Here is a 144179-nt window from a genome sequence, read left to right as displayed (position 1 = left end):
GACTTGGATCTGCCAGAAAAACAGCTCGAAACAAAGACAAGAGATTTTTGCGTGATATGGGAGTCAAACCCCCAGGAGATTATATAATGAATTTTTACCGACCAAAATACGTGTCGTGTACGAAAACGGAGTCCGGAGAGCACACGAGGTGCCCACGAGGTACGGGGGCGCGCCCAGTAGGGTAGGGCGCGCCCTCCACCCTCGTGGAGCCCTCGTGTCCTTCCCGGACTGCTGCTTATTTTTCTATTTTTCTAAATATTCCAATACGGAGAAATATTGCCTTAGAAACTGTTTTGGAGTCGGTTTACTTACCGTACCACATACCTATTCCTTTTCGGAGTCTGAAACGTTCTAGAAAGTGTCCCTTATGTATTCCTCCGGGGTTACGATTTCAATAACATTGGTTTCAACATTTATGGGATTACCTGAGATATAGTGTTTGATTCTTTGACCGTTCACCACCTTCGGATTGGTGCCTTCGAAGTTATTGATTTTTATGGCACCGGAACGGTAGACCTCCTCGATAACGTAAGGACCTTCCCATTTAGATAGAAGTTTTCGTGCAAAAAATCTTAAACGAGAGTTGTATAACAATACATAATCACCTACATTAAACTCACGCTTTTGTATCCTTTTGTCATGCCATCTTTTAACTTTTTGTTTAAACAACTTGGCATTTTCGTAGGCTTGGGTTCTCCATTCATCAAGTGAGCTAATGTCAAATAACCTCTTCTCATCGGCAAGTTTAAAATCATAATTAAGTTATTTAATAGCCCAATAAGCCTTGTGTTCTAGTTCGAGAGGTAAGTGACATGCTTTTCCATAGACCATTTTATACGAAGACATACCCATAGGATTTTTGTATGCAGTTCTAGAGGCCCATAATGCATCATCAAGTTTCTTGGACCAATTCTTTCTAGACCTATTAACAGTCTTTTGCAAAATTAATTTGAGTTCTCTATTACTCAATTCTACTTGACCACTAGTCTGAGGGTGATAAGGAGATGCAATTCTATGATTAACATCATATTTAGCAAGCGTTTTACGGAAAGCACCATGAATAAAATGTGAACCACCATCAGTCATTAAATATCTAGGGACCCCAAATCTTGGAAAAATAACTTCTTTAAGCATTTTAATAGAAGTGTTATGATCAGCACTACTAGTTGGAATAGCTTCTACCCACTTAGTAACGTAATCAACAGCAACTAAAATATGTGTATAACCATTAGATGAAGGGAAAGGTCCCAAACATCAAATGGTTCAATAACAAGTGAATAATTCATAGGCATTTCTTGACGTCTACTAATATTACCAATTCTTTGACATTCATCACAAGATAAGACAAACTTACGGGCATCCTTGAAGAGAGTATGCCAATAAAAACCAGATTGCAGTACCTTATGTGCAGTTCTATCTCCAGCATGGTGTCCTCCATAAGCTTTAGTGTGACACTTGCGTAGGATCTGTTCCTGTTCATGCTCAGGTACACAACGTCTAATAACACCATCTACTCCTTCTTTATAAAGATGTGGGTCATCCCAAAAGTAATGCCTCAAATCATAGAAGAATTTTTTTTCTTTTGCTGGCATGTGAAACTAGGTGGTATAAACTTAGCAAAAATGTAATTAGCATAAACAGCATACCATGGAGCAGTATGAGAACCATTTATGACATTTAATTGCTCATCAGGAAAGCTATCATCAATAGGTAGCGGGTCATCAAGCACATTTTCTAACCTAGACAAGTTGTCTGCAATGGGGTTCTCAGCTCCTTTTCTAGCAACAATTTGCAAATCAAATTCTTGTAGCAAGAGAACCCATCTAATAAGTCTAGGTTTAGCATCTTTCTTTTCCATAAGATATTTAATAGCAGCATGACCAGTGTGAATAGTTACTTTAGAATCAACAATATAAGGTCTAAACTTATCACAAGAAAATACAACTGCTAAGAATTCTTTTTGAGTGGTAGCATAATTTCTTTGAGCATTGTCTAGAATTTTACTAGCATATTGAATAACATTTAGTTTCTTATCAACTCTTTGTCCTAGAACAACACCTACGGCATAATCACTAGCATCACACATAATTTCAAAGGGTAAATTCCAATCAGGTGGCTGAACAATAGGTGCAGAAATCAATGCTTTCTTAAGTATTTCAAATGCTTCTACACTATCATCATCAAAGACAAATGGTATATCTTTTTGTAATAAATTAGTCAGAGGCCGAGAAATTTTTGAGAAGTCCTTAATGAACCTCCTATAAAAACCGGCATGACCAAGGAAACTTCTTATACCTTTGATGTCCTTGGGACATGGCATCTTTTCAATAGCATCAACCTTGGCTTTATCAACTTCAATACCTCTTTCAGAAACTTTATGCCCCAAGACAATACCTTCATTAACCATAAAGTGGCACTTTTCCCAATTCAAGACAAGATTAGTTTCTTCGCATCTCTGCAAAACTCGATCAAGGTTGCTCAAGCAATCATCAAAAGAAGATCCATAGACGGAAAAGTCGTCCATGGAAACCTCACAAATCTTTTCACAAAAGTCAGAGAATATAGCCATCATGCATCTTTGAAAGGTAGCAGGTGCATTACATAAACCAAAAGGCATACGTCTATAAGCAAAAGTACCAAAAGGGCATGTAAAAGTAGTCTTTGATTGATCTTTGGCTGACACAGGTATTTGAGAGAAACCAGAATAACCATCTAGAAAGCAAAAATGTGTATGTTTGGACAATCTTTCTAGCATTTGATCAATAAAAGGTAAGGGGTAATGATCCTTTTTAGTAGCCTTATTTAATTTGCGGAAATCAATTACCATCCTATAACCTGTAATAAATCTTTGAGGAATCAATTCATCTTTATCATTAGAAACAACAGCAATACCTCACTTTTTAGGGACACAATGGACAGGGCTTACCCATTGACTATCAGCAACGGGATAAATTATACCTGCCTCAAGGAGCTTTAGTATCTCCTTTCTTACCACTTCTTTCATTTTAGGATTCAGCCGGCGTTGATGATCACGAACTGGTTTAGCATCTTCTTCCAAATTAATTTTATGTTGACATAGAGTGGGACTAATGCCCTTAAGATCATCAAGAGTATACCCAATAGCAGCGCGGTGCATCTTCAGAGTTTTCAATAATCTCTCTTCCTCATGCTCTGAAAGGTTAGCACTAATAATAACAGGATATATCTTTTTCTCATCAAGATAAGAATATTTAAGAGTATCAGGCAATGGTTTAAGCTCAAACACGGGGTCACCCTTGGGTGGAAGAGGATCCCCTAGGATTTCAACAGGCAAATTATGTTTCAGAGTAGGTTCCTGTTTAAAGAATACTTCATCTATTTCCCTTCTTTCATTCATAAACATATCATTTTCATGGTCTAGCAAATATTGTTCTAAAGGATCACTAGGAGGTACGTAAATAGAAGCAAGACCAATAATTTCATCCTTACTAGGTAATTCTTCTTCACGGTGTTGTCTACTAAATTTAGAAAAATTAAATTCATGAGTCATATCATCTAAACCGATAGTAACAACATCTCTTTTGCAATCTATGGTAGCATTAACAATATTTACGCCAGCTGGCGAAAGGGGGATGTGCTGCAAGGCGATTAAGTTGGGTAACGCCAGGGTTTTCCCAGTCACGACGTTGTAAAACGACGGCCAGTGAATTGTAATACGACTCACTATAGGGCGAATTCAATAGTCTTCATCATAAAAGAGCCAGCACAAGAAGTATCAAGCATGGTGCGATTGTTACCAGAAAGCCGAGCATAATTTTTTTGAATAATCATTTCTCTTGAGAGCTCATGATTGGGGCATGAATATAACATTGATTTAAGCCTCCACCAAGCTTGAGCAATGATTTCTCCTTCGCGAAGCCAAAAATTATGTATGTAATTGTGATCACGATGAACAAGATGCATAGGATAAAACTTCTGATGAAATTCCAATTTCAATCGTTTGTAATTCCAAGACCTCATATCATCACATAGCCTATACCATGTCGACGCATCTCCCCTCAAAGATAAAGGTAAGACCTTCTTCTTAACAACATCTTCGGGTACACCTGCAAGCTTAAATAATCCATAAACTTCATCCACATATATCAGATGTTCATGAGGATGTTTTGTTCCATCTCCTAAAAAAGGATTAGCTAGCAGTTTTTCTATCATACCCGAAGGAACTTCAAAGCAAGCATTTTCATTTTCATTTTCAGTAGGTTCAGTAGGTTTAGGAGGAACTCTTTGCTCTACTGGTCGGGGTGAAGATACCACGAACGAGCCCCTCAGAGGATTACTTTCCATGGTAACAAGTGACAGTAAATTTCAGCACACTATATAAATTCTTCCTTACCAAATTCCACCTACCAAAGGCGCTTCACTCCCCGGCAACGGAGCCAGAAAAGAGTCTTGATGACCCACAAGTATAGGGGATCTATCGTAGTCCTTTCGATAAGTAAGAGTGTCGAACCCAACGAGGAGCAAAAGGAAATGATAAGCGGTTTCTAGCAAGGTATTCTCTGCAAGTACTGGAATAAGTGGTAACAGATAGTTTTGTGATAAGGTAATTTGTAACGAGCAACAAGTAAAAAAAGAAAATAAGGTGCAACAAGGTGGCCCAATCCTTTTTGTAGCAAAGGACAAGCCTGGACAAACTCTTATATGATGTAAAGCGCTCCTGAGGACACATGGGAATATCGTCAAGCTAGGTTTCATCACATTCATATGATTCGCGTTCGGTACTTTGATAATTTGGTATGTGGGTGGACCGGTGCTTGGGTATTGTCCTTACTTGGACAAGCATCCCACTTACTATTAACCTCTATTGCAAGCATCCGCAACTACAACAAAAGTATTAAGGTAAACCTAACCATAGCATGAAACATATGGATCCAAATCAGCCCCTTACGAAGCAACGCATAAACTAGGGTTTAAGCTTCTGTCACTCTAGCAACCCATCATCTACTTATTACTTCCCAATGTCTTCCTCTAGGCCCAAATAATGGTGAAGTGTCATGTAGTCGACGTTCACATAACACCACTAGAGGAGAGACAACATACATCTCATCAAAATATCGAACGAATACCAAATTCACATGACTACTAATAGCAAGACTTCTCCCATGTCCTCAGGAACAAAAGTAACTACTCACAAAGCATAAAAATTTTCATAATCAGAGGTGTATTAATATGCATATAGGATCTGAACACATGATCTTCCACCAATTGAACCAACAGCATCAACTACAAGGAGTAATTAACACTACTAGCAACCTACTAGCACCAGTCCCGGACTTGGAGACAAGAATTGGATACAAGAGATGAACTAGGGTTTTGAGATGAGATGGTGCTGATGAAGATGTTGATGGAGATTGCCCTCTCCCAATTAGAGGAGCGTTGGTGATGACGATGGCGATGATTTCCCCCTCCGGGAGGGAAGTTTCCCCGGCAGAACAGCTCCGCCAGAGACCTAGATTGGTTCCACCAAGGTTCCGCCTCGTGGCGGCAGAGTTTCGTCCGAGAAGATGGCTTATGATTTTTTTCCCATCGAAAGACTCCATATAGCAGAAGATGGCCACCGGAGGGCCACCAGGGGGCCACGAGGTAGGGGGCGTGCCTAGGGGGTAGGGCGCGTCCCCCACCCTCGTGGGCAGGGTGTGGCCCCCCTGGTGAAGTTCTTGCTCTCAGTATTTTTATATATTTGGAAAACATCTTCCGTGAAGTTTCAGGAATTTTTGAGCTGTGCAGAATAGGTCTCTAATATTTGCTCCTTTTCCAGCCCAGAATCCCAGCTGCCGGCATTCTCCCTCTTTATGTAAACCTTGTAAAATAAGAGAGAATAGGCATAAGTATTGTGACATAATGTGTAATAACAGCCCATAATGCAATAAAAATTGATATAAAAGCATGATGCAAAATGGACGTATCACCCCATCGGGGCACCCCCTAGCTGCTGCCCTGGCCCATCTGGAGACTTTTAGTCCATAAAAAATCCTCAAAAAGTTTCACGGTGTTTGGACTCCATTTGATATTCGTTTCATGCGATGTAAAAAACAAGCAAAAAACAGCAACTGGCACTGGGTACTGGGTCAATAGGTTAGTCCCAAAAAATGATATAAAGTTGCTATAAAATGATTGTAAAATATCCAATAATGATAATATAACGGCATGAATACTTCATAAATTATAGATACGTTGGAGACGTATCAGCATCCCCAAGCTTAATTCCTACTTGTCCTCGAGTAGGTAAATGATAAAAGAAATAATTTTATGAAGTGTGAATGCTAGCAAAGTGCATAAGTTTAATCAATGACAATTTCAATCACTTTGTTTCTTACAATACTTCTCATGTTATAGTAGCAACCAATTCACATGTTAAGGTTCAAACAATGAATTCTCTTGAAACTCATCAACCTATGTTCTCAGTCACCAAGCAATTGCAATTCAACTTATTCAATAGAGTCTTAGTAAGAGCTCCACATACTCAACCATCATATAGTCTTCTATGATTGCTAACACTCACCGCATACACATGAGCAAAACGTTTCAACCGGACACATAGAAAGATAGGGGCTTATAATTCCGCCTCCCAACGTATTCACCTCAAGGGTGATGTCAACAATAATAACTCATGCTACCCGTATCCAACTGGATATATGTGCCTAGATCTTTCCTCACCACATTATGCTTGCCAAAAGAGAAAAATAAAAAGGGAATAGAGAGAAAAACTTTGACTCTTTGCATAAAAGTAAATACTGAAATGTAACAGGTAGGCCCTTCGCAGAGGGAATCAGACGTTGCAATGCGCTTATTTGTTTGTATTCTCAACCCCTTAGTGCAAAAGAACGTCATGTTATATTGCCCCTTATGATAGCAACCTTTATTATGCAGTCCGTCGCTTTTATTACTTTGCCATCACAAGTTCGTACAACGCTCAATTTTCTCTTACACTAAATGATCTCACACTTTCGGATGCAATTTTTATTGCCTTATTGCACCGATGACAACTTACTTGAAGGATCTTGCTCAATCCTTAGGTAGGTATGGTGGACTCTTGAAAATAAGATTTGGGTTTAAGGGTTTTTGGATGCACAAGTAGTATCTCTACTTGGTGCAGAATTTTGTCTAGCAAAGATGGGGGGCAACCACCATATGTTGAAGGATCTATGACAATATAACTTCTATGTGAATATGAATAAACATAAACCATTGCGTTGTCTTCCTTGTCCAGCGTCAACAATTTTGGCATATAATATTTTGATGGGGGGCTCACAATCACAAAAGATTTCCATGATAGTGTATTTGCATGTGAAAGTTCTCTTCCTTATACTAATTATTCGTGAATTGCTCTTATGACCAATATTGTGATTGTCAAGCCTAAAAAGATTTCACTTTCTAAACCCAATGTGAGGCTACCACTAGGCATGATATGATTTCAACTTAATGACATTCAATTTATTCAACAATTTACTCATAGGATATAAGTGAAGCACGAGAGTAAATGACAAGCTACTCCAAAAATATATAAATGAAGATCATGAGCATAATATTTCTTTCTCTGAAATTAATTTAAGTGAAGCAAGAGAGAATTTCTTCAAAAATACTAAAGCACACCGTTCTCAAAAAGATATAAGTGAAGCACTCGAGCAATTCCATAGAAAAGAGCTTCGCTGAAGGGATGTGAATGCCGCTTACCTAGCCTCCCTGGCAACTATTTGAGGACTCTATTTTATTTAAACTTTCAGATATAAGTATTTAATTAAAACATAAAGCAAAAACAAAATAAAATGGCATTCTAAGAATAGCACAACTCATGTGAAGAAGCAAAAACTTAGGCACAACCGATACTAACCGATAATTGTTGAAGAAGAAATGTGGCATCCCCAAGCTTAGTTACTTGAGACTTCTTGAAATTTTATCTTGGGATGCCTTGGACATCCTCAAGCTTGAGCTTTTCTATCTCCTTAATTGTTCTGATACCACGGTTTTCCTAAATCTCAAAAGCTTCATCCACACAAAACTCAATAAGGACTCGTGAGATAAGTTTGTATAAACCAATGCAAAAACCTTATCATTCTCTACTGTAGAAAATCACTAAAATTATTATTAAACATTCACACTAAATTCCTATGCATAATTAATAATCCTATCCTCAAATAGAATCATTAAACAAGCAAACATATGCAAACAATGCAAACATAACAGCAATCTACCAAAACAGTACAGTCTGTAAAGAATGCAGGAGTATCAATACTTCCCTAACTTCAAAAGTTATGAAAATTTGCCACACTGTATAAAATTTATCAAAGCTCATTTTGCAATCAACATTTTATCACATTCTGTCTTTTCTAGGGAATTTTTGCAACAACGGTAAACTTTCTGTTTTTAAACAACAACATGTATACTTGCAAAATAAGGAAGGCAAAGGCTATCATTGCCACTTTTATTGAAATAAAAGATGCAAACATTATTCTAAATAACAGAAAGCAAATCTTAACAAAATAAAATGACACTCCAAATAAAATCATATCATGTGACGAATGAAAACATAGCTCCAGTGAGGTTACCGATAATGTTGGAGACGAAAGGGGGGATGCCTTCCGGGGCATCCCCAAGCTTAGTTGCTTGGATATTCCTTAGATATTAACCTGGGGTTCCTCGGGCATCCCCAAGCTTAGGTTCTTCTCACTCCTTATTTTCCTCATATCGACATCTCACCCAAAACTTGAAAACTTCAATCACACAAAACTTAACGAAACTTTGTGAGATAGGTTAGTATGATAAAGAGCGAACCATTTCACTTTTGGTACTGTCAAAGACAAGATTCATAATTGTTCTCACACAATGCCTACTATAGAATATCATTTCCACAATTTATATTGAGCAATATAAGCCATGGAAATTAGAAAACAAGCAAACTATGCATTGAAAACAGAATCTGTTAAAAACAGAACAATTTATAGTAATCTGTACTCCAGCCATACTTCTGCAACTCCAAAAATTGTGAAAAATAAGTAAACCTAGTAATTTGTCTATTAATCTTCTGCAAAAAGAATCAGCATCTTATCACGCTTCTGTTAAAAATGAGAATTGTTTTCGTGAGCGCAAAAGTTTCTGTTTTTTAGCAAGATCAAATCAACTATCACCGCAAGCCATCCCAAAGGTCTTACTTGGCACTTTATTGAAAGAAAAGCTATAAAACATGATTACTACAATATCTTAATCATGTGAACACACAAAAACAGTAGGTAAAAGTGTTGGGTTGTCTCCCAACAAGCGCTTTCTTTAATGCATTTTAGCTAGGCATGATGATTTCAATGATGCTCGCATAAAAGATAAGAACTAAAACATGAAGAGAGCATCATGAAGCATATGACTAGCACATTTAGGTCTAACCCACTTCCTATGCATATGGATTTTGTGAGCAAAGAACTTATGGGAACAAGAATCAACTAGCATAGGAAGGCAAAACAAGTGCAACTTCGAAACAATTAACACATAGAGAATAAACTTGATATTATTGAGATATGTAAGAGCATAAGTTCCTTCCTCATAATAATTTTCAGAAATATCATGAATGGATTCAACAATATAACTATCACATACAACACTCTTTTCATGATGCACAAGCATAGAAGATTTATTACTCTTCATGGCATACATGTCATCATAATAATCATCTTAGATAGCAGCTTTATTGTCATAGTCAATTGAAATCTCTTCCAAAATAGTGGATGTATCACTAAATAAAGTCTCTCCAAATCCACTTCCATTAATAATGTAATAAGATTCAACACCCTCCAAAATAGTGTGATCAGTACTACCTAGAGTTGACACTCTTCCAAACCCACTTTCATCAATGCAATCATCATAAATAGGAGGCATGCTATCATCATAATAAATTTTCTTATCGAAAGTAGACGGAATCATAGGATCATATTCATTAAGCAAAGCATCCCCAAGCTTAGGACATGCATTATTTCCAGAAAATAAATCTTCAAACATATCATACTCATTAAACATAGCATCCCCAAGCTTGTGGTTTTGCATGTCATCACAATCATTCTTATCAATATCATGAATGGCACAATCGTATAGCAAACATTATTATCATATTCTTCCAAGCAAGTGCTAAAAATATTTTTAAGATCATAAGGGATATCGTTGTCTTCCCAATCATAATCATTACAACGAGTCGTAGGTATCACAACATCATACTCAATATCACCAGCCTCCATCAACATATTTGATTCACTTTCATGAGGCACAATGGTGATAGGAGCAACATTATTTGGGAGAGATACCTTTTTACCTTTATTCTTTCTTCTTTTCTTCTTCTTCACCACATCATGTGTGGGTTTAATTAATTCTTTCAACCTTCTTGTTGAAGAGATTGATTGGATAGGAAGCTCCTCCTCATTACCTTATTCATCATAATAAACACTAGGAGGGTATTGGGAAATATTTTCCCTTTCATTAGTACCCTCTTCATATTCTATTTGTTTTCTTGTCTTTAGATAATTGGCAATATAAGGATTCACAATGCAATTTACCGCACAAAACATATAAATTTCCTCTAGATAAAAATGAAGAAATCTCTCAGGATTTGGAAAACCCTTAGTTATACATTTCATTTCTTCATACCCCAAAAAAAATACTAAGCTCTTTATGATGCTCAAGGGAAATAAAGTTATCACAATTTTTGGACACGATTTGATCATGAAACAATTTGCATTGGACATTTAAATGACCACATTCATTGCAAAGTTCACAAGGATGGCGAAAAACTTACATCTTTTAGCAGAATCATCTAGCCTCTGTTGCAACTTTTTCATTTCTAAAAATTTATGCTTCCTAAAAAATATATCTTCCCTTTTTGGTGTGTAAATTCATTCCCAATTCACTCTACAAAAATCGACATGCTTATAATAAACATTATTTTCATGACTTGTGCAATCATCATTAGCATTTTGGATATTCAAAGAATTTATACTAACAACATTGCAATCGTCCTCATCATTCAAATATTTTGTGCCAAACATTTTATTGACTTCTTCTTCTAACAATTGAGCACAATTTTCCGAACCACCATTTTCAAGAAAGATATTATAAAGATGATCAATAATATGATGCAACCTCAACTCCATTTTTATGTAGTTTTCTTTTATGAACCAAACTAGTGATAAAACAAGAAAAAAAAGATTCAACTGCAAGATCTAAAGATATATCTTCATGCACTCACCTCCCCGGCAACGGCGCCAGAAAAGAGTTTGATGTCTACTACGCAACTTTGTTCTTGTAGACACGTGTTGGGCCTCCAAGCACAGAGTTTTGTAGGACAGTAGCAATTTTCCCTCAAGTGGATGACCTAAGGTTTATCAATCCGTGAGAGGTGTAGGATGAAGATGGTCTCTCTCAAACGATCCTGCAACCAAATACAAGAAATCTCTTATGTCCCCAACACACCCAATACAATGGCAAATTGTATAGGTGCACTAGTTCAGCGAAGAGATGGTGATAAAAGTGTAATATGGATGGTAGAAATATATTTTTACAAGCTGAATAACTAAAAACAGCAAGGTAGCAAATAGTAAATGGGCACAAAAATGGTATTGCAATGCTTAAAAATGAGGCCTAGGGTCTGTACTTTCACTAGTGGAACCTCTCAACAATGCTAATATAATTGGATCATATAACCGTCCCTCAACGTGCAATGAAGAATCACTCCAAAGTTCCTATCTAGCGGAGAACATAAGACGCAATTGTTTGTAGGGTACGAAACCACCTCAAAGAGATTCTTTCCAAGGAAACAGACTTTTCTTCGACCTCCTAAAGTCAAAACCGGGTCCTGTTGATCGGGAGGGGTGTGGCGTACCGCAAAACGGAGGAAACAGACTTCTCTTCGACCTCCTACGGTCGAAAGGGGGGTCCTGTTCATCCGGAGGGGTGTGCCGTACAGAAAATGGGACTCCACGGGCTACTCTTCATCCATCGTCTACTGCCTTGCTCCAGCCTCCACGGTCTACTGTTCATCCACCGTCGACCTCCTTCAGCCTCCACCTGTGACTGTTCATCCACGGCGTCTCCCTCCTGCCTCCACCAGCCACTGTTCATTCACGGGCTCCTGTTCATCCAGACTCCACCGCTCCTCCATCGGCTACTGTTCAGCTAACCCTCCACGGGCTACTGTTCATCCAGCCCTCCACCGGCTACTGTTCAACCAGCCCTCCACGGGGTCCTATTCATCCACCCCCAACCATCTCGATCAGGGTCCTGTTCATCCAGCGGCAACAACCTCTACTACCATGGGGTCCTGTTCATCCAACCCGCACCAGAAACTGTTCACCTAGCCCCCAACAACGCTCACTGTTCATCAAGACGTAGCGGGTTTGATCGGCTTCAGTTAGCAGCAGTAGCGAAGGAATCGCTCGATCGGGTTCAGTTAACAGCCAGGGACCGATTGATCGCTCGGGTTCAGTAACGCGTAGCCAGTGCAATCGCTCGGGTTCAGTAGGCGAATGCCTCGCTCGGGTTTAGTTAGAGCCCAACACCTCGCACCCACGCGCGTCGTGTATGAGAGAAACGCTCGGCCCCGACCGCCCACAGTAACCGGGAAATCCCCGAAATTTTCCTCGCCCTCGCATCTACCACAGTATTTTCAGTCATGGACGGCCCAAAGAATGTCATGCAGCTGCGTCTCTGGCCCGCCCAAGACGAAAGTCCCATTTTCTGTCATGAATTTTTGTCATAAGGAGCTCACCATATCTATGATGATACTGGGTTTTGTCACAATTATCGTCATAGAAGTGTCATAAGCATGACAAAAAAATCGTTCGACCCAAAATATCACGAATGTGTCTTTTTTTGTGGTGCTCCTCGGCGGCAGGGAAGAAGACGAATTGGACCGACGCGTCGAGGGCTGTTCGGTGGTGGAGGCGGCACGCGTCGGGGTGGCCTGGATGGGCGGAGCAAAGGCCGGTGACCCGGTGCTCCGGCGAGGGCGCGGGGTCGTCAGGGCATCGCTCCGGCGATCCTAGGGGCACAAAAAGCATGTCAAAAAGATGCGGCTGGTCATGTGGAGGTTATTGACAGAAGGGTGAGGGTCGTTATGGTCTACGGGGGACGAAATCGACGACGAGATGCTCCGGCTCCGATGAGATCCAAAGCGGCAGGGCGTCATCTATGGGTGGCGAGAGGACGAGCGAACTGGCAGAACAAAAAGAGGGGATCTAGGGGCTTTTATAGGCGCGGTTAGGGGCTCGCGGTCGTGGTGGATAAGCCATATCCCCGAGGGCGAGGTGCGGCTGTTGCGGGCGGCGGGCTCGCGAGCTCATCCGAGCGGAGGTTGGGGACGATGGGGGCGGGTGTCGGTAGCAAAACCGGCGGATCTCGAGTAGGGGGTCCCCAGCTGTGCGTCTAAGGTCGATGGTAACAGGAGGCAGGGGACACAATGTTTACCCAGGTTCGGGCCCTCTCTATGGAGGTAATACCCTACTTCCTGCTTGATTGATCTTTATGAATATGAGTATTACAAGAGTTGATCTACCACGAGATCGTAATGGCTAAACCCTAGAAGTCTAGCCTGTATGACTATGATTGAATATATATCGATCCGGACTAAGCCCTCCGTTTATATAGACATCAGAGGGGACTAGGGTTGTACAAGGTCGGTTACAGAGAAAGGAATCTTCATATTTGGTCGCCAAGCTTGCCTTCCACGCCAAGGAGAGTCCCATCCGGAAACGAGAGAGAATCTTTGATCTTGTATCTTCACAGCCCATTAGTCTGGCCCATGTCCAATAGTCCAGACACCCGAGGTGTAACACCCTCGATGCGACTATAGCTCCCACGTGTCGAGGCACGACTTAGAGACATAATCGCATTGAAGGCATATGTCGCAAGTTAGGCAATCTTCACAACATCCCATGTAATATAAATAATAAAGGGGAGATAACATAGTTGGCTTACACTCGCCACGTCAATCAAGTACATAAATAACATTACATCATCCAAACACTCATGGCCCGACTACGGCGCCAAAGTAAAAGAGAACCCAACAAGCGACACGGTCCCAATCACCCCCAACTGGGCACCACTACTGATCATCAGGAAAGGAAACATAAAACGTTGAGAGTCTTCGTCGAACTCCCACTTGAGCTCAAGCGTGACTCCTGGAGCGGAATCATCAGGCCTTGCATCTGGTGTAATAGTAATCTGTGAGCCACAGGGACTCAACAATCTCGCACCCTCGTGATCAAGACTATTTAAACTTAAAGGTATGGCAAGGTTAATATGTGGAGCTGCAGCAAGCGACTAGCAAGTATGGTGGCTAACTTATTCGCAAAAGAGAGCGAGAAGAGGAGGCAAAGCGCGAGTGAGAAACTAAAGAGCAGCCTGCGCAAACATTACTCCAACACCGTGTCCACTTCCCGGACTCCGCCGAGAAGAGGCCATCACGGTAACACACTCAGTTGATTCATTTTACTTAAGTTTAAGGTTCAAGTTATCTACAACCGGACATTAACAAATTCCCATCTGCCCATAATCGTGGGCACGGCTTTTGAAAGTTCAAATCCCTGCAGGGGAGTCCCAACTTAGCCCATGACAAGCTCTCACGATCAACGAAGGAATAGACCTCCTCCCAAGACGTTCTGATCAGACTCGGTATCTCGGTTCTTCAAGACATTTTGACAGGTTAAAAACAAGACCAGCAACACCGCCCGAATGTGCCGACAAATCCCGATAGGAGCTGCACATATCTCTTTCTCAGGGCACACTCAGATTGTCCTAGGTACGGGTAGGCCAGCCCAGAGTTGCCCCTGGTGGCCACCGGCAGCTGACAGGTGGACCAACACTCAGAGGAGCACTGGCCCGGGGTTTTTTTTAAATAAGACGACCCTTGAGTCTGCAGAACCCAAGGGAAAGAAAAGGGGTAGGTGGCAAATGGTAAAACCAATGTTGGGCATTGCTGGAAAAGCTTTAATCAAGGTGAACTATCAAGGGGTTCCCATTATAACCCAACCGCGTAAGGAACGCAAAATCCGGGAACATAACACCGATATGACGGAAAACAAGGGTGGCAAGAGTGGAACAAAACACTAGGCGAGAGGCCGAGCCTTCCACCCTTTACCAAGTATATAGATGCATTAAGATAACATAGCAATATAATGATATCCCAACAAGTAAATAAATGTTCCAACAAGGAACGGCCTCTAATCTTCACCTGCAACTAGCAACGCTATAGGAGGGGCTGAGCAAAGCGATAACATAGCCATTCAACGGTTTGCTAGGACAAGGTGGGTTAGAGGTTTTACATGGCAATTTGGGAGGCTTGAAAGCAAGTGGTAGGCATCGTAGCATTGGCATAGCAAAAGAGCGAGCAAACTAGCATAGCAAAGATAGTAGTGATTTCGAGGGTATGATCATCTTGCCTGCACAGTTGTCAGAGTTGACTGGATCCTCGAAAGCAAACTCAACGGGCTCCTCGTTAGCAAACTCGTCTCCCGGCTCTACCCAAACAAGACAAACAAGCAACAAGGATACAATCAACCACGTGCAAGGATCAAGCAATATGATGCAATGATGATATGCTATGCGGGATGCAAAATGGAAGATATGACAGGAGATGCAGGAACCTGGTCTCAACTTGTAAATCCAAGTGTTCCACTGGAAAGATGGGATGAAATCTCTTGAAAACGATATAAAGAATGCCGGAATCGGAGTTACGGTTTGGAAATGGCAAGCGATTCAAAAATGACACCGGTCTGCGATTTACAGCAAGTAGGCATCTAAATGCAATGAGATGAACGTGCTACAACACCCAAACATGACAACAAAATACATGGCAGGGATGCATTCAAGATGCTTAACAAAAGTCTAGCACTGAGCTACGGCCAAATCATCCATTAACAGGTTCAAACAAGCATGGCAAAAATGCATATGGCAAACAGATCTCAGACTTAGTGAAATTAACACTTGTCTGGAATTTCAGATCAGGTAGCCCACTTCGGAGCAACAAAACTACATGCTACAGGACCTGAACATGGCAAAGTAAAGCATGGAATGAGCTACTCATAGAGCTTAACAAAAGTCTCTTAGTGACCTTGAGCCAAAAGGGATAATAAAATACAATTGCAAGCATGTGAACATAGCAAAAACATAATCAGTTTTTCAGACTTAGTGAAAACTGGCACATGCTGAAACATAACTCAAGTAGGCATGTTTACGAGCTCGATGCTCTCACCACAGGGCAAGTCATGGCAAGACAAGCCTAAATACATCAAGAAGGCACAAACTTCAAGCTAGATATGGCAAGAACAATAGCATAGCATGCACGGGTCAACTACAACATCATCGGCAAAATTGCAAACAAGTTGACAATCTGCCCAGATTCACAAAGTAGCAAAAGTAGAGCTCGATTGACTCAAGCTAGGGTGCTCCATAATTTAAAAAAAAGACATGGATGGATAGATCACTACAAGATTAACAAAACATCCTTACTGATCATCCTCAAAAGAGGCACGGATCACTAGGAAACAACATGAACATATGGCAATATGAGATAAACAGCTCAAGGACTTAGGGGAATTGCTAAGTCCCTGAAAACAGAATTAACAAGTGCACCACTTTGCAAGCTTGCACTAGTCACCACACACATCACAAAAAATACATGGGTTGCACCTCTAGAAAGAAGACAAAACCCTTAACAAAACATATGTAGAGCATCAGGGCATAACATGCACTGATTAATCATGGCAAAAATGACAAAAACCTAAATGGAGTAGCAGATCTGACAAATATCTCAAGTAGCCTTCTTCTAACAGCATTTCGGGCATCAAGATGAGCTCAAATGAAAATGATGCAATGGAATGAAATGATGTACTCTCTGAGATGAACATTTTGATATGCTATATGCATGAATCGGAGCTACGGATGCAAAGTTGCAGAGCTATGAACAGGGGCACTTGGATCTGAGAATCTCCGGGACTTAGACGAAATTTTACCCTCCAGATCTAGGGTTTCGGCGGGCACACGAATCGAGGCAGCGGCGCACTGTAGCAGCTCGCCGGAAATGGCGCCGGAGTGGTCGGGGAAGCAAGGGTCGGCCGGATCTCGCCGGATCCGGGCTGGGCGGCGGCGGCGGGGCGGCGCGGCGCGGTGCGGGCGAGGCGGCGGCGCGGTGCGAGCGAGGCAGCGGCGGCGGGAGAGGCGAGGCGGCGGCGGCGGGCGAGGCGCTCCGGCCGGGCGGCGCGGAGGGAGGCTGGCGGCGGGGCGGCTCGGCCCAGGCGGCGGAGGAGGAGGGCCCACCCCGGGCCTGGCGGGCCGGCGGGAGTGGTGGCAGCGGGGGACGAACGCGGAGGCGACATGTGGCGGCGGCGGAGATGGCCGGACAATGTCCGTCGGCAGGTTTTTGTCCGGTGCGGCGCGGAGGGTTGGATCTAGGGTTTTGACGAGGCGGGATCCGGATTTTCGGGGAGAGGTCTATTTATAGGCATAGAGGGAGCTAGGAGAGTCCAAATGAGGTGCGGTTTTCGGCCACGCGATCGTGATCGAACGCTCTAGATGATGGAGAAGGCTTAGGTAGGTTTTGGCCAAAATGGAGGGGTGTTGGGCTGCAACACACACGAGGCCTTTTCGGTCCCTCGGTTAACCGTTGGGGTATCAAACGAAGTCCAAATGATACGAAACTTGACAGGCGGTCTACCGGTGGTAAACCAAGGCCACTTGGCAAGTCTCGGTCCAATCCGGAAATGTTTAATCCCCACACGCGAAAGAAAGCTAGAAAATGACCACCGGAGGAGAACGAAGCGCCGGAATGCAAAACGGGCAACGGGGAAAGCTCGAATGCATGAGATGAACACGTATGCAAATGCAATGCACATGATTACATCATATGAGATGCACGACAACGATAACAACACACGGAGAAAAAGACCCGAACACGAGAAAATAAAATAACTTAACGCCGGAAATGGCAAGAGTTGGAGTACAAATTGGGAAAGTTACATCCGGGGTGTTACACGAGAGCCCCTTAGTCCAGGACTCCCTTAGTAGCCCCTGAACTAGGCTTCAATAACGAGGTGTCTGGCGCGCGGATTGTCTTCGGCATTGCAAGGCGGGTTCCCCTTTCCGAATACTCCAAGATAGTATTCGGATGAAACGAACGTATCCGGATCTGCAACACAAGTACCACACACACAGCCGTAAAGAGTATAATATTTCACGAGTCCCATCTGCTGACAACTTTTTGCAAGATGACATCATGTATGTCCGGGCATTATATCGAACCATTTTTGTACGTCGTTCTGTGCTTCGAGATGCGGTTTCCATTGGCACGTCTTGTCAAAGCAGAGATCGTGTCCCCTTATTGCGGGATTCTCATCAATACGGGCGTGGGTAATCCAACCGTGCCGTTTGCACATCCCTTGGGAATAGGCGAGTTTCAGGGTGAGTGGGGAGGCGTTCGATATCCACTGCCTTTATAAGGGGATAAGGACTCCCTTTCTTCTCCCACGCCTTCTCTCTTCCTCTGCCCTTCCATTCTTGAGCTCCACTGCCCAAGTTCTCATCTTTCCCAACTCGAGCAAGCACTCAACCATGTCCGGATCCGGAGGTCAAGGCAAGTGGTTGGCCTCCACCATCAAGGAGAAGGACATTACTGAGCTTCGGGCAGCCGGGTATCTGGCAAAGGAAATCTCCCACCGTCTTCCGACCAAGGGGCAAGTCATCCCTACACTGAAGCCCAACGAGAGGGTGGTATTCATCCCTCATTTCGTTCGCGGGCTAGGGTTTCCACTCCACCCTTTCGTCCACGGGTTTATGTTCTATTACAGGCTAGACTTCCATGATCTAGCCCCGAACTCTTTCCTCAACATCTCGGCATTCATTGTCGTGTGTGAGGCTTTCCTCCGCATCCAACCCCACTTCAGACAGTGGCTCAAGGTCTTCAATGTGAAGCCGATGGTGGTGGATGGCTAGAATGTTGGAAATATGCCCTAGAGGCAATAATAAAATGATTATTATATTTCCTTGTTCATGATAATTGTCTATTATTCATGCTATAATTTTATTATCCGGAAATCGTAATACATGTGTGAATACATAGACCACAATGTGTCCCTAGTAAGCCTCTAGTTGACTAGCTCGTTGATCAACAGATAGTCATGGTTTCCTGACTATGGACATTGGATGTCATTGATAACGAGATCACATCATTAGGAGAATGATGTGATGGACAAGACCCAAACCTAAGCATAGCACAAAGATCGTGTAGTTCGTTTGTTGTAGCTTTTCTGGATGTCAAGTATCTTTTCCTTAGACCATGAGATCGTGTAACTCCCGGATACCGTAGGAGTGCTTTGGGTGTACCAAACGTCACAACGTAACTGGGTGACTATAAAGGTACATTACAGGTATCTCCGAAAGTGTCTGCTGGGTTGGCACGAATTGAGACTGGGATTTGTCACTCCGTATGACGGAGAGGTATCTCTGGGCCCACTCGGTAATGCATCATCATAATGAGCTCAAAGTGACCAAGTGTCTGGTCACGGGATCATGCATTACGGTATGAGTAAAGTGACTTCCCGGTAACAAGAGTGAACGAGGTATTGGGATACCGACGATCGAGTCTCGGGCAAGTAACGTACCGATTGACAAAGGGAATTGAGTACGGGATTGATTAGGTCCTCGACATCGTGGTTCATCCGATGAGATCATCGAGGAGCATGTGGGAGCCAACATGGCTATCCAGATCCCGCTGTTGGTTATTGACCGGAGAGTCGTCTCGGTCATTTCTACATGTCTCCCGAACCCGTTGGGTCTACACACTTAAGGTTCGGTGACGCTAGGGTTGTAGAGATATGAGTATGTAGTAACCCGAAAGTTGTTCGGAGTCCCGGATGAGATCCCAGACGTCACGAGGAGTTCCGGAATGGTCCGGAGGTGAAGAATTATATATAGGAAGTGCAGTTTCGGCCATCGGGAGAGTTTCGGTTGTCAGCGGTATTGTACCGAGACCACCGGAAGGGTCCCGGGGGTCCACCTGGTGGGGCCACCCATTCCGGAGGGCCTCATGGGCTGAAGTGGGGAGGGAACCAGCCCATAGTGGGCTGGTGCGCCCCCCCCCTTGGGCCCCCCATGCGCGTAGGGTTGGGAACCCTGGGGGAGGGAGCGCCTCCACTTGCCTTGGGGGGTACTCCACCCCCTTGGCCGCCGCCCCCCTAGGAGAGCCCATCTCCTAAGGCCGGTGCACCCCCCTAGGGGGCCTATATAAAGGGGGGGAGGGAGGGCAGCCGCACCTCAAGCCTTGGCGCCTCCCTCTCCCCTGCTACACCTCTCCCTCTCGCAGAAGCTCGGCGAAGCCCTGCTGCGGTGACTGTTGCATCCACCACCACGCCGTCGTGCTGCTGGATCTTCATCAACCTCTCCTTCCCCCTTGCTGCATCAAGAAGGAGGAGACGTCACGCTGACCGTACGTGTGTTGAACGCGGAGGTGCCGTCCGTTCGGCGCTAGGATCTCCGGTGATTTGGATCACGACGAGTACGACTCCCTCATCCCCGTTCTTTGAACGCTTCCACTCGTGATCTACAAAGGTATGTAGATGCATCCGACCACTCGTTGCTAGACGAACTCAAAGATGGATCTTGGTGAAAACGTAGGAAATTTTTTTGTTTTCTGCAACGTTCCCCAATAGTGGCATCATGAGCTATGTCTATGCGTAGTTCTCTTTGCACGAGTAGAACACAATTTGTTGTGGGCGTAGATGTTGTCAACTTTCTTGCCGCTAGTAGTATTATTTTGCTTCAGCGGTATTGTGGGATGAAGCGGCCCGGACCAACCTTACACGTACGCTTACGTGAGACCGGTTCCACCGACTCACATGCACTACTTGCATAAGGTGGCTGGCGGGTGTCTGTCTCTCCCACTTTAGTTGGACCGGATTCGATGAAAAGGGTCCTTATGAAGGGTAAATAGAAGTTGACAAATCACGTTGTGGCTTTAACATAGGTAAGAAAACGTTCTTGCTAGAACCCTCTTGCAGCCACGTAAAACTTGCAACAACAATTAGAGGACGTCTAACTTGTTTTTGCAGCAAGTGTTTTGTGATGTGATATGGCCAAAGTTGTGATGAATGATGAATGATATATGTGATGTATGAGATCATGTTCTTGTAATAGGAATCACGACTTGCATGTCGATGAGTATGACAACCGGCAGGAGCCATAGGAGTTGTCTTTATTTTTTGTATGACCTGTGTGTCATTGAGAAACGCCATGTAAATTACTTTACTTTATTGCTAAACGTGTTAGCCATAGTAGTAGAAGTAATAGTTGGCGAGCAACTTCATGGAGACACGATGATGGAGATCATGATGATGGAGATCATGGTGTCATGCCGGTGACAAGATGATCATGGAGCCCCAAGATGGAGATCAAAGGAAGCTATATGATACTAGCCATATCATGTTTACTTAGAACGACGGTAGTAAATAAGATGATCCCTCATAATAATTTCAAGAAAGTGTTCCCCCTAACTGTGCACCGTTGCGACAGTTTGTTGTTTCGAAGCACCACGTGATGATCGGGTGTGATAGATTCCAACGTTCACATACAACGGGTGTAAGACAGATTTACACATGCAAACACTTAGGTTGACTTGACGAGCCTAGCATGTACAGACATGGCCTTGGAACACAGAAGACCGAAAGGTCAAGCATGAGTCGTATAGAAGATACGATCAACATGAAGATGTTCACCGATGTTGACTAGTCTGTCTCACGTGATGATCGGACACGGCCTAGTTAACTCGGATCATGATATACTTAGATGAATGGAGGGATGTCTATCTGAGTGGGAGTTCATTGAATAATTTGATTAGATGAACTTAATTATCATGAACTTAGTCTAAAATCTTTACAACATGTCTTGTAGATCAAATGGCCAACGTTGTCCTCAACTTCAACGCGTTCCTAGAGAAAACCAAGATGAAAGACGATGGCAGCAACTATACGGACTGGGTCCGGAACCTGAGGGATCATCCTCGTAGCTGCCAAGAAAGATTATGTCCTACAAGCACTGCTAGGTGAAGCACCTGCTCTCCCTGCAGAACAAGACGTTATGAACGCTTGGCAGACACGTTCTGGTGATTACTCCCTCGTTCAGTGCGGCATGCTTTACAGCTTAGAACCGGGGCTCCAAAAGCGTTTTGAGAGACACGGAGCATATGAGATGTTCGAAGAGCTGAAAATGGTTTTTCAAGCTCATGCCCAGGTCAAGAGATATGAAGTCTCCGACAAGTTCTTCAGTTGTAAGATGGAGTAAAATAGTTCTGTCAGTGAGCACATACTCAAAATGTCTGGGTTGCATAACCGCTTGACTCAGCTGGGAGTTAATCTCCCGGATGACGCGGTCATTGAAAGAATCCTCCAGTCGCTTCCACCAAGCTACAAGAGCTTTGTGATGAACTTCAATATGCAGGGGATGGGAAAGACCATTCCTGAAGTATTTGCAATGCTGAAATCAGCAGAGGTAGACATCAAGTGTTGATGGTGAATAAAACCACTAAGTTCAAGAAAGGCAAGGGTAAGAAGAACTTCAAGAAGGACGGCAAGGGAGTTGTCGCGCCCGATAAGCAAGCTGTCGGGAAGAAGCCAAAGAATGGACCCAAGCCCGAGACTGAGTGTTTTTATTGCAAGGGAAGTGGTCACTGGAAGCGGAACTGCCCCAAATACTTAGCGGACAGGAAGGCCGGCATCACGAAAGGTATATGTGATATACATGTAATTGATGTGTACCTTACCAGTACTCGTAGTAGCTCCTAGGTATTTGATACCGGTGCGGTTTCTCACATTTGTAACTCAAAGCAGGAGCTGCGGAATAAGCGGAGACTGGCGAAGGACGAGGTGACGATGCGCGTCGGGAATGGTTCCAAGGTCGATGTGATCGCCGTCGGCATGCTACCTCTACATTTACCTACGGGATTAGTTTTAAACCTCAATAATTGTTATTTAGTGCCCGCTTTGAGCATGAACATTGTATCAGGATCTCGTTTAATTCGAGATGGCTACTCATTTAAATCTGAGAATAATGGTTGTTCTATTTATATGAGAGATATGTTTTATGGTCATGCTCCGATGGTGAATGGTTTATTCTTAATGAATCTCGAGCGTAATGCTACACATATTCATAGTGTGAATACCAAAAGATGTAAGGTTGATAATGATAGTCCCACATACTTGTGGCACTGCCGCCTTGGTCACATAGGTGTCAAACGCATGAAGAAGCTCCATGCAGATGGACTTTTAGAGTCTCTTGATTACGAATCATTTGACACGTGTGAACCATGCCTCATGGGTAAAATGACCAAGACTCCGTTCTCAGGAACAATGGAGCGAGCAACCAACTTATTAGAAATCATACATACTGATGTGTGCGGTCCAATGAGTGCTGAGGCTCGCGGTGGCTATCGTTATGTTCTCACCCTCACTGATGACTTGAGTAGATATGGGTATGTCTATTTAATGAAACACAAGTCTGAGACCTTTGAAAAGTTCAAGGAATTTCAGAGTGAGGTTGAGAATCAACGTGACAGGAAAATCAAGTTCTTGCGATCAGATTGTGGGGGAGAATACTTGAGTCACGAATTTGGCACACACTTAAGAAAATGTGGAATAGTTTCACAACTCACGCCGCCTGGAACACCTCAGTGTAATGGTGTGTCCGAACGTCGTAATCGCACTCTATTAGATATGGTGCGATCTATGATGTCTCTTACCGATTTACCGCTATCATTTTGGGGCTATGCTTTAGAGACTGCCGCATTCACTTTAAATAGGGCTCCGTCGAAATCCGTTGAGACGACACCGTATGAATTACGGTTTGGGAAGAAACATAAGCTGTCGTTTCTAAAAGTTTGGGGATATGATGCTTATGTCAAGAAACTTCAACCTGAAAAGCTCGAACCCAAGTCAGAAAAATGTGTTTTCATAGGATACCCTAAAGAAACTATTGGGTATACCTTCTACCTCAGATCCGAAGGCAAGATCTTTGTTGAAAAGAATGGATCCTTTCTAGAGAAAGAGTTTCTCTCAAAAGAAGTAAGTGGGAAGAAAGTAGAACTTGATGAAGTATTACCTCTTGAACCGGAAAGTGGCGCAACTCAAGAAAATGTTCCTGAGGTGCCTGCACCGACTAGAGAGGAAGTTAATGATGATGATCATGAAACTTCAGATCAAGTTGCTACTGAACTTCGTAGGTCCACAAGGACACGTTCCGCACCAGAGTGGTACGGCAACCCTGTCTTGGAAATCATGTTGTTAGACAACGGCGAACCTTCAAACTATGAAGAAGCGATGGCGGGCCCGGATTTCGACAAATGGCTGGAAACCATGAAATCCGAGATAGGATCCATGTATGAAAACAAAGTATGGACTTTGACTGACTTGCCCGATGATCGGCGAGCCATAGAAAATAAATGGATCTTTAAGAAGAAGACAGACGCGGATGGTAATGTGACCATCTATAAAGCTCGGCTTGTCGCTAAGGGTTATCGACAAGTTCAAGGGGTTGACTACGATGAGACTTTCTCACCTGTAGCGAAGCTGAAGTCCGTCCGAATCATGTTAGAAATTGCCGCATTCTATGATTATGAGATATGGCAAATGGACATCAAAACGGCATTCCTTAATGGTTTCCTTAAGGAAGAATTGTATATGATGTAGCCGGAAGGTTTCGTCGATCCTAAGAATGCTGACAAGGTGTGCAAGCTCCAATGCTCGATTTATGGGCTGGTGCAAGCATCTCGGAGTTGGAACATTCGCTTTGATGAGATGATCAAAGCGTTTGGGTTTATGCAGACTTATGGAGAAGCCTGCGTTTACAAGAAAGTGAGTGGCAGCTCTGTAGCATTTCTCATATTATATGTAGATGACATACTTTTGATGGGAAATGATATAGTGCTTTTGGACAGCATTAAGGCCTACTTGAATAAGAGTTTTTCAATGAAGGACCTTGGAGAAGCTGCTTATATATTAGGCATCAAGATCTATAGAGATAGATCAAGACGCCTCATAGGTCTTTCACTAAGCACATACCTTGATAAGATATTGAAGAAGTTCAATATGGATCAGTCTAAGAAGGGGTTCTTGCCTGTGTTGCAAGGTGTGAAGTTGAGCTCGGCTCAATGTCCGACCACGGCAGAAGATATAGAAGAGATGAGTGTCATCCCCTATGCCTCAGCCATAGGGTCTATTATGTATGCCATGCTGTGTACCAGACCTGATGTAAACCTTGCCGTAAGTTTGGTAGGTAGGTACCAAAGTAATCCCGGCAAGGAACACTAGACAGCGGTCAAGAATATCCTGAAGTACCTGAAAAGGACTAAGGAAATGTTTCTCGTTTATGGAGGTGACGAAGAGCTCGTCGTAAAGGGTTACGTCGACGCTAGCTTCGACACAGATCTGGATGACTCTAAGTCACAAACTGGATACATGTATATTTTGAATGGTGGGGCAGTAAGTTGGTGCAGTTGCAAGCAAAGCGTTGTGGCGGGATCTACATGTGAAGTGGAGTACATGGCAGCCTCGGAGGCAGCACACGAAGCAGTCTGGGTGAAGGAGTTCATTACCGACCTAGGAGTCATACCCAATGCGTCGGGCCCGATGACTCTCTTCTGTGACAACACTGGAGCTATTGCCCTTGCCAAGGAGCCCAAGTTTCACAGGAAGACTAGGCATATCAAGCGTCGCTTCAACTCCATTCATGAAAGTGTTCAAAATGGAGACATGGAGAGTTGTAAAGTACATACGGACCTGAATGTAGCAGATCCGTTGACTAAACCTCTCCCTAGAGCAAAACATGATCAACACCAGAATTCCATGGGTGTTCGATTCATAACAATGTAACTAGATGATTGCCTCTAGTGCAAGTGGGAGACTGTTGGAAATATGCCCTAGAGGCAATAATAAAATGATTATTATATTTCCTTGTTCATGATAATTATCTATTATTCATGCTATAATTTTATTATCCGGAAATCGTAATACATGTGTGAATACATAGACCACAATGTGTCCCTAGTAAGCCTCTAGTTGACTAGCTCGTTGATCAACAGATAGTCATGGTTTCCTGACTATGGACATTGGATGTCATTGATAACGAGATCACATCATTAGGAGAATGATGTGATGGACAAGACCCAAACCTAAGCATAGCACAAAGATCGTGTAGTTCGTTTGCTGTAGCTTTTCTGGATGTCAAGTATCTTTTCCTTAGACCATGAGATCGTGTAACTCCTGGATACCGTAGGAGTGCTTTGTGTGTACCAAACGTCACAACGTAACTGGGTGACTATAAAGGTACATTACAGGTATCTCCGAAAGTGTCTGCTGGGTTGGCACGAATTGAGACTGGGATTTGTCACTCCGTATGACGGAGAGGTATCTCTGGGCCCACTCGGTAATGCATCATCATAATGAGCTCAAAGTGACCAAGTGTCTGGTCACGGGATCATGCATTACGGTACGAGTAAAGTGACTTGCCGGCAACGAGACTGAACGAGGTATTGGGATACCGACGATCGAGTCTCGGGCAAGTAACGTACCGATTGCAAAGAGAATTGAGTACGGGATTGATTAGGTCCTCGACATCGTGGTTCATCTGATGAGATCATCGAGGAGCATGTGGGAGCCAACATGGGTATCCAGATCCCGCTGTTGGTTATTGACCAGAGAGTCTTCTCGGTCTTGTCTACATGTCTCCCGAACCCGTAGGGTCTACACACTTAAGGTTCGGTGACACTAGGGTTGTAGAGATAAGAGTATGCAGTAACCCGAAAGTTGTTCAGAGTCCCGGATGAGATCCCGGACATCACGAGGAGTTCCAGAATGGTCCGGAGGTGAAGAATTATATATAGGAAGTGCAGTTTCGGCCATAGGGAGAGTTTCGAGGGTCAGCGGTATTGTACCGGGACCACCGGAATGGTCCCGGGGGTCCACCGGGTGGGGCCACCCATTCCGGAGGGCCTCATGGGCTGAAGTGGGGAGGGAACCAGCCCATATTGGGCTGGTGCCCCCCCCCCTTGGGCCCCCCATGCGCCTAGGGTTGGGAACCCTAGGGGAGGGGGCGCCTCCATTTGCCTTGGGGGGTACTCCACCCCCTTGGCCGCCGCCCCCCTAGGAGATCCCATCTCCTAGGGCCGGTGCACCCCCCTAGGGGGTGTATATAAAGGGGGGGGGAGGGAGGGCAGCCGCACCTCAAGCCTTAGCGCCTCCCTTTCCCCTGCTACACCTCTCCCTTTCGCAGAAGCTCGGCGAAGCCCTGCTGCAGTGACTGCTGCATCCACCACCACGCCGTCGTGCTGCTGGATCTTCATCAACCTCTCCTTCCCCCTTGCTGGATCAAGAAGGAGGAGACGTCACGCTGACCGTACGTGTGTTGAACGCGGAGGTGCCATCCGTTCGGCGCTAGGATCTCCGGTGATTTGGATCACGACGAGTACGACTCCCTCATCCCCGTTCTTTGAACGCTTCTGCTCGCGATCTACAAAGGTATGTAGATGCATCCGACCACTCGTTGCTAGATGAACTCATAGATGGATCTTGGTGAAAACGTAGGAACTTTTTTTGTTTTCTGCAATGTTCCCCAACACAGAACACGGAGTGCGGAGGCGCCATGGTGAGCAAGCTCCCAATGTCACCTGGCCAAAAGGTACTTTTGTGGAGACTATCAAGGAGTGGCAGAAACTATGGTTCTACATCACAGAGCCCCGCGGTGCCACCTGGGCTGCGGCTGCCGAATTCAACTCCGAAGCTCCAATGCGTCTCACCTCCTAGATTGAGAAGGGTCCAAATTGGTCTTCGTCAGACGAGCTGATAGCGCTGCAAACGCGCATTCAAAGCATGGTGGATAAAAATGTTAAGCTCATCGACGTAATCCAAGTGATGCTAGTTCGTCGGATTCTCCCATGCCAAAGCCGAAGCCTCCCTTTATGGGAATTCAATCCGAAGAAGCACCAAAATTTGGAAAGGCTCTTCGGAACCACTCACGAAGATGCCTGGAAGTTGCTCTTTAAAGGCAACGAGACGCCGCCAGCCATAGACTCGGACTGCGGGCACGACATTACCCATTCCGCCAATGAGGTAAGCCTTTTATGCATCCTCTACTTGCTTGTTTCAAGGAGGATATCTAAACTTTATTATTTTAGGTATGGACGGAGAGAGCGGAGCGGATTCGATGTCCGCCTCCGCTGCTCGAGGAACCAGTCATCCCGCGCCTGGCGAAGATGCTGGTACCGGCGCCCTATAAGGCGCCGGAGAAGAAGGCCAAGGGGGTCCGGAGTGGCCCCCGCCTCAAGGGCGCTTCGGACGTGACGTCCGAAGAGAAGACCCACTCCTCTGCCGCCGAAGACGACAACGATGATGAGGAGGAGGAGAGCGACTCTCCCCTGATGGGGGGGAGGAAGAAGAGGGCGGCCTCCACAAATCTGGAGGCAGAGGCGCCCAAGAGGGGGAAAGGCCCTCTCGCGGATAACTTCGCATGGGACATCGACAATAGTTCGGAGCGATGCCGGAACAAGCCCCTGGCCGCATCGTGAGTACTAAGAACCCGCACGCATCCATTTATCCGGCCTCTCCACTTTATGGTATTAATATGGTTAATCATGTTATTGCAGTCCGGCCCACGACAGCTCCCAGCGATCCTCATCAAGAGGCTCGTTGGATTCAAAGGCGATGGCCAGCGAGTCACCGCCGGCCGCTTACTGTCCCAAGGCCAAGGGAGACGACGAGGTGTTGTCCCAAAGGACCTTCCCATGCCAAGGAGAGGTTCAGCAGGCCATCATGGTGGCGCCGGAGGGCGAAACCTCAGCCACCGGAGACATGGGGGAATAGACCCCCATGGAGACTGACGATGTGGGCCATGCTCAGTTCAGTCCCCATCCGAGAACGGATCCGGATACCCATACGGCTCCGAAATCCGACAAGCAGCCTCCTTCAAGAGAAGGAGGCGTGACCGTCCCGCCGGTGACCCCTATCCAACCAGAGGCGCCGGATAATCTACTAGAAGCACTACGAGGCGCTTCCATTGTGGAAGAACACCGTATCCTTATGGGTACGGTGATTGAGAAGGTTCATTCCGTCAAGAGCGGACTGACCGAAGCCTGCAGCGGCCTGCTGACAGGCTTTGGGGTAAGCGGCGCGAAAGAGAAAATCCCAATATAGACAGTAGCCCCTGAGACACTGTCCGGTATTCGAAAAGAAACGCCGGATAGAGGGTCAATTAAATTTCATAGGAAACTAACTAAATGTGTCTTATGTGAATAAGCAGGCGGGGTTGCTGGCCGCGACCTCACGCATTGCCAAAGTCTCTGGACTAAAGCAGAGATTGCAGCGGGCCGAGGAGGAGATCGGCCAAGCGACGAAGCAGCTGGAAGACCAGCAAGGTACGTAATGCTTTGCTATATATTCGGAAAGAATAAATGATTTATATTGACCGTAGTGTCATGATATCTGTAGGAGCGATGACCAAGGTCGAGGCCCTTAAAAAGGCCCTGGCCGAAGCCGAGGGGAAAGCTGTCAAGGAGCAGGCCGCTTGTAAGAAGCTTAAGGACAGGCTGAACGAGGTCCAGCAAGAGCTCCAGGATGCTGTGAAGAAGTGCGATACCTTGGGGTGCGATGTTTCGGCTCGGGAGACCGAACTCGCCAAGGCTCGCCAAAGCGCGGAAGCGGCCCGAGTTGAAGCCCAGGGTGCCCTCGAAGAGATCCAGGAGGCCAAGAAGATCGCGGCGGGTAAGGCGTTTAGTATGCAAGCAAGTATGTGAAGAAGAAGTATTTCTTACTAACCCGGATTTGGAGTTCTCCAAGGGTATTTGCGGATCTGCTGCGTAGTGTGTCCGACGCTGTGGAGTTCTTCCGAGCCGAAGAAGGGAGCTCAACGGAGGAGCTATTCTGTTCGCAATACCTTGCGCCAGAGCATCCAGTGCCCTTCACCGATCAGCTAAGACAGCGGGTCGAGCTGCATAGGGTGGCCGAACTGGCCACGAAGGAATTAATAATCCGGCTGTGGCATGCCGAAGTTATACCCAGTAGCTACTTCGGACTCGTGAAGTGGCTGGTAGGTGCCTGTCCTCGACTGGACATCATCAAGAGGTCAGCCTGCATCGAGGGCGCGCACATGGCCTTCACCCACGTCATGGTGTGGTGGGCGAAGATGGATGCCGTCAAGCTTGTGACCGAGGGGCCACCTGAAGGCAAGGAGCACCGCACACCGGAGCGGTATTTTGAAGACGTCCTGGAGGGGTCCCGTATTGTGGCGACGCAATGTGCGCAAGACATTATTTTTGAATGAATGTATTCATGTTGTCTCCGCCTTGTATGATGAAACAAATTTTGTTATGTAATATAATGTTTGTTTAAAAAATCACCTCCTGTGCGGCCGCATTGTGTGAAATCTGAGAGTTGGCCATTCGTCAGCTTCTTCCCCCAGATAGGAAGTACGGGGGTGTTCGGGATATAATCTAAACACTCTTGATCCAATTGTTTTGTCCTGAGGAGGTGTTTAGCACAGCGAACTAGGCAATCAGACTATTCGGCTTGAACACTCTCACTTTGCCATAGGAGTTTGACAATAAAAATTTAGGCGCAGCCCCTGGTATCTGAACTAGGAAGTTATAAACACCTGATCGGGCAAGTACCAATCCCTCGTGTAATGCGGAAAAAAATCTCTAACGATTTGAGACCTCCAAAGAGCTGTCCGGCTCTCGCCGCATCATGACAGTCAGTTTTCGGCCTTCTCTGCTGAGGTGCTAATCCGGGTAAACCAGGGCACAATCACAGTAGTTCTCACTTTACTACCCTAGCCGATGTAGAGGAATGTAGGGTAGCAAGCACAAGAGCCGTGCAACCCAACTATTGACCAAAGACATGATTCGGAGCCAGTGCTAAATTCGGGGTGCCGAACAGTAGAAAGTGTTCGGACTTTGTTGCCATGTTGTGGGGCGCTATGAAGCCCCTGGCAAATTGGACGTACCAAAGTGTACGGGTGCTATCTGATAAGGTTAACAATAGAAAAAGGAAAAGAGAAAATAGAGCAAGGGTAATGAGCCAAGGCTGCAGAATTTGTGCCGCAAACTGTTTCCGTTATAATTTGATTAATACATTGAAGCGCATTGATACAAATAGAGCAATAAGCAACGGGCTAAGCCACGACCAAGAGAGCTGCGTGTGGGTCCTGAAAACAGGTAGAGTGATTGTTAAAGAAACTACCTAAAAATTCCCCTATACGACTGTGCTTCGTGCCATCTTGGTATATTTATCCTTTGAAAGGACCGGTGATTGGGCCACCAGGGGGAACGTGTGGAAAGAAAACCTCAAAAGGAGAAAAGGAAACAGTGAGAGTATGTGTGTCCAGGAGCGGTCGAGCCATATTGCGGATCACAGGCTAGTTATGCCTCCGCCTATGCCCATGGTATCTTGAGTGCGTAGTTATGTACACGCCGTACAAACGCTGCTACTTGATCGGGACTGGGATGGAGGTTGAATTGCTAGTTGAGCTCTTGACAAGCTGAGTTGTCCTACTGCAGAGAAGTCCAGACTCTCTTGACAGTGTCCAGGGGCTTGGCCGTTGAATTGAGGTTCTGGTTGAAAAGGCCGCTCTGTACTTCTGCTGCTAAGGCAGCGGTGTGCTCCTGAGTACGGAGGGAGCATTCCGTGTTACCATTAACTGTTATGACACCGCGCGGTCCTGACATCTTGAGCTTGAGATAGGCATAGTGTGGTACGGTGTTGAATCGAGCAAATGCGGTTCGTCCGAGCAGTGCGTGATAGCCGCTGCGAAAGGGGACGATATCGAAGATTAACTCCTCGCTTCAGAAGTTGTCCGGCGGTCCGAAGACAACCTCCAGTGTGATTGAGCCTGTACAGCGGGCCTCTACACCTGGTATGACTCCTTTAAAGGTAGTCTTTGTGGGCTTGATCTGTGATGGATTAATGCCCATTTTGCGCACTGTGTCCTGATAGAGCAGATTGAGGCTGCTACCGCCATCCACGAGGATTCACGTCAGGTGGAATCCATCAATGATTGGGTCGAGGACCAGTGCGGCTAAGCCGCCATGACGGATACTGGTTGGATGATCCCGATGATCAAAAGTGATTGGGCATGACGACCGTAGATTGAATTTTGGGGCGACTGGCTCTATCGCATAGACGTCCCTAAGCGCGTGATTGCGCTCCCTCTTGGGGATGTGTGTAGCATATATCATGTTCACCGTTTTGACCTGAGGGGGGAAGTTCTTCTGTCCCCCTGTGTTCGGTTGCCGGGGCACCTCGTCATTGTCCTCGCTTTGCGATCCCTTTTCCTTGTTCTCGGTGTTTAATTTGCCGTCCTGTTTGAAAACCCAACAATCTCTGTTGGTATGATTAGTTGGTTTGTCTGGGGTGCCATGGATCTGGCACGGACATCGAGTATGTAGTCCAAGCTGGATGTTCCCTGATTGTTTCTTTTATATGGCTTCTTCCGCTGACTGGACTTGGAGCCACTGAATCTGGCGTTGAATGTGGTGTCATCGGTGTTATCACCATTGCTTCGGCGTTTGTGTCTGCTGTGTCGGAGCTTGCCGCTGCTATTTTTGGCCTCGGAGGTGCCCGTTTCATTTGCTGTATTTTTGCTACGGGCCAGCCAACTATCCTCACCCGCACAAAAGCGGGTCATGAGTGTCGTGAGGGCTGCCATGGACTTCGGCTTTTCCTGGCCGAGGTGGCGGACGAGTCATTCGTCACGGATGCTATGTTTAAAGGCCGCTAGGGCTTCAGCATCCGGACAGTCGATGATTTGGTTCTTTTTAGTTAGGAACCTAGTCCAGAATTTCCTGGCTGACTCCCCGGGCTGTTGAACTATGTGACTTAAGTCATCGGCATCTGGTGGCCGGACATATGTACCTTGGAAGTTGTCAAGGAAGGCTTCTTCCAAGTCCTCCCAGCTGCCAATAGAATTTTCAGGCAGACTGTTTAACCAGTGCTGAGTTGGCCCTTTGGGTTTTAATAGGAGGTATTTGATGGCGTGCAGGTCATCTCCACGAACCATATGAATGTGGAGAATAAAGTCCTCGACCCACACCGCGGGGTCAGTTGTTCCATCGTATGATTCGATGTTTACGGGTTTAAACCCTTCTGGGAATTTGTGATCCACTACTTAGTCAGTGAAGTAAAGAGGGTGTGCGGCGCCTTTATATCGAGCCGCGTCGCGACGTAGCTCCGATGGAGTCCGTCTGTGGCATTCGGCCCGTGCATGACTAGGTTTGTCATGTCCGGATAGATAGCCGCCGACACATGTCGAGGCACGTCCTCACGATCCATAGATCGGTCTGGTATATCCTCCTCTGTTGTTCAGGTCCTGCCGAAGGTTATATGTGTGACCATGAGCTGTTTTATCTCTACCTTTATAATGAGGCGGGGCGGGCTGGTATTCGGCTTGAGTTGCCGCTTTATCCCAACCACGTGGTGGTCGATCAGCCCCATTGTGTGATGATGGTATGGGCTCCAGCGCCTCATCATCGAACTGAGGTAGAAATTTGCGCTTCGGGTAACTTTTGGCTAGGCGCTTAAGGCCGTATTCTTCGGCTGCCAGGACATCAGTCCCTCTATCATTTAGCAGATCTTGATCAGCTTGAAGTTGCGGCTGCTTCTTTTTCAGGCTCCATGCAGTGGCTATTAGCTGGCGCTTGAAGTGCTCCTGCTCGAGAGGTTCCTCAGGCACGATGAAATCCTCGTTGCTAAGGCTCACCTCATCCTCGGAGAGCAGAAGATAATTGTTGTCTTCCGAGTCGTTATGTATGGCCTGTTCATCAGGGCTAACTTTCCCGTTTTCCTGTTCCTCCTGTTTGGAGGTTGCCTCCACAGGCTCTTTGTTGTCTTCGGCATCGTCCGGAGTATTACTTTCTCCGGTGCCGGTATTGCTATCTTTCGCACAACATGACTTAGAGCGGCGCCATTAACGTCGGTGCTTAGGCCGTGTCCCAGGAGATTATCCTCGAATGGGTCTTGTTTGTTGTCGTCGTTAGGCTATTTAGGCGTATCCACCATGTATACGTCGAACGAAGAAGTGGCCGTCCAGCGTCCGGTAAATGATGGGTTTTGGCCATGCTCCTCATCTGCATCGTTGTCCATACCGTCGATGTCTTCGGAGCCGCAATCGAGCATGTCGGTTAAGTCTTCGACAGTGGCTATGAAGTGGGTGGTGGGTGGGAAGCAAAATTTCCCGTCATCAGATTCTAGTTCGAACGAGATATAGTTCGGCTGTGAATCCCCCGCTAAGGATAGATTTTTTTAATGAGTTCAGCACACCGCCCAAAGGCGAGTGCCGGAAGATGTCTGCAGCGCTGAATTCGGTGATCGATGACCGATCATGTTCGACATGCATGGACGCACATAGTTCGGAACTTGTTGGAAATATGCCCTAGAGGCAATAATAAATTAGTTATTATTATTATATTTCATTGATCATGATAATCATTTATTATCCATGCTAGAATTGTATTGATAGGAAACTCAGATACATGTGTGGATACATAGACAACACCATGTCCCTAGTAAGCCTCTAGTTGACTAGCTCGTTGATCAATAGATGGTTATGGTTCCTGACCATGGACATTGGATGTCGTTGATAACGGGATCACATCATTAGGAGAATGATGTGATGGACAAGACCCAATCCTAAGCCTAGCACAATGTTCGTGTAGTTCGTTTGCTAAAGCTTTTCTAATGTCAAGTATCATTTCCTTAGACCATGAGATTGTGCAACTCTCGGATACCGTAGGAGTGCTTTGGGTGTGCCAAACGTCACAACGTAACTGGGTGGCTATAAAGGTACACTACAGGTATCTCCGAAAGTGTCTGTTGGGTTGGCACGAATCGAGACTGGGATTTGTCACTCCGTGTAAACGGAGAGGTATCTCTGGGCCCACTCGGTAGGACATCATCATAATGTTCACAATGTGATAAAGGAGTTGATCACGGGATGATGTTTTACGGAACGAGTAAAGAGACTTTCCGGTAACGAGATTGAACAAGGTATCGGGATACCGACGATCGAATCTCGGGCAAGTATCATACCGATGGACAAAGGGAATTGTATACGGGATTGATTGAATCCTTGACATCGTGGTTCATCCGATGAGATCATCGTGGAACATGTGGGAACCAACATGGGTATCCATATCCCGCTGTTGGTTATTGGCCGGAGAGTTGTCTCGGTCTTGTCTGCATGGTTCCCGAACCCGTAGGGTCTACACACTTAAGGTTCGATGATGCTAGGGTTATAGGGAAAGTATGTGCGTTGTTACCGAATGTTGTTCGGAGTCCCGGATGAGATCCCGGACGTCACAAGGAGTTCCGGAATAGTCCGAAGGTAAATATTGATATATAGGAAGTATGGTTTTGGCCACCGGAAGTGTTCCGGGCATCACAGGTAGTGTACCGGGACCACCGGAGGGGTCCGGGGGTCCACCAGGTGGGGCCACCAGCCCCGGAGGCTTACATGGGCCAATAGTTGGAAGGGACCAGCCCCTAGGTGGGCTGGGGCGCCTCCCACCAAGGCCCAAGGCGTCCTCAAGAGGAGAGGGGGCAAACCCTAGGCGCAGATGGGCCCTAAAGCCCACCCTAGGTGCGCCCCACTCTCTCTCCCCCTTGGCCGCCTCCCAGATGGGATTTGGGGGCTGCCACCACCCCTAGGGAGGGAACCCTAGGTGGGGGCGCAGCCCCTCCCCTTCCCCTATATATACTTGAGCAAAGGGGCAGCCCAAGACACGATTCAATCTCCCTGTTGGCGCAGCCCTACCCCTCTTCCTCCTCGTCTCTCGTAGTGCTTGGCGAAGCCCTGCTGGAGTCCCACGCTCCTCCACCACCACCACGCTGTCGTGCTGCTGCTGGATGGAGTCTTCCCGAACCTCTCCTTCTCCCCTTGCTGGATCAAGGCGTAGGAGACGTCACCGGGCTGTACGTGTGTTGAACGCGGAGGTGCCGTCCATTCGGCACTAGGATCATCGGTGATTTGGATCACGACGAGTACGACTCCATCAACCCCGTTCACTTGAACGCTTCCGCTTAGCGATCTACAAGGGTATGTAGATGCACTCTCCTTCCCTCATTGCTAGATTACTCCATAGATTGATCTTGGTGATGCGTAGAAAATTTTGAATTTCTGCTACGTTCCCCAACAGTGGCATCATGAGCCAGGTTTATGCGTAGTTTCTATGCACGAGTAGAACACAAAGCAGTTGTGGGCATTGATTTTGTCAATTTACTTCCCGTTACTAGTCTTATCTTGATTCGGCGGCATTGTGGGATGAAGCGGCCCGGACCGACCTTACACGTACTCTTACGTGAGACTGGTTCCACCGACTGACATGCACTACTTGCATAAGGTGGCTAGCGGGTGTCTGTCTCTCCCACTTTAGTCGGATCGGATTCGATGAAAAGGGTCCTTATGAAGGGTAAATAGAAATTGGCATATCGCGTTGTGGTTTTGGCATAGGTAAGAAACGTTCTTGCTAGAAACCTATAGCAGCCACGTAAAAACTTGCAACAACAATTAGAGGACGTCTAACTTGTTTTTGCAGCATATGCCTTGTGATGTGATATGGCCAAAAGGATGTGATGAATGATATATGTGATGTATGAGATTGATCATGTTCTTGTAATAGGAATCACGACTTGCATGTCGATGAGTATGAAAACCGGCAGGAGCCATAAGAGTTGTCTTTATTTATTTATGACCTGCGTGTCAACATAAACGTCATGTAATTACTTTACTTTATTGCTAAAGCGTTAGCCATAGTAGTAGAAGTAATAGATGACGAGACAACTTCAAGAAGACACGATGATGGAGATCATGATGATGGAGATCATGGTGTCATGCCGGTGACAACGATGATCATGGAGCCCCGAAGATGGAGATCAAAAGGAGCAAAATGATATTGGCCATATCATGTCACTATTTGATTGCATGTGATGTTTATCATGTTTTACATCTTATTTTCTTAGAACGACGGTAGCTTAAATAAGATGATCCCTCACTAAAATTTCAAGAAAAGTGTTCCCCCTAACTGTGCACCATTGCGAAGGTTCGTTGTTTCGAAGCACCACGTGATGATCGGTGTGATAGATTCTAACGTTCGAATACAACGGGTGTAAGCCAGATTTACACAGAAAGAACACTTAGGTTGACTTGACGAGCCTAGCATGTACAGACATGGCCTCGGAACACGGAAGACCGAAAGGTCGAGCATGAGTCGTATAGAAGATACGATCAACATGAAGATGTTCACCGATGTTGACTAGTCCGTCTCACGTGATGATCGGACATGGCCTAGTTGACTCGGATCATGTTTCACTTAGATGACTAGAGGGATGTCTATCTGAGTGGGAGTTCATTAGATGAACTCAATTATCATGAACATAGTCTGAATTGTCTTCGCAAATATGTTGTAGATAAATAGCTCACGTTGTAGCTCCCTGTTTCAATACGTTCCTAGAGAAAGATTAAGTTGAAAGATATTGTAAGCAATGATGCGGACTAGGTCCGTAGTCCGAGGAGTGTCCTCACTGCTACACAGAAGGCTTACGTCTTTGATGCACCGCTCGATGTGCAAACCCCTACAACGTCATCTGTGGATGTTGTGAACACCTGACAGACACGTCCTGATGACTACTTGATAGTTTAGTGCACCATACTTTACGGCTTAGAATCGGGATTCGAATGACGTTTTGAACGCCATAAGACATATGAGATGTTCAAAGAGCTGAAATTGGGATTTCAGGCTCATGCCCGTGTTGAGAGGTATGAGACCTCTGACAAGTTCTTTTGCCAACAAGATGGAGGACAATAGCTCAGCTAGTGAGCATGTGCTCAGAATGTCTGGGTGCAACAATCACTTAAATCAAGTGGGAGTTAAACTTCCAGATAAGATAGTGATTGATAGAGTTCTCTAGCCACTATCACTAAGCTACTAGATCTTCGTGATAAACTATGACATGCAAGGGAAGGTGTTGATCCCGGAGCTGTTCGCGGTGCTTAAGACCGCAATAGGTAGAAATCAAGAAGGAGCATCAAGTGTTGATGGTTTAACAAGACACCTGGTTTCAAGAAGGGCAAGGGCTAGAAGGGAAACTTCATGGATGGCAAACCAGTTGCCACTCTAGTGAAGGAACCCAAGGTTGAACCCAAACCCCAGACTAAGTGCTTCTATTGTAAGGGGAACGGCACTGGTAGCGGAATTACCCCAAATGCATGGTAGATAAGAAGGCTGGCAACTTCAACAAAGTATATACGTGTTATTAATGTGTACCTCGCTAGTACTCCTGGTAGCACCTGGGTATTGGATACCGGTTCAGTTGCTATTACTGGTGACTTGAAGCAAAAGCTACGGACTAAACGGAGACTGGCTAAGGGCGAGGTGACGATGTGTGTTGGAAGTGTTTCCAAAGTTGATGAGATCACCATCGCACGCTCCATATGCCTTCGAGATTAGTATTGAAACTAGATAAATGTTATTAGGTGTCTACGTTGAGCATGAATATGATTAGATCATGTTCATTGCAATACGGTCATTCATTTAAGTTAGAGAATAATGGCTATTCTGTTTACATGAATGATACCTTTCATGGTCATGCACCCTATGTGAATGGTTCATTGAATCTCGGTCGTGGTAATACACATGTTCACGCCAAAAGATGTAGAGTTAATAATGATAGTTCCACTTTCTTGTGGCACTGCCGCTTAGGTCATATTGGCGTAAGATGCATGAAGAAACTCCATATCGATGGATGTTTGGAGTCACTTGATTTTAATCGCTTGACACATGCGAGCCATGCCTCATGGGCAGGATGACTAAGAACCCATTTTCAGGTACAATGAAACGGGCAAGTGACTTGTTGGAAATCATACATGCAGATGTGTGTGATCCAATGAGAATTGGAGCGTGCGGTGGATATCGCTATTTTCTCATCTTCACTGACAATTTGAGTAGATATAGGTATATTTACTTAATGAAGCACAAGTCTGAAACATTTGAAAAGTTCAAGCGATTTCAGAGTGAAGTTAAGAATCATCATAACAAGAAGATAAAATTCCTACGATCTGATCAATGAGAATTTCCGAGTTATGAGTTTGGCAATCACTTAAGACATTGTGGAATTGTTTCACAGTTGAAGCCACCTAGAACACCACAGGTTATGGTGTGTCCGGACATCGTAATCGAACCTTATGAGATATGGTGCGATCTATGATGTCTCTTATCAATCTACCGTTTTCATTTTGAGGTTATGCGTTAGAGACAGCTGCATTCACTTTAGATAGGACACCATCTAAGTCCGTTGAGACGACGTCATAAGAACATTGGTTTGGCAAGAAACCAAAGTTGTCGTTTCTTAACGTTTGGGGATGCGATGCTTAAGGCTTCAGCCGGAGAAGCTCGAACCCAAAGAGGACAAACACATCTTCATAGGATACCCAAAGGTGACAGTAGGGTATACCTTCTATCTCAGATCCGAGGGCAAATTGTTTGTCGCTAAGAACGGGTCCTTTATCGAGAAGGAGTTTCTCTCGAAAGAATTGAGTGGGAGGAAGATAGAACTTGATGAGGTTGTCGAACCTTCACTTCAACCAGAGAGTGACGCAACACAGAAAGATGTTTTCTGTGGCGCCTACGTATGTTGAATAGGAAGTTAATGATAGTGATCATGAAGCTTCGGATCAAGTTTCTATCGAACCTCGTAGGTCGACAAGGATATGTACTACTCCTAAGTGGTACGGTAATCCTGTCTTAGATATCATGTTGTTAGACAACAATGAACCTACGAGCTATGGAGAAGCGATGGTGGGCCCGTATTCCGACAAATGGTTAGAAGCCATGAAATCCGAGATAGGATCCATATATCAGAACAAAGTATGGACTTTGGTGGACTTGCCCGATGATCGGCAAGCCATTGAGATAAATGGATCTTTAAGAAGAAGACAGACGTGGGCGGTAATGTTACCGTCTATGAAGCTCGACTTGTGGGAAAGAGTCTTTTCACAAGTTCGAGGAGTTGACTACGATGAGAATTTCTCACCCGTAGCGATGCTTAAGTCCGTCGGAATCATGATAGCATTAGCTGTATTTTTCGATTATGAAATCTTACAGATGGATGTCAAAACAAGTTTTCTTACCAGTTTTCATAAGAAAAGTTGTATGTGATACAATAAAAGGTTTTGTCGATCCTAAGGATGCTAAAAGGTATGCTGGCTCCAGCAATCCTTCTATGGACTAGAGCAAGCATCTCGGAATCCGAATATATGCTTTGATGTAGTGATCAAAGCTTTTAGGTTTATACAATGTTTGCTAGAAACTTGTATTAACAAGAAAGTGAGTGGGAGAACTACAACATTTCTGATAAGTATATGTGGATGACATATTGTTGATTTGAAATGATGTAGATTTTCTGAAAAGCATAAACAATTGTTTGAAGAGTGATTTTCAAAGGAAGACCTAGATAAAGCTGCTTACATATTGGGCATCAAGATCTATAGAGATAGATCAAAACGCCTGATGATACTTTCAAAAGAACGCACACCTTGACATGTTTTTGAAGGAGTTCAAAATAGATCAGTCAAAGAAGGGGTTCTTACCTGAGTTGTAAGGTGTGAAGTTGAGTAAGACTCAAAGCTTGACCATGGCAGAAGAAAGAGGAAGGACGAAGGTCGTCCCCTATGCTCTTGTCATAGGCTCTATACGGTATGCCATGCTGAGTACCGCACCTGATGTGTGCCTTGCCACATGTCTGGCAAGAGGGTACAAAGGTGATCTAGGACTGGATCACCAGATAGCGGTCAAAATTGTCCTTAGAGGAATAAGGAAATGTTTCTCGGTTATGGAGGTGGTAAAGAGTTCGACGTAAAGAGTTACGTCGATGCAAGCTTAACACCTATCTGGATAGCTCTGAGTAGAGATACCGGATATGTATAATGGAGCAATAATTTGGAATAGCTCCAAGTGGAATGTGGTAGCAGCATCTACGATATGACATAAAGTTTTGCGAAATACATAGGGATCTGAATATGGCAAGACCCGTTGACTACAACCTCTCTCACAAGCATAACATGATCAAACCCTGAACTCTTTGAGTGTTTATCACATAGTGATGTGAACTAGATCATTGAGTCTAGTAGACTCTTGGATGTTGGTCACATGGCGATGTGACCTGTGAGTGTTAATCACATGGCGATGTGAACTAGATTATTGACTCTAGTGCAAGTGGAAGACTGTTGGAAATATGCCCTAGAGGCAATAATAAATTAGTTATTATTATTATATTTCATTGTTCATGATGATCGTTTATTATCCATGCTAGAATTGTATTGATAGGAAACTCAGATACATGTGTGGATACATAGACAACACCATGTCCCTAGTAAGCCTCTAGTTGACTAGCTCGTTGATCAATAGATGGTTACGGTTTCCTGACCATGGACATTGGATGTCGTTGATAACGGGATCACATCATTAGGAGAATGATGTGATGGACAAGACCCAATCCTAAGCCTAGCACAAATATCGTGTAGTTCGTTTGCTAAAGCTTTTCTAATGGCAAGTATCATTTCCTTAGACCATGAGATTGTGCAACTCCCGGATACCGTAGGAGTGCTTTGGGTGTGCCAAACGTCACAACATAACTGGGTGGCTATAAAGGTACACTACAGGTATCTCCGAAAGTGTCTGTTGGGTTGGCACGAATCGAGACTGGGATTTGTCACTCCGTGTAAACGGAGAGGTATCTCTGGGCCCACTCGGTAGGACATCATCATAATGTGCACAATGTGATCAAGGAGTTGATCATGGGATGATGTTTTACGGAACGAGTAAAGAGACTTGCTGGTAACGAGATTGAACAAGGTATCGGGATACCGACGATCGAATCTCGGGCAAGTATCATACCGATGGACAAAGGGAATTGTACGAGATTGATTGAATCCTTGACATCGTGGTTCATTCGATGAGATCATTGTGGAACATGTGGGAACCAACATGGGTATCCAGATCCCGTTGTTGGTTATTGGCTGGAGAGTTGTCGCGGTCATGTCTGCATGGTTCCTGAACCCGTAGGGTCTACACACTTAAGGTTTGATGACGCTAGGGTTATAGGGAAAGTATGTACGCGGTTACCTAATGTTGTTTGGAGTCTCGGATGAGATCCTAGACGTCACGTGGAGTTCCGGAATGGTCCGGAGGTAAATATTGATATATAGGAAGTATGGTTTTGGCCACCGGAAGTGTTCCGGGAATCACAGGTAGTGTACCGGGACCACTGGAGGGGTCCGGGGGTCCACCAGGTGGGCCACCATCCCCGGAGGCTTACATGGGCCAATAGTGGGAAGGGACCAGCCCCTAAGTGGGCTGGGGCGCCTCCCACCAAGGCCCAAGGCATCCTCAAGAGGAGAGGGGGCAAACCCTAGGTGCAGATGGGCCCTAAAGCCCACCCTAGGTGCGCCCCCCTCTCTCTCCCCCTTGGCCACCTCCCAGATGGGATCTGGGGGCTGCCGCCACCCCTAGGGAGGGAACCCTAGGTGGGGGCGCAGCCCCTCCCCTTCCCCTATATATACTTGAGCAAAGGGGCAGCCCAAGACACGATTCAATCTCCCTGTTGGCGCAGCCCTACCCCTCTTCCTCCTCGTCTCTCGTAGTGCTTGGCGAAGCCCTGCTGGAGTCCCGCGCTCCTCCATCACCACCACGCCGTCGTGCTGCTGCTGGATGGAGTCTTCCCCAACCTCTCCTTCTCCCCTTGCTGGATCAAGGCGTATGAGACGTCACCGGGTTGTACGTGTGTTGAACGCGGAGGTGCCGTCCGTTCGGCACTAGGATCATCCGTGATTTGGATCACGACGAGTACGACTCCATCAACCGCGTTCACTTGAACGCTTCCGCTTAGTGATCTACAAGGGTATGTAGATGCACTCTCCTTCCCTCGTTGCTAGATTACTCCATAGATTGATCTTGGTGATGCGTAGAAAATTTTGAATTTCTGCTACGTTCCCCAACAGAACTTACAGCCAAAAATGAGTCCGAGGTTCCGGTGAGACATGCATTACTGGAGGTTAGGTCTGTGTGTGGCTCCAACGCCGTGGAGTCTGCGGCTTCCGTGGCGGGGTTGAGCTTCCCGTCCTCGGGTGGCGTGACCTGCTCCGGATCTAAGGCAGAGCGGTTACACGTGCAATTTCCTGGGTATGGCCCGATGACAGGTCTAAGTCATGTTCATCAAGGTGACAGGGAGCGACTGCCGTGGTCTCGAATCCGTCGAAGATAAAGTCTCTGCGGATATCCATGACGTAGTTCAAGCTCCTGAATCTGACCTGACGGCCAGGGGCGTAGCTGTCGATCTGCTCCAGATGGCCAAGCGAGTTGGCCCGCAGTGCGAAGCCGCAACACGAAGATCTGTCCGGGGAGGAAGACTTCTCCTTGGATAACATTGTTGTAGATTATTGAAGGAGCCATCAAAACTTTTGAGAACGGCACAGTGGAACTCTCAATGAAAGCACCAATGTCGGTGTCAAAAATAGCGGATCTCGTGTAGGGGGTCCCAAACTGTGCGTCTAAGGTCGATGGTAACAAGAGGTAGGGGACACAATGTTTACCCAGGTTCGGGCGCTCTCTATGGAGGTAATACCCTACTTCTCGCTTGATTGATCTTGATGAATATGAGTATTACAAGAGTTGATCTACCACGAGATCGTAATGGCTAAACCCTAGAAGTCTAGCTTGTATGACTATGATTGAATATATATCGATCTGGACTAAGCCCTCCGGTTTATATAGACACCGGAGGGGACTAGGGTTGTACAAGGTCGGTTACAGAGAAAGGAATCTTCATATTTGGTCGCCAAGCTTGCCTTCCACGCCAAGGAGGGTCCCATCCGGACACGGGAGAGAGTCTTCGGTCTTGTATCTTCACAACACATTAGTCCAGCCCATGTCCAACAGGCCGGACGCCCGAGGACCCCTTAGTCCAGGACTCCCTTGGCGGGGCCCACCTGGCAGCTGGAGTGGCTACGAGCGTGAGAGAGACGGGGGAAGGCGAGTGAGGCGGGTGAGGTGCAGGCTTTGGCCTTCGGCCTAAATGGCCAGCGGCTGGCTGGCTCACCCCTGGTCCGGACTAAGTTTCAGTCCAGGTGGTGTTGTGTGTTTTTTTACAGAAAACCTTATTGAGGTCCCAAAACAATACCAAGCTAGTTTATAAAAATATCACGGTAATTTCTAAAAACATTACATAACATATAGAGTATAATGAACATTTTGTTCTGCTAAAAAATTGAAAACCTTTTCCTAATGCAATTAATGCACTTTTTGGCAAATAAAATAAATACCCAATAAAATCTAAAAGCTCGAACTAATATTCAAATGAAATTTCCAACTCTATTATAATTTGAGGAAGTCATCTTATCCCCTCTCATTTTTTTCTTTAGTGGAAAATATTATTTGAATATTTAAAAAAACTCCAAAATGCAATAATCATTTTTAGAATAACTTCTATTGGTTTCATAATCCATTTCCACATTTTCTTTCTGACATTTGAATGACTCATATTCCTTCTCTCTTTATTTTATTTGAATACATGGAAATGATTTTGAAACTCAAAATGAAAAACTTTTCAAAAGTGAACCAAATGAAATTCAAAAGTGCTCCTCATCACTTCCCACTCTATTTCATATATTTTGAAGAAGTCATGTTATCTTCCCTCGTGAAAATCCTTGAGTGGCAAAAATCTTGTGAGTTGAAATATTCTCAAATGGAATTCAAATTTTCTCAACCCCCTTTTCATTTATTTAGTGGAAGAAGTCATATTATCTTCACTCTAGGGTTTTGTGATGAAATGAATTTGAATCCATGGAGATCAAATTGCAAAATGAAAGTTTTTGGGAAGTCCTTTTATTCCCTCTCATTCAACTTCCAAAAAGTTTCAATTTCCACTCAATTTCACACAATCAAACAAACAAACAAGCATAATTATTTATTTAATACAACATTCCAAAATTTAAAATTTTGGGATGTTACAAACTACCACCCTTGAAATGAATATCATCCTCGAGATTCGGAGAGGCTAGAAAGAAGGTTAGGTTTGGGGGGTCTCCTTGAGAATCCATTAATCAACAAAAGGTATGGGGTGCTACCACCCTTAGAAGCGTGGTTACGGTTCCAACAAGACTCATGTACTCCTCCCTTTGGGTTGACGGTGTCGGTCCTCTCATACTCTCCGAGCTAACTACTTCACTGGTGCTCTTCCGGTAAGGGCATAATCCGTTTCCTCAAAATCTTGAGTCCTTGCACCAAAATAAGATCCTTCCGAGACTCGACAGGTCTGGCGCCAATGCTAAACAACTATCGAAATCTCATGATGGTCAACAATTACTGGTTCCTCATGCAAGAAATGGGTCAGGGTTGAATCTCACTGTATAACCTATGATTGGAAACGGGTGCCTGTATATGGTTTTCATCGTCCTTCCATTCTATGGCTTTTGTTTTGTCATGTCGACGCTCTTCTAGGGTTTATAAGTCTCTTTGATTTTTCATCAGCATATATAGTTCATGATATAAGTCTCCAGTATGGGGGCCAATCCATCCCGTACTTGAATCATGGCTCTGATACCATCTTCTAGCGACCCGACCTCAAACGGTCAAGCCTTTGTGTATCTGTGCTATTCCCTATATCAGCATGCTGGCACACACAGTACTTCGGTGAAATACCATAACATCACATGTTAAAAAGATAACGAAACTCCAGATTATACCTCATATAACATAGAGGAAAACAATCATAAGGGTGTGGAGTCCCATATATGCCAATGGCAAGTTGAGTGTAGACGGTAACCCTACAACGTAACTCTTACTCATCGTAGAAATTCCTGCAACATTAGACGTTGCAGCCATGTAGGTCAGTACATTGAATGTACTGGCAAGTCACATCATAAGAGTATAACAAACCTATTTGTACATGCAATTTGGCTGGTGGAAATCTCTAAGTTTAGTTTTTGCATAAAGCTAGTTTTCCCCTAGAATAAAAGATATTATTCTACTACTACAAAAAATAGCATAGGATGAGTTGGTAGAGCCAACTCAATCCATTCCCAAATTTTCATTTAAACTCAACCGATTAAATTAATGATGATGAGATCTCCCGGTATTTCCACTACTAGATGCTCAAGTTGTCTGTAACCGGGGACACGGCTAATCGATTAGGTTAACACTCTGAGAGGTTGCGCACTTTTCCCCACAAGACTCGACCACCTCCATGATCGAAAGATCGAGACATAGCATTTTGAAAGTATTCCCTCTTAACCCATAGATAGGTCGGTACACCTACTCATTCTACATCTGCTAGCCCATCCCGGAAGAGGTCACACTAACTACTCAACTAAGCCAGAGCCCATATTGGCTTGTGGCTGCACACGTAAGCTTCTAGACATGAAAATGAAGGAAATATGCACTAGAGGCAATAATAAAGTTGTTATTTATATTTCCTTATATCATGATAAATGCTTACTATTCATGCTAGAATTGTATTAACCGGAAACTTGATACATGTTTGAATACATAGACAAAACAAAGTGTCCCTAGTGTGCCTCTACTAGACTAGCTCGTTAATCAAACATGGTTAAAGTTTCCTGACCATAGACATGTGTTGTCATTTGATGAACGGGATCACATCATTAGGAGAATGATGTGATGGACAAGACCCATCCGTTAGCTTAGCATAATGATCGTTAAGTTTTATTGCAATTGCTTTCTTCATGACTTATACATATTCCTCTGACTATGAGATTATGCAACGCCCGAATACCGGAGGAACACCTTGTGTGCTATCAAACGTCACAACGTAACTGGGTGATCATAAAGATGCTCTACAGGTGTCTCCGAAGGTGTTTGTTGGGTTGGCATAGATCAAGATTAGGATTTGTCACTCCGAGTATGGGAGAGGTATCTCTGGGCCCTCTCGGTAATGCACATCACTATAAGCCTTGCAAGCAATATGACTAATGAGTTAGTTACAGGATGATGCATTATGGAACGAGTAAAGAGACTTGCCGGTAACAAGATTGAACTAGGTATGAGGATACCGATGATCGAATCTCGGACAAGTAACATACCGATGAAAAAGGGAATGATGTATGTTGTTATTGCGTTTTGACCGATAAAGATCGTCGTAGAATATCTAGGAAGCAATATGAGCATCCAGGTTCCGCTGTTGGTTATTGATCGGAGATGTGTCTCGGTCATGTCTACATAGTTCTCGAGCCCGTAGGGTCCGCACGCTTAACGTTCGATGACGATTTGTATTATGAGTTACGTGTTTTGGTGACCGAAGGTTTTTAGGAGTCCCGGATAAGATCACGGACATGACGAGGAGTATCGAAATAGTTGAGAGGTAAAGATTGATATATTGGACGATAGTATTTGGACACCGGAATGGTTTCGGGACATTTCAGATATTTATCGGAGTACCGAGGGGTTACCGGAACCCCCCGGGGGAAGTAATGGGCGTACATGGGCCATAGGGGAGAGGGGAGGCGGCCCACAAGGAGTGGCCGCGCCCCCCTCCCATAGGGAGTCTGAATTGGACTAGGGGAGGGGGCGCACCCCCCTTTCCTTCTCCTCTTCCCTCTCCCTTCCCTCTTTCCCCCTCCATGAGAAGGAAAAAGGGGGGTCGGATCCTACTAGGACTCTAGTCCTAGTAGGACTCCCCTCTCATTGGCGCGCCCCTGGTGGCAGGCGTCCTCCTCTCCTCCTTTATATACGGGGGCATGGGGAACCCCAAAGCACAAAAATTATTCTCTTAGCCGTGTGCGGTGCCCTCCTCCACAATTTACTCCTCCAGTCATAGCGTCGTAGTGCTTAGGCGAAGCCCTGCGCGGATCACATCACCGTCACCATCACCATGTTGTCGTGCTGACGAAACTCTCCCTCGACCCTTTGCTAGATCAAGAGTTCAAGGGACGTCATCGAGCTGGATGTGTGCTGAACTCGGAGGTGCCTCCCCCTTGATCAAACCAATTAATCCTATTCTAATGCATAGCCTGTATTTGCTACTACTGTTGTTACCTTTACCTGCAATCCTAATTGCTTAGTGTAGGATGCTAGTTTATCATCTGTGGCTTGCTATACTATCGGGTCGTGATCACTCGGGAGGTGATCACGGGTATATACTTATATACATCATATATGATACATGTGGTGACTAAAGTCGGGTCGGCTCGTCGAGTTCCCGCGAGTGATTCACGGATTGGGGGTTGATACGTCTCCAACGTATCTATAATTTTTGATTGTTCCATGCTATTATATTATCTGTTTTGGATGATAACGGGCTTTATTTTACACTTTTATATTATTTTTGGGACTAACCTATTAACCGCAGGCCCAGCCGAAATTGTTGTTTTTTTTGCCTATTTCAGTGTTTCGTAGAAAAGGAATATCAAATGGAGTCCAAACAGAATGAAACCTTTGGGAGCGTAATTTTTGGAACAAACGTGATCCAGAGTACTTGGAGTGGACGTCAAGCAATCAATCCCCCTCGGAGCATGCGCGTAATACTTGGTTTTTTATGACTTGTAGATTTTTGCAATAAGTATGTGAGTTCTTTATGAGTAATGTTGAGTCCATGGATTATACGCACTCTCACCCTTCCATTGTTGCTAGCCTCTTCGGTACCGTGCATTGCCCTTTCTCACCTTGAGAGTTCATGCAAACTTCGCCGGTGCATCCAAACCCCGTGATACGATACGCTCTATCACACAAAAACCTCCTTATATCTTCCTCAAAACAGCCACCATACCTACCTATTATGGCATTTCCATAGCCATTTTGAGATATATTGCCATGCAACTTTCCACCGTTCCGTTTATTATGACACGCATCATCATTGTCATATTACCTTGCATGATCATGTAGTTGACATCATATTTGTGGCAAAGCCACCATTCATAATTCTTTCATACATGTCACTCTTGAGTCATTGCACATACCAGTACACCGCCGGAGGCATTCATATAGAGTCATATCTTGTTCTAGTATCGAGTTGTAATCATTGATTTGTAAATAAATAGAAGTGTGATGATCATCAGTAATAGAGCATTGTCCCATAAAAAAGAAAAAAGAAAGGCCAAATAAAAAAAGGAAGGCCCAAAAAAATAAGGGGGCAATGCTACTATCCTTTTTTCCACACTGGTGCTTCAAAGTAGCACCATGATATTTATGATAGAGAGTCTCTTGTTTTGTCATTTTCATATACTAGTGGGGATTTTTCATTATAGAACTTGCCTTGTATATTCCAACAATGGGCCTCCTCAAGTGCCCTAGGTCTTCGTGAGCAAGAAAGTTGGATGCACACCCACTTAGTTTCTTTTGATGACCTTTCATACATTTATAGCTCTAGTGCATCCGTTGCATGGCAATCCCTACTCCTTGCATCGACATCAATTGATGGGCATCTCCCTAGCCCATTGATTAGCCGCGTCGATGTGAGACTTTCTCTTTTTTGTCTTCTTCACATAACCCCCTTCATTATATTCTATTCCACCCATAGTGCTATATCCATGGCTCACGCTCATGTATTGCGTGAAAGCTGAAAAAAGTTTGAGATTATTAAAGTATGAAATAATTGCTTGGCTTGTCATCGGAGTTGTGCATGATGAGAGCATTCTTGTGTGACGAAAATGGAGCATGACCAAACTATATGATTTTGTAGGGATGAACTTTCTTTGGCCATGTTATTTTGAGAAGACATGATTGCTTAGTTAGTATGCTTGAAGTATTATTATTATGTCAATATTAAACTTTTATCCTGAATATTTTGGATCTGAACATTCATGCCACATTTAAGAAAATTACATTGATAAATATGTTAGGAAGCATTCCACATGAAAAATTATGTTTTTATCATTTACCTACTCGAGGACGAGCAGGAATTAAGCTTGGGGATGCCAATACGTCTCCAACATATCTATAAACTTTTATTGTTCCATGCTATTATAATATCCGTTTTGGATGATAACGGGCTTTATTTTACACTTTTATATTATTTTTGGAACTATTTCAGTGTTTGGTAGAAAAGGAATATCAAACGGAGTCCAAACGGAATGAAACCTTCGGGAGCATGATTTTTGGAAGAAACGTGATCCAGAGGATTTGGAGTGGACGTCAAGAAATCAACAAGGAGGCCACGAGGCAGGGGGCGCGCCTACCCCCCTGGGCGCGCCCTCCACTCTCGTTGGCCCCTCGTTGCTCTACCGACCTACTTCTTCCTCCTATATATATTCATATACCCCGAAAACATCTAGGAGCACCACGAAACCCTATTTCCACCGTCGCAACCTTCTGTACCCAAGAGATCCCATCTTGGGGCCTTTTCCGGAGCTCCGCCGGAGGGGGCATTGATCACGGAGGGCCTCTACATCAACTCCATGGCCCCTCTGATGATGTGTGAGTAGTTTACCTCAGGCCTTCGGGTCCATAGCTAGTAGCTAGATGCTTCTTGTCTCTCTTTGGATGTCAATACAAAGTTCTCCTCGGTTCTCTTGGAGATCTATTCGATGTAACTCTTCTTTTTGTAGTGTGTTTGTCGAGATCCGATGAATTGTGGGTCTATGATCAAGTTTATCTATGAACAATATTTGAATCTTCTCTGAATTCTTTTGTGTATGATTGGTTTATCTTTGCAAGTCTCTTTGAATTATCAGTTTGCTTTGGCCTACTAGATTGATCTTTCTTGCAATGGGAGAAGTGCTTAGCTTTGGGTTCAATCTTGCGGTGCTTGATCCCAGTGATAGAAAGGGAAACGAAAAGTATTGTATTGTTGCCATCAAGGATAAAAAGATGGGATTTACATCATATTGAATGAGTTTATCCCTCTACATCATGCCATATTGCTTAAGGCGTTACTCTGTTCTTATGAACTTAATACTCTAGATGCATGCTGGATAGCGGTCGATGTGTGGAGTAATAGTAGTAGATGCAGGCAGGAGTCGGTCTACTTGTCACGGATGTGATGCCTATATACATGATCATGCCTAGATATTCTCATAATTATTTGCTTTTCTATCAATTGCTCGACAGTAATTTGTTCACCAACCGTAATACTTATGCTATCTTGAGAGAAGCCACTAGTGAAACCTATGGCCCCCGGGTCTATTTTCCATCATACAAGTTTCCAATCTCTTTTATTTTGCAATCTTTACTTCAATCTATATCATAAAAATACCAAAAATACTTATCTTATTATTACCATCTCTATCAGATCTCACTCTTGCAAGTGGCCGTGAAGGGATTGACAACCCCTTTATAGCGTTGGTTGCGAGGTTGTTATTTGTTTGTGTAGGTACGAGGTGACTCACGCGCGGTCTCCTACTGGATTGATACCTTGGTTCTCAAAAACTGAGGGAAATACTTACACTTCTTTATTGCATCACCCTTTCCTCTTCAAGGGAAAACAAACCCAGTGCTCAAGAGGTAGCAGGGGTTGAAAGGACATTTGTCCCGACGGCCCTCTGAGTGGATCTTTGTGGCGGAGCGACAGGGCAGGTTGAGACCACCTAGGAGAGAGGTGGGCCTGGTCCTGGTCGGCGTCCGCGGTTACATCAATTAACACACTTAACGAGATTTTTGGTATTTGATCTGAGTCTGGCCACTGGCCTATACGCACTAACCAACCATGCGGGAACAGTTATGGGCACTCGACGTCGTGGTATCAGCCGAAGCCTTCTTGACGTCAGCGGCTGAGCAGCACGCGCCGGGTTGGACCGTGTAACGCAACTTCCTTTGTAATAGAGGTTGCTAGGTGATACGTGTCCGTCGTATCTATAATTTTTGATTGTTCCATGCCAATATTCTACAACTTTCATATATTTTTGGCAACTTTTTATACTATTTTTGGGACTAACATATTGATCCAGTGCCCGGTGCCATTTCCTGTTTGTTGCATGTTTTATATTTCGCAGAAAACCCATATAAAACGGAATCCAAATGGGATAAAAACGGACAGAGAATATTTTTGGAATATTTGGAGAATATGGGAAGAAAATCAACACGAGACGGTGCCCAAGGGAGGCATGAGGCAGGGGGCGCGCCCCTGACCCTCGTGGGCCCCCCGTAAGGCGGTTAATTCTCTTCTTCGGCCGAAAGAAAGCTAATTTTCATAAGAAAAAAATCTCGGCAAATGTTTCAATCCAATCGGAGTTACGGATCTCCATATATATACGAAACGGTGAAAGGGCAGAATACTAGAACGCAGAAACGGAGAGAGATAGAGATACAGATCCAATCTCGGAGGGGCTTTCGCCCCTCCCATGCCATGGAGGCCAAGGACCAGAGGGAAACCCTTCTCCCATCTAGGGAGGAGGTCAAGGAAGAAGACGAAGGGCCCCCTGTCGGTGTCAAAACCGGCGGATCTCGGGTAGGGGGTCCCGAACTGTGTGTCTAAGGCTGATGGTAAGAGGAGGCGGGGGACACAATGTTTACCCAGGTTCGGGCCCTCTCGATGGAGGTAATACCCTACTTCCTGCTTGATTGATCTTGATGATATGAGTATTACAAGAGTTGATCTACCACGAGATCATAGAGGCTAAACCCTAGAAGTTAGCCTATGATTATGATTGTTGTTCTACGGACTAAACCCTCTGGTTTATATAGACACCATAGGGGGCTAGGGTTACATAGAGGCGGTTACAAAGAAGGAGATCTGCATATCTGAATCGCCAAGCTTGCCTTCCTCGCAAAGGAGAGTCCCACCCAGACACGAGACGAAGCCTTCAATCTTGTATCTTCATAGTCCAACAGTCCAGCCAAAGTATATAGTCCGGCAGTCTGTGGACCCCCTAATACAGGACTCCCTCAATAGCCCCTGAATCAGGCTTTAATGACGATGAGTCCGGCGCGCAGATTGTCTTCGGCATTGCAAGGCGGGTTCCTTCTCCGAATACTCCATAGAAGATTTTCAACACAAGGATCGTGTACGGCTCTGCAAAACAAATTCCACATACCATCGTAGAGAGTACAATACTCCACAAATCTAATCCGCTGACAACTTTTCCTAACGTGACACCATGCCACGATCCGGTCTTCATTCGAACCGTTCTCCCCAACAAGCTACTGCGCATGTTGCGAGGCGGTTTTATGGGCATGTCTTATCGAAGCAGAGATCGTGTCCCCCTATCTCGGGATTCTCATCAATACGGGTATGGGTAATCCAACCGCGTCTTTGGTGCAACGCTTGGGGAATAAGCGAGTTTACCGGGCAAGTGGGGAGGTGTTGGATCCCTGCCGCCTTTATAAGGAGATAAGGACTCCCCTTTTTCACCCACGCCTTCTTCTTCTGCTTATCCATTCCCCTCCGCTCGAGCCCCAGCGCCCAAGCATTCGTCCTCTCCGGCCTCAAAGACCTTCGGAAAATGTCTGGATCCAGAGCAGGAGGAAAATGGATGGCCTCTGCCGTCCGGGAGAAGGATATCAAAAAGCTTCGTGAGGCCGGGTACCTGGCCCAGAAAATCAGCCACCGTCTCCCGATGGCAGGACAGGTCATCCCTACTCCGGAACCCCGCGAGAGGGTTGTTTTCCCCCTCATTTTATCCGCGGGCTGGGGTTTCCCCTCCACCCATTCGTTCGTGGCATCATGTATTACTATGGGATCGATTTTCATGATCTATCCCCCAATTCCTTCCTCAATATCTCGATGTTCATCATCGTGTGCGAGGCCTTTCTCCGCATCTCGCCACACTATGGCTTATGGCTGAAGATCTTTAATGTGAAGCCCAAGGTAGTGGGCGGTGAGCACGCCGAGTGCTGAGGCGCCATGGTGAGCAAGATGCCCAACGTCACATGGCTAACAGGTACTTTCAATGCTTAAGTCAAGGGGTGGCGGCAGCAGTGGTTTTACATCACTGAGCCGGGCGGCACGAAATGGGCCACTGCTCCTGAATTCTGATCCGGAGCCCCCCTGCGGCTTACGTCCTGGCCCAAGAAGGGCCTGGATTGGTCTTCGTCCGATGAGCACTCCAGACGCGCGTCAAGAATATGGAAGAAAAGAATATCAAACTTGTCAATGTAGTCCAGGTGATGTTAGTTCGCCGGATCCTTCCTTGTCAACACCGGGCTTGCAATTTATGGGAATTTGACCCGGCCAAGCACCAGACCCTGCGAGAGCTCTTTGGCTCCTCACACAAAGACATTTGGAAGGTGCTTTTTAAGTCCGGCAAATCATGGCCGGACTCACCCGAGGACCGCCTGTACCACTTGTCCCGCCCCGCAAGTTCGGTAAGCCATTATAAGTTTTATTCGCATAACCGACGGGAAACGCTTAATGTGTTTTCCACAACTCTCCTAGGGCTGGACGAAGAAGGCGGGGCGGATCTACTGTCCGGCCCCGCTGCCTGAAGAACCGGCCGGCACGCTTCTTACAAAGATGCTGGTCCCGGCGCCCTACAAGGCGCCGAAGAAGAAGGCCGAGAGAGGGGCCAAGAAGACCAGGGGCGGCCTCCGTCATCATGGCTCTTTGGACACGATATCCAAAGACTCCAATGCCCGTTCTTCGTCCGAAGAGGACGAGGAGGAGGAGGAAGACGAATCCCCAGTGGGGGGAAGAAAGAAAAGGACAGCCTCCACATCGTTGGAGGCCGAGTCGCCTAAGAAGGGAAAAACTCCTCTTCCAGAGGAGTCCACCGCCGCTGATAGCAACCCGGAGTGGGATCCTGGGGCTCAGCCCTTGGTGAACTCGTGAGTGTCGGATTTCGGGTTCCGGCAGACCCTTGAGGTTCAAACACTGGGGTGCGCGCGGAGATTTCGCCTTATACCTACCTGCACCCCTCCGCCTCGCTAAGATCTAAGCTATGGGAAGAACAGCACAAGAGACACAGGGTTTATACTGGTTCGGGCCACCGTTGTGGTGTAATACCCTACTCCAGTGTGTGGTGTGGTGGATTGCCTCTTGGGCTGATGATGATGAGCAATACAAGGAAGAACAGCCTCGCGAGGGTCTGTTCTTGGCTGGGGGGATGAACTGCTAGGAGGAGTTCAGTCACTCTTCTCTCTCTCTCTCTCTTCTCCCATTTTCCCCCCTTTTACCCTGGGGGTGGCTAGTCCTATTTATAGGCAAAGGCCCTGGGCCTTTTCCCCAAATATTGAGCGGTAAGGGCGCCAACAATTGGCCATATTGAAGGGGAACATCTGGTACACCTATCCTGACTAAAGTTGGTCCTCGCCTGCCAAAGACTCTGGTGGTGACGCTGGCTTGGGCTCCATAATGACTTCCTCCCTGCCGTTGGACTGGTCTTGGTCTCGTTGCACCGAAACGGGTGCCTTTGCTTGATGCTCTCGCCTGCGTTTGCTCCCTTTGCACCAAAGAGGAAAGGAGGACACTGCGCGGGCTGGCGCCCGCCTGGCGTCCTTGGTCGTCATGGCTTGCGTCACGGGCACCTCGTGAGGTACCCCGCCTTGATCTCTCCGCCTCCTCGCGAGCCAGCCTGATGAGGTCGTGCCCGAGGAAGCTCCGTGTCGTCCGCCCCGCGAGGCTTGGCCCCTCGCGAGGGTCTTGGGTCTGTGTTGATGAAGACGGGTCGTGCTGGGCCCCCTTTGAGCCACGCCGCAGGCCGCAGGCAGGCAAGTCTGGGGACCCCCATTCCCAGAACACCGATAGTAGCCCCCGGGCCCAAGGCGCGCCCGGACTTGGCCGTGCAGGGAGGCGAAAGGGCAAGGGCGAAGCGCCGCGGGCCCTAACAGCCTGCGGCCTTGGGCGCCGCGTGGCGGTTGACTGGACGTGGGCGTCTCCACAACCGCGCGAGTTGATAAAGGAGCGGCATCTGCCTAGGCTTTGCTTTTTGCTTTCTCCGGTTGCTGCTCACATCCCCTTTCGTGCGCCTCTCCTTCCTTCGGCCAAAATTTCCAGATCTACTCCGACCGCGTGACCTAGGAAGCCATGGCGCCTCGTCAGTCCCCGGCCGGAGCTTGGTACTCGTCTGCCCTGGACTCGCCGAACGTGTCGGAGGCGAGCCTTGCCCCGTTGCGCCAGATGGCGGCGGCGCAGGGCATCGACGGGGCGAAGGTGTTCAAGGCCGGCTCCACCACCCCTGAGGGCCAAGGGAGCACCTTCTATCCGTTCTTTGTAAGCGCCATTGCTGCTGGCCTGGTGCCTCCCTTCTCCGAGTTCTTCTTCTCTGTCATCCGCCATTATAATCTACAGGCTCTGCATCTCCACCCCAACTCCGTCCTTCTCCTGGCAATCTTTGCCTATTACTGCGAGGCTCACGTGGGGGTGCAGCCCTCGGTGGCCTTGCTGCTCCACTACTTCTACCTCGGGACCTCTCATGGTCCTGCTTCCGCATGTGCGAGCTTCATCGCATACGGTGGCACCATTGCCATTTTGAACCTTGGGAAAAGGATTGAGGGCTTCAGGAGCAAGTGGGTCTTGGCAGATGCTGGGCGCATCCACCCTCGGCTGATCTTGCCCACGGAGCAACCCACGAGCTCCAACGATTGGGGTCGAGCGGAGCTCGCGGACCCCCGCGCGAAGCTGGTGTTGGAGAAGATGGACGCGGATCTGAGGTCGGACAACATGGCGGCGGCGAAGCTGACCGGCGCGTCGCTGCTGAGGGAATTCCTGGAGCACCAGCTGGCTCTGCTTCGGCAGTACTCACTTCCAATGTGGAGGCCCCATCCGAGCCCCGCGGCCTTGGCCGACGGAGATCTGGCTGCGGTCCTCCAATCTCTGGTCGGGGGCGATGAGGCGAGGTTGGAGGGCGCTCCTATGCCCTTGTTCCTCCGCGACGACTAGGAGCGGGTAGTGGAGTCCATGCCCGTCTTCAACGGGGACGGGCCCGTGCCCATGGAGACTCTCGGGGAATCGGTGGACGTGTCCTCCGACCACTCCAACGAAGAGGAGGAAGGAGGGGAGCGGGAGAAAGGGCCTGACTCCGAGGCGACTGACGGAGAGTCGAGGGCTCCCCTCCCCCGGCGCAGGTCCCGCATTCTCCGCCTCTCTCCGAGCGATGACGACGAGGATGATGACGAGCAGGACGGTGGGAGCTTGCCCCCGATCCCGAAGAAAGACAGGACTAGGCTGATCTCCCGCCGGTCTGCCCCGGCGCCGAGGCGGACCGCAGACGCGCCTTCCGCTTCCAAGCTTCCCGAGGTTGACCCTTCCAGCCGGTTTTCAGGCTTCAAATTTGGCCGGAGGCCGCTTGAGCTTACTGGCGATGACCCGTAAGCGCTTGATTCTTGTCTTTATTTCTTGTTCTGCTTCTGAGGCTTGACGTCCGCATCTCTTGGATAGGCTGGCGCCCGCAGCAAAGAAGCCGAAGGGAGCTCCTGAGGTTCCATCCGTGGCAGCGCCTCTACCCGCGAAGGAAGGTGACTGCGACGCGCGGGCTTCTCCTGCTCGGTCATCCTCGCGAGGCCTGGCTGAGCCGGCTGGGGCGAGCTCAGCCCCCATGGCCCAAGTGACTCCCGAGGTGCCTTTGCCTGCTGCCGCCACTACAGCCGCTGGGGCGCAGCAGGCTTCGTCTCAGGATGTTGTGGTCGCGCTGGCGCCTTCTCCTCCTACTCCACCAACTGCTGTCTCTCCGACTCCTCCTGCCGTTCTGGATCGTGTTGTTGCTGAGCTGGACTGGCTGCGGCAGGATCTTCTTGGCGCCGACCCTCGCTTGGTCCAGGCCTCGACGGCTTGCGATGAGGAGAGGCAGGCCGTCCTTGAGGCGAAGGCTGCTCGTGACGCAGCCCTGAGGGAGGTGGTCGACGTCCGTGGTCGCTGCAAGGCGCTGGAGGACGAGTTGCAAAGCTTGCGGGACCAGCTCACGAAAGAGGTCCGCCTTCACCAAGAGCGGGAAGAAGGCGTGAAGGCTCGCGAGGCGGCCGTCGAGGGCCGGGAGGCCAAGCTCAGGAAGCGCCGCGACCGCCTAGGCGCGCTGGAGCAGGAGCTGGGGGCGAGGAAGGTCGAACTAGATGACAAGGCCCAGGTTCTTGCCGAGGACCGCGTGGCCTTCGCGGAGATGGAGGCGAAGGCTCGCTCCTCGCTGAGGACACTTTACGACAGCGGCCTGGAGAGCCCGCTGGCTGGTGCCGAGGACGGCCCCGCCAAGCTGCTTCCCTTCCTGGTTCGCACTCTTGAAGATGTCGCCCTTGGCCTTGGCCCCACGGCCGAGGCCGAGGCGCGTGTCCTGTCTTCTGTAGCGCTGACGCGGGTCCTCACCCACATCTACCTTCGCGATCCCGGCGTCGACCTCGACAGACTGCTGGAGCCAGTAAGCGGAGAGCGTGCCGCTGCCGCTGCCGAGGCCGTGAAGGGTCGCGCGGAGGCTCTGCTGGGGAACTTCCGGGCCTTCAGCACCAAGCCGAAGCAAGGCGCTGCCGACCCCGCTGCTCCATGAGGCGAACCCACTCCGCGCTGCTCCACCGCCGACAAGTGACTCCGTTGTGGCTCCTGTCCTGCCTTTAATTCCTGCACATGTATCATGCCTCGGGGAGGTGTTTAAACTTGCGTCTGGCATTGAGATAACAGTGTGGACTGTAATATTTGCTTTTGAATTCCTTGAAATTTACGCTTTTCCTTCCTACTTGCTTATGTTCTACGCCGGCAGAGCCTGGCCCCGCGCATACCTCAGCCACCGTTAGCCCCGACCGGAAACCAGGACGGGACCAAGGAGTGAGGGGCTACGTGACAAGTTAGGCTCCTGAGGCGTGATGCTCAGGAGTCCCCCTTGGCGCACGAACAGCAAGTAGGGAGGTGTGATGTGGGTGGATCTACCGTTCTACATCTGCAGTGCCCGGCCGCGCGCATACCTCAACCACCGTTAGCCTTTCGGAACTAAGGAGTGAGGGGCTACGTGACCAGTTAGGCTCCTGAGTCGCGATGCTCAGGAGTCCCCCTTGACGCTCAAACGGCCTTCGTACCTTGGCTCCGCTCGGGGAGAGACGTGCGATGAACCAGGCTCAGGGGGGCCTGGCTGGGTGGCGTGCGTCTGGGCATGACCCAGGCGCAGCCCCCGTGCTCAGCCCCCTCGCGCGGCACTCCCGAGGGGAGGCGTTATGATGAGGCTAGACACTGAGCTCTGGGCTCCCTGAGGTTGATGCGGCCCAGGGGCCGACCTCAGTTGTTTATCACCAGCGCGGAGCATAGCGCTTCCCTATGTGTACGGGCATAGCCGCTTCTCGGCAGTGTCGTCAGCCAGCGCGGAGCATGGTGCTTCCACTGGTGCGTGGGAGGGGGCTCCCCTCCGGGAGGAGACCCCGGGGCGTGTACAGCCCCGCCCTGACACGTGGCTGGCACGGTAGGGCCTGGCGAGGTGTATCTGGGCACCCGTGAGCCAGCGCGGGACTCACAGGGCCCTACCTCTAGGTGGGTTGCGCCTGGCACTGGGCCTTATCTTATGATGTGTCCCTGCAAACTTGGTTAGATGCCGACACTCTACGTCCTCGGGTCTCGGCCCTCGAGCTGGTCTCAGCCGTCGCTGGTATGCCAGGTCGCGATGCCGTGGACAAGGCCAGAGGGTGAGGGATGGAGAGCCAGTAAGAGCCCTGAGTCGCGATGCTCAGGTACCCCCCCTTTAACGTGCAAGTGGTCGGCATGGAGAAGAAGAGGTGCCGTGGACAGGCATCAAATAATCAAGCATGGTGGGTCGAACACATAGCCGGAAATAAACGCAAAAGGGATACATGCCGCTGGGTCTGGCCCGAGCGACTTGGGGATGATGCAGCCCGTGGGGCGCCCCCAACAAGGTAAGCTAACAACATGAAATAAAAGGGATACATGCCGCAGGGAAGGACCCATGCGGCCTGGGAATAATGCAGCCCTGGGGTGGGCGCTCCCAGCTGGAAATGAAACTTGAAAGATGTCACCTGATGATGTTGAGGGCAAAGGAGTGTTGGTGTAGCAGACTCGGCGGGCTGCGGAAGCCGATCCTCACGAGCCCCCAGGCCCAGGGGCCTCGGGAGGTTCCGGAGGCGCTGGTGGCTCTTCGCGGACCATCTCCATCTCTGCCAGGGCTGCGGAACGCCTGGCCTCTTGAGCCTCCATGATGCCCCTCATGAGGCGCTGGCACGTGGCAGCCGCGTTCGGCAAGCCGTAAGGTATGCGAACGTAGCTGTGGGGTGGACCTTGGCAGCGCCCCACTTGCGAGGGCCAGAGGCGCTCTAGAGAGGTGACTCGATTGAGCCCTGGTATGTCGATGCAGACGCGCAGCCCACCATCCTCGCCTGGATGGGGAGCCACAGCTGGTAGGTGGCGGCCGCCTCTCATGACTCTTGACTCCTGTAGCTCATGAATGGCCTTGCTGACGAACTCCTGAGGGTCTGGCCCTCCTTGACTTACTCCTTCTTGATGGAAACGTGCTTCGAAACACACCTCCATGTGGTGCCCAAGCGCCTCCCTTGTGACCTTAGCCAGGTCGGTGGCCCTCCAGGGGAGAGCCCCCGAGCCCTGCCTGAGGAGGGCGCCGGGCGTACTTTCCTATGCGATGGAAGGAGGTTCCCCCTGGGCAGGCGCGAGCCCTGAGGGGCCTGCCTCCTGAGGAGCCGGGCCGGACGATGTCTTCTTCTTCTTGGGGGCGGTCTCGGGAAGCCTCCTGCTTCCGCGATCCGGGTCTTCTAGCGATGCGGCCTGAAAGGCTCGTTCCAGGGAACACACCGCGTCCTTCTCTTCACAGGGCACCGTGATGACTCTGCCACTTCCTGGCATCTTGAGGACGTTGTAGCCGTGGTGAGTTACGGCCATGAACTTGGCCGGCGCTGGGTACCCAAGGATGGTGTTGTACGATAGGCGAATGTGAGCGACGTCGAAATTGATGAGCTCGGTGCGGTAGTTGTCGCGTGCCCCGAAGGTGACAGGGAGGCGGACCTGCCCAATCGAGACCATGGAGCTGCCGGTGACTCTGGAGAAGGGCTTGGTTGGCTGAAGCTGGGTGTAGGGCACTTGGAGATTGTTGAATGTTTCCACGGACAGGACGTTGAGCCCTGCCCCACCATCGATGAGGGTCCTGGTGACCACCACGTTGCTGATGATTGGGGAACAAAGCATCGGGAGGACTCCGGCTGTGGCCGCACACTTGAGCTGATCTGCTGAGCTGAACGTGATGGCGCACGCCGACCACCTGAGAGGGCGCATGGCTTCCAGCTTGGGGAGGACTGCATTCACTTCACGGGCGAACTGCTTGAAGATGCGTTGAGAGGCTGGGGCTTGAGCCCCACCCAGGATGCAGGCGATCGCGCGCGGCTCCTGGAAGCCCTCAGCCCCCTCGTCCTGATGGCGGTCCTCGTTTCTCCTTGGCTGCGGTGGCAGCGGAGGGGGGCCTGCGTTGCCTTGCGGGCGATCCTCGCGAGGCTAATCCCTCCAGTCTCCCTCGCGAGGCGGGTCTTGCCAGCGATCCTCGCGAGGTCGATCGCGCCACCCCTAGCGCGGGCAGCAGTCTTCCCAGCGTCCTGTGTTCCTTACTCCTCCTCGACCGTAGCCCCGGTCACCGCGGTCGGGGCGACGGCCGATCCTTCCTTCTCGCACGGCTCGGAGCTCTTGACACTCGTTGGTGTTGTGGGTGTGGAGGTCGTGGTACACACAGTATCGACTGCCCTTGGGAGGTTCGGGCTGATCTCTGCCCCGCTTGGTGTCTGGTTCTGCCGCGAGCACGGCAGCCCCCTTGCGCTTCACATCCTTGACCTTGGGCTTCTTCTATTCTGGGTCTGCAACAGGCAGCTCGAGGAGGGAGAGACGCCCTTCCTCAGCCCTAGCGCACTTGGTTGCCAAGTTGAACAACTCCAAGGAAGTGCACAGGTCTTCATGCATCGCTAGCTCCTCCTTCATCTTGACATCACGCACGCCGTCGGAGAAGGCTGAGATGATGGCCTCCTCGGTCACCTTGAGAATCTTGAGGCGTGCGTTGTTGAAGCGCTGGATGTACTTCTGCAGGGTCTCTCCGGGTTGTTGCTTGATGCGGCGCATGTCGCTCACGGCGGGTGGTCGGTCGCGAGTACCTAGGAAGTTGGCGATGAGGCGGGTGCGCATCTCGTCCCAGGAGGAGATCATGCCTGGAGCCAGGTTCAGGAGCCAGGTGCGGGCCCCGTCCTTGAGCGCCATAGGAAGCCAGATCACCATGACCTTCTCGTCTCCGTTGGCAGCTTCGATGCCCAGCTCATAGAGCTGGAGGAACTCCGCAGGGTTGGCCGTGCCGTCGTAACGAGGAGGCAGGTCTGGCTTGAACTTGCCAGGCCACGCGACACTGCGTAGCTCGGTGGTGAAGGCGCGACAGCCTGCTGTGGCCATGGGAGGCCTTGGGTGACGGAGAGCTTGGTCTTGCATGTCCCCACGCGCTGCAGCTGGGAGCAGCGCAGGGTCTTGACGTGCGGGAGCAGGAGCATGGTCGCGACGTGCTGGAGCAGGGAGCGCCCGGGCAGCTTCTTGCGGGCGAGGGACTTCTTGGCAGCTCTGCTCTTGCCGCGCTGGCACCTGACGGAGCGGGTTCCACCCAGGGGCCATGCTCCTTGGAGCCATGGTGCCTTCTTGAGGAGGAGGCGGCCGGGGCGCCGCCGGAGCTTCGTCGCCCGCGTGGGGCGGGGTGCGGTGCAGCGGAACGGATGGCGCAGGAGAGCCCCCTGCGGCGCGGACGAGCTCGGCGACGCAGTCGAGCCATTCTTCGTAGACGTCGTCGACGAGACGGTAGCGCAGGAGCCTCCATGGGCGCAGCTCGAGCCTCCAAGGGCGCGCGGAGCGCGCGGGACGAAGAACCAGCTGGGGTGAGCGAGGGAGTAGCGGTGCGGCCGTCTTGCCGCACAGACAGATGCTGAGACGACGCTTGCCGCTCGTCCCCCACCGGGCCGGTGGCGGCGTTGACGGCAGGTGACGAGGAACGGCAAGGACGCCAGCCGATAGGAGCCGTCTGGGCGACGCGGGAAGCGAGACCGGCCCGGCGCTCGGCGCGGGCCCGACGAGCGTCAGACATGGACGCGATGGTCGGAGGAGAACGGGGTGGTGGAAGACGAATTTCGGTGCACCCCTACCTGGCGCGCCAAATGTCGGATTTCGGGTTCCGGCAGACCCTTGAGGTTCGAACATTGGGGTGCGTGCGGAGATTTCACCTTCTACCTACCTGCACCCCTCCGCCTCGCTAAGATCTAAGCTATGGGAAGAACAGCACAAGAGACACAGGGTTTATACTGGTTCGGGCCACCATTGTGGTGTAATACCCTACTCTAGTGTGTGGTGTGGTGGATTGCCTCTTGGGCTGATGATGATGAGCAATACAAGGAAGAACAGCCTCGCGAGGGTCTGTTCTTGGCTGGGGGGATGAACTGCTAGGAGGAGTTCAGTCACTCTTCTCTCTCTCTCTTCTCCCATTTCCCCCCCCCTTTTACCCTGGGGGTGGCTAGTCCTATTTATAGGCAAAGGCCCAGGGCCTCTTCCCCAAATATTGAGCGGGAAGGGCGCCAACAATTGGCCATTTTGAAGGGGAACATCTGGTACACTTATCCTGACTAAAGTTGGTCCTCGCCTGCCAAAGACTCTGGTGGTGACGCTGGCTTGGGCTCCACAATGACTTCCTCCCTGCCGTTGGACTGGTCTTGGTCTCGTTGCACCGAAATGGGTGCCTTTGCTTGATGCTCTCGCCTACGCTTGCTCCCTTTGCACCAAAGAGGAAAGGAGGACACTGCGCGGGCTGGCGCCCGCCTGGCGTCCTTGGTCGTCATGGCTTGCGTCACGGGCACCTCGTGAGGTACCCCGCCTTGATCTCTCCGCCTCCTCGCGAGCCAGCCTGATGAGACCGTGCCTGAGAAAGCTCCGTGTCGTCCGCCCCGCGAGGCTTGGCCCCTCGCGCGGGTCTTGGGTCTGTGTTGATGAAGACGGGCCATGCTGGGCCCCCTTTGAGCCACGCCGCAGGCCGCAGGCAAGCAAGTCTGGGGACCCCCATTCCCAGAACGCCGACGGTGAGTATATAAAATCCGAACACATTTATGCGTCCAGACTCATCATGGCACCATATTTAATCCGGGCCATGCTTTTTTGCAGTCCGGCGAGGTCCCGCGCGGAGCAATCCTCGTCAGAGGATTTGCTAGGCTTGGACGCTATGGAGAGCGGGACACCCCCGAAGGCCCCTTCCCCCAAACATGTGAATGACACCGAGGCTTTGTCCCAGGAGGACCCAGGCCAAGGAGGGGGGAGATTGCAAAGGTGGTGCCGGGAGGTCAAACTTTAGGGGCCGGACACATGGGAGAGAAGGCTCCCATGGGCGTTGTCGGCGGGAGCCATCTTGAATTCGGCCCCAGCCGGATGCAATTCCGGAGACCAATATGGTTCCAGAATCATGCAGGCTGCCTCCCTCGGCTAGAGGGGGTGTACCTGTTCCACCGGCAACCTCTGTCCAACCAGAGGTGCTGGATACTTTATTGGCGGCACTGAAAAGCTCCTCCATCATTGATAAACACCGTGCGCTTATGGGTGTGATGATTGAGAAGATTCACTCTGCGGAGAGTGGATTGAATGAAGCCTGTATTAGCCTTATAAGAGGCTTTGAGGTATGTTTTATGAGGTTTCGGAGAGTGTCACAGTATAGATAGTAGCCCCTGATACACTGTTCGGTGAGAGAAAGAACCGGACAGAGGATCAAATCTATGTTCACAGGAGACTCACTTGATGACATTTGCCTCTCTTCTTTTATAAACAGGCATCTGTAGCGACTGCCGCCTCTCATACTGCGGAGGTCTCCGGACTGAATCAAAGTCTGGAGCGGGCCACAGAAAAATTGGGCCAGTTGAAAAGGCAGTTGGAGGATAAACAAGGTATGAACAAACCTTGCTCACGTTTAGTGCGAACGAATTTAAAATATGTTTTGTGATTTGCGCCAGGGGCGATGACCGAAGTCGAGGCTCTTAAGAAGGTTGTTGCTGAGACCGAGAGAAAGGCAGCCGCAGAGCGGGCTCTTCATGAGAAGCACGAGGCCAGGGTTATTGAAGCTGAACAGGAGTTTCAAGGGGTCGTGAAAAGATGTGAGGCCTTGGAGCAGAGTCTAATGGAGAAAGAATCCGAACTTACCAAGGCTCATCAGGCCGCATGCGATGCCCAGGGGGAAACCCAAGGTGCCCTGCAGGAGATCCAAGGAGCGAGGAAGATCGCGGAGGGTAAGGCTTGTTCCGTGTAAGGCGAGTATTTGGGGGGGTTATGTTTCTAATCATGAGTTCGGATTTCTCCAGGGGTATTTGTGGAGCTGCCACGCAGCATATCTGATGCTGCACAATTCTACCAAGCCGAAGAAAGGAACACTGCGGATAAGCTCTTCTGGTCACAATATCTGGCACCGAATTGTCCGGTGCCTTTTTCCGATCAACTGAAACAGCTGATCGAACTGCAGAAGGCAGTCGAGCTATCCATGAAGGATTTGATTAGCCGGCTATGGCCCGCTGAGCCGATTCCAGGCAGCTACTTCGGGCTCGTGAAGCAGCTTGCGAGTGCCTGCCCTCAACTGGACGTCATCAAGCGGCCGGTCTGTATAGAGGGTGCATGATGACCCACAAGTATAGGGGATCTATCGTAGTCCTTTTGATAAGTAAGAGTGTCGAACCCAATGAGGAGCAGAAGGAAATGATAAGCGGTTTCTAGCAAGGTATTCTCTGCAAGTACTGAAATAAGTGGTAACAGATAGTTTTGTGATAAGATAATTTGTAACGAGTAACAAGTAACAAAAGTAAATAAGGTGCAGCGAGGTGGCCTAATCCATTTTGTAGCAAAGGACAAGCCTGGACAAACTCTTATATGATGTAAAGCGCTCCCGAGGACACATGGGAATATCGTCAAGCTAGTTTTCATCACGTTCATATGATTCGCGTTCGGTACTTTGATAATTTGGTGTGTGGGTGGACCGGTGCTTGGGTGTTGCCCTTACTTGGACAAGCATCCCACTTATGATTAACATCTATTGCAATCATCCGCAAATACAAGAAAAGTATTAAGGTAAACCTAACCATAGCACGAAACATATGGATCCAGATCAGCACCTTACGAAGCAACGCATAAACTAGGGTTTAAGCTTCTGTCACTGTAGCAACCCATCATCTACTTATTAATTCCCAATGCCTTCCTCTAGGCCCAAATAATGGTGAAGTGTCATGTAGTCAAAGTTCACATAACACCACTAGAGGAGAGACAACATACATCTCATCAAAATATCGAACGAATACCAAATTCACATGACTACTAATAGCAAGACTTCTCCCATGTCCTCAGGAACTAAAGTAACTACTCACAAAGCATAAACATGTTCATAATCAGAGGGGTATTAATATGCATATAGGATCTGAACATATGATCTTCCACCAATTAAACCAACTAGCATCAACTACAAGGAGTAATTAACACTACTAGCAACCTACTAGCACCAATCCCGGACTTGGAGACAAGAATTGGATACAAGAGATGAACTAGGGTTTTGAGATGAGATGGTGCTGATGAATATGTTGATGGAGATTGCCCTCTCCCGATGAGAGGAGCATTGGTGATGACGATAGCGATGATTTCCCCCTCCGAGAGGGAAGTTTCCCTGGCAGAACAGCTCCGCCAGAGCCCTAGATTGGTTCCGCCAAGGTTCCGCCTAGGTTTCGCCTCGTGGCGGCGGAGTTTCATCCGAGAAGATGGATTATGACCTTTTTTCCCATCGAAAGACTCCATATAGCAGAAGATGGCCACCGGAGGGCCACCAGGGGGCCCACGAGGTAGGGGGCGTGCCTAGGGGGTAGGGCGCGCCCCCCACCCTCGTGGGCAGGGTGTGGCCCCCCTGGTGAAGTTCATGCTCTCAGTATTTTTTATATATATGGAAAACATCTTCCATGAAGTTTCAGGACTTTTGGAGCTGTGCAGAATAGGTCTCTAATATTTGCTCCTTTTCCAGCCCAGAATCCCAGCTGACGGCATTCTCCCTCTTTATGTAAACCTTGTAAACTAAGAGAGAATAGGCATAGGTATGGTGACATAATGTGTAATAACATCCCATAATGCAATAAATATTGATATAAAATCATGATGCAAAATGGACGTATCAACTCCCCCAAGCTTAGACCTCGCTTGTCCTCAAGCGAAAAGCCGAAATCGAAAAATATGTCCACATGTTTAGAGATAGAGGTGTCGATAAAAATAAAATACGGACATGAGGGCATCATGATCATTCTTAGAACAGCAACTTATATAATTCTTGTCATATGATCTCTAATGCTAGAGTAATAATTCAATCACAATATCAAGTATGAATCGTAAACTTCATTGAAAACTAACAAACTACAATCTCAGTCATTGAAGCAATTGCAATTTATCATAACATAGGAAAGAGTCAATGTATAAGAGCTTTTCAGCAAGTCCACATACTCAACTATCATATAATATTTCACAATTGCTGACACTCATGCAATACTTATGAGTATGGAGTTTTAATCGGACACAGAGAAAGATAGGGGCTTATAGTTTTGCCTCCCAATGTTTTACCTCAAGGGTAATGTCAACAGTAATAGTTCATGAAAACTCACATCCAATTAGCCATATATACCAGGATCTTTCCAACATATTGTGCTTGCCAAAGGATAAAATGTAAAAAGGAAGGGTGAAGATCACCATGACTCTTATGCAATGTAGGAGATAAAAGTAAAAGATAGGCCCTTCGCAGAGGGAAGCAGAGGTTGTCATGCGCTTTTATGGTTGGATGCACAAAATCTTAATGCGAAAGAACATCACTTTATATTGCCACTTGTGATATGGACCTTTATTATGTAGTCTGTCGCTTTTATTACTTCCATATCACACGCTCGTATAAAGCTTATTTCCTCCACACCAATCAATCATACATATTTAGAGAGCAATTTTTATTGCTTGCACCGATGACAACTTACTTGATGGATCTTACTCAATCCATCGGTAGATATGGTGGACTCTTATGGCAAGACTGGTTTAAGGGTATTTGGAAGCACAAGTAGTATCTCTACTTGGTGCAATGAATTTGGCTAGCATGAGGGGGAAAGGCAAGCTCATCATGTTGGAAGATCCAAGACAATATAATTTATCTCAGATGTAAGAAAACATAACCCATTACGTTGTCTTCCTTGTCCAATGCCAACTCTTTAGCATGTCATATTTTAATGAGTGCTCACAATCATAAAAGATGTCCAAGATAGTATATTTATATGTGAAGACCTCTCTTTCTTTATTACTTCCTATTAATTGCAACGATGACTAAAATTGTGTTTGTCAACCCTCAATCACTTTTATTCATCATACTCTTTCTATGTGAGCTCATTACTCTCCATAAGACTCACGTGAACTCTTTGTTTCTTTTTATTTCTTTCTCTTTTCTTTTATTCACTTCGGATCATGGCAAAATAATCAAGCCCTTGACTCAACACTAATCTTTATTATATATCTCACGGACTCGATTACATAGAAGGATAATAAAGCAAAACTCACAACTAGATCATACTAAGACCTTTTATTCTACTAGATCAAGATATTACCAAAAGGATCGAACTAAGAAAAACGGTAAAGATAAAAGTGATGGTGATACGATACCGGGGCACTCCCCCAAGCTTGGTAGTTGCCAAGTGGAGTGCCCATACCAGATACTCAATTCTTCTTTGTTGGTGGAGACGGTGGAGATTTTGTTGATGGCGTAGGCTTCTTCCTTAATTTGCGTTTGAGGACAGAATTTTGGTCGCTTAGGTCCTCGATCTCATGTTCCAGGCTCAGTATCTTTTTGCATAGTTCCTGCTTGTTCTCCTGCAAGAGGCGAAAAGGAATAAACTCGATCTTAGGTTTGTTTACTCTATCCGGGAGACTTGACTGTTTGAACTCCACATGCATGTCCCCAGGTTGAGGTAGTGGGACTTCATCTTCATCTGAGCTCGTATTCTCCTTTCCCTTGGGTTCATAGTCCTCTTATTCTTCCATAGTCCAACCGCAATGCCCCACATCCCCATAGATCTTAGGATCAGCAAGGTAATCAGCCACGTAGCTTTCTCCTTCCGAATCCTAGGACGACATGTTGCTCTATCTGCAACGGGACAGCTCAAAACAAAGACAAGAGATTTTTGTGTGATACGGGACTCAAAACCCCCGGGAGATTATATAATGAATTTTTACCGACCAAAATATGTGTCGTGTACGAAAACGGAGTCCGGAGAGCACATGAGGTGCCCACGAGGTAGGGGGCGCGCCCAGTAGGGTAGGGGGCGCCCTCCACCCTCGTGGAGCCCTCGTGTCCTTCCCGGACTACTGCTTATTTTTCTATTTTGCTAAATATTCCAAAACGGAGAAATATTGCCTTAAAACTGTTTTGGAGTCCGTTTACTTACCGTCCCACATACCTATTCCTTTTCGGAGTCTGAAACGTCCCGGAAAGTGTCCCTTATGTATTCCTCCGGGGTTACGGTTTCGATAACATTGGTTTCAACACTTATGGGATTACCTGAGATATAATGTTTGATTCTTTGACCGTTCACCACCTTCGGATTTGTGCCTTCGAAGTTGTTGATTTTTATGGCACCGGAACGGTAGACCTCCTTGATAACGTAAGGACCTTCCCATTTAGAGAGAAGCTTTCCTGCAAAAAATCTTAAACGAGAGTTGTATAGCAATACATAATCACCTACATTAAACTCACGCTTTTGTATCCTTTTATCATGCCATCTTTTAACTTTTTCTTTAAACAACTTGGCATTTTCGTAGGCTTGGGTTCTCCATTCATCAAGTGAGCTAATATCAAATAACCTCTTCTCGCCGGCATGTTTAAAATCATAATTAAGTTCTTTAATAGCCCAATAAGCCTTGTGTTCTAGTTCGAGAGGTAAGTGACATGCTTTTCCATAGACCATTTTATACGGAGACATACCCATAGGATTTTTATATGCAATTCTATAGGCCCATAATGCATCATCAAGTTTCTTGGACCAATTATTTCTAGACCTATTAACAGTCTTTTGCAAAATTAATTTGAGTTCTCTATTACTCAATTCTACTTGACCACTAGACTGGGGGTGATAAGGAGATGCAATTCTATGATTAACATCATATTTAGCAAGCATTTTACGGAAAGCACCATGAATAAAATGTGAACCACCATCAGTCATTAAATATCTAGGGACTCCAAATCTTGGAAAAATAACTTCTTTAAGAATTTTAATAGAAGTGTTATGATCAGCACTAGTAGTTGGAATAGCTTCTACCCACTTAGTAACATAATCAACAGCAACTAAAACATGTGTATAACCATTAGAGGAAGGAAAAGGTCCCATACAATCAAAGCCCCAAACATCAAATGGTTCAATAACAAGTGAATAATTCATAGGCATTTCTTGACGTCTACTAATATTACCAATTCTTTGACATTCATCACAAGATAAGACAAACTTACGAGCATCCTTGAAGAGAGTAGACCAATAAAAACCAGATTGCGGTACCTTATGTGCATTTCTATCTCCTGCATGGTGTCCTCCATAAGCTTCGGAGTGACACTTGCGTAGGATCTGTTCCTGTTCATGCTCAGGTACACAACGTCTAATAACACCATCTAATCCTTCTTTATAAAGATGTGGGTCATCCCAAAAGTAATGCCTCAAATCATAGAAGAACTTTTTCTTTTGCTGGTATGTGAAACTAGGTGGTATAAACTTAGCAACAATGTAATTAGCATAATCAGCATACCTTGGAGCAGTATGAGAAGCATTTATGACATTTAATTGCTCATCAGGAAAGCTATCATCAATAGGTAGTGGGTCATCAAGCACATTTTCTAACCTAGACAAGTAGTCTGTAATGGGGTTCTCAGCTCCTTTTCTATCAACAATATGCAAATCAAATTCTTGTAACAAGAGAACCCATCTAATAAGTCTAGGTTTAGCATCTTTCTTTTCCATAAGATATTTAATAGCAGCATGATCAGTGTGAATAGTTACTTTAGAATCAACAATATAAGGTCTAAACTTATCACAAGCAAATACAACTGCTAAGAATTCTTTTTCAATAGTAGCATAATTTCTTTGAGCATTGTCTAGAGTTTTACTAGCATATTGAATAACATTTAGTTTCTTATCAACTCTTTGTCCTAGAAGAACACCTACAGCATAATCACTAGCATCACACATAATTTCAAATGGTAAATTCCAATCAGGTGGCTGAACAATAGGTGCAGAAATCAATGCTTTCTTAAGTATTTCAAATGCTTCTACACAATCATCATCAAAGACAAATGGTATATCTTTTTGTAATAAATTAGTCAGAGGCCGAGAGATTTTTGGGAAGTCCTTAATGAACCTCCTATTAAAACCGGCATGACCAAGAAAACTTCTTATACCTTTGATGTCCTTGGGACATGGCATCTTTTCAATAGCATCAACCTTGGCTTTATCAACTTCAATACCTCTTTTAGAAACTTTATGCCCCAAGACAATAACTTCATTGGCCATAAAGTGGCACTTTTCCCAATTCAAGACAATATTAGTTTCTTCACATCTCTGCAAAACTCGATCAAGGTTGCTGAAGAAATCATCAAAAGAAGATCCATAGATGGAAAAGTCGTCAATGAAAACCTCACAAATCTTTTCACAAAACTCAGAGAATATAGCCATCATGCATCTTTGAAAGGTAGCAGGTGCATTACATAAACCAAAAGGCATACGTCTATAAGAAAAAGTACCAAAAGGCATGTAAAAGTAGTCTTTGATTGATCTTTGGCTGACACGGGTATTTGAGAGATACCAGAATAACCATCTAGGAAGCAAAAATGCGTATGTTTGGACAATCTTTCTAGCATTTGATCGATAAAAGGTAAGGGGTAATGCTCCTTTTTAGTAGCCTTATTTAATTTGCGGAAATCAATTACCATCCTATAACCTGTAATAATTCTTTGAGGAATCAATTCATCTTTATCATTAGGAACAACAGTAATACCTCCCTTCTTAGGGACACAATGGACAAGGCTTACCCACTGACTATCAGCAACGGGATAAATTATACCTGCCTCAAGGAGCTTTAGTATCTCCTTTCTTACCACTTCTTTCATTTTAGGATTCAGCTGGCGTTGATGATCATGAACTGGTTTAGCATCTTCTTCCAAATTAATTTTATGTTGACATAGAGTGCGACTAATCCCTTAAGATCATCAAGAGTATACCCAATAGCAGCATGGTGGTTCTTTAGAGTTTTCAATAATCTCTCTTCTTCATTTTCTGAAAGGTTAGCACTAATAATAACAGGATATATCTCTTTCTCATCAAGATAAGCATATTTAAGAGTATCAGGTAACGGTTTAAGCTCAAACACGGGATCACCGTTGGGTGGAGGAGGATCCCCTAGGATTTCAACAGGTAAATTGTTTTTCAGAATAGGTTCCTGTTTAAAGAATACTTCATCTAATTCCCTTCTTTCATTCATAAATGTATCATTTTCATGGTCTAGCAATTATTGTTCTAAAGGATCACTAGGAGGTATGGCAATAGAAGCAAGACCAATAATTTCATCCTTACTAGGTAATTCTTCTTCACGGTGTTGTCTACTAAATTTAGAAAAATTAAATTCATGAGTCATATCATCTAAACCGATAGTAACAACATCTCTTTTGCAATCTATGGTAGCATTAATAGTATTTAAGAAGGGTCTACCAAATATAATGGGACAAAAGCTATCTTGTGGGGAACCAAGAACAAGAAAATCAGCACGACATTTAGTTTTCCCACACAAGACTTCAACATATCTAACAATTCCCATTGGTGAAATAGTATCTCTATTGGCAAGTTTAATTGTGACATCAATATCTTCCATCTCAGCAGGTGCAATATCATGCATAACTTCTTTGTATAAGGAATAAGGTATTGCACTAGCACTAGCACCCATATCACATAAGCCATGATAACAATGATCTCCTATTTTAACAGAAATAACAGGCATGCCTACCACAGGTCTAGGTTTATCTTTATCATGGGGTTTAGCAATTCTAGCAGTTTCATTACAGAAATAAATAACATGCCCATCTATATTATCTGGCAAGAGATCTTTAACAATAGCAATATTAGGTTCAACTTTAACTTGCTCAGGAGGTGTATATGTTTTAATATTGCTTTTATGAACTACAGTTGAAGCTTTAGCATGATCCTTTATCCTAACTGGGAAAGGTGGTTTCTCAACATAAGAAGTGGGAACAATAGGATCATTATAAGTGATAGTCTTTTCTTCAACTTTAATAGGTGCAGCTACTTTTATTTCTATAAACCACTTCTCCTTGGGAGATCAACATAAGCAGCAAAAGATTCACAGAAAGAAGCTACTATCTCAGAGTCAAGTCCATATTTAGTGCTAAATTTACGAAAAATATCGGTATCCATAAAAGATTTAACACAATCAAAACTAGGTGTCATACCTGACTCCTTACCATTGTCGAGGTCCCAATCTTCAGAGTTGCGTTTAATTCTTTCCAATAAATCCCATTTGAATTCAATAGCCTTCATCATAAAAGAGCCAGCACAAGAAGTATCAAGCATGGTGTGATTGTTACCAGAAAGCCAAGCATAAAACTTTTGAATAATCATTTCTCTTGAGAGCTCATGATTGGGGCATGAATATAACATTGATTTAAGCCTCCCCAAGCTTGAGCGATGCTTTCTCCTTCACGAGGCCAAAAATTATATATATATATTGCGATCACGATGAACAAGATGCATAGGATAAAACTTCTGATGAAATTCCAATTTCAATCGTTTGTAATTCCAAGACCTCATATCATCACATAGCCTATACCATGTCGATGCATCTCCCCTCAAAGACAAAGGGAAGACCTTCTTCTTAACAACATCTCCGGGTACACCTGCAAGCTTAAATAATCCACAAACTTCATCCACATATATCAAATGTTCATCAGGATGTTTTGTTCCATCTCCTAAAAAAGGATTAGCTAGTAGTTTTTCTATCATACCCGAAGGAACTTCAAAGCAAGCATTTTCATTTTCATATTCATTTTTAGTAGGTTCAGTAGGTTGAGGAGCAACTCTTTGCTCTACTGGTCGGGGTGAAGATACCCCGAACAAGCCCCTCAGAGGATTACCTTCCATGGTAACAAGTGACAGTAAATTTCAGCACACTATATACATTTTTCCTTACCAAATTCCACCTACAAAAGGCGCTTCACTCACCGGCAACGGCGCAAGAAAAGAGTCTTGATGACCCACAAGTATAGGGGATCTATCGTAGTCCTTTCGATAAGTAAGCGTGTCGAACCCAATGAGGAGCAGAAGGAAATGATAGGCGGTTTCCAGTAAGGTATTCTCTACAAGTACTGACATAAGTGGTAACAGATAGTTTTGTGATAAGATAATTCGTAACGAGTAACAAGTAACAAAAGTAAATAAGGCGCAGAAAGGTGGCCCAATCTTTTTTGTAGCAAAGGACAAGCCTGGACAAACTCTTATATGATGTAAAGCGCTCCCGAGGACAGATGGGAATATCGTCAAGCTAGTTTTCATCACGTTAATATGATTCGCGTTCGGTACTTTGATAATTTGGTATGTGGGTGGATCGGTGCTTGGGTGCTTCCCTTACTTGGACAAGCAATCCACTTATGATTAACCTCTATTGCAAGCATCCGCAAATACAACAAAAGTATTAAGGTAAACCTAACCATAGCATGAAACATATGGATCCAAATCAGCACCTTACGAAGCAACGCATAAACTAGGGTTTAAGCTTTTGTCACTCTAGCAACCCATCATCTACTTATTACTTCCCAATGCCTTCCTATAGGGCCAAATAATGGTGAAGTGTCATGTAGTCGACGTTCACATAACACCACTAGAGGAGAGACAACATACATCTCATCAAAATATCGAACGAATACCAAATTCACATGACTACTAATAGCAAGACTTCTCCCATGTCCTCAGGAACAAATGTAACTACTCACAAAGCATAAACATGTTCATAATCAGAGGGGTATTAATATGCATATAGGATCTGAACATATGATCTTCCACCAATTAAACCAACTAGCATCAACTACAAGGAGTAATTAACACTACTAGCAACCTACTAGCACCAATCCCGGACTTGGAGACAAGAATTGGATACAAGAGATGAACTAGGGTTTTGAGATGAGATGGTGCTGATGAAGATGTTGATGGAGATTGCCCTCTCCTCATGAGAGGAGCGTTGGTGATGATGATGGCGATGATTTCCCCCTCCGGGAGGGAAGTTTCCCCGGCAGAACAGCTCCGCCAGAGCCCTAGATTGGTTCTGCCAAGGTTCCGCCTCGTGGCGGCGGAGTTTCGTCCGAGAAGATGGCTTATGATTTTTTTCCATCAAAAGACTCCATATAGCAGAAGATGGCCACCAGGGGACCCACGGGGTAGGGGGCGCCCAGTGGGGTAGGGCGTGCCCCCCACCCTCGTGGGCAGGGTGTGGCCCCCCTGGTGAGGTTCTTGCTCTCAGTATTTTTTATATATTTGGAAAACATCTTCTGTGAAGTTTCAGGACTTTTGGAGCTGTGTAGAATAGGTCTCTAATATTTGCTCCTTTTCCAGCCCAGAATCCCAGCTGCCGGCATTCTCCCTCTTTATGTAAACCTTGTAAAATAAGAGAGAATAGGCATAAGTATTGTGACATAATGTGTAATAACAGCACATAATGCAATAAATATTGATATAAAAGCATGATGCAAAATGGATGTATCAGTGCGTGAATGGCCTTCGCCTGCACAAAGGTGCACTGGGGGAAGATGGATGCTGAAAAGCTGGTGACCGAGGGACCGCCGGAGGGAAAGGAGCACCGCAAGCCTGAGTTATATTATGAAAGTGTCCTGAAAGGATCCTGCCTTGCGGCAGAGCAATGCACCAAGGACGTTATATTTCCATGAATACAATGATGTTGTCCTTTGTAATGTTGAACAAGGTCATTTCTATTATTTAATGCCTGTTATATGAAAGTTTATCCTCCTGCGCGGCCAATTTATATATTAATGCTGAGAGTTGTCCAGTCGTCGGCCTCTGCCCCCACGTAGGAAGTACGGGGGTGTTCGGGATAAATCTGATCACTCTTTATCCCAGTTTTGGGTCCTTCGAAGGAGGTGTTTGGCACAACGAACCAGGCAATCGGACTATAGGGCTTTATCACTCTCACTTAGCCATAGGAGCTTTAGAAAAGGAAGGTAGGCGCAGCCCCTGGTGTTCGGAAGACCGCACGAGGGGCTCCATAAGCACCTGATCGGAAGAAAAGCCGATCCATCGCACGTTGCATTGGTTATGGCATTATGCGGGATAAATCCTTAAAGATTTTACAACCTCTCGAACAGCTGACCAGCTCTCACCATATCATGACAGTCAGTTTTCGGCTTTCTCTACAGAGGTGCTCGTCCAGAAGAACCAGGACACAATCGCAGTAGTTCTCCCTGTGCCGCCTTAGCCAATATAGTGGAACGTTAGGCAGCAAAACATGGGAGCCGGGCAAACCCAACATTTGACCCAAGACATGATTCGGAGCTGATGCATATAATGCTATAAGTTCTGGGTGTCGAACTACCATGAAGGTGTTCGGACTTTATTGCCGTATTATGGGTAAAACGAAGCCCCTGGCATATTAAGGCATATCTCGGTGTACGGATGCCATTTGAAAAAAGAGTTTCAATAAGAGATAACGGCAGATAAGCGTCGTATAAATCCACATGTTGTATTTGAATAATATGTCGATGCGTATAAGTACATGTAATGTAATAAAAGAGAAAGTGACTGCAGAACATACTAAGACCAGACGGAAGAAGATGTGTGCGGATCCGGAGTGCAGTCGAATGGTCATCGAGGGAAGTATCTAAAAGTTCCCTTGCTCATTCGAGTTGTTTCCATGACGCCGGTCCAGGCCTGGGAAAAAAATGAACATATAAAGAAAATGAAAGAAATGTTTGTGTGCCACGGAGCGGCTGAGCCGCAGTATGTGGCCTGTCCTGGCTTTCGCCGGAGTGTTTAATTGAGCTCTGGACGAGCCGGGCTATCCTGCCGCGAAGTAGTTCGGAGTCCTCTGGTGGTGTCCGGGAGCTTGGCCGTCAACTCGAGGTCCGATTGAAAGGTGCCACTCGTTGCTTCTGCTGTTAAAGCAGTGGTATGCTCTTTGGTGCCGAGGGGGAGTTCGGCCTTTCCATTAACCGTGATGACGTCGCGCAGACCGGGCATCTTGAGCTTACAGTAGGCATAATGTGGCACCGCGTTGAATCGAGCGAACGCGGTTCGTCCGAGCAGTGCCTGATAATCACTACGAAAGGGGACGATGTCGAAGATTAACTCTTTGGCACGGTAATTGCCCGGTGATCTGAAGACTACCTCAAGGGCGATGGAGCCTATACAGCTGGCCTCCACACTTGGGATAATACCTTTAAAGGTGGCTTTAGTGGGCTTGATCATCGAATGATCGATACCCATCTTGCGCACTGTGTCCTGGTAAAGCAGGTTTAGACTGCTGCCTCCGTCCATGAGGACTCACGTGAGGTGGATCCGTCAATTATTGGGTCAAGGACTAGTGCGGCTGAATTGCCCTAATTGGTATTAACCAGACGATTCGTGCGGTTGAAGGTAATCGGCCCTAGTTTATATTGTGGGGCGACTGGTTCCATTAAGTCGACATCCCTAAGGGTGCGCATCCGTTCGGGGTTGTGAGTGCAGGTGGCATTTACCACGTTCACCATTTGGATTTGCGGGGGAAATTTCTTTTGCCCTCCTATATTCGGTGATCTGGGCTCCTCGTCGCCATCATCGCTTTGAGGCCCCTTCTCCTTGTTTTCGGCACCTGACCTGCCGGCTTGTTTGAAGACCCAGCATTCTCTGTCGGTATGATTGGCTGGTGTTCCTGGGGTGCCATGAATTTGGCATGGACAGTCGAGTATGCGGTCCAGACTGGACGGGCCCGAATTGTCATTTTTGAATGGCCTTTTCCGCTGATCGGACTTAGAGCCACTAAATCCGGCATTGACTGCCGTATCTTTGGCGTTACCACCATTTTTGTGACGCTTGTGTTTGTTGCGTCGGGGTTTGTCGTTGCTATCTCTGGCCTCTGATGTACCAGGATTGCTTGTTGTGTTGTTGCTACAGGACAACCAGCTATCCTCGCCCGCGCAAAAGCAGGTCATGAGTGTCGTGAGGGCTGCCATGGATTTTGGCTTCTCTTGGCCGAGATGTCGGGCAAGCCACTCGTCACGGATGTTATGTTTAAAGGACGCTAGGGCTTCGGCATCCGGACAGTTGACAATTTGGTTCTTTTTAGTTAGGAACCAAGTCCAGAATTTCCTGGCTGACTCTCCGGGCTGTTGGGTTATGTGACTTAAATCATCAGCATCCCGTGGTCGCACATAAGTGCCCTAGAAGTTGTCCAGGAATGCGTCTACCAGGTTCTCCCAACTTCCGATGGAGTTTGCCAGCAAGCTATTCAGCCAATGCCGAGCTGGCCCTTTGAGTTTTAGTGGGAGATACTTGATGGCGTGTAGATCATCCCCACGGGCCATGTGAATGTGGAGGAAGAAATCCTCTATCCATACCGCGGGGTCTGTAGTACCATCATATGATTCAATGTTCATGGGTTTAAACCCTTCTGGAATTCATGATCCATTACTTCATCAGAGAAACATAGGGGGTGTGCGGCGCCTCTATGCCGGGCTATATCACGACGCAGTTCATACGAGTCTTGTCTACTGTATTCGGCCCGGCCAGATTTGCTTTTAGTATATCCAGCATGACGGTCGTCGTCACGCGTTGGGGCGCGCCCCCGTGATCCGTAGATCGATCTTGTATGTCCTGCTTTGTTTTCCAATACGTCTCCCAGGTCCTGCGTGTAGCCCCGGGCCTTGGTGTTTTTGTTTGACTGGCGACGGGGTACGGGCTGGACTTCGGGCTGATACGCCGCTTTGGCTCGGCCACGAGGTGGCCGGTCAGCCGCATCATACGCTGGTAGTGTAGGCTTTAATGTTTCCTCCTCGAGTTGGGGCAGCAACCTGCGCTTTGGGTAACTTTTGGTTGGGCGTTCGAGTTCCTATTCCTCGGCTGCCAGGACCTCGGTCCATCTATCCGCTAGCAGATCTTGATCAGCTTGAAGCTGCTGCTGCTTTTTCTTCAGGCTTTTTGTTGTGGCTATAAGCCGGCGCTGGAAGCGCTCCTGCTCGACGGGATCCTCAGGCATGATGAATTCTTCGTCGCCGAGGCTCACCTCGTCTTCGGAGAGGGGCATGTAATTGTCATCCTCTGATTCTCCGTTTATCGCATGTTCCTTAGGGCTAGCTTTCCCATCCTCCCGCTCGAAGCCTGGCTGGAGGGGATTGTCTTCGTCTTCGGCACTATCCGCAGCGTCATTGTCTCTTGTGCCGGTATCGTTGCTTTTGCTATGGCGGGGCTTAGAGTGGCGCCGATGACGCCGGTGCTTAGATTGCTTCTCGAGGGGATTATCCTTCGTTGCCTTATTTCCATCGCTTTCTTTGGGAGTGTCCACCATATATATATATATATATCATATGATGAGGTGGCTGTCCAGTGCCCTGTGGGCGGTGGTTCCTGTTCTTCTCCTGCATCGTCGTCCATACCGTCGATGTCTTCAGAGCCGAAATCAAGCATGTCGGTTAAGTCGTTGATAGTGGCTATTAAGTGGGTGGTGGTGGGTAATGAATTTCTTTGTCGTCTGTTCCCCACTCAAGCCGGACATAGTTCGGCCAAGGGTCTCCTAACAAGGAGAGAGACCTCAATGAATCTAGCACATCACCCAAGGGCGAGTGCTGAGAAATATCCATGGAGGTAAACTCCATGATCGGTGCCCAATCAGATTGGATAAGCACGGATGCAGGCGGTTCGGATCTTGTGGCCGGGCATGAATCCAAGGGTCCGGTAACACAGGTCTCATAGAAGGTGAAGTCAGTATTCGGCTCTATCGCCACTGAGTGTGCGGCCTCCGTGGCGGGGTCCATCCACCCGTCCTCGGACGACACGATCTGCTCCGGATTGAGGGCCAGAGTAGCCACAAGTGTGATCTCCCGAACACCGTTCGACGGCAGAGCTAAGTCATGCTTGTCGTGACTGTGCGGCGCACCTGACATGGGCTCGAATCCGTCGAAGATCAAGTCTCCGTGGATGTCGACAGTATAGTTCAAGCTTCCAAACCTGACCTGATGGCCAGGCGCATAGCTCCCGATCTTCTCCAGATGGCCAAGCGAGTTGGCCCGCAGTATGAAGCCGAATAATATGAAGATCCGTCCGGGGAGAAAAACCTCACCCTGGATCGCATCCTTGCCGATGATCGAAGGAGCCATCAAGCCTTTGCGTGATGGCGTAGTGGAACTCTCAATGAAAGCACCAATGTCGGTGTCAAAACCGACAGATCTCGGGTAGGGGGTCCCGAACTGTGCGTCTAAGGCTGATGGTAACAGGAGGCAGGGGACACAATGTTTACCCAGGTTTGGGCCCTCTCGATGGAGGTAATACCCTACTTCCTGCTTGATTGATCTTGATGATATGAGTATTACAAGAGTTGATCTACCATGTGATCCTAGAGGCTAAACCCTAGAAGCTAGCCTATGATTACGATTGTTGTTCTATGAACTAAACCCTCCGGTTTATATACACACCGGAGGGGGCTAGGGTTACACAGAGGCGGTTACAGAGAAGGAGATCTACATATCCGAATCGCCAAGCTTGCCTTCCACGCAAAGGAGAGCCCCACCCGGACACGAGACAAAGCCTTCAATCTTGTATCTTCATAGTCCAACAGTCCAGCGAAAGTATATAGTCCGGCTGTCTGAGGACCCCCTAATCCAGGACTCCCTCAGCCCCCTCTCCCCTTCTCTTCCGGTGGCGCCGGAACACTGCCGTGGCTATTATCATCATCACCACGATCTTCACCAACACCTCCGCCATCTTCACCAACATCTCCATCACCTTCCCCCCTCTATCTACAACGGTCCACTCTCTCGCAACCCGCTGTACCCTCTACTTGAACATGGTGCTTTATGCTTCATATTATTATCCAATGATATCTGAGTAGATTTTCGTTGTCCTATCGGTGGTTCATGAATTGCTATGATTTATTTAATTTGCTTGTGGTTATGTTGTTGCCCTTTGGTGCCCATCATATGAGCACGCGTGTGGATCACACCTTAGGGGTTAGTTGTATCTTGATAGGACTATGTATTGGAGGGCAAGAGTGACAGAAGCTTCAACCTAGCATAGATTTTGATGCATACGGGATTGAAGGGGGGCTAATATATCTTAATGCTATGGTTGGGTTTTACCTTAATGAACGTTAGTAGTTGCGGATGCTTGCGAATAGTTCCAATTGTAAGTGCATAGAATTCCAAGTCAGGTATGACATGCTAGCAGTGGCCTCTCCCACATAAAACTTGCTATCGGTCTAGTAAAGTAGTCAATTGCTTAGGGACAATTTCGCAACTCCTACCACCACTTTTTCACACTCGCTATACTAACTTTATTGCTTATTTACCTAAACAGCCCCTACTTTTTATTTACGTGCTCTTTATTATCTTGCATACCTATCCAAAAACACCTACAAAGTACTTCTAGTTTCATACTTGTTCTAGGTAAAGCAAACGTTAAGCGCGCGTAGAGTTGTATCGGTGGTCGATAGAACTTGAGGGAATATTTGTTCTACCTTTAGCTCCTCGTTGGGTTCGACACTCTTACTTATCGAAAGAGGCTACAATTGATCCCCTATACTTGTGGGTTATCAAGACCTTTTTCTGGCGACGTTGCCGGGGAGCCATAGCGTGGGGTGAATATTCTCATGTGTGCTTGTTTGCTTTATCACTAAGTAATTTTTTATTTTCTGTTCTTAGTTATTCTTTATCTTTAGTTATGGATATGGAACACGAAATACCAAAAAAAATTAGGTGTACCTCCTACTCATGGAGATGGGGAACCTCCTAAAACCCTCGATGTTGGTTATGTGAAAAATATTATGTACTACTTTGATAATCCTAAGAAAACCCCATTCAATTATGTAATGGGAGACACGTTGGATCAACATGAATACTTTAGGGATTATCGCTTGACTCAAAAAGGGAAACTATTATGGGATCAAATTCATATGTTGCATTGGTATGCTCGGGAACTATGCTTGACATATGACTATACTTGTTGCTCTAGGATGAAGGCTCCACACCTTCCCTTTTCATGGAAATTTAATGATGATAAAACCTTGGCTTCTTGTGCTAATGGTATATATGATTACTATAATGTGAAACAAATAGAAGAATTTGTTGCTTTTATGGGTGCTTATGAAATTGAATCTTTGTTTAAAGAGTGTGAAAATTTTGATGATTCAATTTATAGCCCTGAAAATTTAGCTATCCTTAAATATTTCTATGAGAATTATGAATTCAATTCCGATATTGATGATTTTACTGAGAGAGTCTCCGCTGTCCAAGAAGAGACTAATATTTTGCAGGAGTCTATGGAAGAAGGAATTGATGAAACTGTGAGCTCATTGGATGAAAAGGATGATGAGGAGAGCGAAGAACAAAAGGAGGAAGAGCGGATTGATCACCCGTGCTCACCTTCTAATGAGAGTAACTCTTCAACTCATACATTATTCAATTTCCCTTCATGCTTACCGAAGGATGAATGCTATGATGACTGTTATGATCCCGTTGATTCTCTTGAAATATCCCTTTTTGATGATGCTTGCTATGCTTGTGGCCAAGATGCCAATATGAATAATGCTTATGGAGATGAACTTTCTATACTTTCTTATGTTAAACATGAAATTGTTGCTATTTCACCCACGCATGATAGTCCTATTATCTTTTTGAATTCTCCCGACTACACTATATCGGAGAAGTTTGCTCTTATTAAGGATTATATTGATGGGTTGCGTTTTACTATTACACATGATGATTTTGATGAATATAATATGCATGTGCTTTCTGCTCCTACTTGCAATTATTATGAGAGAGGAACTATATCTCCACATCTCTATGTTCCCAATACGATAAAATTGCAAGAAACTGTTTATGCTATGCATTGGCCTTTACTATGTGTGCATGCATTATTCTTTTATGACATGCCGATGCATAGGAAGAGAGTTATATTTCATTGTTGCATGATATATGTTACTTTGTGCTCACTACTAAATTACAAATCATTGTTAATTAAAATTGGCTTTGATATGCCTTGGGATCCGGGTGGATTCATTACTTCAGCACTATATGCCTAGCTTAATGGCTTTAAAGAAAGCGCTGCCAGGGAGACAACCCATAAGTTTTAGAGAGTCATTTAATTATGTTTTGTGCTTTTATAAGGTTTAAAAATAGAAATAATGTGCCAAGATTTGCCTTTAGGATGTTTACTTTGCTTGTTGGTTTGTACTGTGCAGGACAGAAACTTTGGCTGTAGTGCGCGATTTTACATTTTTTACTGGAACATCAAATGGTTCTGGTTATTTTTGCACTGTCTTTATGTACAAATTTTTTATTTTTCCTAATTTTGCTATAATTTTTGGAGTACCAGAGGTATGGTGAACGTACAGATTATTACAGACTGTTCTGTTTTAGACAGATTCTGTTTTTGATGCATAGTATCCTTGTTTTGATGAAACTATCAAATTATATCAGTGGATTAAGCCATGGAAAAGTTATACTACAGTAGCTATAATGCAAAAACAAAAGATGAATTGGGTTGCAACAGTACTTAGAGTATTGATTTGCTTTATTATACTAACGGATCTTACCGAGTTTTCTGTTGAAGTTTTGTGTGGATGAAGTGTTCGATGATCGAGAAGGTCTCGATATGAGAAGAAGGAAGAGAGGCAAGATCTCAAGCTTGGGTATGCCCTAGTCACCCAAAGTAAATATTCAAGGAGACTCAAGCGTCTAAGCTTGGGGATGCCCCGGAAGGCATCCCCTATTTCTTCAACAAGTATCGGTATGTTTTCGGATTCGTTTCATTCATGTGATATGTGCAGATCTTGGAACGTCCTTTGCATTTAGTTTTAATTTTTCTTTTATGAACCATGCTGGTATGAGATAGTCCTTGGTTGATTTATAGAATGCTCTATGCACTTCTCTTATATGTTTGGAGTATGGCTTTATAGAATGCTTCATGTGCTTCACTAATATCATTTGAAGTTTGGATTGCCTGTTTCTCTTTACATAGAAAACCGCCATTTGTAGAATGCTCTTTTGCTTCACTTATATTTGTTAGAGCGTGGGCATATCTTTTTTAGAAAGAATTAAACTCTCTTGCTTCAATTATATCTATTTAGAGAGATGACAGGAACTAGTCATTCACATGGTTAGTCATAAAATCCTACATAAAACTTGCAGATCACTGAATATGATATGTTTGATTCCTTGCAATCGTTTTGCGATATAAAGATGGTGATATTAGAGTCATGCTAGTGGGTAGTTTTGTATTAGTAGAAATACTTGTGTTGAGGTTTGTGATTCCCGTAGCATGCACGTATGGTGAACCGTTATGTGATGAAGTCGGAGCATGATTTATTTGTTGATTTTCTTCCTTATGAGTGGCGGTCGGCGACGAGCGATGGTCTTTTCCTACCAATCTATCCCCCTAGGAGCATGCACGTAGTACTTTGTTTCGATAGCTAATAGACTTTTGCAATAAGTATGTGAGTTCTTTATGACTAATGTTGAGTCCATGGATTATACACACTCTCACCCTTCCATCGTTGCTAGCCTCTTCGGTACCGTGCATTGCCCTTTCTCACCTCGAGAGTTGGTGCAAGCTTCGCCGGTGCATCAAAACCCCGTGATACGGATACGCTCTATCACACATAAACCTCCTTATATCTTCCTCAAAACAGCCACCATACCTACCTATCATGAATTTCCATAGCCATTCCGAGATATATTGCCAGGCAACTTTCAACATCATCATTCACATGACTTGAGCATTTATTGTCATATTGCTTTGCATGATCGTAAGATAGCTAGCATGATGTTTTAATGGCTTGTCCGTTTCTTGATCTCATTGCTACGCTAAATCATTGCACATCCCGGTACACCGCCGGAGCCATTCATATAGAGTCATATCTTTGTTCTAGACATCGAGTTGTAATATTGAGTTGTAAGTAAATAAAAGTGTGATGGTCATCATTATTAGAACATTGTCCCATGTGAGGTTATCAAAATAAAAGAGGCCAAAGAATCCCACCAAAAAAATGAGAGAAAAAGAGAGAAGGGGCAATGTTACTATCCTCTTACCACACTTGTGCTTCAGAGTAGCACCATGTTCTTCATATAGAGAGACTATTGAGTTATCACTTTCATATACTAGTGGGAATTTTCATTATAAAACTTGGCTTGTATATTCCGATGATGGGCTTTCTCAAATGCCCGAGGTCTTCATGAGCAAGCAAGTTGGATGCACACGCACTTAGTTTCAGTTTGAGCTTTCATACACTTATAGCTCTAGTGCATCCGTTGCATGGCAATCCCTACTCCTCACATTGACATCGATTGAAGAGCATCTCCATAGCCCATTGATTAGCCGCGTCGATGTGAGACTTTCTCCTTTTTGTCTTCTCCAAACAACCTCCACCATCATATTCTACTCCACCTATAGTGCTATATCCATGGCTCATGCTCATGTATTGCGTGAAAGTTGAAAAGGTTTGAGAACATCAAAAGTATGAAACAATTGCTTGGCTTGTCATCGGGGTTGTGCATGATTTGAATATTTTGTGTGGTGAAGATGGAGCATACCACACCATATGATTTTGTAGGGATAACTTTCTTTGGCCATGTTATTTTGAAAAGACATGATTGATTTATTAGTATTCTTGAAGTGTTATTGTTTTTATGTCAAATGATAGACTATTGCTTTGAGTCACTCGTATCTTAATATTCATGCCATGATTAGATATGTGATCAAGATTATGCTAGGTAGCATTCCACATCAAAAATTATCTTTTTATCATTTACCTACTCGAGGACGAGCAGGAATTAAGCTTGGGGATGCTGATACGTCTCCGTCGTATCTATAATTTTTTATTGTTCCATGCCAATATTCTACAACTTTCATATACTTTTGGCAACTTTTTATACTATTTTTGGGACTAACATATTGATCCAGTGCCCAGTGCCCAGTGCCAGTTCCTGTTTGTTGCATGTTTTATGTTTCGCAGAAAATCTGTATCAAACAGAATCCAAACGGGATAAAAACGGACGAAGAATATTTTTGGAATATTTGGAGAATATGGGAAGAAAATCAACGCGAGACGGTGCCCGAGGGAGGCACGAGGCAGGGGGAGCGCCCCACCCCCCCTGGGCGCGCCCTGACCCTCGTGAGCCCCCCGTAAGGCGGTTAATGCTCTTCTTCGGCCGCAAGAAAGCTAATTTTCAGGAAAAAATCTCGGCGAATGTTTCAATCCAATCAGAGTTACGGATCTCCATATATATACGAAATGGTGAAGGGGCAGAATACCAGAACGCAGAAACAGAGAGAGACAGAGATACAGATCCAATCTCGGAGGGGCTTTCGCCCCTCCCATGCCATGGAGGCCAAGGACCAGAGGGGAAACCCTTCTCCCATCTAGGTAGGAGGTCAAGGAAGAAGAAGACGAGGGGGTACCCTCTCCCCTTCTCTTCCAGTGGCGCCGGAACGCTGCCGTGGCCATCATCATCATCACCGCGATCTGCACAACACCTCTGCCATCTTCACCAACATCTCCATCACCTTCCCCCTCTATCTACAGTGGTCCACTCTCCCGCAACCCGCTGTACCCTCTACTTGAACATGGTGCTTTATGCTTCATATTATTATCCAATGATGTGTTGCCATCCTATGATGTCTGAGTAGATTTTCGTTGTCCTATCGGTGGTTCATGAATTGCTATGATTGATTTAATTTGCTTGTGGTTATGTTGCTGTCCTTTGGTGCCCATCATATGAGCGCGCGCGTGGATCACACCTTAGGGTTAGTTGTATGTTGATAGGACTATGTATTGGAGGGCAAGAGTGACAGAAGCTTCAACCTAACATAGAAATTGATGCATACGGGATTGAAGGTGGGCCAATATATCTTAATGCTATGGTTGGGTTTTACCTTAATGAACGTTAGTAGTTGCGGATCCTTGCTAATAGTTCCAATTGTAAGTGCATAGAATTCCAAGTTAGGTATGACATGCTAGCAGTGGCCTCTCCCACATAAAACTTGCTATCGGTCTAGTAAAGTAGTCAATTGCTTAGGGACAATTTCACAACTCCTACCACCACTTTTCCACACTCGCTGTACTAACTTTATTGCTTCTTTACCTAAACAGCCCCTACTTTTTATTTACGTGCTCTTTATTATCTTGCATACCTATCCAAAAACACCTACAAAGTACTTCTAGTTTCATACTTGTTGCAGGTATAGCAAACATTAAGCGCGCGTAGAGTTGTATCGGTGGTCGATAGAACTTGAGGGAATATTTGTTCTACCTTTAGCTCCTCGTTGGGTTCGACACTCTTACTTATCGAAAGAGGCTACAATTGATCCCCTATACTTGTGGGTTATCAAGACCTTTTTCTGGCGACGTTGCCGGGGAGCCATAGCGTGGGGTGAATATTCTCGTGTCTGCTTGTTTGCTTTATCACTAAGTAATTTTTTTATTTGTTGTTCTTAGTTATTCTCTATCTTTAGTTATGGATATGGAACACGAAATACCAAAAAAAATTAGGTGTACCTCCTACTCATGGAGATGGGGAACCTCCTAAAACCCTCGATGTTGGTTATGTGAAAAATATTATGTACTACTTTGATAATCCTAAGAAAACCCCATTCAATTATGTAATGGGAGACATTTTGGATCAACATGAATACTTTATTGATTATCGCTTGACTCAAAAAGGGAAACTATTATGGGATCAAATTCATATGTTGCATTGGTATGCTCGGGAACTATGCTTGAGATATGACTATACTTGTTGCTCTAGGATGAAGGCTCCACACCTTCCCTTATCATGGAAATTTAATGATGATAAAACCTTGGCTTCTTGTGCTAATGGTATATATGATTACTATGATGTGAAACAAATAGAAGAATTTGTTGCTTTTATGGGTGCTTATGAAATTGAATCTTTGTTTAAAGAGTGTGAAAATTTTGATGATTCAATTTATAGACCTGAAAATTTAGCTATCCTTAAATATTTCTATGAGAATTATGAATTCAATTCCGATATTGATGATTTTACTGAGAGAGTCTCCGCTGTCCAAGAAGAGACTAATATTTTGCAGGAGTCTATGGAAGAAGGAATTGATGAAACTGTGAGCTCATTGGATGAAAAGGATGATGAGGAGAGTGAAGAACAAAAGGAGGAAGAGCGGATTGATCACCCGTTCTCACCTTCTAATGAGAGTAACTCTTCAACTCATACATTATTCAATTTCCCTTCATGCTTACCGAAGGATGAATGCTATGATGACTGTTATGATCCCGTTGATTCTCTTGAAATATCCCTTTTTGATGATGCTTGCTATGCTTGTGGCCAAGATGCCAATATGAATAATGCTTATGGATATGAACTTTCTATACTTCCTTATGTTAAACATGAAATTGTTGCTATTGCACCCACGCATGATAGTCCTATTATCTTTTTGAATTCTCCCGACTACACTATATCGGAGAAGTTTGCTCTTATTAAGGATTATATTGATGGGTTGCGTTTTACTATTACACATGATGATTTTGATGAATATAATATGCATGTTCTTTCTGCTCCTACTTGCAATTATTATGAGAGAGGAACTATATCTCCACATCTCTATGTTCCCAATACGATAAAATTGCAAGAAACTGTTTATGCTATGCATTGGCCTTTACTATGTGTGCATGCATTATTCTTTTATGACATGCCGATGCATAGGAAGAGAGTTAGATTTCATTGTTGCATGATATATGTTACTTTGTGCTCACTACTAAATTACAAATCATTGTTAATTAAAATTGGCTTTGATATGCCTTGGGATCCGGGTGGATTCATTACTTGAGCACTATATGCCTAGCTTAATGGCTTTAAACAAAGCGCTGCCAGGGAGACAACCCATAAGTTTTAGAGAGTCATTTAATTATGTTGTGTGCTTTTATAAGGTTTAAAAATAGAAATAATGTGCCAAGATTTGCCTTTAGGATGTTTACTTTGCTTGTTGGTTTGTACTGTGCAGGACAGAAACTTTGGCTGTAGTGCGCGATTTTACATTTTTTACTGGAACATCAAATGGTTCTGGTTATTTTTGCACTGTCTTTCTATACAAATTTTTTATTTTTCCTAATTTTGGTATAATTTTTGGAGTACCGGAGGTATGGTGAATGTTCAGATTATTACAGAGTGTTCTGTTTTAGACAGATTCTGTTTTTGATGCATAGTATCCTTGTTTTGATGAAACTATCGAATTATATCAGTGGATTAAGCCATGGAAAAGTTATACTACAGTAGCTATAATGCAAAAACAAAAGATGAATTGGGTTGAAACAGTACTTAGAGTATTGATTTGCTTTATTATACTAACGGATCTTACCGAGTTTTCTGTTGAAGTTTTGTGTGGATGAAGTGTTCGATGATCGAGAAGGTCTCGATATGAGAAGAAGGAAGAGAGGCAAGAGCTCAAGCTTGGGTATGCCGTAGGCACCCCAAGTAAATATTCAAGGAGACTCAAGCGTCTAAGCTTGGGGATGCCCCGGAAGGCATCCCCTATTTCTTCAACAACTATCCGTATGTTTTCGGATTCGTTTCATTCATGTGATATGTGCAGATCTTGGAGCGTCCTTCGCATTTAGTTTTAATTTTTATTTTATGCACCATGCTGGTATGAGATAGTCCTTGGTTGATTTATAGAATGCTCTATGCACTTCTCTTATATGTTTTGAGTATGGCTTTATAGAATGCTTCATGTGCTTCACTTATATCATTTGAAGTTTGGATTGCCTGTTTCTCTTTACATAGAAAACCGCCATTTGTAGAATGCTCTTTTGCTTCACTTATATTTGTTAGAGCGTGGGCATATCTTTATTAGAAAGAATTAAACTCTCTTGCTTCACTTATATCTATTTAGAGAGATGACAGGAACTGGTCATTCACATGGTTAGTCATAAAATCCTACATAAAACTTGTAGATCATTGAATATGATATGTTTGATTCCTTGCAGTAGTTTTGAGATATAAAGATGGTGATATTAGATTCATGCTAGTGGGTAGTTGTGGATTTGTAGAAATACTTGTGTTGAGGTTTGTGATTCCCATAGCATGCACGTATGGTGAACCGTTATGTGATGAAGTCGGAGCATGATTTATTTATTGATTGTCTTCCTTATGAGTGGCGATCGGGGACGAGCGATGGTCTTTTCCTACCAATCTATCCCCCTAGGATCATGTGCGTAGTACTTTGTTTCGCTAGCTAATAGACTTTTGCAATAAGTATGTGAGTTCTTTATGACTAATGTTGAGTCCATGGATTATACACACTCTCACCCTTCCATCATTGCTAGCCTCTTCGGTACCGTGCATTGCCCTTTCTCACCTCGAGAGTTGGTGCAAACTTCGCTGGTGCATCCAAACCCCGTGATACGATACGCTCTATCACACATAAACCTCCTTATATCTTCCTCAAAACAGCCACCATACCTACCTATCATGGAATTTCCATAGCCATTCCGAGATATATTGCATGCAACTTTCAACATCATCATTCACATGACTTGAGTATTTATTGCCATATTGCTTTGCATGATCGTAAGGTAGCTAGCATGATGTTTTAATGGGTTGTCCGTTTCTTGATCTCATTGCTACGCTAGATCATTGCACATCCCGGTACACCGCCGGAGGCATTCATATAGAGTCATATCTTTGTTCTAGACATTGAGTTGTAATATTGAGTTGTAAGTAAATAAAAGTGTGATGGTCATCATTATTAGAACATTTTCCCATGTGAGGTTATCAAAATAAAAGAGGCCAAAGAAGCCCAAATAAAAAAAGAGGCCAAAGAATCCCACCAAAAAAATGAGAGAAAAAGAGAGAAGGGGCAATGTTACTATCCTCATACCACACTTGTGCTTCAGAGTAGCACCATGTTCTTCATATAGAGAGTCTCTTGAGTTATCACTTTCATATACTAGTGGGAATTTTCATTATAGAACTTGGCTTGTATATTCCGATGATGGGCTTTCTCAAATGCCCGAGGTCTTCATGAGCAAGCAAGTTGGATGTGTTGGAAATATGCCCTAGAGGCAATAATAAATTGATTATTATTATATTTCCTTGTTCATGATAATCGTTTATTATCCATGCTATAATTGTATTGATAGGAAACTCAAATACATGTGTGGATACATAGACAACACCATGTCCCTAGTGAGCCTCTAGTTGACTAGCTCATTGATCAATAGATGGTTATGGTTTCCTAACCATGGACATTGGATGTCGTTGATAACGGGATCACATCATTAGGAGAATGATGTGATGGACAAGACCCAATCCTAAGCCTAGCACAAAGATCGTTTAGTTCGTGTGCTAAAGCTTTTCTAATGTCAAGTATCATTTCCTCAGACCATGAGATTGTGCAACTCCCGGATACCGTAGGAGTGCTTTGGGTGTATCAAACGTCACAACGTAACTGGGTGACTATAAAGGTGCACTACAGGTATCTCCGAAAGTGTCTGTTGGGTTGGCACGAATCGAGACTGGGATTTGTCACTCCGTGTAAACGGAGAGGTATCTCTGGGCCCACTCGGTAGGACATCATCATAATGTGCACAATGTGATCAAGGAGTTGATCACGGGATGATGTGTTACGGAACGAGTAAAGAGACTTGCCGGTAACGAGATTGAACAAGGTATCAGGATACCGACGATCGAATCTCGGGCAAGTATCGTACCGCTAGACAAAGGGAATTGAATACGGGATTGATTAAGTCCTTGACATCATGGTTCATCCGATGAGATCATCGTGGAACATGTGGGAGCCAACATGGGTATCCAGATCCCGCTGTTGGTTATTAACCGGAGAACGTCTCGGTCATGTCTGCATGTTTCCCGAACCCGTAGGGTCTACACACTTAAGGTTCGATGACGCTAGGGTTATAAAGGAAGCTTGTATGTGGTTACCGAATGTTGTTCGGAGTCCCGGATGGGATCCCGGACGTCACGAGGAGTTCCGAAATGGTCTGGAGGAAAAGATTTATATATAGGAAGTCCTATTTCGGCCATCGGGACAAGTTTCGGGGTCATCGGTATTGTACCGGGACCACCGGAAGGGTCCCGGGGGCCCACCGGGTGGGGCCACCTATCCCGGAGGGTCCCATGGGCTGAAGTGAGAAGGGATCCAGCCCAAAGTGGGCTGGGGCGCCACTTCCCCTAGGGCCCATGCGCCTAGGGTGAAAGGGGAACCCTAAGGAAGAGTCCCAAGGAGGGAAGGCACCTCCTAGGTGCCTTGGGGGGGAGGACTCCTCCCCTGGCCACCGCCCCTAAGAGATTGGATCTCCTAGGGCTGGCGCACCCCCCCCCTTGGGCTCCCTATATATAGTGGGGGTAGGAGGGCCTCTTGAGATACCCTTATGCCTTTGGTGCAGCCCCTCCCTCTCTCCCAAGTTCTTCTCCTCTCCCGTGGTGCTTGGCGAAGCCCTGCAGGATTGCCACGCTCCTCCACCACCACCATGCCGTTGTGCTGCTACTGGATGGAGTCTTCCTCAACCTCTCCCTCTCTCCTTGCTGGATCAAGGCGTGGGAGACGTCACCGGGCTGTACGTGTGTTGAACGCGGAGGTGCCGTGCGTTCGGCACTTGATCATCGGTGATTTGAATCACGACGAGTACGACTCCATCAACCCCGTTCACTTGAACGCTTCCGCTTAGAGATCTACAAGGGTATGTAGATGCACTCTCCTTCCCCTCGTTGCTGGTCTCTCCATAGATAGATCTTGGTGACACGTAGGAAAATTTTGAATTTCTGCTACGTTCCCCAACAGTGGCATCATGAGCTAGGTCTATTGCGTAGATTCTATGCACGAGTTGAACACAAAGTAGTTGTGGGCGTTGATTTTGTTCAATATGCTTTCCGTTACTAGTCTTACCTTGATTCGGCGGCATCGTGGGATGAAGCGGCCCGGACCAACCTTACACATACTCTTACGTGAGACTGGTTCCAACGACTGACATGCACTAGTTGCATAAGGTGGCTAGCGGGTGTCTGTCTCTCCCACTTTAGTCGGATCGGATTCGATGAAAAGGGTCCTTATGAAGGGTAAATAGCAATTGGCATATCACGTTGTGGTCTTTGCGTAGGTAAGAAACGTTCTTGCTAGAAACCCATAGCAGCCACGTAAAACATGCAAACAACAATTAGAGGACGTCTAACTTGTTTTTGCAGGGTATGCTATGTGATGTGATATGGCCAAAGGATGTGATGAATGATATATGTGATGTATGAGATTGACCATGTTCTTGTAATAGGAATCACAACTTGCATGTCGATGAGTATGACAACCGGTAGGAGCCATAGGAGTTGTCTTTATTTATTTATGACCTGCGTGTCAACTTAAACGTCATGTAATTACTTTACTTTATTGCTAACCGTTAGCTGTAGTAGTAGAAGTAATAGATGACGTGACAACTTCAAGAAGACACGATGATGGAGATCATGGTGTCATGCCGGTGACAAGATGATCATGGAGCCCCAAGATGGAGATCAAAGGAGCTATATGATATTGGCCATATCATGTCACTATTTGATTGCATGTGATGTTTATCATGTTTATACATCTTATTTGCTTAGAACGACGGTAGTAAATAAGATGATCCCTCATTAAAATTTCAAGAAGTGTTCTCCCCTAACTGTGCACCGTTGCTACAGTTCGTCGTTTCGAAGCACGCCGTGATGATCGGGTGTGATAGATCCTTACGTTCACATACAACGGGTGTAAGACAGTTTTACACATGCAAAACACTTAGGGTTAACTTGACGAGCCTAGCATGTACAGACATGGCCTCGGAACACAGAAGACCGAAAGGTCGAGCATGAGTCGTATAGAAGATACGATCAACATGAAGATGTTCACCGACGTTGACTAGTCCGTCTCACGTGATGATCGGACACGGCCTAGTTGACTCGGATCATGTAATCACTTAGATGACTAGAGGGATGTCTATCTGAGTGGGAGTTCATAAGATGAACTTAATTATCCTGAACATAGTCAAAAGGATTTTGCAAATTATGTCGTAGCTCATGCTATAGTTCTACTGTTTAGATATGTTCCTAGAGAAAAATTAGTTGAAAGTTGATAGTAGCAATTATGCGGACTAGGTCCATAAACTGAGGATTGTCCTCATTGCTTCTTAGAAGGCTTATGTCCTTAATGCACCGCTTAGTGTGCTGAACCTCGAACGTCATCTATGGATGTTGCGAACATCTGACATACACATTTTGATAACTACGTGATAGTTCAGTTAAACGGTTTAGAATTGAGGCACCGAAGACGTTTTGAAACGTCGCGAAACATATGAGATGTTTTGAGGGATGAAATTGGGATTTCAGGCTCGTGCCCACGTCAAGAGGTATAAGACCTCCGACAATTTCTTAGCCTGCAAACTAAGGGAGAAAAGCTCAATTGTTGAGCTTGTGCTCAGATTGTCTGAATACAACAATCATTTGAATCGAGTGGGAGTTGATCTTCCAGATGAGATAATGATGTTTCTTCGAAGTCATTACCACCAAGCTGCTAGAGCTTCGTGATGAACTATAATGTATCAGGGACATATATGATGATCCTTGAGATATTCGCGATGTTTGACACCGCGAAAGTAGAAATCAAGAAGGAGCATCAATTGTTGATGGTTAGTGAAACCACTAGTTTCAAGAAGGGCAAGGGCAAGAAGGGATACTTCATGACACGGCAATTCAGCTGCTGCTCTAGTGAAGAAACCCAAGGTTGAACCCAAACCCGAGACTAAGTGCTTCTGTAATAAGGGGAACAACCACTGGAGCAGAATTACCCTGGATACTTGGTAGATTAGAAGGCTGGCAAGGTCGATAGAAGTATATTGGATATACATTGTGTTGATGTGTACTTTACTAGTACTCCTAGTAGCACCAGGGTATTAGATACCGGTTCGGTTGCTAAGTGTTAGTAACTCGAAATAAAAGCTACGGAATAAACGGAGACTAGCTAAAGGTGAGCTGATGATATGTGTTGGAAGTGTTTCCAATGTTGATATGATCAAGCATCGCACGCTCCCTCTACCATCGAGATTGGTGTTTGTGTTGAGCATAGACATGATTGGATTATGTCTATCGCAATACGGTTATTCATTTAAGGAGAATAATGGTTACTCTGTTTATTTGAATAATACCTTCAATGGTCTTACACCTAAAATGAATAGTTTATTAAATCTCGATCGTAGTGATACACATGTTCATGCCAAAAGATAGTAATGATAGTACCACCTACTTGTGGCACTGCCACGTAAGTCATATCGGTATAAAATGCATGAAGAAGCTCCATGTTGATGGATCTTTGGACTCACTCATTTTTTTTGAAAGGATTGAGACATGCGAACCATGTTTGTTGGTAGATATGCATGAAGAAACTCCATGCGAATGGACCATTTGGACTCACTTGATTTTGAATCACTTGAGACATGCAAATCATACCACATGGGCAAGATGACTGAAAGCCTCGGTTTCAGTAAAATGGAACTGGAAAGCAACTTGTTGGAAGTAATACATTTTGATGTGTGCAGTCCAATGAGTGCTGAGGCATGTAGTGGATATCGTTATGTTCTTACTTCACAGATGATTTGAGTAAATGTTGAGTATATTTACTTGATGAATCACGAGTCTGAATTATTGAAAGGTTTAAGTAATTTCAGTGTGAAGTTGAAAGATCGTCGTGACAAGAGGATAAAAGATCTATGATATGGTCATAGAGATGAATATCTGAATTACGAGTTTGGCACAAAATTAAGACATTGTGGAAATCATTTCACAACTGATACAGCCTGGAACACCATAGTGTGATGGTGTGTCCGAACATCATAACTGCACCCTATTGGATATGATGCATACCATGATGTCTCTTATCGAATTACCACAATAGTTTATGGGTTAAGCATTAGAGACAACCACATTCACTTTAATAGGGCACCACGTAATTCCGATGAGATGACACCGTATGAACTATGGTTTAGAGAAACCTAAGCTGTCATTTCTTAAAAGTTTGGGGCTGCGACGCTTATGTGGAAAAGTTTCAGGCCGATAAGCTCGAACCCAAAGCGGATAAATGCATCTTCATAGGACAACCCAAAAACAGTAGGGTATACCTCCTGTCTCAGATCCGAAAGCAATAAAGGATCGTTTCTAGAATCGGGTCCTTTCTCGAGGAAAAGTTTCTCTCGAAAGAATTGAGTGGGAGGATGGTGGAGACTTGATGAGGTTATTGAACCGTCACTTCAACTAGTGTATAGCAGGGCACAAAGAGTTGTTCCTGTGGCACCTACACCAATTGAAGTGGAAGCTTATGATATTGATCATGAGACTTCGGATCAAGTCACTCCCAAACCTCGTGGGATGACAAGGATGCGTACTACTTCAGAGTGGTACGTAATCCTGTCTTGGAAGTCATGTTGCTAGACAACAATGAACCTACGAGCTATGGAGAAGCGATGGTGGGCCCGGATTCCGATAAATGGCTCGAGGCCATAAAATCCGAGAGAGGATCCATGTATGAAAACAAAGTGTAGACTTTGGCAGAACGGCTCGATGGTCGTAAGGCTGTTGAGTACAGATGGATTTTAAAAGGAAGACGGACAATGATGGCAAATGTCACCATTAAGAAAGCTCGACTTGTCGTTAAGATGTTTTCTGACAAGTTCAAGGAGTTGACTACGGTGAGATTTTCTCACTCGTAGCGATGCTAAGAGTCTATTGGAATTATATTAGCAGTCACTGCATTATTTATGAAATCTTGCAGATAGGATGTCAAAACATTGTTTCCTCGACGATTTTCTTGAGGAAAGGTTGTATGTGATACAACCGAAAGGTTTTGTCAATCCTGAAAAGATGCTAATAAGGATGCAAAGCTCCAGCAATCCTTCAGAGGACTGGAGTGAGCATCTCGGAGTTGGAATGTACACTTTGATGAGATGATCAAAGATTTTGGGTTTATACAAAGTTTATGAGAAACTTGTATTTCCAAAGAAGTGAGTGGGAGCACTATAGAATTTCTGATGAGTATATGTTTTAACATATTGTTGATCGGAAATGACGTAGAATTTCTGGAAAGCATATAGGGTTATTTGGAAAGTGTTTTCAATGGAAAACCTGGATTAAGCTACTTGAGCATTAAGCATCAAGATCTATAAGGATAGATCAAAACGCTTAATGGTACTTTCAAATGAGCACATACCTTGACATGATCTTGAAGTTGTTCAAGATGGATCAGTCAAAGAAGGAGTTCTTGCCTGAGTTGTAAGGTATGAAGTTAAGACTTAAAGCTCGACCACGGAAGAATAGAGAGAAAGGACGAAGGTCGTCCCCTATGCTTAAGACATAGGCTCTACAGTATGCTATGCTATGTGCCGCACCTGAAGTGTGCCTTGCCATGAGTCAGTCAAGGGGTACAAGAGTGATCCATGAATGGATCACAAGACAGCGGTCATAGTTATCCTTAGTAACTAGTGGACTAAGGAATTTTTGTCGATTATGGAGGTGGTAAAAGAGTTCGTCGTAAAGGGTTACACCGATGCAAACTTTAACACTAATCCAGATTATTCTGAGTAGTAAACTGGATTCGTATAGTAGAACAGTTATTTGGAATAGCTCCAAATAGAGCACGGTAGCTGCATCTAGGAGATGACATAGAGATTTGTAAAGTACACACGGATCTGAAAGGTTCAGACCCATTGACTAAAACCTCTCTCACAAGCAACATGATCAAACCTAGAACTCATTGAGTGTTAATCACATAGTGATGTGAACTAGACTACTAACTCTAGTAAACTCTTGGGTGTTAGTCACATGGCGATGTGACCTGTGAGTGTTAATCACATGGCGATGTGAACTAGATTATTGACTCTAGTGCAAGTGGGAGACTGTTGGAAATATGCCCTAGAGGCAATAATAAATTGATTATTATTATATTTCCTTGTTCATGATAATCGTTTATTATCCATGCTATAATTGTATTGATAGGAAACTCAGATACATGTGTGGATGCATAGACAACACCATGTCCCTAGTGAGCCTCTAGTTGACTAGCTCGTTGATCAATAGATGGTTATGGTTTCCTAACCATGGACATTGGATGTCGTTGATAACGGGATCACATCATTAGGAGAATGATGTGATGGACAAGACCCAATCCTAAGCCTAGCACAAAGATCGTGTAGTTCGTGTGCTAAAGCTTTTCTAATGTCAAGTATCATTTCCTTAGACCATGAGATTGTGCAACTCCCGGATACCGTAGGAGTGCTTTTCGTGTATCAAACGTCACAACATAACTGGATGACTATAAAGGTGCACTACAGGTATCTCCGAAAGTGTCTGTTGGGTTGGCACGAATCGAGACTGGGATTTGTCACTCCGTGTAAACGGAGAGGTATCCTCTGGGCCCACTCGGTAGGACATCATCATAATATGCACAATGTGACCAAGGAGTTGATCACGGGATGATGTGTTACGGAATGAGTAAAGAGACTTGCCGGTAATGAGATTGAACAAGGTATCGGGATACCGACGATCGAATCTCGGGCAAGTATCGTACCGATAGACAAAGGGAATTGTATACGGGATTGATTGAATCCTTGACATCGTGGTTCATCCGATGAGATCATGATGGAGCATGTGGGAGACAAGATGGGTATCCAGATCCCGCTGTTGGTTATTGACCGGAGAGTTGTCTCGGCCATGTCTGCATGACTCCCGAACCCGTAGGGTCTACACACTTAAGGTTCGGTGACGCTAGGGTTATAGGGAATAGATGTACGTGGTTACCGAATGTTGTTCGGAGTCCCGGATGAGATCCCGGACGTCACGAGGAGTTCCGGAATGGTCCGGAGGTAAATATTTATATATAGGAAGTCCTGTTTCGGCCATCGGGACAAGTTTCGGGGTCATCGGTATTGTACCGGGACCACCGGAAGGGTCCCGGGGGCCCACCGGGTGGGGCCACCTATCCCGGAGGGTCCCATGGGCTGAAGTGGGAAGGGATCCAGCCCAAAGTGGGCTGGGGCGCCACTTCCCTTATGGCCCATGCGCCTAGGGTGAAGGGGGAACCCTAAGGAAGAGTCCCAAGGAGGGAAGGCACCTCCTAGGTGCCTTGGGGGGAGGGAAACCTCCCCTGGCCGCCGCCTCCTAGGAGATTGGATCTCCTAGGGCTGGCGCACCCCCCCCTTGGGCTCCCTATATATAGTGAGGGTAGGAGGGCCTCTTGCAACACCCCTTATGCCTTTGGTGCAGCCCCTCCCTCTCTCCCAAGTTCTTCTCCTCTCCCGTGGTGCTTGGCGAAGCCCTGCAGGATTGCCACGCTCCTCCACCACCACCATGCCGTTGTGCTGCTGCTGGATGGAGTCTTCCTCAACCTCTCCCTCTCTCCTTGCTGGATCAAGGCGTGGGAGACGTCACCGGGCTGTACGTGTGTTGAACGCGGAGGTGCCGTGCGTTCGGCACTTGATCATCGGTGATTTGAATCACGACGAGTACGACTCCATCAACCCCGTTCACTTGAACGCTTCCGCTTAGCGATCTACAAGGGTATGTAGATGCACTCTCCTTCCCCTTGTTGCTGGTCTCTCCATATATAGATCTTGGTGACACGTAGGAAAATTTTGAATTTCTGCTACGTTCCCCAACAGGATGCACACCCACTTAGTTTCAGTTTGAGCTTTCATACACTTTAGCTCTAGTGCATCCGTTGCATGGCAATCCCTACTCCTCACATTGACATCAATTGATGGGCATCTTCATAGCCCGTTGATTAGCCGCGTCGATGTGAGACTTTCTCCTTTTTTGTCTTCTCCACACAACCTCCACCATCATATTCTATTCCACCTATAGTGCTATATCCATGGCTCATGCTCATGTATTGCGTGAAAGTTGAAAAGGTTTGAGAACATCAAAAGTATGAAACAATTGCTTGGCTTGTCATCGGGGTTGTGCATGATTTGAATATTTTGTGTGGTGAAGATGGAGCATAGCCAGACCATATGATTTTGTAGGGATAACTTTCTTTGGCCATGTTATTTTGAAAAGACATGATTGATTTATTAGTATGCTTGAAGTGTTATTGTTTTTATGTCAAATGATAGACCATTGCTTTGAATCACTCGTATCTTAATATTCATGCCATGATTAGATATGTGATCAAGATTATGCTAGGTAGCATTCCACATCAAAAATTATCTTTTTATCATTTACCTACTCGAGGACGAGCAGGAATTAAGCTTGGGGATGTTGATACGTCTCCGTCGTATCTATAATTTTTTATTGTTCCATGCCAATATTCTACAACTTTCATATACTTTTGGCAACTTTTTATACTATTTTTGGGACTAACATATTGATCCAGTTCCCAGTGCCAGTTCCTGTTTGTTGCATGTTTTATGTTTCGCAGAAAACCCATATCAAACGGAATCCAAACGGGATAAAAATGGATGGAGAATATTTTTGGAATATTTGGAGAATATGGGAAGAAAATCAACGCGAGACGGTGCCCGAGGGAGGCACGAGGCAGGGGGCGTGCCCTGACCCTCGTCGGCCCCCGGTAAGGTGGTTAATGCACTTCTTTGGCCGCAAGAAAGCTAATTTTCAGAAAAAAAAAATCTCAGCAAATGTTTCAATCCAATCGAAGTTACGGATCTCCATATATATACGAAACGGTGAAAGGGCAGAATACCTGAACGCAGAAACAGAGAGAGACAGAGATATAGATCCAATCTCGGAGGGGCTTTCGCCCCTCCCATGCCATGGAGGCCAAGGACTAGAGGGGAAACCCTTCTCCCATCTAGGGAGGAGGTCAAGGAAGAAGAAGACGAAGGGCACCCATCTCCCCTTCTCTTCCGGTGGCGCCGGAACGCTGTCGTGGCCATCATCATCATCACCGCGATCTTCACCAACACCTCCGCCATCTTCACCAACATCTCCATCACCTTCCCCCTCTATCTACAACGGTCCACTCTCCCGCAACCCGTTGTACCCTCTACTTGAACATGGTGCTTTATGCTTCATATTATTATCCAATGATGTGTTGCCATCCTATGATGTCTGAGTAGATTTTCGTTGTCCTATCGGTGGTTGATGAATTGCTATGATTGATTTAATTTGCTTGTGGTTATGTTGCTGTCCTTTGGTGCCCATCATATGAGTGCGCGCGTGGATCACACCTTAGGGTTAGTTGTATGTTGATAGGACTATGTATTGGAGGGCAAGAGTGACAGAAGCTTCAACCTAGCATAGAAATTGATGCATACGGGATTGAAGGGGGGCCAATATATCTTAATGCGATGGTTGGGTTTTACCTTAATGAACGTTAGTAGTTGCGGATGCTTGATAATAGTTCCAATCATAAGTGCATAGAATTCCAAGTCAGGGATGACATGCTTGCAGTGGCCTCTCCCACATAAAACTTGCTATCGGTCTAGTAAAGTAGTCAATTGCTTAAGGACAATTTCGCAACTCCTACCACCACTCTTCCACACTCGCTATACTAACCTTATTGCTTCTTTACCTAAACAGCCCCTTCTTTTTATTTACGTGCTCTTTATTATCTTGCATACCTATCGAAAAACACCTACAAAGTACTTCTAGTTTCATACTTGTTCTAGGTAAAGCAAACGTTAAGCATGCGTAGAGTTGTATCGTTGGTCGATAGAACTTGAGAGAATATTTGTTCTACCTTTAGCTCTTCATTAGGTTCGACACTCTTACTTATCGAAAGAGGCTACAATTGAACCCTTATACTTGTGGGTTATCACTAGGTCTGCTCACCGGCCGCGTAGGCAACGTGCAGGTGTGCAATTGGCGATGGTCCCAGAGCCCTGCGCACTTAGGATTTAGACTGGCGTGCTGACCTCTCTGTTGTGCCTAGGTGGGGCTGCGATGTGTTAATCTTTCAAGGTCGGGCATGACCAAGGAAAGTGTGTCCGGCCAAAGGGATCGGGCGTGTTGGGAAATGTGGTGCACCCCTGCATGGAAGTTTATCTATTTGAATAGCCATGTCCCTCGGTAAAAGGATGACCCGGAGTTGTACCTTGACCTTATGACAACTAGAACTGGATAATTAATAAAACACACACTTTCAAGTGCCAGATACAACTCGGTGACTGCTCTCTCACAGGGTGACGAGGAGAGGATCGTCGGGTAGGATTATGCTATGCGATGATACTTGGTTAACTTACCATCTACTCTCTTCTACTGCTTCAAGATGGAGGCTACCAGAAGCGTAGTCTTTGATAGGACTAGCTATCCCCCTCTTATTCTGGCATTCTGCAGTTCAGTCCACATATAATACCCCTTTGATTGATACCAATGCATATGTAGTGTAGTTCCTTGCTCGTGAGTACTTTGGATGAGTACTCATGGTTGCTTTGCTTCCCCCTTTTCCCCCTTTCTATACCTAGTTGTTGCGAGCAGATGATGGAGCCCAGGAGCCAGACACCACCGTCGACGATGACTCCTACTACACTGGAGGTGCTACTACTACGTGCAGGCTGTTGACGATGACCAGGAGTAGTTTAGGAGGATCCCAGGCAGGAGGCATGAACCTCTTTCGATCTGTATCCCAGTTTGTGCTAGCCATCTTATGGCAACTTGTTTAACTTATGTCTGTACTCAGATATTGTTGCTTCCGCTTTCAAGAATTCATCCGATTAACCATTTAACTTGCCGATTAATCCCTACTCATAGGGTCATCGAGTAGCCGATAAACCGAAAAATCGTCTGATTAATTGATTAAATGGCCGATTAACTTGCCGATTAGCCGATTAATACCCTACTCGCTAGCCAACCGAGCAGCTACCAGTTAACGATTTCCTCAACAATGGCTGACTTGTCTATGATCAGGCTCTTGTATTCGAGCCCTCAAGGTCGCTGGCTTGTAATATGATGCTTGTATGACTTACTTTATTTTTAGAGTTGTGTTGTGATATTTTCCCATCAATCCCTGATCTTGATCGTGCACGTTTGCGTGTATGATTAGTGTATGATTGAATCGGGGGTGTCACACCCTCGACCCTCTGCTGGATCAAGAGTTCGAGGGACGTCATCGAGCTGAACGTGTGCTGAACTCGGAGGTGTCGTACGTTCGATACTTGATCGGTTAGATCATGAAGACGTTCGACTACATCAATCGCGTTAACCCAACGCTTCCGCTTTCGGTCTATGAGGGTACATGGACACACTCTCCCCCATTCATTGCTATACATCTCCTAGATAGATCTTGCATGATGGTAGGAATTTTTTTGAAATTACATGCTACGTTCCCCAACAGTGGTATCAGAGCCAGGTCTATGCGTAGATGATATGCACGAGTAGAACACAAAGAGTTGTGGGCGATAATAGTCATACTGCTTACCACCAACGTCTTATTTTGATTCGGTGGTATTGTTGGATGAAACGGCCCGGACCAACCTTACATGACCACGTTCATGAGACTGGTTCCACCGACAGACATGCAATTTGTTTTGCATAAATGTGGCTGGCGGGTGTCTGTTTCTCCAACTTTAGTTGAATCAAATTTGACTACGGCCGGTCCTTGTTGAAGGTTAAAACAACACACTTGATGAAAAATCATTGTGGTTTTGATGCGTAGGTAAGAACGGTTCTTACTAGAAGCCCGTAGCAGCCACGTAAAACTTGCAACAACAAAGTAGAGGACGTCTAACTTGTTTTTGCAGGGCATGTTGTGATGTGATATTGTCAAGACATGATGTGATATAAGTTATTGTATGAGATGATCATGTTTTGTAAAAGTTATCGACAACTGGCAGGAGCCTTATGGTTGTCGCTTTTATTGTATGAAATGCAATCGTCATGTAATTTCTTTACCATGCAGTAGCGATAGTTGTAGAAGCAATAGTTGGCAAGACGATAACAACGCTACAATGAAGATCAAGGTGTCAAGCCGGTCAATATGGAGATCATGACGGTGCTTTGAAGATGGAGATCAGAGGCACAAGATGATAATGGCCATACCATGTCACATATTTTGATTGCGTGTGATGTTTATCTTTTATGCATCTTATTTTTCTTAGTACGGCGGTAGAATTATAAGATGATCCTTCACTAAATTTCAAGATATAAGTGTTCTCCCTGAGTATGCACCATTGCTACAGTTTGTTGTGCTGAGACACCACGTGATGATCGGGTGTGATAAGCTCTATGTTCACATACAACGGGTGTAAGACAGTTTTGCACATGCAGAATATTCAGGTTAAACTTGACGAGCCTAGCATATACAGATATGGCCTCGGAACACTGAGACCAAAAGGTCGAACGTGAATAATATAGTAGATATGATCAACATAGAGATATTCACCATTGAAAAGTACTCCATCTCACGTGATGATTGGACATGGTTTAGTTGATATGGATCACGTGATCATTTAGATGACTAGAGGGATGTATATCTAAGTGGGAGTTCTTAAGTAATATGATTAATTGAACTTTAATTTATCATGAACTTAGTCATGATAGTTTTTGCATATCTATGTTGTTGTAGATCAATGGCCCGTGCTACCATTCCCTTGAATTTTAATGCGTTCCTAGAGAATGCTAAGTTGAAAGATGATGGTAGCAACTACATGGACTGGGTCCGTAACTTGAGGATTATCCTCATTGCTGCACAGAAGAATTACATCCTGGAAGTACCGCTAGGTGCAAGGCCTGCCGCAGGAGCAACTCCGGACGTTATGAACGTCTGTCAAGCTAAAGCTGATGACTACTCAATAGTTTAGTGTGCCATGCTTTATGGCTTAGAATCAGGACTTCAAAGACGTTTTGAACGTCATGGAGCATATGAGATGTTCCAAGAGTTGAAGTTAATATTTCAAGGAAATGCCCGAGTTGAGAGATATGAAGTCTCCAACAAGTTCTATAGCTGCAAGATGGAGGAGAACAGTTCTATCAGTGAACACGTACTCAGAATGTTTGGGTACCATAACCACTTGACTCACCTGGGAGTTAATCTTCCAGATGATAGTGTCATTGACAGAGTTCTTCAATCACTGCCACCAAGCTATAAAGGCTTCGTGATGAACTATAATATGCAAGGGATAGAAAAGACAATTCCCGAGCTCTTCGCAATGCTTAAGGCCGCGGAGGTAGAAATCAAGAAGGAGCATCAAGTGTTGATGGTTAACAAGACCACTAGTTTCAAGAAAAAAAGGCAAAGGGAAGAAAGGGAACTTCAAGAATAATAGAAAGCAAGTTGCTGCTCCTGGGAAGAAGCCCAAGTCTGGACCTAAGCCTGAAACTGAGTACTTCTACTACAAAGGGACTGGTCACTGGAAGCGGAACTGCCCCAAGTATTTGGCGGATAAGAAGGATGGCAAAGTGAAAGGTATATTTGATGTACATGTTATTGATGTGTACCTTACTAATGCTCGTAGTAGCGCATGTGTATTTGATATTGGTTCTGTTGCTCATATTTGCAACTCGAAACAGGGGCTACGGATTAAACAAAGATTGGCTAAGGACAAGGTGACGATGCACGTCGGAAATGGTTCCAAGATCAATGTGATCGCCGTCGGCATGCTGCCTCTACATCTACCTTCGGGATTAGTTTTTGACCTGAATAATTGTTATTTGGTGCCAGTGTTGAGCATGAACATTATATCTGGATCTTGTTTGATGCGAGACGGTTATTCATTTAAATCAGAGAATAATGGTTGTTCTATTTATATGAGTAATTTCTTTTATGGTCATGCACCCTTGATGAATGGTCTATTTTTGTTAAATCTCGGTCGTACTGATACACATATTCATAATATTGAAGCCAAAAGTTGCAAAGTTAATCATGATAGTGCAACATATTTGTGGCACTGCCGTTTAGGTCATATTGGTGTAAAGCGCATGAAGAAACTCCATGCGTATGGGCTTTTGGAATCACTTGATGCTTGCGAACCATGCCTCATGGGCAAGATGACTAAGACTCCGTTCTCCGGAACAATGGAGCGAGCCACTGTCTTATTGGAAATAATACATACTGATGTATGCGGTCCGATGAGTGTTGAGGCTCGCGGCGGGTATCATTAGTTTCTGACCTTCACAGATGATTTGAGCAGATATGGGTATATCTACTTAATGAAACATAAGTCTGAAACATTTGAAAATTTCAAAGAATTTTAGAGTGAAGTGGAAAATCATCGTAACAAGAAAATAAAGTTTCTACGATCTGATCGTGGAAGTGAATATTTGAGTTACGAGTTTGGTCTCCATTTGAAACAATGTGGAATAGTTTCGCAACTCATGCCACCTTGAACACCACAGCGTAATGGTGTGTCCGAACGTCGTAACCATACTTTATTAGATATGGTGCGATCTATGATGTCTCTTACCGATTTACCACTATCATTTTAGGGTTATGCTTTAGAGACGGTTGCATTCATGATAAATAGGGCACCATCTAAATCCGTTGAGATGACACCATATGAACTATGGTTTGGAAAGAAACCTAAGCTGTCGTTTCTTAAAGTTTGGGGTTGCGATGCTTATGTGAAAAAGCTTCAGCCTGATAAGCTCGAACATAAATCGTAGAAATGCGTCTTCATAGGATACCCAAAGAAAACTGTTGGGTACACCTTCTATCACAGATCCAAAGGAAAGATATTTGTTGCTAAAATGGATCCTTTCTAGAGAAGGAGTTTCTCTCGAAAGAAGTGAGTGGGAGGAAAGTACAACTTGATGAGGTAGTTGTACCTTCTCTCGAATTGGAAAGTAGTTCATCACAGAAATCAGTTCCAGTGATGCCTACACCAATTAGTGAGGAAGTTAATAATGATCATCATGAAACTTCAAATCAAGTTACTACCGAACCTCGTAGGTCAACCAGAGTACGTTCCGCACCAGAGTGGTATGGTAATCCTATTCTGGAAGTCATGTTACTAAACCATGACAAACCTATGAACTATGAGGATGCGATCATGAGCCCGGATTCCGCAAAATGGCTTGAGGCCATGAAATCTGAGATGGGATCCATGTATGAGAAGAGAAAAAAGTGTTGACTTTGGTTGACTTGCCCGATGATCAGCAAGCCATAGAAAATAAATGGATATTCAATTAGAAGACTGACACTGACGGTAATGTTACTGTCTACAATGCTCGACTTGTTGCGAAAGGTTTTCGACAAGTTCAAGGAGTTGACTACGATGAGACTTTCTCACCCGTAGCGATGCTTAAGTCTGTCCGAAACATGTTAGCAATTGCCGCATTTTATGATTATGAAATTTGGCAAATGGATGTCAAAACTGCATTCCATAATGGATTTCTTAAAGAAGAGTTGTATATGATGCAACCAGAAGGTTTTGTCAATCCTAAAGGTTCTAACAAAGTGTGCAAGCTCCGGCGATCCATTTATGGACTCATGCAAGCCTCTCAGAATTGGAATATACGCTTTGATAGTGTGATCAAAGCATATGGTTTTATACAGACTTTTGGAGAAGCATGTATTTACAGGAAAGTGAGTGGGAGCTCTGTAGCATTTCCAATATTATATGTGGATGACATATTCTTGATTGCAAATGATATAGAATTTCTGGATAGCATAAAAGGATACTTGAATAAGAATTTTTTAGTGAAAGACCTCGGTGAAGCTGCTTATATATTGGGCATCAAGATCTATAGAGATAGATCAAGATGCTTAATTGGACTTTCACAAAGCACGTACCTTGATAAAGTTTTGAAGAAGTTCAAAATGGATCAGACAAAGAAAGGGTTCTTGCCTGTGTTACAAGTTGTGAAATTGAGTCAGACTCAATGCCCGACCACTACAGAAGATAGAGAGGAAATGAAAGGCATTCCCTATGCCCCAGCTATAGGTTCTATCCTGTATGCAATGTTGTGTACCAGACATGATGTGTGCCTTGCTATAAGTTTAGCAGGGTGGTACCAAAGTAATCCTGGAGTGGATCACTCGACAGCGGTCAAGAACATCCTGAAATACCTGAAAAGTACTAAGGATATGTTTCTCGTTTATGGAGGTGACAAAGAGCTTGTCATAAATGGTTACGTCGATGCTAGCTTTGACACTAATCCAGATGACTCTAAGTCACAAACTGGATACGTATTTATATTGAATGGCAGAGCTGTCAGTTGGTGCAGTTCCAAGCAGAGCGTTGTGGCGGGATCTACGTGTGAAGCGGAGTACATAGCTGCTTCGGAAGCACCAAATGGAGTTCATATCCGATCTAGGTGTACTACCTAGTGCATCGGGTCCAATGAAAATATTTTGTGACACTACTGGAGCAATTGCCTTAGCGAAGGTATCTAGATTTCACAAGACAATCAAACACATCAAGAGATGATTCAACTCCATCCGTAATCAAGTCAAGGATGGAGACATTGGGATTTGCAAAATACATACGAATCTGAATGTTGCAAACCCATTGACTAAGCCTCTTCCATGAGCAAATCATGATCAGCACCAAGACTCCAAGGATGTTAGAATCATTACAATGTAATATAGATTATTGACTCTAGTGCAAGTGGGAGATTGAAGGAAATATGCACTAGAGGCAATAATAAAGTTGTTACTTATATTTCCTTATATCATGATAAATGTTTTTTATTAATGCTAGAATTGTATTAACCGGAAACCTGATACATGTGTGAATACATAGACAAAACAAAGTGTCCCTAGTATTCCTCTACTAGACTAGCTCGTTAATCAAAGATGGTTAAAGTTTCCTGACCATAGACATGTGTTTTCATTTGATGAACAAGATCACATTGCTACCTCTTGAGCATGCGTTGGTTTTCCCTTGAAGAGGAAAGGGTGATGCAACAAAGTAGCGTAAGTATTTCCCTCGGTTTTTGAGAACCAAGGTATCAATCCAGTAGGAGGTAACACGCAAGTCATCTAGTACCTGCACAAACAAACAAGAACCTCGCAACCAATGTGATAAAGTTGTTGTCAATCCCTTCATGGTCACTTACGAAAGTGAGATCTGATAGAGATAATAAGATAAATATTTTTGGTATTTTTGTTGTATAGATTGGAAAATAAAGATTGCAAAATAGAAATAGCAAGTTGATAGGAAAATAATATGATGGAAGATAGACCTGGGGGCCATAGGTTTCACTAGTGGCTTTTCTCAAGATAGCAAATTTCTACGGTGGGTGAACAAACTACTATCGAGCAATTGATAGAAAAGCGCATAGTTATGAGAATATCTACGCATGATCATGTATATAGGCATCACATCCGTGACAAGTAGACCGAAACGATTCTGCATCTACTACTATTACTCCACACATCGACCGCTATCACGCATGCATCTAGAGTATTAAGTTCATAAGAATAGAGTAACGCATTAGGCAAGATGACATGATGTAGAGGGATAAACTCAAGCAATATGATATAAACCCATCTTTTATCCTCGATGGCAACAATACAATACGTGCCTTGCTGCCCCTGCTGTCACTGAGAAAGGACACCGCAAGAGTGAACCCAAAGCTAAGTACTTATCCCATTGCAAGAAAGATCAATCTAGTAGGCCAAACCAAACTGATAATTCGAAGAGACTTGCAAAGATATTAAATCATACATAAAAGATTCAGAGAAGAATCAAATATTGTTCATAGATAATCTTGATCATAAACCCACAATTCATCGGATCTCGACAAACACACCACAAAAAGAATTACATCGAATAGATCTCCAAGAGAATCGAGGAGAACTTTGTATTGAGATCCAAAGAGAGAGAAGAAGCCATCTAGCTAATAACTATGGACCATAAGGTCTGTGGTAAACTACTCACACATCATCGGAGAGGCTATCGTGTTGATGTAGAAGCCCTCCGTGATCGATTCCCCCTCCGGCGGAGCGCCGGAAAAGGCCCCAAGATGGGATCTCACAGGTATAGAAGGTTGCGGCGGTGGAAATAGGGTTTTGTGGTGCTCCTGGATGTTTTCGAGGTATATGGGTATATATAGGAGGAAGAAGTACGTCGGTGGAGCTGCGAGGGGCCCACGAGGGTGGGGGCGTGCTTGCCCCCGTGGGTGCGCCCTCCCGCCTCGTGGCCTCCTTGCTTCTTTCTTGACGTCCACTCCAAGTCTCCTAGATCACGCTTGTTCCAAAAATAACTCTCCTGAAGGTTTCATTCCGTTTGGATTCCGTTTGATATTCCTTTTTCTGCGAAACACTTAAATAGGCAAAAAACAATTTGCACTGGGCTTTTGGTTAATAGGTTAGTCCCAAAAATAATATAAAAAGGTATATTAAAGCCCATTAAACATCCAAAACTGATAATATAATAGCATGGAACAATCAAAAATAATAGATACATTGGAGACGTATTAAGCATGCCCAAGCTTAATTCTAGCCCGTCCTCGAGTAGGTTAATGATTAAAACATATTTTTTGATGTGCTACCTAGCATAATTCTTAATGTATTTTTCTTTATTGTGGCATGAATGTTCAGATCCGAAAGATTCAAGACAAAAGTTTAATATTGACATAAAAATAATAATACTTCAAGCATACTAACAAAGCAATCATGTCTTCTCAAAATAACATGGCCAAAGAAAGTTATCCCTACAAAATCATATAGTCTGGCTATGCTCTATCTTCACCACACAAAGTATTTAAATCATGCACAACCCCGATGACAAGCCAAGCAATTGTTTCATACTTTTGATGTTCTCAAACTCTTCCAATCTTCACCCAATACATGAGCGTGAGCCATGGACATAGCACTATAGGTGGAATAGAATGGTGGTTGTGGAGAAGACAAAAAGGAGAAGATAGTCTCACATCAACTAGGCGTATCAACGGGCTATGGAGATGCCCATTAATAGATATCAATGTGAGTGAGTAGGGATTGCCATGCAACTGACGCACTAGAGCTATAAGTGTATGAAAGCTGAACAAAAGAACTAAGTGGGTGTGCATCCAACCCGCTTGCTCACGAAGACCTAGGGCGTTTTAAGGAAGCCCATCATTGGAATATACAAGCCAAGTTCTATAATGTAAAATTTCCACTAATATATGAAAGTGACAACATAGGAGACTCGCTATCATGAAGATCATGGTGCTACTTTGAAGAACAAGTGTGGTAAAAGGATAGTAGCATTGTCCCTTCTCTCTTTTTCTCTCATTTTTTTCTTTCTCTTTTTTTATAGAATTCGCCCGGAGTCTCATCCCAACTTGTGGGGGAATCATAGTCTCCATCATCCTTTCCTCACTTGGGACAATGCTCTAATAATGATGATCATCACACTTTTATTCACTTACAACTCAAAAATTACAACTCGATACTAGAACAAAATATGACTCTATGTGAATGCCTCCGGCGGTGTACCGGGATGTGCAATGAATCAAGAGTGACATGTATGAAAGAATTATAAAGGTGGCTTTGCCACAAATACGATGTCAACTACATGATCATGCAAAGCAATATGACAATGATGTAACGTGTCATACCAAACGGAACTGTGGTAAGTTGCATGGCAACATATCTCGGAATGGCTATGGAAATGACATAATAGGTAGGTATGGTGGCTGTTTTGAGGAAGGTATATGGTGGGTGTATGGTACCGGCGAAAGTTTCGCGGTACTAGAGAGGCTAGCAATGGTGGAAGGGTGAGAGTGCGTATAATCCATGGACTCAACATTAGTCATAAGAACTCACATACTTATTGTAAAAATCTATTAGTTATCGAAACAAAGTACTACGTGCATGCTCCTAGGGGGATAGATTAGTAGGAAAAGACCATCGCTCGTCCCCGACTGCCACTCATAAGGAAGACAATCAATAAATAAATCATGCTCCGACTTCATCACATAACGGTTCACCATACGTGCATGCTATGAGAATCACAAACTTTAGAACAAGTACTTCTCAAATTCACAACTACTCAACTAGCATGACTCTAATATCACCTTCTTCATATCTCAAACCAATTATCAAGTATCAAACTTCTCATAGTATTCAATGCACTTTTTATGATAGTTTTTATTATACCCATCTTGGATGCCTATCATATCAGGACTAATTTTATAGCCAAAGAAAATTACCATGCTATTCTAAAAGACTCTCAAAATAATATAAGTGAAGCATGAGAGATCAATAATTTCTACAAAATAAAACCACCACCGTGCTCTTAAAGATATAAGTGAAGCACTAGAGCAAAATTATCTAGCTCAAAAGATATAAGTGAAGCACATAGAATATTCTAATAAATTTCGATTCATGTGTGTCTCTCCAAAAGGTGTATACAGAAAGGATGATTGGGGTAAGCTAAAAAGCAAAGACTCAAATCATACAGGATGTTCCAAGCAAAACACATATCATGTGGTGAATAAAAATATAGCCACAAGTAAAGTTACCGATAGACGAAGACGAAAGAGGGGATGCCTTCCGGGGCATCCCCAAGCTTAGGATTTTAGTTGTCCTTGAATTTTACCTTGGGGTGCCTTGGTCATCCCCAAGCTTAGGCTCTTGCCACTCTTTATTCCAAAATCCATCAAATCTTTACCCAAAACTTGAAAACTTCACAACAAAAAACTCAACAGAAAATCTCATGAGCTCCATTATTATAAGAAAACAAACCACCACTTCAAGGTACTGTAATGAACTAATTCTTTATTTATATTGGTGTTAAACCTACTGTATTCAAACTTCTCTATGGTTCATACCCCCTGATACTAGCCATAGATTCATCAAAATAAGCAAACAACACACGAAAAACAGAATCTGTCAAAAACAGAACAATCTACAGTAATCTGTAGGTTTCGAATACTTATCTAACCCAAAAAATTATGAAATAAATCTGTGGACTTGAGGAATTTGTCTATTAATCATCTGCAAAAATAATCAACCTAACTGCGCTCTCCAGTAAAAAATGGTAGCAAATCTCGTAAGCGCTAAAGTTTCTGTTTTTTACAGCAAGATCACAAAGACTTCCCCCAAGTCCTCCCAAAGGTTCTACTTGGCACAAAACTAATTAAAATCATAAAACCACATCTAAACAGATGCTAGATGAATTATTTATTACTAAACAGGAACAAAAATAAAAATGGGTTGCCTCCCAACAAGCGCTATCGTTTAACGCCCCTAGCTAGGCATAAAAACAAGAATAGATCTAGGTATTGTCATCTTTGGTATGCAATCCATAAGTGACTCTCATAATAGATTCATAAGGTAATTTAATTTTCTCCCTAGTAAAGTGTTCCATGCCCTTCCTTAACGGAAATTGGAATCTAATATGTCCTTCTTTCATATCAATAATTGCACCAATTGTTCTAAGGAAAGGTCTACCAAGAATAATAGGACATGTAGGATTGCAATCTATATCAAGAACAATGAAATATACGGGCACATAATTCCTATTTGCAACAATAAGAACATCATTAATCCTTCCCATAGGTTTCTTAATAGTGGAATCCACAAGATGCAAATTTAAAGAACAATCATCAAATTCACGGAAACCTAACATATCAGACAAAGTTTTTGGAATCATGGAAACACTAGCACCCAAATCACATAAAGCAAAGCATTCATGATCTTTAATTTTAATAGTAGGTTCCCACTCATCATAAAGTTTTCTAGGGATAGAAACTTCTAATTCAAGCTCTTCTTCATAGAATTGCATTAAGGCATCAACGATATGTTTGGTAAAAGCTTTAGTTTGACTATAAGTGTCGGTGTCAAAACTGGCGGATCTCGGGTAGGGGGTCCCGAACTGTGTGTCTAAGGTCGATGGTAAAAGGAGACAGGGGACACAATGTTTACCCAGGTTTGGGCCCTATCTATGGAGGTAATACCCTACTTCCTGCTTGATTGATCTTGATGAATATGAGTATTACAAGAGTTTATCTACCATGAGATCATAATGGCTAAAACCCTAGAAGTCTAGCATGTATGACTATGATTATGATTATTCTCTATGGACTTAGCCCTCCGGTTTATATAGGCACTGGAGGGATCTAGGGTTACACAAAGTCGGTTACAGAAAAAGGAAATCTTCATATTTGGTCGCCAAGCTTGCCTTCCATGCCAAGGAGAGCCCCATCCGGACACGGGTAGAGTCTTTGGTCTTCGTATCTTCACAGCCCAACAGTCCGGCCCATGGCTAACAGGCCGGACGCCCGAGGACCCCTTAGTCCAGGATTCCCTCAGTAGCCCCAAAACCATACTTTAATGATGAGGTGTCCGGCGTGCAGATTGTCTCCGGCATTGCAAGGCGGGTTCTACCTCTAGTGACTTCAAAGTGATGTACTCGACCTCCCATTTAATGTCGTACCCCTCGGCTTCTGTGTATCTTCAATTTCCATGTGTCGAGCGAAGGCGAGAGGTCATGGTATTTTTACGCATAACACCCCGGCCATGTAAGGAGGAGTGTCTATTTAAAGAGACTGGATCTTAGATCCATTCAGCTCCACACGGAAAAATCCTTTGAGCATGCTAGGAAAGTCTGTTCCAATATGGCTGACGCTCCCAGCTCTTCATCTCGCCCCGGCGTTCCCAAAAAAGGCAAATGGGAGAGGTGTTCCATATCCCACGGTCAGCTGGTGAAGTTGCAAACACAGGGATTCCTCCCCCCCCCCCCCCCCCCCCCCCCCCCCCCCCCCCCCCCCCCCCCCCGCAGATCTAGTCCCTGTTCGAGCTGGACTGACCTCCTTCAATGGTGGGGTCAGGCTGAAAATTTCCCCAATCCATCAAGGGGGAACTAGTGTGATTCGTCCCTTATCTGCTAAGAGGTGTCAGGTTTCCAATTCATCCATTCCTCCGAGGGCTTCTGGAGTATTACGGCCTCCAACTGCACAACTTTACTCCTGCCTCCATCCTGCATATTGCGGGCTACGTTGCTCTTTGTGAGCTGTTCCTGGGTTGTGAGGCCCACTTTGAATTGTGGAGAAAGCTATTATGTCTTGTCCCGCGCAACCACGAGGGGTCAATATTTGAAGTGGGCGGAGCCGAAATATGGCGCATCGCTGAGACTGGATATCTGTCCGGCACACCAATGAAGGCATCCGAAGAGTGGCCTTTCGAATGGTTCTATATCGAGGACATCGCATTTCCAGACCCAGTTCGGAGGGGTCTTCACGAGTTCACAAGCGCTCCTTTGAAGAAACGCCACAGCTGGCGCCCTCGGAGCCTCGAGGAGGAAGATAGCGCGGAAGTTTGTCGACTCATGAGCAAGATAAGGACGCTCGCTCAGTCCGGATTATCAATAGTCGAAGTAATGGCGACTTCCATAGTACGGGGGGTCAACCAATTCAATACAGAGGTCTCCCCATGTGGCACTACAACGGGGAATATGATGCCTCCCGCTACGGCCGGAAGGGTCCGGATACCCCCGCCGCTTTGGCCAAAATATTGGCCGAACTGTTCAAAGGGGAGGAAGAGGAATTTCTGTGTATCAAACACAGAGACGAATTTTCCATGTACAGTCCTCCTAGCTGGGTATGTCCCAACTCCTCTGCTCTTACTTACTCCACTCCCTGAGCTACTTTCAATGAGTGTTAATCCGTCCATTTGTAACAGCATTGCCGAAAGATTTCGGAAGGGCTTCACAGCCCTGCCCCGCAGCCCGAGGGCCACAATCGGGACCTTGACCCCGGATTCGAAGAGGATCCGGATATATTCATGGTGCTCGAGGATGGGGCATTTTACCAGACGAGCTACGATGGCACATAAGTGGCTATCACTGCCGATTATCCCGGCCTTCTCCCTGCTTCACACGTAAGTAATCATGAGACATGTCATCCGAAAGAGTTCTCTCATTCTGCCTCACCCACCGCATTGTCCTGTGCTCAAAAGGGGAGGCGTTCGGCATGCCATGCTACCCCAGGGGCATCTCCAAAGAGAGCGGCCCCTACGTCGGGCAAGCCTTCGAAGAGGAAGGCAAACGAAGACACAGCCGAGCCTTCATCAAAGAGGTATGGATTTGCAAATATGCACTTTGGCAGTCACATCCAACTGTGACCTTTCTGTTTGTCCTGTATCAGGAAAAGAGTGTGCCGGACTATGTCCGGGGGTCCGGCCGGTCATACTTCCCGCAACCAAGATCCAGAGCCTGCCGTAAAGACGGGGGCTGATATGGGGGTAATGCCGGATTGTCCTCCAGCCGAGGATTCGGATGATGTATCCGTCACCAACTCGGAACTGGAGAGTGCCATGAATCATCAGCGCCGAAGGGCCATTTTACATGACCCCAGCTTTTCAGAAGAGGCGTTTAACGCCTTCACCTCGGCTGATGCATACATCCGAGCTGCTCGAGATGGGCTTAATAGACCCACAAAGCAGCATTTAAAAGATGTGTGGGTAAGTTTACTTTGTCCGAATATGATAACCATATGCCAGTAGCCCCTGAGACTTGAAGCAGTTGGTACAACTGATTTAAGTATCATTGTATAACCAGGTTCTTACAGAGAAGAACGACCTGCTAGCCCAAGAGCTAGAAAAGTGTCAGACACAGCTAACTGCTGCCGATGCCGAACTGGAGAAATCCAAGAAGGCGTCTCCTGGTAATGTTCCCCTCCATCGAGGAAACATAATGGTATACCAATAATGCTAAGACGGTTTTTCACCTCTTATCAGGATCATTAGATCAACTGCAAGAACAACTGAAAGCTGCTCAAGGCAGAGAACGAGAAGACAAAAAACTACCCACGGGCGAGCGTGTGCTAACAAAAGTCGTGATGGAGAAAAACAAGCTCCAGGATTCGTATACCCGACTGGGCGAGGAACTGAAAGATGTACGGGCCCAGCTGGTTGACTCCGTAAAGGAGAATAAAAGGCTGCGAGGCTTCATATTCAGTATGTGGTTGAACTTACCTTCGAATAACTCGGAAGTGGAGGGGACTGACAGAGTTATTGTCTGCAGGTATGTTGACCGGTTGTCCCGAAGAGGAGATGTATGGATTCTTGGGTGATCTGCTACAAGAGTTGTCGCAAGTGCACGAGCAGGCTCGGCAGGCGATGCGAAGTGTTGCCAAGGCCTTATGCCCATCCGCCTCCCCTCCAGGAAAGATTGAGGAGCTTATACAGCTGTTCAAGGGAGCACGACGACGCTTTCGATTGTGGAAGATATCGGCCTGCCGGGAAGGTGCACGGGAAGCCTGGGCCATGGTGAAAACACAGTATGCCAAGCTTGATCCGAATCATATGGTTCGGGTCAGACCTCTAGGGTCAGATGGAAAAGAAGTTCCCGTTAATTTGGTATATGACCAAGTAGAAATAGCTGCCAAGTATTCCCAGCAGGATTGTAAGTTAGACAGCCTGCTGGACGGTATAGAGGAGGAAATTTTTGAGTTCAAATAACTATGTACCTTCCTTGGCGTATGTAACTCTAGATGAATTGTAAAACGATTGTCATGGCAGACCTTTTCGCTTCAACCTCTGGAACCGAAGGTGCGGAGTGTTTCCGAATACCTGAGCGGTAAAATAGACCGGGGTATGCATGGAAACCAAGTGTAGGGGTCATAGTTGCTTGAACAGACAAGTTGTATCCGGCTAGTTATGTTATATTACATTATGATTGTAAGAAACATCTTCCAGAGAGAATAGTTCCGTTAAGGGTTCCTTTCCCTGGGTGTGCAAGCGTGTAATGTGCATGTCCGAACTGTGATTGAAAAATCGCAGTATATGTAACCTATGGGGGTTCACAATCGATTGAATGCAGAAACATATTTAATTCACCGACCGAATATTCCCTTAAGAATGCTAGCTTTCGGATTCACCCAGTCTGAGGTACACATCCGGATGACCCGGCAGTAACAATCGTAGAGGTGCTCCCTTTATGCCCTAGCCGAATTAACGAGAACGTAGGGCATAAGCACAGGAGCCAGGCAACCCAGCTTGGCCAAAACTTAAGTCATATCGATGCATATAATGGCGAAGAAAAGGTACATATGGAAAAAACTCATATGTGATGAGTTTGATGCTCGGAAAATAATAATAGCAAGCTTCTGTCCAAGAAGCCCCCAGGTATAATGGATGTACATATTTGAAGATGTATGCGTCAGGGGTGCACAGTCTAGCTGCACGAAAGCTTTAAGGCTAAAGAGAAAAAACGAAAAGAGAGAAAAAATGATGGAAACAACAGGGGGAAGTTGACGAACACAGAGTTCGGCGCTAGGCATAGAATCGTCGGAGTCTGGCCATGTTCCAGGGGTTCGGCTCTAAGAGATTGTCTGACGCATCACGCAGGCGGTATGCTCCTCCGGTGAGAACTTCATCAATGATGAAGGGACCCTGCCACTTGGGCTTGAGTTTTACCTTTTTCTTCTCCGGCAGGCGTAGAACGAGTTCGCCAACATTATAAGTCTTGGCCCGCACTTCTCTGCTTTGATACCTATGAGCCTGTTGTTGATAAAATGCGGAATGGGCTTTTGCGACGTCGCGCTCTTCCTCCAGGGCATCTAAGTTGTCCTGCCGATCAAGCTCGGCCTCTCTCTCTTCGTACATGCGCACTCGAGGTGGGTCATGAATAATGTCGTAGGGCAACACTGCCTCTGCACCGTACACCAAGAAGAAAGGTGTATATCCAGTAGTACGGTTGGGCGTGGTCCGCAGCCCCCAGAGCACGGAGTCGAGCTCCTTAACCCAGTGCTTGTCTGATTCTTTCAAAGACCGCACTAGTCTAGGCTTGATGCCGCTCATAATAAGACCATTGGCTTGTTCGACTTAACCGTTTGTTTGCAGATGATAGACACAGGCGTAATCGAGTTTGATGCCCTAATTAGCGCACCAGGTTTTCACCTCATCAGCTGTGAAATTGGAGTTGTTATTGGTGATGATGCTGTGTGGAACACCATAACGGTGTACAACACCGGATATGAATTCTATCACCGGCCCGGACTCGGCCGTTTTAACTGGTTTGGCCTCTATCCACTTGGTGAATTTATCCACCATGACCAGCAGATACTTTTTCTTATGGCTTCCTCCTTCAAGGGGTCTTACCATATCGAGCCCCCAGACTGCGAAAGGCCAAGTGATGGGGATTGTTTGTAAGGCGGTGGGAGGCATATGGCTTTGGTTGGCGAAGAGTTGGCATCTGACGCAATGTTGGACAAGGTCCTGTGCATCTGCTCGGGCCGTCGGCCAATAAAAACTTGTACGGAAGGCCTTGCTAACAAGGGCCCGAGCTGCGGCGTGGTGCCCGCCGAGACTGGCATGAATTTCAGCCAGGAGCTACCGCCCCTCTTCCTCGGAGATACATCTTTGAAGGACTCCGGTAGCGCTTTTCTTGTAGAGCTCTCTGTCATGAACATTATAGGCCTTCGAACACCGTACAATGTGGCGGGACTCATTTGGATCCTCAGGGAGTTCCTTCCTATTAAGGTAGGCCAAGAAGGGTTCGGTCCATGGGACAATGACTGCCATAATGAGATGGGTCGACGGTGTTATTTCGGTGGCTGAGCCCCCGATGATATTGGTGTGTTCGGAATCTGGGGTTGTGTTCGGATCCGGACTGGTGTTGCCGCTCTCCCCTTGACACACCATGGATGGCTTAAAAAGCCTTTCCTGAAAGATGTTAGGTGGGCCGGGGTCGCGCTTGGCGCCGATGCGAGCAAGGATGTCCGACGCTTGATTACTTTCTCGGGCCACGTGATGAAACTCAAGCCCCTCGAACCGGGCCGACATTTTTAGGACAGCATTACGATAAGCCGCCATCTTCGGATCTTTGGCATCGAAGTCTCCATTTATTTGAGATATTGCGAGGTTTGAGTCCCCGCGCACTTCCAGGCATTGTATGCCCATGGAGACAGCCATCCGAAGACCATGCAATAAGGCCTCATATTCGGCTGCGTTGTTGGAGTCTGTGTATAATATTTGGAGTACGTACTGGACGACGTCTCCAGTGGGGGACGTTAAAATGACGCCCGCTCCTAGCCCTGCCAGCATTTTGGAACCATCAAAATACATAACCCAGTTGGAATATGTGTCGTACTCTTTAGGGAGTTCGGCCTCTGTCCATTCGGCGACGAAGTCAGCCAGTACTTGGGATTTAATAACTCGACGCAGTTTGTATGTTATGTCAAATGGAAGGAGCTCAATGGCCCATTTGGCAATCCGGCCCGTGGCATCGCGGTTGTTTATTATGTCATTGAGTGGTACTTCAGAGGCCACCATGATCGAACACTCCTGGAAGTAGTGTCGTAGCTTTCGGGATGCCATGAAGACCGCGTATGCTATCTTTTGATAATGAGGGTACCGGGATTTGCATGGTGTGAGGACAGTGGATACGTAGTATACCGGCTTCTGAAGCGGAAATTTGTGTCCATCCTGCTCTCGCTCAACGACGAGCACGACGCTCACCACCTGGTGTGTTGCCAATATGTATAATAACATGGGTTCACCGACGTTGGGCGCGGCCAGGATTTGTTTGCTTGCTAGAAGGGTTTGTATTTCTTCTTGTCCGACTATTGCTGCGTCCATCCACTTGAAGTGATCGGTGCGCCGCAGAAGACGATAGAGTGGTAATGCCTTTTCTCCCAATCTGGAGATAAAGCGGCTTAAAGCTGCCATGCAACCGGCGAGTTTTGGACCTTTTTAAGGTCCGTTGGCATAGCCAATTGTGACAAAGCTTGGATTTTTCCTGGATTTGCTTCAATTCCTCTATTGGAAACGATGAAGCCCAGTAGTTTTCCCGCGGGGACGCCGAAAACACACTTTTCCGGATTGAGCTTGATGCCATACGCACGGAGGTTGTCGAAAGTGAGGCGTAAATCGTCTATGAGTGTTTCGACGTGCCTAATTTTGATGACGACGTAGTCCACATATGCTTCAACTGTCTTGCCGATCTTTTTCTCCAGACAAGTTTGAATCATGCGTTAGTAGGTGGCGCTGGTGTTTTTGAGCCCGAAGGGCATGGTGTTGAAGCAGAATGGCCCATATGGGGTAATGAAGGCTGTTGCGGCTTGATCGGACTCCTTCATTTTAATTTGATGGTATCCGGAATATGCGTCGAGGAAGCACAATGAGTCGTGTCCTACGGTAGCATCAATGATCTGGTCGATGCGGGGGGAGGGGAAGGGATCCTTGGGGCAAGCCTTATTGAGGTCTTTCAAATCGACGCACGGGCGCCAGGATTTGTCCTTCTTTCGTACCATCACCAAGTTTGCCAGCCAGTCCGGGTGTTTTATTTCTCTAATGAATCCGGCCTCGATTAGCTTGGCTAGCTCCTCCCCCATAGCTTGACGTTTGGGTTCGGAAAAGCGCTGTAGTGTTTGCTTGACCGGTTTATTTTCCCTCAATATATTGAGGTTGTGTTCCGCCAACTTGCGTGGGATTCTTGGCATGTCAGAAGGGTGCTAGGAGAATATATCCCAGTTCTCACGCAGCAACTCTCGCAGCGCAACGTCAACCGTTGGGTCTAGTTGTGCTCCAATAGATGTTGTCTTCTTGGGGTCCATTGGATGGACTTAGAATTTGACTGTTTCTTCTGTCGGTTTGAAGGAGGTGGATTTGGGTCATTTGTCGAGGATCACATCGTCCCTATCCACCGTGGAGCGCAGTGTGGTTAATTCTTTGGCCGCGAGGGCTTCAGATAATGCCTCAAGGGCCAGAGATGCGGTTTTATTTTCGGCGCGGAGGGCTGTGTCCGGATCACTAGCGAGAGTGATTATGCCATTGGGCCCAGGCATCTTAAGCTTCATGTATCCGTAATGAGGTACAACTTGGAAGCATGTAAATGCATCTCGCCCCAAGAGGGCGTGATATTGCTACCTCTTGAGCACTGTGTTGGTTTTTCCCGAAGAGGAAGGGATGATGCAGCAAAGTATCATAAGTATTTCCCTCAGTTTTGAGAACCAAGGTATCAATCCAGTAGGAGGCTACGTGTGAGTCCCTCGCACCTGCACAAAACAAATAAATCCTCGCAACCAACGCAAATAGGGGTTGTCAGTCCCTATAAGGCCACTTACGAGAGTGAGATCTGATAGATATGATAAGATAATATTTTTGGTATTTTTATGATAAATATGCAAAGCAAAATAAAGGCAAAGTAAATAGCAAAGGAAATAACTAAGTAGTAGGAGATTAATATGATAAAGATAGACCCGGGGGCCATAGGTTTCACAAGTGGCTTCTCTCGAGAGCATAAGTATTCTACGGTGGGTGAACAAATTACTGTTGAGAAATTGACAGAATTGAGCATAGTTATGAGAATATCTAGGTATGATCATGTATATAGGCATCACATCCGAGACAAGTAGACCGACTCCTGCCTGCATCTACTACTATTACTCCACTCATCGACCGCTATCCAGCATGCATCTAGAGTATTAAGTTAAAAATAGAGTAACACCTTAAGCAAGATGGCATGATGTAGAGGGATAGACTCATGCAATATGAAGAAAACCCCATCTTGTTATCCTCGATGGCAACAATACAATACGTGCCTTGCTGCCCCTACTGTCACTAGGAAAGGACACCGCAAGATTGAACCCAAAGCTAAGCACTTTTCCCATTGCAAGAAAGATCAATCTAGTAGGCCAAACCAAACTGATAATTCGAAGAGACTTGCAAAGATAACCAATCATACATAAAAGAATTCAGAGAAGATTCAAATATTTTTCATAGATAGACTTGATCATAAACCCACAATTCATCGGTCTCAACAAACACACCGCAAAAAGAAGATTACATTGAATAGATCTCCACAAGAGAGGGGGAGAACATTGTATTGAGATCCAAAAAGAGAGAAGAAGCCATCTAGCTACTAACTATGGACCCGTAGGTCTAAGGTAAACTACTCACACTTCATCGAAGGGGCTCTGGTGTTGAAGTAGAAGCCCTCCGTGATCGATGCCCCCTCCGGCGGAGCTCCAGAATAGGCCCCAAGATGGGATCTCGTGGATACAGAAAGTTGCGGCGGTGGAATTAGGTTTTTGGCTCGTATCTGATCATTTGGGGGTACGTAGATATATAGGAGGAAGGAGTACATTGGTGGAGCAACAGGGGGGCCACGAGGGTGGAGGGCGCGCCTGGGGGGGTAGGTGCGCCCCCCTACCTCCTGGCCTCCTGTTTCCTTTCTTGACGTAGGGTCCAAGTCTCTTTGGTCTTGTTCGTTGAGAAAATCACGTTCCCGAAGGTTTCATTCCGTTTGGACTCCATTTGATATTCCTTTTCTTCGAAACCCTAAAATAGGCACAAAAAAACAGCAATTCTCGGCTGGGCCTCCGGTTAATAGGTTAGTCCCAAAAATAATATAAAAGTGGATAATAAAGCCCAATAATGTCCAAAACAGTAGATAATATAGCATGGAGCAATCAAAAATTATAGATACGTTGGAGACGTATCAAGCATCCCCAAGCTTAATTCCTGCTCGTCCTCGAGTAGGTAAATGATAAAAACAGAATTTTTGATGCGGAGTGCTACTTGGCACAATTTTAACGTAATTTTTCTTAATTGTGGTATGAATATTCACCTCCGAAAGATTCAAGACAAAAGTTCATATTGACATAAAAATAATAATACTTCAAGCATACTAACAAAGCAATTATGTCTTCTCAAAATAACGTGTCTAAAGAAAGTTATCCCTACAAAATTATATAGTATGGCTATGCTCTATCTTCACCACACAAAATATTTAAATCATGCACAACCCCGATGAGAAGCCAAGCAATTGTTTCATGCTTTTGACATTCTCAAAACTTTTTCAATCTTCACGCAATACATGAGCGTGAGCCATGGATATAGCACTATAGGTGGAATAGAGTGGTGGTTGTGGAGAAGACAAAAAGGGAGAAGATAGTCTCACATCAACTAGGCGTATCAACGGGCTATGGAGATGCCCATCAAAAGATATCAATGTGAGTGAGTAGGGATTGACATGCAACGGATGCACTAGAGCTATAAATATATGATAGCTCAATAAGAAACTAAGTGGGTGTGCATCCAACTTGCTTGATCATGAAGACCTAGGGCATTTTGAGGAAGCCCATCATTGGAATATACAAGCCAAGTTCTATAATGAAAGATTCCCACTAGTATATGAAAGTGATAACATGTGAGACTCTCTACTATGAAGATCATGGTGCTACTTTGAAGCACAAGTGTGGTAAAAGGATAGTAACATTGTCCCTTCTCTCTTTTTCTCTCATTTTTTTATTTGGGCCTTTTCTCCTTTTTTATGGCCTCTTTTCTTTCTCTTTTTTTTATTTTTCGCCCGGAGTCTCATCCCGACTTGTGGGGGAATCATAGTCTCCATCATACTTTCCTCACTGGGACAATGCTCTAATAATGATGACCATCACACTTTTATTTTTCTTACAACTCAACATTTACAACTCGATACTTAGAACAAAATATGACTCTATGTGAATGCCTCCGGCGGTGTACCGGGATATGCAATGAAGCATGAGTGACATGTATGAAAGAATATGAATGATGGCTTTGCCACAAATACGATGTCAACTACATGATCATGCTAAGCAATATGATAATGATGGAGTGTGTCATAATAAACAGAACGGTGGAAAGTTGCATGGCAATATATCTCGGAATGGCTATGGAAATGCCATAATAGGTAGGTATGGTGACTGTTTTGAGGAAGGTATATGGTGGGTGTATGATACTGGCGAAAGGTGCGCGGTATTAGAGAGGCTAGCAAAAGTGGAAGGGTGAGAGTGTGTATAATCCATGGACTCAACATTAGTCATAAAGAACTCATATACTTATTGCAAAAATCTACAAGTTATCAAAGCAAAGTGTTACGTGCATGCTCCTAGGGGGATAGATTGGTAGGAAAAGACCATCGCTCGTCCCCGACCGCCACTCATAGCGAAGACAATCAAAAAATAAATCATGCTCCGACTTCATCACATAACGGTTCACCATACGTGCATGCTACAGGAATCACAAACTTTAACACAAGTATTTCTCAAATTCACACTCAACTAGCACAACTTTAATATCACCATCTTTATATCTCAAAACAATTATCAAGTATCAAACTTATCATAGTATTCAACACAAATCTAAGAAAGTTTTATTATTAATCTTGTATGCCAAGAATATTAGGATTTTAAGCAAATTACCATGCTATTAAGACTCTCAAAATAATCTAAGTGAAGCATGAGAGATCAATAGTTTCTATAAAACAAATCCACCACAGTGCTCTAAAATATATAAGTGAAGTACTAGAGCAAAATTATATAACTCAAAGGATATAAGCGAAGCACATAGAGTATTCTAACAAATTCCAAATCATGTATGGCTCTCTCAAAAGGTGTGTACAGCAAGGATTATTGTGGTAAACTAACAAGAAAAGACTCAAATAATACAAGACGCTCCAAGCAAAACACATATCATGTGGCGAATAAAAATATAGCTCCAAGTAAAGTTACCGATAGAAGTAGACGAAAGAGGGGATGCCTTCCGGGGCATCCCCAAGCTTTGGCTTTTAGGTGTCCTTAGATTATCTTGGGGGTTCCATGGGCATCCCCAATCTTAGGCTCTTGCCACTCCTTGTTCCATAATCCATCAAATCTTTACCCAAAACTTGAAAACTTCACAACACAAAACTTAAAGTAGAAAATCTCGTGAGCTCCATTAGCGAAAGAAAATAAAAGACCACTTCAAGGTACTGTAATGAACTCATTATTTATTTATATTGGTGTTATACCTACTGTATTCCAACTTCTCTATGGTTTATAAACTATTTTACTAGCCATAGATTCATCAAAATAAGCAAACAACACACGAAAAACAGAATCTGTCAAAAACAGAACAGTCTGTAGTAATCTATAGCTAGCGCAAGATATGGAACCCCAAAAATTCTAAAATAAATTAGTGGACGTGAGGAATTTATCTATTAATCATCTTCAAAAATAATTAACTAAATAGCTCTTTCCAAATAAAAATGATAGCAGTTCTCGTGAGCGCTAAAGTTTCTGTTTTTTACAGCAAGTTCAACAAGACTTTCCCCAAGTCTTCCCAACGGTTCTACTTGGCACAAACACTAATTAAACACAAAAAACACAACCAAAACAGATGCTAGATAAATTATTTATTACTAAACAGGAGCAAAAAGCAAGGAATAAAAATAAAATTGTGTTGCCTCACAACAAGCGCTATCGTTTAACGCCCCTAGCTAGGCATAACAAGCAAGAATAGATCTAGGTATTGCCATCTCTGGTAGGCAACTCTTCAATTAGGCATCTACCATCTTTAGGAATTTATTTCTTTTTATTAATTATCAAACTTTTAGGCACAAGATCTAAAAATTCATTCGTAACAAATGGTTCCTTAATGATAGCAAAAAGATTGGGATTAATACTTATAGATTTGAGATCCGCATCCTTACTAGAGGATTCACCCTTATTTTTAGGAACGTACATAAGCTTGGCAACTTTAGTGGGAGGACTTGGAGTATTCTTTACGGAAGAAAAAGCGGTTCCCAAGTTGGTGATAATACCCTCAAGTTTATCGATCCTAGTGGAATCATGATTTATTTTCTCATTAACTATGGGTTCCTTTTCTTTAATATCTCAAAGTAACTCCTACTTTAGATCCATATTGAGAGATTCGGCTGCAGATCTTTTTATCCAAATTTTCAATTAACTCTACGGTAGCAACCTTATTTTCAATAATTTCAAGCCTTTGCATTACATGCTCTAAAGTTAATATAGTTCCATTAACCAAGAGAGGGGGTGAGCCAAATAAATCTAACATAGCATTATAAGAATCAAAAGTATGACTACCCAAAAAGTTCCCTCCGGTAATAGTATCAAGAACATAACGGTGCCAAGGAGTAATGCCTACATAAAAATTGCGAAAGAGAATGGAAGTAGATTGCTTCCTAGTAGATCTATTTCGAGCATTGCAAATTCTATACCAAGCATCTTTTATATTTTCTCCCTCCCTTTGCTTAAAGTTTAGAATTTCATTCTCGGGAGACAACGGACAAGATAAGGGACTAGCCATAACGACAAGCAAACAAACTAACACACAAGAAAACAAAAAGCAAGTGGGAAAAAAGAGGCAAACGGGAAAGAGAGGGAGGATAGAGAGAGAGGGCGAATAAAACGGCAAGGGTGAAGTCGGGAAGAGCAAAACGAGAGGCAAATGGCAAATAATGTAGTGCGGGAGATAAGGGTATGTGATGGGTACTTGGTATGATGACTTTTGCATAGACCTCCCCGGCAACGGCGCCAGAAATCCTTCTTGCCACCTCTTGAGCACTGTGTTGGTTTTCCCCGAAGAGGAAGGGATGATGCAGCAAAGTATCATAAGTATTTCCCTCAGTTTTTAAGAACCAAGGTATCAATCCAGTGGGAAGCTACACGCGAGTCCCTCGCACCTGCACAAAACAAATAAATCCTCGCAACCAACGCAAATAGGGGTTGTCAGTCCCTATAAGGACACTTACGAGAGTGAGATCTGATAGATATGATAAGATAATATTTTTGGTATTTTTATGATAAAGATGCAAAGTAAAATAAAGGCAAAGTAAATAGCAAAGGAAATAACTAAGTAGTAGGAGATTAATATGATAAAGATAGACTCGGGGGCCATAGGTTTCACTAGTGGCTTCTCTCGAGAGCATAAGTATTCTACGGTGGGTGAACAAATTACTGTTGAGAAATTGACAGAATTGAGCATAGTTATGAGAATATCTAGGTATGATCATGTATATAGGCATCACGTCCGAGACAAGTAGACCGACTCCTGCCTGCATCTACTACTATTACTCCACTCAACGACCGCTATCTAGCATGCATCTAGAGTATTAAGTTAAAAACAGAGTAATGCCTTAAGCAAGATGACATGATGTAGAGGAATAGACTCATGCAATATGAAGAAAACCCCATCTTGTTATCCTCGATGGCAACAATACAATACGTGCCTTGCTTCCCCTACTGTCACTGGGAAAGGACACCGCAAGATTGAACCCAAAGCTAAGCACTTCTCCCATTGCAAGAAAGATCAATCTAGTAGGCCAAACCAAACTGATAATTCGAAGAGACTTGAAAAGATAACCAATCATAGATAAAAGAATTCAAAGAAGATTCAAATATTATTCATAGATAGACTTGATCATAAACCCACAATTCATCGGTCTCAACAAACACACTGCAAAAAGAAGATTACATCGAATAGATCTCCACAAGAGAGGGGGAGAACATTGTATTGAGATCCAAAAAGAGAGAAGAAGCCATCTTGCTACTAACTATGGACCCGTAGGTCTGAGGTAAACTACTCACACTTCATCGGAGGGACTATGGTGTTGATGTAGAAGCCCTCCGTGATCGATGCCCCCTCCGGCGAAGCTCGGGAACAGGCCGCAAGGTGGGATCTCGTGGATACAGAAAGTTGCGGCGGTGGAATTAGGTTTTTGGCTCCGTATCTGATCATTTAGGGGTACGTAGGTATATATAGGAGGAAGGAGTATGTCGGTGGAGCAACATGGGGCCCACGAGGGTGGAGGGCGCTCCTAGGGGGGTAGGCGCGCCCCCTACCTCGTGGCCTCCTGTTTCCTTTCTTGACGTAGGGTCCAAGTCTCTCTGGTCTTGTTCTTTGAGAAAATCACGTTCCCGAAGGTTTCATTCCGTTTGGACTCCGTTTGATATTCCTTTTCTTCGAAACCCTAAAATAAGCAAAAAAAAACATCAATTTTGGGCTGGGCCTCCGGTTAATAGGTTAGTCCCAAAAATAATATAAAAGTGGATAATAAAGCCCAATAATGTCCAAAACAGTAGATAATATAGCATGGAGCAATCAAAAATTATAGATATGTTGGAGACGTATCAGATATCCGCTGTTGAAAGGGGCCACTTGGAAGGCTATCTCTTCGGACCGATAATTCTCGGGCGTGCTAAATACCACGTCAAGTGTGATTTTTCCCGCACACCGTGCCTCCCGACTGGGAATGATTCCTCAGAAGGTCGTGCTGCTTTGCTCAACGCGGCTCCTGTCTATTTCCATTTTGTGGAGTGTATCCTCATAGATGAGGTTTAGTCCGCTGCCGCCGTCCATGAGAACCTTTGTGAGCCGAAAGCCATCCACGATTGGGCTGAGGACCAAGGCGGCTGGTGCTCGGACTGTCCTGTATTTTGGCTCGTCGCCGGCATTAAAAGTTATAGCCGTGTCGTTCCAAGGGTTTATTACTGTGATTTGGCAGACTTCGGCGAGTTCACGGAGTCCCCTTTTGCGCCTATTGTTTGAAGCGAATGTCTCGAAGACCGTCAATACTTTCAGGTCGTCGTCTTCTGGGGGGTGTTGTTCTAGGGTATTCCTGGTGAGGATATCCTCACCGCTCTTGGCCACTTGCCGGAGTATCCAACATGCTCTAAGGCTGTGGGTTGGTATGTTATCCGGTGTTGTGTGTATTTTGCATGGCCCATCGAGCCATCCTTCCAGAACGGTTTTGCGCCCCGTAACGGGCTTATATTTCTTTACTATTGTTCTGTGTGTGCCATAAGGGTGCGCCCTTTTCGCCTGAACGAGGGGTTGAGTGGGAACCGATGGTTCCCAACGGGCTGTCTGAGTTTTCCAGGCGCTTTCCATTACGTTGTACTTTTGTACGATAGTTGCCAAGTCAGCGAAGTGTAATATGCGACGGCGGTTGATGGCGTTGAGGATTCCTTTGTCCATGCAATTGTTGCAAAACACTGAGATCGCGTCTTCATCGCAGCAATCTTTAATCTTCTTTTTAACAACGAGGAATCTGGCTCAGAAGTGGTGGACCGTTTCCTGAGACTGTTGTTGTATGCTCAAGAGGGCGTTTATGTCTAGGTGGGTGGGTGGATTTAAATCCGAACCCTGACCCAATTTTGGATCCGGAGTCTGAAGATCTTCCAGACTTAGAAGTTCGGGCTCCGGGATATCAACTGATTTTTTGAGCTTATCGTTTGATTCTATGTTCGGAGCACAAGGCGTGTCTTTCTGCCGGTAGGTGCCCGGCTCTTCGAGATTGGAGATCCGAACATAGTTCGTCCTCAATATAGAGGAAGAGTTGTCTTGATCCTCGACTACCGCTATCTGGTGGGTGATCAGCGGAGTTTTAATTTCTCTCTGGTCGGGTTTACGCCCAATCCGATCGTAGTCTGTAGCGACCCCAAGGAGGCAATGCGGTCTAGGAGTTTGTTTAAAGATGATAACTCCGTCTGATCCATCTATTTAGCATATTCGGAATCAACACGGAGACGATTTTCGATGACTCGAGAGGTCATCGCCGGCTTAAGGGCCGAACGGGCGGTCATGATGAAGCCGCCTAGTTGGAGGGTTTGGCCTAGGGCCAGGGCTCCACCGAAGGTGATATTTTCTTTGACGACAAGGCAAGCCATCAATCCTTTGGAAGACGGCACGGTGGAACTCTCAATGAAAGCACCAATGTCAGTGTCAAAACCGGCGGATCTCGGGTAGGGGGTCCCAAACTGTGCGTCTAAGGTCGATGGTAACAGGAGACAGGGGACACAATGTTTACCCAGGTTCGGGCCCTCTCTATGGAGGTAATACCCTACTTCATGCTTGATTTATCTTGATGAATATGAGTATTACAAGAGTTGATCTACCACAAGATCGTAATGGCTAAAACCCTAGAAGTCTAGCTTGTATGACTATGATTATGATTATTCTCTATGGACTTAGCCCTCCGGTTTATATAGGCACCGGAGGGATCTAGGGTTACACAAAGTCGGTTACAGAAAAAGGAAATCTTCATATTTGGTCGCCAAGCTTGCCTTCCACGCCAAGGAGAGCCCCATCCGGACACGAGTAGAGTCTTTGGTCTTCGTATCTTTATAGCCCAATAGTCTGGCCCATGGCTAACAGGCCAGACGCCCGAGGACCCCTTACTCCAGGACTCCCTCAATAAGCATGAGGAGAATTTAGCACGGATTGCAACAAAGAAATAAAATTTATCAAAGAGCAATTATCATATTTAAATCCCTTGAAATCCAAAATGGTGGGTTCATTGCTATGTAAAGTTTTGACGTCTTCAATCCCACTTTTACCAATTTTTGCATCAAGATCTAAAAAATCTGAATCATGGGGACGCCTTTTAACTAAAGTTGACTTATCTCCAGTCCCATCATTATCAAGATTCATATTGCAAAACAAAGATTTAATAGGGGACACATCAATCACTTTCAGATCTTCATCATTATTATCATGAAAACTAGAACACGCTTTCACAAAGCAATCTTTCTTAGCACGCATCCTCGCGGTTCTTTCTTTGCACTCATCAATGGAAATTCTCATGGCTCTGAGAGACTCATTGATATCATGCTTAGATGGAATAGATCTAAGTTTCAAGGAATCAACATCAAGAGAAATTCTATGCACGTTCCTAGCCAACTCATCAATCTTAGAAAAAAATTCTTCAAGCAAATCATTGAAATTCTTTTGCGAAATCATAAATTCTTTAACACTAGTCTCAAAATCAGAGGGCATCTTATTAAAAATTTCCATAAGAGTTGTTGTAGGAATTACCATAATTATTAGAGGAATTACTAGGAAACAGCCTAGGATTAAAGTTTCCTCTATACGCGTTGTTACCAAATTTGTTCCTACCAACAAAATTCACATCCATAGATTCATTATTATTCTCAATCAAAGTAGACAAAGGCATATCATTAGGATCAGAAGAAACACTCTTATGAGCAAACAATTTCATAAGTTCATCCATCTTTCCACTCAAAACATTAATTTCTTCTATAGCATGAACCTTTTTACTAGTAGATCTTTCGGTGTGCCATTGAGAATAATTAACCATAATATCATCTATGAGTTTAGTAGCTTCTCCTAAAGTGATTTCCATAAAAGTGCCTCCTGCGGCCGAATCTAAAAGATTTCTAGAAGCAAAATTCAATCTAGCATAAATTTTTTGTATGATCATCCATAAGTTTAATCCATGTGTAGGGAAATTATGTATCATTAATTTCATCCTCTCCCAAGCTTGTGCAACATGCTGATGATCAAGTTGCTTAAAATTCATGATATCGTTTCTAAGAGAGATGATCTTAGCGGGAGGAAAATACTTAGAGATAAAAGCATCTTTGCACTCATTCGATGAATCAATACTATCTTTAGGCAAAGAGGAAAACCAAGTTTTAGCACGATCTCTAAGCTAAAACAGAAATAGCTTCAATTTAACAATATCATTATCCACATCTTTCTTCTTTTGCATATCACGTAAATCAACAAAGCTGTTTAGATGGGTAGCGGCATCTTCACTAGGAAGGCCAGAAAACGGATCTTTCATGACAAGATTCAGCAAAGCAGTATTAATTTCACAAGATTCAGCATCGGTAAGAGGAGCAATCGGAGTGCTAAGAAAATCATTATTATTGGTATTGGAAAAGTCACACAATTTAGTATTATCTTGAGCCATCGTGACAAACAATCCAACACACAAGCACACAAGAAGCAGACGAAAAGAGATGGACGGAAAAGAGACGAACAGAAAAGGTGAAGTGGAGGAGAGGAAAATGAGAGGCAAATGGAAAATAATGTAATGCGAGGGATAAGAGTTTATGATGGGTACTTGGTATGTCTTGACTTGATGCAACCTCCTCAGCAATGGCGCCAGAAATCCTTCTTGCTACCTCTTCAGCATGCGTTGGTTTTCCCTTGAAGAGGAAAGGGTGATGCAGCAAAGTAGCGTAAGTATTTCCCTTAGTTTTTGAGAACCAAGGTATCAATCCAGTAGGAGGTAACATGCAAGTCGCCTAGTACTGTAGCGACCCGACCCGAATGGATCAAGTCTCTGTGCTTAAGTGTCATCCCTGGATCGGTATGCTGACACACACAGTACTCGAGGATTTATAACAGAGGTAAATCACATGTAAAAGTAACGTAAATACTATTACCTCAATCCAAATAGCGGAAGTAACAAGGTTGTGGATTCCCATCAACACCAACGGCAAAGTTGAGTGTAGAAATCGTAACTCTAACGTATCACTTACTCATCGTAAGATTCCTGCAACATGAGACGTTGCAGCCACAAAGGGTCAGTACATTGAATGTACTGGCAAATTCACACCATAGAGAATGATGAACAATAGCTATCACTACATGCATATTTGGCTGGTGGAAAAGCTCTACGGTTATAAGGTTTTTGCGAAAAGCCAATTTTTCCCTACTGCAAAGAAATAGATTTTATTTAACTATCATGGTGGTTGTTGAACATTGAGAATGGTTGACAGCATTCTCAATCCCAATTAAATAACATTATTAAACCCAACAAACTTAATTTAAAGTAACGTGATGAGATCAACAGGATAATCCAAGTACCAGAGACTCAAGATGTCCATAACCGGGGACATGGCTAATCATGATTAGTTTGTACACTCTGCAGAGGTTTGCGCACTTTTTCCCACAAGACCCGATCTCCTCCGTTGGATTTCTCGCACTACAAGGTGTTTGAGAAACGGATGACCAAGACATAGTCTTTCAGAAGCGTTTGCACCTTACGATGGGTAGACCGTTCCACCTACAACCCCTACATCTACTAGTCTACCACTGTAAGAGTTCACACGACTTAATCAACTAAGCTAGAGCCCATAATAGCTTGTGGCTGCACACGGAAGTTTCTAGCATGAATAATCTTATGATCCCTTTGAGCCTGGGTGGCAGACCGTAGGATGATCACACGGTATATCCCCGGGATCTCCTAGGACAACACTGGTATTTCCCCAGGTGTCCGGGCAAGTCCACTGGTATATCCCCAGGGTGCCCCTAGCAATCCACCCAGATGTGTATTAAAGTTGCCACCTTAAGTTGAACCATTAATTAACAATCTCACATCTGTCATGAAATACTCTCAAACCCAATCCACGTCTACGAGCATAGCATGGCAATGTAAGCATAATGTAATAGTAACTCCCAAGGTTTGAATGCAGGGCAATAGGTTCCTACCTCATCAACTACTTCCCAATACCCACATGTTATCAATCCTACTCATGCAATGTTTGAGGGTGAAACTAATGCATAAAAACTGGGTATGAAAGGAGATATAATCAAAGTGTGAACTTGCCTGCAATGTTGATGAAGATGATTCGCACTCATAACTCTTGATAGTTCTACTCGTCACACTCCGGTCAATCTATCGTAAGCAAGCAATAGTAACCACACATAAGCAATCACTCAAAATATCAGAAAGAACGAAGAAGACGATTCGGAAAACTTCAAAACCAAGCAAATAACTCTTGCAACATAAAACAATTCCTAACAGTACCAAAATTATGTGAATTTGGCCTTATTAGAATGTTTAGGTCAAGAGCTTCGATTTGCAAAAAGAATCAACTAAATCAGAGTTATGAAACTCAAGTTATGATCAAACGAAGTTTGAATTCAAATCTGATCTAATTCAAATTTTAAACTTTTCAAAAACATGTTTGAGTTGGATTACTGGATAGAGGAGATCATAACGAAGATGTGGGCGTTGGTTTCGTTGGATTTGGACAAACGAGCGAAAAGATGTGGTCGTTTGAAATACAGGGACTAAATTGTAAAAAAAATCATCATAGATAAGTCCCTGGCTGGAAATAAAACAGAAAAAGAAAAAGACTAAGTAACGAACGTTCGCTATCTAGCTCTAAATAGAGAATGTTCTCTAAATAGATCTAACTAAAAAAACTAAACCGGTTTTTAAAAGAAAAACTAAAAACAACTTAAGGTTCGGCGGTTTTACCGGTTCGGCCGGCTCGGCGGTCTAGGCGGAGAAAACCGCTGGCGGGACGGCGGACAGCGGGCGGTGGGCGGCGGCTCCGGTGAGTCCGGCGACGGGGCTACGCGGCGCGGGCGGCGCTGCAGGCAGCGGGGCAAGGCGGCAGCGGCGGGAGTGGCGCGGCGCGGCATGCGGCGGCGCTAGCAGGCGGCAGCGCGGCGAGGAGGCGATGGCGGCGGCTCCGGCTGCAGATGGCACGGGGCGGCGATGCGAGATGCGGCGGCGGCGATGCGAGATGCGGTGGCGGCGTCGCGGAGAGGGGCCCGGTGCTCCGCTATTTAAGGAGGGAGAGGAGGCGCAAGGCGTGGAGGAGGGGCAAGGGCGGCGAGGTGGTGGAGACGGTCACGGCGGCGGCGGCGTGCTAGCTCGGGAAACCGTCCCGAGCTCGGGGACGAGTGGCGTGGGCCGGCTGGGCCGTGGCCTGGCGAACTGGGCCGGCCCGGTCCAGTAGGTCCGAAGTTTTTTTTTATATAAAGATTTTTTTCCAGACAAACAAAACAAATAAAGCAAACAAAAATAAAATATTATATAGACATATAATATATCAAAATTTTCAGAAAAAGATTTTCTACGACATGAACATTTTTATAACTTCAAATAAAATCCACATAAATTCAGATAAATCAAAGAGTGCTACTGGTCTATTAAAATCCAACAAAAATCATTTTAAAAATACCAAAATGATTTCAAATTAATTTTTCTCTAATTTTCTGTTGTAGGGAATCATGTTACCCTATTTTCCATGTATTTTATTTTTGGAGAAAAATAATTTGAATAAAACTCAAATAACTCCAAATTGAAAATAAATTCAAAAGAACTTTGAATTTAATTCTTTGAAACTCCCAACTCATATTTCATATAATTTGAAGAAGTCATTTTATCTTCTCTCATGAAAATCATTGAGCTGCATGAAGTTTATGAATTGAAATATTTCCAATTGAAATTCAATTATTTTCAAATGCCCTTTCATTTAATGTAAACGGAAGAAGTCATATCATCTTCGCTCAAGGGTTTTGTATTTGAAAAGAATTTGAATTCATGGAGGTCAGAAAGCAAATATGAAAGTTTGGGAAAGTCCTTTTATTCCCTCTCATTTAACTTTCAAAAGTTTCGAATTCACTCACTTTCAGACAATCAATCAAATCTATCTATTTATTATAACATTCCAAAATTTAGAATTTTGGGATGTTACAAACCTACCACCCTTAAAATGAATCTCGTCCTCGAGATTCGGAGAGGCTAGAAAGAAATAGGTTAGGTTCGGGGTCTTCTCAAAATCCATCAATCATCACAGGGGGTCTCGGGTGATACCACCCTTAGAAAGATTGTTACGGTCCCATCAATACTCATATACTCCATCCTTATTCTTGACAGGGCCGGTCTTCTTAGATCTTCAGTATAATTCCTTTCTCTGGGCTCTTCTGGTAACGGCATAACTTTTTCCTCAATTCTTTTGTCCTTTCATCTTGGTAAGGTTATTCCGAGACTGGGTCTTCTTAGTTGTCGGGTCTGGCGCCAAAACTAAACAACTATCGATATCTCATGGTGTTCAACAATTTATGGTTTCTCCTGCAGGAAATGGGCCTGGGTGATCCTCACCGTATAACCTACGGTTGGCAAAGCTGCCTTGTACAAGGGAAAAATACCTATACCATTCTAAGGCTTAAACAAGGTTTTGATCATCATCTCTCTACTATAGGTAAGTCACTCAGATTTACCATCCCACATAGCAAGGCGAATAATAAGAGTAAGTCGGTACGGTGATCAATCCATCCCACACCCAAATCATTACCCTGTATACGGTTTAGCGAATCTCGCATTCTAACACTCGGTCATCCTCACAAGCATTGCAGAATTTCTCTTGTCGACGAACTAAGTTCGGATAATTCCATGGATTCTGCAAGCCAAACAAACATCTATCGTTCCTTCACAACTCTCAGGTTTTGTGTTACTCCTATAAAATTGTCTGCCGATAAACGTCGTATCTTCCTCCAGGGTTCTTCCTTCAGCAAGAATGTGTTTGCTTCTTGGAAGGTCTTGGGGCCTGTGGGTTATGGCCCATCTCATCACTTGCAAACCTTGAACTCATCATCAGGGCAACTGATCATTATTCCAACTTCCAACTTCCTAGTATTCTTAAATCCATCCAATTGTATTTGTCTTCCTTCCTTCTATTGGCACCAAACTAAGACGTGATTACTCAGACTCATCATGGAGTTTCCATTGATCCATATTTCCGACATCATACCTCCTTTATATCCAATAGTAACTTATCTCTTCATCCTCGTGGGATATCCCACATACCGAAATAAAACTTATACTTATGAAATCCATATTCCACTTCGTGGAACATCATTATCCTTTCCAGGGTCAAGCGTCCTTACAGGGGAATATTGGCCATCTCTGCATGACACTTCTTCAACTGGGAAACGTGAAACACATCATGAACTCCTGACAGTCTTTCAGGTGACTCCAACTTGTTGGCCACTTCTCCCATACGCTCTGAAACTCGGTATGGTCCTACAAATCTCGGCGCTAATTTTCCCTTAACTCCAAATCGTTTAATTCCTCGCAAAGGGAACACGAATACATGCTCTATCTCCAATTTCATAGACTACCTCCTTGAGTTTTTGAGTCTACATAACTCTTCTGCCTGGACTGAGCTACCTTCAGTCTATTCGAATCAACTTAACATTCTCTTCTAACTCCATTGATCACATTTGGTCCAAACAAATGACGGTCTCCAACTTCATCCCACATACTCTTGGGGTATCACACATATCGAGATAAAACTCGTATTCATTTTGTCTGAAATCCACTCAGTGGAGTATCCTTATCTTTTCCAGGGGTCAAGGGTTCTTACAGGGTACTACCACCCTTAAAATGCACAAATCTTCCATAGACCATATTTCTCATATCCTAAAAATGGTCAAAATCCTTCTTCATAGAGTAACAACTCACAAAACCCAAATCTTTACCAACGATGCTAACTTTATTGCTTCTCCAATGATTACAATCTCTTGCTTTTCCATTACATGTCTCAACTCAACACCTCAATATAAAAGAAAATGTTCTCACTTCTACTACTCCATTTCTTTTGTTGCAAACTCAACTATCTAGCACAAGTTTCCTTCTCATTGGGGCATTCTCTGGCAAAGTGCCCTGCTCCATTACAACTAAAACATATTACTTCTGACAAGTATCGAGGTTTCCTTTTTGGGCAATTGTTGAGGTAGTGCCCTGACTCCTTGCACCTATAACATGTGATATGACTCAGATCCCTCCTGGGCTCCAATCGGTTTCTCTTCCTGGACTTTTTCATGCCAATCATGGCTTCTATTTCTTGTGGGTCATATTCTACTTCCTCCGTCGGGAATTCTACTTGATCCCCATTCAAACAATTTTGGGAGATGTGTCCTTCTTCTCCACATGAATAGCAAGACTTAGTGCAGGGTTTACTCGGGTCTTCTTTAGATGTGTCCTCCATCTCTTCCTTCATCACAACTTCTTCAAAAATTTCCATGAGGGCTCCTTTCATTACTTCTTTCTTCTGCTGGATGGTTCGTTGTACCATGGGGTAAATGTGACACTGAGCAGGATAGTGGGTAGTCCCTTCACACAAGAAACAAGTAATCTACGTAGTTGGGCATTCTTCAACTGGGTGAATTCCTTCACAATTAGGGCATTCATCCTTGTGTTCTTTATGGGTGTGTCCTATTTCTCCACAAATCTTGCATGCACAAGGTTTCTTCATATCCTTTCCATAAGGCTTCAACTTCTGGGACACAAGGTGAGATATTTGCAGAGTCAACTTTAATTCTCTCCAAGTGGTTACTCCTTGCCATCCATTCATGGTTTGGTATATCCTCCACCAAGTAGCAGCACCTCTTTCAAAGCACTGAAGAGCATGCTGGGTCATATCATTTCCAACTATAGGGTTATTCTTCATGTGATCCTCCATGTTCTGAATCCATCGGTCTGTCTCCAATTGACTCATCGGTCTAGAAAATACAAGATCATCTTGATTCATCCTCTATTGGGTCCATGGGTTTGGGGTGAGATAAGAGAGATAGAGAGGTATACACACAATACAAACAAAAGTTTTGAGAAGATAGATTTTATTTGTGGCTGTCGGGAAAACATCAAACAAATGACAGCTCACAAACGTCGCATCTATCGTAGGTATATAATAGGGGTTTGGTCTTCTAAAGGTCAATAAATCTTCAACGTCTCCAAACTCTTCAAGCCTTGTTCATGCCTCCAATGGCTTCTTCCGATCATGCTTGTCTTTCTCAAGTTCTTTTGCCAGCTCATCTCTATTGTAGCAAAGTCTCTCGTGACATCCTTGAATATTCTGGAATTGCATTCCAAACTTCTAGGTTTCAACATCCTTGGCATGAGCCATGATCATATTGTCCTTCAGTTCCTGACAAATTTCCGGTATCTCGAGGTTGTAGCTCCTCCAGCTTGGCTACTTTCAGCTTTTGTTTCCTGAGTTTTTCGAAATGCTTCCTTATCTAATACGGCTTCATGGAGCTCCACCTTAAATTTATTGATGTACTACTCCAGATCCTGGTGATACACCAGCTAAGGTTAAAACTTCATCTTACTGATAGGTGTTCCATCAGTCTTCTTCCATCAAATCCATTCTGAAGAAATGCATCCTTAACTCAGCACGGTGACAATAGCATCAGCGGGCGATGACATCACGGATAACCGTGTTTCTGCTCTTGTCATTCCCATGAGCTATCATTCCATAGTTGATATCTCCTGCCTTAGGGTTTTCTTTGACAAAACTTTGAGTTCTCATGCTCCTTGTTTCAGTCTTTCTCCGATACACCTTGATCTTGGGTATTGACAACTTCCATAGTCTGCCAAGTTCCATAAGGGTAGCCTTCCTAGGTCACACAAATCTGGAAATTCTTCGGAGCCTCCAATTCTCCTAGTCTTCAGAGTCTTCAACCATTGTAGTTTCCATTATTCAGATGCACAGTAAAATCCTCTTCATTCCGAAGCGGTCTTAGTTGTCCAATATCTTGTACTTCTTGGAGTGGTCTCATCCGTCGAATCTTCAAGTGCTCCAAAGGGAAAAGGGATATGGTCTCACTAAAAGGGAATTTTTTTGAATAAGCTCAGAAGAGAAGAGAGTTAAAAGATCCTTTTTGAAAAGAAAGTTATAAAGAAAATCTTTCCTATGGGCTTGCCAGTTTTTAGGGTCACGTCCTACAGTCAATATGTGCTCTGATACCATCTTGTAGCGACCCGACCCGAATGGATCAAGTCTCTGTGCTTAAGTGTCATCCCTGGATCGGTATGCTGACACACACAGTACTCGAGGATTTATAACAGAGGTAAATCACATGTAAAAGTAACATAAATACTATTACCTCAATCCAAATAACGGAAGTAACAAGGTTGTGGATTCCCATCAACACCAATGGCAAAGTTGAGTGTAGAAATCGTAACCCTAACGTATCACTTACTCGTCGTAAGATTTCTGCAACATGAGACGTTGCAGCCACAAAGGGTCAGTACATTGAATGTACCGGCAAATTCACACCATAGAGAATGATGAACAATAGCTATCACTACATGCATATTTGGCTAGTGGAAAAGCTCTACGGTTATAAGGTTTTTGCGAAAAGCCAATTTTACCCTACTGCAAAGAAATAGATTTTATTTAACTATCATGGTGGTTGTTGAACATTGAGAATGGTTGACAGCATTCTCAATCCCAATTAAATAACATCATTAAACCCAACAAACTTAATTTAAAGTAACGTGATGAGATCAACAGGAAAATCCAAGTACCAGAGACTCAAGATGTCCATAACCGGGGACACGGCTAATCATGATTAGTTTGTACACTCTGCAGAGGTTTGCGCACTTTTCCCCACAAGACCCGATCTCCTCCGTTGGATTTCTCGTACTACAAGGTGTTTGAGAAACGGATGACCGAGACATAGTCTTTCAGAAGCGTTTGCACCTTACGATGGGTAGACTGTTCCACCTACAACCCCTACATCTGCTAGTCTACCACTGTAAGAGTTCACACGACTTAATCAACTAAGCTAGAGCCCATAATAGCTTGTGGCTGCACACGGAAGTTTCTAGCATGAATAATCTTATGATCCCTTTGAGCCTGGGTGGCAGACCGTAGGATGATCACACGGTATATCCCCGGGATCTCCTAGGACAACACTGGTATTTCCCCAGGTGTCCGGGCAAGTCCACTGGTATATCCCCAGGGTGCCCCTAGCAATCCACCCAGATGTGTATTAAAGTTGCCACCTTAAGTTGAACCATTAATTAACAATCTCACATCTGTCATGAAATACTCTCAAACCCAATCCACGTCTACGAGCATAGCATGGCAATGTAAGCATAATGTAATAGTAACTCCCAAGGTTTGAATGCAGGGCAATAGGTTCCTACCTCATCAACTACTTCCCAATACCCACATGTTATCAATCCTACTCATGCAATGTTTGAGGGTGAAACTAATGCATAAAAATTGGGTATCAAAGGGGATATGATCAAAGTGTGAACTTGCCTGCAATGTTGATGAAGATGATTCGCACTCATAACTCTTGATAGTTCTACTCGTCACACTCCGGTCAATCTATCGTAAGCAAGCAATAGTAACCACACATAAGAAATCACTCAAAAGATCAGAAAGAACGAAGAAGACGATTCGGAAAACTTCAAAACCAAGCAAATAACTCTTGCAACATAAAACAATTTCTAACAGTACCAAAATTATGTGAATTTGGCCTTATTAGAATGTTTAGGTTAAGAGCTTCGATTTGCAAAAAGAATCAACTAAATCAGAGTTATGAAACTCAAGTTATGATCAAATGAAGTTTGAATTCAAATCTGATCTAATTCAAATTTTAAAATTTTCAAAAACATGTTTGAGTTGGATTACTGGATAGAGGAGATCATAACGAAGACGTGGGCGTTGGTTTCGATGGATTTGGACAAACGAGCGAAAAGATGTGGTCGTTTGAAGTACAGGGTCTAAATTGTAAAAAAATCATCACAGATAAGTCCCTGGCCGGAAATAAAACAGAAAAAGAAAAAGACTAAGTAACGAACGTTCGCTATCTAGCTCTAAACAGAGAATGTTCTCTAAATAGATCTAACTAAAAAAATTAAACCGGTTTTTAAAAGAAAAACTAAAAAAACAACCTAAGGTTCGGCGGTTTTACCGGTTCGGCCGGCTCGGCGGTTTAGGCGGAGAAAACCGCCGGCGGGATGGCGGACAGCGGGCGGTGGGCGGCGGCTCCAGCGAGTCCGGCGACGGGGCTACGCGGCGCGGGCAGCGCTACAGGCGGCGGGGCAAGGCGGCAGCGGCGGGAGTGGCGCGGCACGGCATGCGGCGGCGCTAGCAGGCGGCAGCGCGGCGAGGAGGCGGCGGCTCCGGCTGCAGATGGCGCGGGGCGGCGATGCGAGATGCGGTGGCGGTGTCGTGGAGAGGGGCTCGGTGCTCCGCTATTTAAGGAGGGAGAGGAGGCGCAAGGCGTGGAGGAGGGGCATGGGCGGCGAGGTGGTGGAGACGGTCACGGCGGCGGCGTCGTGCTAGCTCGGGAAACCATCCCGAGCTCGGGGACGAGTGGCGTGGGCCGGCTGGGCCGTGGCCTGGCGAACTGGGCTGGCCCGGTCCGGTCGGTCCGAAGTTTTTTTTATAAAGATTTTTTTCCAGACAAACAAAACAAACAAAAATAAAATATTATATAGACATATAATATATCAAAATTTTCAGAAAAAGATTTTCTACGATATGAACATTTTTAGAGCTTCAAATGAAATCCACATAATTTCAGATAAATCGAAGAGTGCTACTGGTCTATTAAAATCCAATAAAAATCATTTTAAAAATACCAAAATGATTTCAAATTAATTTTTCTCCAATTTTCTGTTGTAGGGAATCATGTTACCCTATTTTCCATGTATTTTGTTTTTGGAGAAAAATAATTTGAATAAAACTCAAATAACTCCAAATTGAAAATAAATTCAAAAGAACTTTGAATTTAATTCTTTGAAACTCCCAACTCATATTTCATATAATTTGAAGAAGTCATTTTATCTTCTCTCATGAAAATCATTGAGCTGCATGAAGTTTATGAATTGAAATATTTCCAATTGAAATTCAATTATTTTCAAATACCCTTTCATTTAATGTAAATGGAAGAAGTCATATCATCTTCGCTCAAGGGTTTTGTATTTGAAAAGAATTTGAATTCATGGAGGTCAGAAAGCAAATATGAAAGTTTGGGAAAGTCCTTTTATTCCCTCTCATTTAACTTTCAAAAGTTTCGAATTCACTCACTTTCAGACAATCAATCAAACAAGCAATCAAATCTATCTATTTATTATAACATTCCAAAATTTAGAATTTTGGGATGTTACAAGTACCTACAAAAACAAACAAGAACCTCGCAACCAACGCAATAAAGGCGTTGTCAATCCCTTCACGGTCACTTACGAAAGTGAGATCTGATAGAGATAATAAGATAAATATTTTTGGTATTTTTGTTGTATAGATTGGAAAATAAAGATTGCAAAATTGAAATAGCAAGTTGATAGGAAAATAATATGATGGAAGATAGACCCGGGGGCCATAGGTTTCCCTAGTGGCTTCTCTAAATATAGCAAATTTCTACGGTGGGTGAACAAATTACTGTCGAGCAATTGATAGAAAAGAGCATAGTTATGAGAATATCTAGGCATGACCATGCATATAGGCATCACGTCCGCGACAAGTAGACCGAAACGATTTTGCATCTACTACTATTACTCCACACATCGTCCGCTATCCAGCATGCATCTAGAGTATTAAGTTCATAAGAACAGAGTAATGCATTAGGCAAGACGACATGATGTAGAGAGATAAACTCAAGCAATATGATATAAACCCCATCTTTTTATCCTCGATGGCAACAATACAATACGTGCCTTGCTGCCCCTGCTGTCACTCGGAAAGGACACTGCATGATTGAACCCAAAGCTAAGCACTTCTCCCATTGCAAGAAAGATCAATCTAGTAGGACAAACCAAACTGATAATTCGAAGAGACTTGCAAAGATATTAAATCATGCATAAAAGAATTCAGAAAAGAATCAAATATTGCTCATAGATAATCTTGATCATAAACCCACAATTCATCGGATCTCGACAAACACACTGTGCTACCTCTTTTAGCACTGTGTTGGTTTTCCCCGAAGAGGAAGGGATGATGCAACAAAGTAGCGTAAGTATTTCCCTCAGTTTTTGAGAACCAAGGTATCAATCCAGTAGGAGGTTACGCGCGAGTCC

The sequence above is a fragment of the Triticum urartu genome, chromosome 4, assembly GCF_003073215.2.
Source record: "Triticum urartu cultivar G1812 chromosome 4, Tu2.1, whole genome shotgun sequence".
NCBI lineage: Eukaryota > Viridiplantae > Streptophyta > Magnoliopsida > Poales > Poaceae > Triticum > Triticum urartu.
This window is presented reverse-complemented; position numbering follows the sequence as displayed.